Genomic DNA, 111,077 nt, shown 5'->3' with positions numbered 1-111,077 from the left:
GTCGAATTAAAAATGAGAAAACAATAATATAATATGAAATATATAACTTAGAACTTGTATACGTATATTATGTAACTTATAAAAGTGCAGAACTGTGTCCATATAAACAGCCAGTGCTGTATATGAATGTGAGTCATGGTGATGACATTGTATTGCAATGTCAGTTATTCTTTTAACAAATAGGTTGGCCCTCCTTAGCATTCTTCCTTAGCATTTACAGATACCAGACCTCTGAAATCATAGAAATATAATTTCTATGGACAATTATCTCCACAGCATTCTGTAATGTGCAGCCTGAAATCGATTCATATACCATACTCCCTAAAAGAAAGATCTGTCTACAAGTAATCATGAATCTTGTTTTGTGATGTGTAGGACAAAATGATCAAACATGTCAGTTTGTAGATCGATTTATGGCAGATGTCAATGTCATGAATGTAACCGAGGTAATAGACTAAAGAGAAAGAATCCATCTACAGTGCTGTGAAAAAGTATTTCCTGATTTCTTCTGTGTTTGTGTATCTCTCATACTAATTAGTTTTAGATCTTCAAATGAAATACAACATAAAACAAAGGCAACCGGAGTAAACACAAAACACATAAAGACAAAAACATTTTTTTATTGAAGCAAAATTAAAAAATTATCCAACACCTATCACCCATGTGAAAAACTAATTTCCCCCTTAAATTTAAAATTGGTTGTGCCACCTTTAGCAACAATAACTGCAACCAAACGCCTCCAATAACTGGAGATCAGTCCTTCATTTACTTCTAGGACTAGGATTTACTCCTATACTTTGGATCATTGTCTTGCTGCATAATCGAGTTGCACTTGAGTTTCAACTTACGGACTGAAGACCGGACATTCTCCTTTAGGATTTTCTGGTAGAGAGCAGAATTCATGTTTCCCTCAATTATTGCAAATTGTCCAGGCCCTGAAGCAGCAAAGCATCCCCACACCATCACACTTCCACCACCATGCTTGACTGTAGGTATGATGTTCTTTTTGTGGAATTCTGTGTTTGGTTTACGCCAGATGTAACAGGACCCCTGTCTTCCAAACAGTTCCACTTTCGACTAATCAGTCCACAGATCATTCTCCCAAAAGGTTTGAAGATCATCAAGGTGTGTTTTGTTAACCTTCAGATGAGCCTTAATGTTCTTCTGGGTTGGCAGTGGTTTTCACCTCACCACTCTTCCATGGATGCCATTTTGCCCAGTGTCTTTCTGATAATGGAGTCATGAACAGTGACCTTTGTTGATGCAAGAGAGGTCTGTAGGTCCTTTGATGTTGTCCTTGGGTCTTCTGTAACTTCCTGGATGAGTAGTTGCTATGCAAAGCCCCATCACACACATGTAAGGTGTGTTTGTGTGCAGAGAAGTTATGAAAATTTGACAAGATGTAAAACAAACAAACAAACAAACAAAAATGTAAGATGCTTTCATTTAATCCAAAAGTTTTCAATCATGTTTATTACAGGAATCCAGAATTTTATTTTATTTTATTTTACACTTTTAATTAAGATTTAATTTTGATCTAAAGGCATATAAATGATCTTGGAATCATTTTTATTTTACCAGGCACACATCCTTTAGAAACATTTTGCCTTCATAATGTCTGTTTCACAAAAACTTTCCGTAGCGTTTAGTTAGCAGGGAGTTTCTGCAAAATAATGTCGGGTGTGTTTTTTAAAAAAACTGGATTATACTGATAAAGCATTTCTGGAACTACGGAACAGAATGAAGTCCTGGGCAAGGCTGAATGTGGAGTTGAGTGTTTGGGGAGTAGGTACCGCAGGAAGCCAGGAGAGCCGGTCTGACCTGCACGGCCTTCATTCCAGTCTGTCAGTGAATAGGGCTTGTATGAACAGTGCCCTAATCTCTCAGTATAAAAACACTGCACTGTCACACACTTTGCTCATCGGGAGGTGAAGACACTGCGAGGAAAGTTCTCCTTTCGCGGTCAGGTTGACTCTTTTCTTTCTTTTAAACATGCTTTATGAAGTTCTCTCACCAAGGAACTGAAACGCACTGGGAAGTCGGACTCCAGCAGCCTACGGTAAGACGACTGCTCCGTGCTAAAAAAACAACAACAAAACAAAACAAAACAAAAAAAAAACCGCATACTATCTTACCTAATAGTTTGTCGAAACATAATACGCCACCTTCTGTGTCGTATATTTGACCTACTCATTAGTAGACTAGTATGCGGTTTTGGACGTAGCCCAAGCTTGAAGATGGCCACCACGCGCACCTTCACTACCCGGAAGCGATGGAGCCGATGTGGTCTGTCTGGTGCAGTGGTTCTTAACAGTTCAACAGTTCTATACAAAAATTGTGAAATGTTTAGGACCACTTGACTAGGCAGACATTTTCTTTGGTGCTGAAAGAAAAAAAGCAGGAAGAAGGAGCTCCTCCCTCTGTTTATACTTCATGAAGCTGTTGCTATAGATATGCAAGTTAATGCTGTAACCTGTGTAGTCCATAGACACCGATAGATCATTTCATTAAGCTCCCAACCGGTGATGGAGGAACATCATAAATAGTAGTTTAACAGCGTTTTAAAGTCTTTCCCCAAAATAATGGGAGTAATGAGATTTTAATGAGATATTTCAATGTGATAAATGTATTATTATTATTATTATTATTATTATTATTATTATTGCAATAAAATCTTCCATGCAGAAAACAGAATGTGCACAGTGTTCTCTCATGTTTGTTTCCCCCATCCTAACCAACTTTCTTTCTTTCTCTTTCTCGTTCTCCCCTGTGTGTTCCAGAACACAAACCTCCTTTGCAATTATGATATATAAAGGTATTTTGCTATTTAATTAATCAACGGGGACATTACATTATATTATATTATGTTATGTTATTCTATGTTATGGTATGTTATATTATAATGAAATAATAAATTCCCTTGTGTTAATGCATTTCAGAAGGGCTTTTAGGTCTCTGTCTACAGCAGTGGACTTCAATCTTGTCCTCAAAGTGTCGGTGTGTCAGCAGGTTTTCATTCCAGCTAAGCAGGAACACAACTGAGCACACTTGTTTAATCTATTGATCTCGATCTTGAAACAACTGTTAGGTGTGGCCCCTGAAATGAAAACCGTAATGAAAACCTTCAGACATACCGACACTTTGCGGGTAAGATTGAAAACCTCTGCCCTACGTGTTGATCACTGCTTCTTCTTCTTCTTCTTCTTCTTCTTCTTCTTCTTCTTCTTTTCATAAAGAATCAGAATAAAGTGGATGGACACTTTCCCGGTGAGTTTTGAGCTGAGTTGGCGCTCTCCGTGGTGCTGAAGATTGTCTCCGGGAGTCGGAACACATTTCTACTCCATTTATCCACCCTGAAGACGTCTTGCACTTTGCCCAGATGATTTAAGGGCCCAACCTTACAAGCGTCTAAGCGTGACAAATGCACAACAAGCGAGGGCAAGCGCTGAACGAAAACTCAGGCAAATCAATAAGTGCAATTATTACGTTAAATCCTTACATCAACCCTCATTAGTTCATGACAAGAAGTAAAAAAAATATATCATTACAGCAAACACAGTGAGTGAAGAAACCCATGCAAACATCACCTTATAGTGCACAAACTTCTTCATTATACAATATACAGTTTGCGAGCTATTAGGAAACAAATCCAACGGATTATCTGGTTCTTATGCACAAGAGACAGGAACAAGATGGAGAAGACTAAAGAGAGTCATGAATTGTAAATAAGGTCCGAAATTCAAATAGGCTAATATTGATTTGTGTCAACCGAAAATGAGAAAATAGCAAGTGTCGCATTACATCCGTTAATCTGGCCTCAAACCTCAGTGGAAAATATATAGCTATAGAATAATTTGCAACTCATCTGCATATGTCCACCTTTAGGAACCAGCATTCAAAAGTGGTTTTCATGGTTTCATAATACATAATCTATAATCCCATGTTAATAAACCCGCTAAGAACCCATGTTAGAGAGCGCAACTTCAGCTGCTTTCTTTTAAAAATCTGTAAATGTAAAAAACTTTAAACCACCTCCTTAACACAATCTCACTAAATGTCACAATATCACTACACTCACATTTGCTTTAAAGTGTCTTTAATAAATTATTCATAGGCCCAAGATTGCAAGTTGCTTTCTTTATCTGAGTAAGGCGCTTGATCTCAGCGGTGTGCCTATAGCACCAATATTCGCTAAATGCTGCTTGTTATGGAGCAGAGGCGAAGAGCTCTGATGATGAGTGAGGAGGAGGAGGAGGAGGAAAAGGAGGAGGACATGTCAGCAGTCTTAATGAGGAGCCCGGAGCGCTTTGCCTACACGGGCGAGGCCACCAGATGTCGGCCCGCGGTCCCTGGAGAACTCTCTGTGCGGAATTTCATCAGCGTGCTGGGGTGACCCTGCCCCATCCCGCGGCTGCGCGTGCTAAATCACCTTTACAACGGATTGCAATCATCAGGTCCTAAAACACTAACGTATGAGTGACCCCCACCACACCTTTCCAGCCCACACTGTCATCTCAAAAAGAATTGTGTGTGTGTGTGTGTGCACTGTGTTCGTGTGTGCGCATGTGTTTCCCTCTGTGTGCGTGACGTGTGTGCGTGTTTTACTTTGCTGACAAATTTACGACGTACCGACCAGAAGCTACAGAATCTCAGTGATGCGATGAAATGGTATTCACGCTCGAACTTGTCAACAATCAGCAGTGTCTCCCCTTCACGGAAACGACTCTTCAAGCCAGAAACGAGTTTATTGCAGCAATAATGGCCACCTGCTTATCTACAACGAAGTCCTCTGTGTGCACTAGATAAGAGTTTTATTAACAGGCCGGCTGTAATGTCATGCATTCAGTGTACAAACAGCGGCATATAACTGACTTAATCAGGCATAATAAGTCGCTCGATTGCAGCATAACCTGAGAGCCAAGAGCAAAGGAGAGCTTTAATGTCAGTGCGATCTAAGAAACTGACTCAGAATAATCCTTGATATTAAACCACATTAATCCACAACTGCCGCACAGTAAAGGTAGAGAAACTCATTTCAGCTTTGAGATGAATGCAATCCGTTATGCACAAGCGTCAGGCTCGAGACACAATCTGCCCAAAATTCCCTGCAGCCTTTCCAAGATGTCGATGGCATCAATAGACGTTTAAAACATTTATGCAGACTATGCATGATTACGTGGCAGCCACACATTGAAGAAAAAACAAAAAACAAAACCCTCATAGGAACTCTTTTGTTCCTCAAGATAGACACATTATACATGTATCCTTTTAGGAAACATCAGTGGTCCTTAAAGTCTGATTATCTCAGGTATATATATTAAATTTCTCTCATTATAAATACAAAAGACATAAGCTTGATGGTACCACGCCACTGACAAGCGTTTGTACCCTAAAAGGTATAGCTTATTAAGCCTGCCTTTTTTCTACAAGTGCAGGGGAGTGTAACTAATTGAAAAGGTCACTTGGCTCACTTGACTCCAGGTGCTTAAGTGGAAAGCACAATGAGTGCAAATCAGCTTTTCAATGAAAAACTGGCAAGATAATGTTCAAGATGACAAGTGGAATTGTAAAGTTCTGAATTTTGGGTTCATGCTTCAGTCAGAGGAAATCAACCTGAAAAAGCAAAGGCGGGAAAGAGACAAACGGAAAGGCAGATTGAAAGAGAGGAAAACACACACACACACACACACACACACACACAGAGAGAGAGAGAGAGAGAGAGAGAGAGAGAGAGAGAGAGAGAGAGAGAGAGAGATGCGGATATGAGGAGATACAGACAGAGCGCGCGCGAGAGAGGGACATATAGAATGGAAGGAAGGCGCAGGGGTAAAGAGAGATAGAGAGGGAGAGAAGGAAAGAGAAAGAGAGGTGGAGTTGCAGAAGGTGGTCCTCCTCATCACTGTCGCCTGAATCCACTCGCAGAGCTGCAGCGTGGACGCACAGTGGATGCATGAATGAGGAAAGTGCCTCACAAGGATGTTTGCTCATAGCGCACGGATTGCAGGAGGATTTCTTATGGGCTTGTTGCTTATTTGGACATATCTCAAAATTGGGATGATTCATATCAAACGAGAAAGATAACTGAGAAAGCCTTGAGGATAAACGCAACGCTTTGCATGAGTTGCAGATGGATGTGAGGCACAAGTCATTTCTTTCGGGATTAAAAACCCCCCACCATAATATTGGTGAAAAGTAAAATGACTCAGTGGAGCACAGAGCGTACTACATTACCACATTTGCCATAAGACTAAGGGATCCTTGTCCACTACAGGCTCGTAAGATGGATGTAAAAAAGTCTGAGGACGCGTCCGGATCAGACAAACCGAATCCGACCCTCATTGACTTGGGAACCTTTTTCATGGACTCAGATATAATATTTGGATTTACGAGTCATCTTTTGAGAAGGAAAGCCAAGGTAAGTGCATCGCAGCCACTCTACAAGTTAGTTTTAGCCTTTTCAGTGTGCACTTAAGCGGGAGTGGCCACGAGTGTCAGCACCTCTTTCTCCATCACTCACCCATCCCTTATATATATTTTTTGAATTAACTCTTGACACTTACTTCCAGTACAAACCGTTATGGGTAAAAAATTTCTTGCAGGAATGGTAAGAAAAAATATATTTTCAGGGTTTCGGGCAACAAGTTCTGCACTAGGCGCTGGTAATGATGCAGTCTGTGGGAGAGCAACCAGTAGAAGACAACACACCAGACTTTAACAAACGCTTTCATATGGTTAGAATGATCCTATGGTATACTGAGGAGGACTTAAACTATAATCTGGATGAAAGGATGCTCTAGATGTAGATCCGTCTATAGTGTAACATAGAGTACATGATATACAAAACAGTATGTAGATCTCATATCAACACAACTGTAGACATGTATTTGTATAAATGATCATTTACCTGAACCTGTATTAATGTTGCCTTAAAAGTTGCATGTGCTTAATTGTTTTTAGCAATAGATATATTTGATGTAAGGTGATGTAGGCTACATCATCAATTTGTGTGCTGGATAAAATCATCACATCTTTAAACTGGACATTTTACAAATAAAAGGATGGACATCATACCTGGTGTCCATGCTCAATAGTCATTTAGCAGTATGATAATTGTTCAAATAGTTTGAATGAAATAATGATCAGGAATATGTGTAGCATTAGTCAATTGCTATCCTGAATTTATGGATTGCACCTTTGGATTCTGTGCCTTGGCAGCCTTCTGTTCAACAGTTCATTACCACCTACTGATGGTGCCCATTCTGTGACTAATAGACAGACAAAGAAGTGGGACACTTGAGGTGGAGGGAGATGGATAACCATTTGGGCTGTGACTTCAAATCATGTGACCACGATGCTTACATCATCGACATCAAATATTTAGATATAAATAATGAAATATTTAAAATTGCCATAGTTTTTTTTTTAAATTTTTTTTTATTACACTCCTAGAGGTAAGTTGTAATCGCAAAAATGACCAGATGATGGCGCCAGAGTAATAGAGAAGGAATCGGCTGCTTACCTACGCGCCTCAGTCGGATCAGCAGCAACATGGTGACATTTACACAGCACGAACAAGATGACATCATTCTTGTAAAACATGGGTCTACTTACAACTGAATGTAGGTTAGTAATGTAAAAGGGAGGAAGACATGAATGTGGGAGGAAACTCGCGACATCCAATTAAGCTAAAAGAAACACTGGAATATGTAATTTGGGAAATCTTTATTATGGTATATTGTTTAGGTTCATTTCAGATCTTTCTGAGAAGGAGTCATCACTTCGTGACGCTGTGTCTAAACCGGATGTATCCTAGTATAGCCTATGTAAAAGTAGGGCTACTACTCCGCCTATACTAGCGCACTATTTAGCCGTTTTGGAAGTATCCGGAGCGCGCGCACGCGTGTACAGCCACGCCCCCTCAGCAGCTTACGGTGCAGCGCGAGCGCAGTGACAGCGGGCCAAACTACAGCTCCGCTCCGACATGGCACGCAAAAGCGCACAACTTTTCCATGGCGATTTAAACATGCTCCTTTCACCGTGTTTCACTTTTAAGCTGCCGCGTTTCTAACCAGCGCGTATAAAGTGGAATTACTTTGAAAAGCAAAACAGCTTGCTGAACTTTTTTGCTAAGTTTTTGATCAAGATGACTCAAGCTGAGAACAGTGCTGAGGGACAGACCAACAAGCGCGCCGCAGTAAGTTACAACATGAGTAGTGTTGAGTTATGAGTGAGAGTTGTACTTGTTTGTGTGGGTAGACCTGTAATAATTTACCTACTGAAGTCACACCGCACTACAAAGTTTTGCCGAACAGAGACAAGCACAGCTGTCCTTTTTTTTTCTTGGATAATAAAGGTGCTCTCAAAAGCGCAACGTGCTCTTATCATATCTTTTTTTCTCTGATGTTTTCTTTCCAAGGTTGATGGCGGTTCCAGTGCAGAGACTTCTTCCTGCTCTTCCTCAGAGCCCAGTCCGCGACAGAGGCGGTGCGGGAGCAGACCCCAGCCCGAGGGCGCGCGCTCAGTCAGCATCATCGAGACGGACCGGGACGACGTCACTAAAGCGACAGACTTGTGCAAACAATGTCAGGTGACTGTGGCGGAGCTCAAGAGGCAAGCGCTTGCCCTGACCGAGCCAACATCACTGCAGGTCAGTGCTAGAGACGTTGTGAGAGATGCTTTTGCTTCTGAACAAACCGTTAACACCTGTAACATACACCCTGTTTTTATGGCCTGGAGAACTTGTGCAGTAGCCCGTCAACACCCTTTATATCCGCACCATGATGAATCTCTTTTAATGTCATTCATTCAGTAAACGCTTCATCCTGCTCAGGGTCCCAGTGGATCCAATGCCTGACTTGGAAACTGGGTGTGAGACAGGAATACACCCTTAATGGGATGCCAGTCCATCAAAGGGCACCATGTGCACACGCCTACACACACACACACACACACACACACACACACACACACACACCTAGGGGCAATTTTGAGTAGCTGATCTACCTACTGACATGTTTTTTTGTGGGGTGAGAGGAAACCAGACACTAACCCAGGGTCAGGATCGTACTTTTTATTCCTGACCTTTCTACTCACAAAATCCAAAAAAGTTGTGTTAATAAGTTGATGTAAAACCTTGTATGTGATATTAGCAATTATTTTTCCAGTTCTGTTTCAATTAAGCGGCACAGTGGTTTAGTGGTTAGCACGTTTGCTTCACACCTCCAGGGTTGGGGGTTCGACTCCTGCCCTTTCCCCGTGTGTGTGACATTTGCATGTTCTCCCTATGCTTTATGGGTTTCCTCCAGGTACTCCGGTTTCCTTCCCTGGTCCAAAGACATGCGCTGTAGGCTGACTGGCATCTCTAAATTGTCCACAGTGTGTGTGAATGGGTATGTGATTTCCCCTGCAATGGGTTGGCACCTCATCCAGGTTGTCCCCTGCCTTGTGCCCCAAGTCCCCTGGGATATGCTCCAGCCTCCCTGCAAAACTGTGTAGGATAAGCAGTAGAGAAAATGGATGGATGTTTCAATTATACTCAAGTAGACATTATTTATGTTTTTAAGTAACTGAGCTTTTGATTAAACACTTTTAGCTCAAGTTACCAGTCAGTTAGGATTGTAACTAGCCTAATAAGGTAATACTAGCTTAACTGTAACAACTCTGATAGTAGTTGTCCATGATCTCTACCACTACAGAACCATCAGAAATTCTTTAAGGACCCCATTTTGAGAGACATGCCATTGCTTTTTAATGGTCTGTTATCTGTTTCAAACAGCACAGGTAATTTTCCTATTAACTGTTCTGCATTAATCAGATGTTGTTATGTGACAGTAGATACTGTACATTGCTTGCTGAGTATGGAAAGGGTTCAAATTTATTACACAACTGTTTAGAGCATATTCATATATTTTGTGTTACAACATGAGGGTACTTTCTTGTTTAGAGTTTTAAAATATATCTAAACTTAAAAACAGTGTGACCTTAATATGCTCCAGACTCACTATGTCATTCTGTCTACATCTAAAACAGACTTAATTCCCTTATCCTATGGATTTCCACATGCTTTTTGGATCTAGGTATGACTACTGAGCATCAGGCTGCAGTGGGAGGACTTGAATTATACGAGACTCAATTAGTGGTGATGATTGAAATCCTTCATCGCTTGCCAAGGCCAAATGTGAATTCCCCCTCATGGTCATAATTAGTAGCAGTCTGTATAAACAGGAAAAAACTGACTTGTGAACACAGTATGCTAGTGTACCTAAATCATTTAACCTGAAGTATGTGATACCTAGTAAACCTAAGTCTCTATATTTTTACTCTATTATATTTAATCACTGTCACAGCAACATTATCCTTAACAGTATAATCCATTATTAAAATAAGCTGCACAAATATTTCAAAACACCAATTAAATACTTAATACTAGGCAAATGTGACATTTGCTGATTTGCTGGATTTTCTACTGTCTTATTCATGCAAGACTTTTCTCTCCCACATTCACACACTTAAGCTGAGAGTAGCAATGGTTAGGGGTCTTTGCTTTAGAGCACGGTTTGGAAGTGGCCCATTGTTTTGGGAAAACAATGCTTATCTCACTCCTTGTCCATAGACCTCAGGATTGGGGGGTAGTGAGGGAATAGTTGAGTGTATTTACTGTGGAGTCTGTGGAGGAAACAGACACCCATTTGACCTTCACCATGCATTCAAAGTGTTCCTGTATATCCCACACCAAATTCCCACCACTGTTAAATATAGGCTTGCAACTCTTTATTGTTGTCTGACTTTCTGCTGAGGCCAGCCTCAGGTTCCCCCCTCCATCTCTATTTAGTGGTGGTGGTTTCAAAGGAAGATCTCACGCTTAGGTAGGATTTCACTCCCTCCAGCTTTATTTGAATCCCCCCCCACCTCCCACCCCACCCTTCGCTTTATCCAGGTTAACAGATAGGACAGAGGAGGCTTTGTATGTGTATGTGTGTTTGTGCATGTGTGGTATTACCATCCAATACTCAGTCCTTTTACTTGGATAAACAGGATTCAGGGCTTAGTTATATCTACACCCAAACCCTCCCCTCCTTTTCTCCTTATCTTGTGCTTTACTGGGCTCCTGGAACTCGTTAAGCATGGGAACTTAAAGCGTTCTGGACTGTCTGGCCATGCAGATCATTGCTCCTGTGTGGTCTGCACCAGGTTTGGACATGGAAGGAGGTTACAGCAGAGGATTATTACTTTATCAGACTCTGTGCTGATGGCTTAATGAGGCCGTGGGCGCAACTGCCATGGGAGGCTGCTTTTTAGGGAGGGGGGGATCAGTTTCCTCAGCTGAAGAGCAGAAAGGATACATTGTCCAAACGGGATGCAGTATGCTTACCTGACCTGAACTCCGACACATGGCTGATATGAGTTGCTAAGGATTATTTTACTGTTCATTAGGTAACAAGAAATTGCTGATGAACTTTCATTCAGCATTGTTTTTATGTCTGATTGCATATGAGACCTTATGTGGAGTTTTTAATATCAAGTACTGGCATTCATATGTTGTTATTTTTAGTTTCAGTTCACATAATATTAGCAACCTAGTATCAGACCTGAAATCTGTTGCAAATATTACCCAAGTGTGTATGGTGAGGCTTAGTTTGCTTTAATAATCTGGCATGACTGCAGTGGAGTGCATTTGACCTCAATGGCACAGTGCCTAAAATTTACATTAAACGTTGATTACATATTTAATTAGCCATACACATGCAGAGTGGACAGTGGATTCTCTAAAACCATTTGAGGGACCTTTCTTCCTTTTCTTTTTAAACTAGCAGCATCAGTCGTGTGAGCAGTTTCAGATTAGCAACACAGAAAACAGCACATACTGCTGACATACCAATCCGATAGAAGACAGTCTTTGAAATTGTGCTGTATTTGACGTTTAAAAGACAAACCCAGTGTTGCATGTACAGCACTGGTTCATGAGCTGATCCCAAGGCTGATTTTCAGAGATGTTCTGTACAGACAGTTGATAGTCACGCTCAGTCCAAGAAACGCTTGGTCAGCACTGATGCTCTGGTGACAAGCCGCTTCTTTATAGTCTTCTGCAGTATTCGTGTTAGCAGGTGGCAATTAGTCTTTCTTCACGCCCCACAGCTTTTCATGGGCCTGCATTTTTCCACAGGGCTTGCCCAGGGTTTTTCACATCCTTTGCTTTATTATTTATTGTCAATGATTCCTTTGCCAAACGAACGGGTACTTCTTCTCACACAGTGCTGCAGCTTGCAGCACAGTAGTTCATTTGCTTCAATGTTAGGACACTTGATGATGTGCAGTGGCCTAAGACTCGATGAAATGTCTGGATGCTTAACACAGCACAATGAGCAAATAATTGATTCATTGACAAAAAATGACTTGGTACTTAACTTGTCACAAAATCTTGAACACATAACTCTTAACTGTTTTAGCAAAGTTGATATGACATCTAAAGGGGTGACACAAATGGTTGAAGTTATGCTGAAATTACAGTGTTGTAAATACGGATTAAGTAATAAGACAGAATCTGAGACCTCTACAAATTCAGTCTTGGATTCCAGTTGCATTGTGCACTACAATTATGAGATCTTTCAACAAGACTGAGGAGCCTGAACACCTGGGTTAGATCAACACTACTAAATGGGATAGAATCTTTACCCCCTTCCATTGTGGTTGGACCCCTGGTATCAAATTTAATAAGATGAATTGTTGCTTGGAGGTGGATAATTTTTCATCTATATTGTCTGCTTAGTGGGACTCAAGTGGCTGTCAGCTATTACAATTGGTCACTAGATCTCCAAGGGTCTACAAGCCCTCTGTTGTGATCTGTACGACATTTTAAATTCTTTTAGGTCAAAAGCATCTGTAGCCCTTGGTCATTTTCTGGATGAACGTGTCACCTGATACAGTTGATGACATGAACCTACTTGCCTTACCTTGGCCATAACTGGTGCCTCTGAACCTTGTTGCGTGGATGGATTGGGAAAGCGAATCTTTCATTATGAAAGGCTGATTCTTGTAGAAGCATGATTATGTGGGTCAGAGAAAGAGAAAGCAAATGAAAAATAAAGGGAAAGAGAACAAGAGACTAAAGCTAAGATTTTCTGTATGAAAGTTCTCGTGGCTTGGTTGGTGTGGGATTGAATATCAAGAAAAGATTATCAGAACTGTTATGGATTATTCAGCCTGTAGGTAAAAAAACAGATCGGAATAAATGCACAGTCATTATATCCCCCACCCTCGTCCATCAAAACACTAATTTGTATTTGAGCAATATGATAAAGTTCCTCATGTGAACTTGTATTAGTCTTGTTGTGAATACATGCTGGAGGGAAGTAGCTAAATTGCCACTTTGATGAGTCTGACAATTCTTTCTTCATAGCCTGAGCTTTTCTCATGGGAAGGCAGGCCAGTTTAAGGGAAAGGTAAGCGCTTACTGGAAGTCCTGGTTCGGCAGGCTTGGCCCATCCTTCACCCTGATCCCTGCAGGCAAGGGTTGCCCTACACATGCCTGAGCACCTGCTATAAATCAATCACTTTACCCTAATGGTTTCACATTTAGTTCTTTCCTCTCTTTCACGCTGTTTGGCACTTGGCACTAACAAGGCTTGCAAAGCAGCTTTTGAGTATCTGTGTTGTTTGCTGAGGAGAATTTTCATTTATGATTTATGGGATTATTTTTGTCGGCTCTCTTTTGATTGTTAAGGCAGTTCCATTTCTGCAGTGCTCGGGAATCGCTTCTTTGAAAAAGCATGTGACATGCGTACACATTTTACAAGAGTACCTTCGGAAATATCCCTTAAGTTCACAGCAATAGTCTCAGTTCCTTGTAGCATTAATCAAGTTGCTAACATTCATTCCATAGTGACAGAGAATTTGACATGTGCTCTTCCGGTTATTTGGTGTGAAATGTACCTCCTGGGTGAAACAGTGAATGGACATGCTGAAATCCAGCTGAACTCGAAAGGTGGAAGTGCGGAACAGGAGAGATTGAATGCCTGGTGGGATTGGACACACATGTGAATGCCTGTCAGGGTGGAATAAATGAGAGCACATTAAGAGCACCACTCTGGAGATGAAGCTTTTTGCATGCAGCTCTCACCTTTGGTGTAACTGTTTATAACTATTTAAATCCTTTGCACTGGAGACCACAGGTTAAAGACCACCGTTTTTAACCACATGAAACAATAGAGGATTGATGAAACTCCAATGCAGGTGTTAGATTTGCTTGCGTAGGCCGTAGTAACGGATGCATATTAAGCACGTTTGAATTGGGAGCTGTTCAAAGCTGTATATTTAGCTGATAAGCTAAATTGTAAATTGTTTTATGTTCTCTTCTTTTTAAAATACCATTTACTACATTGTCTACGTTGTTATAGTTCAGTATATGTATATATATATATATATATATATATATATATATATATATATATATATATATATATTAAATCATAGGGATTTTGATATCTTTCTTAAGGTGGTAAGATGAGCATGAACTGATTGACACAGAGATGTCTTGGACAGAATAGTGAAACACTTGCAGTGACTAATGCAGTGACTGATGTGTGATTTTCCTATTTGATTGTTGATTGACAGGCTCTGTGATTCTCCTTGTGTCTCCTCTCTAAATGTGGAAGATGGGTTCAGATATACTGTATGTATGCCAGGTGAAGTTACACGTATTGGCCACTAGAGGCTTGTGAATTATTCTTTCAGACATTTATTTCCTGTGCATGACGATAGTTCCAGTTGTGAGGAGAAGTTGGGCAATGTAATTAGAAAATGTTTAATATTTATCTGTGTGTTAATACTGAGTGCTGTTTGCGTATATTACAGTGAAGGAAAGAAATATCTTATTCAGAGTGTTAATATCAATTATACAGTATATGTATATATGCAGTGCTCTCCACTAATATTGGCACCCTTGGTAAATATGAGCACAGAAGGCTGTGAAAATTTGTCTTTATTGTTTAACCCTTTGATCTTTTGTTTAAAAAAAGTCACAAAAATACTCTGCTCTTATGGATATCAAACAATTGCAAACAAAACACAGGTTTATAAAAAAAATTATGTTAAATACAGGTGTGCAACAATTATTGGCACTCCAATGAATTCATATGAGAAAAATATATTTGAAGTATATATACACATAAATCAGAAATGAGCTTATACTTTCAGTGAGAGGAAACAAGTCTTTCTTACAAATTCCTGTTCTGTGCTCTGAAAAAAAGGGTTTTCTGCTGCTTATAGTGTCTGCAACAGAGTGAGACAGTCTGAGAGAGGAAGAAAGAGAGAGACTCGTTGCCTTGAGGTTACTTATCTAACTATTTGTTGATTGGCCTTTGACCCTCCTGTCAGTTTGTGCACTCTTTAATGTGATCTAGGGTTTCAGTGGACTAACCCACAGAAGAACAGGCATCAGGTGATCCCCACATGTACAAAGGTGTGCACACACAATGCATAGTTACGACTGCAGGTTTTCACTAATATGGTTTAGAAAGGATTTAATCTGGAAATTTTATTCTCAAAAAGTAGTAGACTGCTCTTGATGATAATTAATGTAAATATAGGATTATGTACTAAAAGTTCCTACAGATATTTTATAAAATGCCTGTACTGTACACACAAAATAGGTTTCCAAGTCCTGTATAATTTCAGACTGTTCCTTCCTTTATTCATTCATGCATGCATACATTTATTAATACACTTTAACTCTTCTGCCCTTTATTCATCTTTGCTCATCTTAAAATTAGGAATATGTAGACGAGCACTATGAACAAATATCCTTACACTGCACACAGGCAATATCACTATCAATAGTAATATTTTTGGTTCCTACTCTTAACTGAGTTTCTGCATTGCATTGCCTCTGGCATGTGAATTGTAGAGCTGCAACAACTAATCGATAAAATCAATAATAATCGATTATGAAAATAGTTGTCAACAAATCTCATTATTAATTAGTTGGTCTGCACACAGCGTGTTTACTCACTACGTTACTTCTGTTTCGAAAACACGCATCAGAGAGTAAATACTAAAGTTGTGTCCCAAATGATGTACTATAAACTTACACTATGTACTGTGTACTCTACCGTCTAGTGTGTGAATTTTAGAAAGGTAATATCGTCTCAAAAGGAACACTAGTGTTTTTTTTACTACCAGGAGATATAAGCCGCTTCCTAGTCGACAGTGCATGATGTCATACACCTGTAATGTCATGCCGCTAGCTTTAGCAGATACCCAGAGTCACCGACGATGACTTTCTTCAGTTTACTGTTTATATACTTAGTTTATTTTATATATAAATATTTATGCATTATTTTTATGGATGCACAAAAAGCACTGAATTAAACTACAGTCCTAAATTAATAATATATATTCTGGTGTGTGTTTGTGTGTATTGGGTTCTTTTCAGTATTATATAATTGGACGAACAGTTGTGTAAAGTTTTAGTCTGAAGTTTATATTTGTAACACTCAGTTTGTGAATTAATTGATCAATCTGGAAAAAAATTATCGGCCAACTAATCGATTACGAAAATAATTGTTAGTTGCATCCCTAGTGAATTGTAATGATTGTTATGTAATCTTTAGATTTCCTAACAATTTCATAACTGATGTTATATTTCTTCATCCGTTTACGCACATTTCAGGTTTCATGAAGACATATACATCACTTCTTGAGTTCAGGCTTCACAGATGGGCTATACATGCTGTATAAGCCAGATAGCCTTGAAGTGGATGTGCACTATGATTATATATTATACATATATGATTATATAAGCAGTATATCAGACAGCAGAGTTGAGCAGCAGGCATCAGTCACAACTCAGAGGGAGCGCGGAGGAGATGACAAGCCGTAGAGAGGAAGGGAAGACAGAAAAAGAAAGCACAGGAGGAAAAGCTAGACTGAAAAAGATGAGATGAAAGGATGGGTCAGATGAAAAGTAGAGTTTGAGAAACAGAGAGATGACAGTAAGAAAAGACAAGGACAAGGAAAAAAGAGAAATTACAAGAGAGGCTTTGGATTTGTACATGTGTATGTATGCTTGAGTATATGTTTTATATTCATGGAAGTAGCTGGTATGCGGCACATGATTCATTTCATAATCAGAATGAAAAAATTCATATTGAAATGCTTTAACCAGTATAAATATCATTCCTTTCTCCATGCCTAGTCCTGTCTGTTATCAGAGCAGCCCGATTGCAAACTAGATAAAAGAAAAGAGCAGGACAGTGTGGGTCGTCTCCCACTGGCTCCAAAAAGCTTAGATTCTCAGACATCTGGCAGTCTGCTTGTCGTTTTTTTATTTTATTTTAAATGCTCACAGACTTACAGACGTTTTAAATGGGCAGGCAGAGTATACTACATGCACAGTTCTGAAAGTTAATGAGTATTTGTGGAAACATAAGTTGAATATACCTTTGCTAATCATCATCAGCATAGCTTCAGTTGAGCTCTGCTTTACTACTCTAATCTAGTCTTTTGGCACTTTTCCACCGCACTGTACGGCTCAACTCGCCTGGACTCTGCTCGCTTTTTGGGTAGTTTCCACTGTGGATAGTACCTGGTACCTGGTACTTTTTTTAGTCTCGGTCGAGCCGAGCTGATACTAAATGTGAGCCAGGCACTGAGGGAGTAGGGAATTCTCCTTAACGAGTGGTTCTGTATTTTGCCTGAATAAATGTGTCATTTAATACATACTTTGCGTATGGTAATATTCTATTAATCGAAAATTATGTATCATTTATCTCATTACAGATAAAATTACAACAGAGGTTTCTGTGTTAGATTTTCACATCTCGCTTGTTACCGATTTCCAAACAGACATTTATAGAAGTCACTCCTCTCACAGCTGAATCTAACTTGGTCATATCGAGCACTACATAGGGTCTAGAACGCCGTTATTTTGTATACTTAATAGGGTCCGTGTTCAGTGAACAGGAAAGGCTTTTGGAATAGGGCCTGACCGTGTATCTGTACAGGCCTCGATATTACAACATTATTCCTGTGTGAAGGTGAGTGGAAGATGGCACACATGTAGAGGCAGCACTAAACTGCAGTGGAAAAGCAAGCAAAGTAAAGTGAGCTGAGTCGAGTCAAGTTGAGCCGAGCCGTACCGTGCAGTGGAAAAGTGGCTTTGGAGCTAGTTTCTGCAGGAAGGTGGCTCTTCATGAGTGGGTTTTGGTAAAATGTCATTTAGGCCTAATTGTTAGGTATATAATGAAAAACAGATTTTCATACTTAAGGAATTAATATCAGACATGTTTCTTATTATAATGTTTCAACTGCAGTTGAAGAAATGGATCACACAAAAATACAAGAAAGTCTTATTTTAACAGTCCATACAGGATGTTGCAGAATTTTTTTTGTGCTTGACTTGAATTGGCTACACTGCATGAAATTGTTTTGTTTTTGCACAGTTTTTCGTAGTGATGTTTGTTGGTAAATGAGACCCTTTAGCTGTACTTATGTTCAACGCACGTGAATCAGAGGGGGCTTTGACTGAGTGCCCGTTATGATGATGTCACATGGCAGGTTGTGATGACGTCACATGACACGTCTTGGTCCAAATCTGCAGAAAATCTGCTGCAATTTTGAAAAATTTCAAGCTCCTTTGAATAGTGCCCTTCCGAGTTTCCTTGATTTTGCATTAATTTCTATGATTGTAAAATTGCAAAATTCTGGAGGGACTGTATTAATGTGCTGTAGTTTCTACATAGTAGAAAATCTTTCTATTAAAGCTGTGTTCAATATTTTACCTAGCAAATGAATGAAATAAGTCAAAGTCAAATGAAAATAATCATATGCAAAAATTCTAATGATGTAAACCTATCTTATGAAAGTTGTGAATACACCCTGCTTCAGTATAACAAATAAAGTTTGATCAGTGAGAATGTAGAGAGAGATGATGGGCCAGTTAAAAATAAATCATAAAAAAAAAAAAAACTAAAGCCAAACCAAAGCTGATGTCTTTTGGCTGTTTTACATTAGAACTCTAAAACCCTTCCATTAATACACTGGCTCCCTCTTTGTGTGCGATTGGCATGAACCAGGCACTGGGTTGCCAAAGCAAACCCATTTTGAAAGCTGGAACAGACCATCCTAAAGCAGTATGACCAGCTGTAGCAGCATGATGCACTGGGTGTTTTTTCCTGCCTGTTACACATCGATCAAGTTTATTTGAGCCAGACGATCACCAAATCTCTCAGCCACCCTTATGAATATGAGCAAAATGACATACAGCCACATGTTCTAAAGCTGCCAAGATAGAATTGAATTCAACAAACTAAAACCGCTCAAGTTTCAGTTAGCAAAGAAAGAGCTGCCCGTGTTTCTGTCTGTGGATCTCATTTATACCCAGTCAGCCAAAATATTCATTTGTCTTGCTAAACCAGGGCTTCTCAACTCCAGTGCTCTGTATAGTTTGAAGCTTATTCTTCCTCCAACATACTTCATACAAGTAATAGTTATGAATACCTGATCACCAGGACTGGAATTCAGAACATTGCCTGGATTTATAGGAAATGCAGTGATGTTAGCCTAGTGAGTGTAAATACACTGTGTTTGTGTGTGCGTGTGTGTGTGTGCGTGCCTTGCATGATGCATCCTTGGTATGCCCTTATTTATCCCCGCACTCCTATGTGGGTTCCATAAATCTGAGCATGAAAATTCTAGTTGAAGTTCATGCCCAGGCTCATTTCACGCTTCAGTGTCTCCCTTCATGTGTGTGGCATGTGCGTGTGTGTGTGGTACGTGTATGTGTGTGTGTGTGTGTGTATGCATGCAAATGTGTGAATCTCTCTGTCTAGTGTGTGGCAAATGGGTGACTGAGTAATTCTGCATTTTATATATAACTGTTTTCCATTTTCATGTTATGTGTTCTTTCTGACAGAGAGATGATTTGTCTTGTTTCTTTTGGAAAACTACTTTGTTTCACTCCATTCGTGCATTCATTCAGCAAATTAACCCTACATGTGTTTTATTGGCAGACTTTAGACAATAATTTTGTACCCCTATCAGTTCAAAATATCTCCTATTTTCACATTTCTCCATTATCATGAGAAGAGACAGCTTTCAGATGTAGCCATATGGGAACGGTATAAAAGACGAGACACGCTTTGTAAGATCTGTAGTGCTCCTGTGAAATAAATTATTTTGTTTCCTCATTCTGATTTTGCTTTTACAATGAATGCAAAAGTGTCTGGTTTAAAAAAAATTTTTTTGTATGAATTTGAAGTGACTTCTCTGATCTTTTATCCCATGACATCTTCATCTGTACTCTGTGCTGCTTGCCTGGAATTCAGATAAGATAAAGCAGGGCGCAAAAGCTATGGAGCATCACACTGCACTATAGGCTATAGCTTTCTGTTTGCTGATAGGATGAGCCTTGAACTTTGGTTAAAAAAGATGACATGGGATACATCATCATAGTGATTGAGGATGGTGTACTCAGTGAAACAGAAACTTTTGTCTGCTTACTGGTTACAGGTTAGTGCTGAGCTGTTTACCAGTCTAAATGAGAAAGTGCTGGGTTTTTTTCTTATTCTACCTCCTGAGTGAACGTTTCTCAGTTTTGCACACACGTGGGCATGTTGTTCTGACAGCTTTATATTCAGCCACCACACAGTAAAATAGGGTAGATGAAGGAATAAGACCTCCAGGCTTGGTTCAATTCCTGCCTCCACTCTATATGCGCGGAGTTTGCATGTTGTCCCCATGCTTCGGGGGTTTCCTCTGAGTACTCCGGTTTCCTCCCCCAGATCAAAGACATGTGTTTGGCATGTGGCATTTCCAAATTGTCCGTAGTGTCTATTTAGGTGTGCGATTGTGCCCTGCAATGGGTTGGCACCATGTCCATGGTGTCCCCCGCGTTGTGCCCAGAGTTCCCTGGGATAAGCTCCAAGCTCCCCGTGACCCTGTGTAGGATAAGCAGTGCAGAATATCAATCTATGGATTGTTCACTATGGAATGATTTAACCGTAATTTGTTCTCTGATGAAATTTTTTGGTTTTTACATGTCATCTTTTTTTTAGATTGCATTAACAAATGTGTGTACTGTGATACCCAGTACATACAGCAAATAATACAGTGCATTTTTTAAATATATATATATATATATATATATATATATATATATATATATATATATATATACACATACATACATACTTACATACATATATATATATATATATACATATATATATATATATATATATATATATATATATATATATATATATATATATATAAAATACTTGGTGAATATTTGAAGCCAGAGTAAGTTTCATTCCACCTTGATGTATGCCTTTCTTGTGTTTTGAGGGATTTTGATTAAAATCGAGTCAAGTGGTACCAAGCAGGCTTTGATGAATGACTGCAGGTAGGTGTGTGCTGGTCTGTTTTTGGCAAGGATTAGTGTTTTAAACCTGATGAAGGCAGCTACAGGGAACTAGTGGAGGGAAAGCAGCAACAGAGTGATGTGGGAGAACTTGTAAAGGTTGGATATACATGTCTTGCTGCATTCTGTATCAGGTACAGGGGTGTACTGGTATTCAGGGTTTGTACTGGTGTACCAGTCAGGAGTGAGCTGCAGTAGTTCAACCTCAAGATGACAAGGACCAAGTGGCCTCTGGTGCTTGTGCCATAATACGCCATTACTGTCCAAAATGTAAAACAGTACCATGATATAAACCTTCATTTCCTAGTCACAAGCTAAAGATTTTGCTGTGTTTGCCAAACACAGGTCATTGCCTTGTTTGCCTCAGGTTTACAGTGTTAATGAACATGCTATGTCTTATTTAGACATACAATATACATATTTTAGTGTTGTTCCTTTAGCTTCCATGACATCAAAGTTGAAATACAAGGCATGGTTTAGTAAGTAAGGAATAAAACATGATAGGACGTGCTGTTATAGGAAAACATTCTAAGGCGGGGTACTGTGATGCTGTTACCACTCCAAGTTGATCATCACAGCATGTCCTCTTACACCATGTCATCCTTGTCACTTACTGTAAAAAAAAATTTACTGTCAATGTCATAGCAGTACTTTGTTGAACCACAATATCCTGCCTGTTACAATGAGAATGTTTATGATGTCGCTTTAAAAGTTCTCATCTGTTACTATGTGATGTCAGAGAGAGTGATCTGTATTACCCCTTCTGTTACCCTGCCTTTATTTATGATGTCACTGCGGACATGTCCGTCTCACAGGCTGTAGTTACTTTAGTGAGGTTTTATGATGTCAGAATGGCAGTGTCCTCCTGGAGAGCTTGTGTTTTATCTCTGCAGTATGTCAGCTCCTTTAACTCACACCTCACTTTACGAGCCCCTGCGCTGTCTTTCCCACGGAACTTACACTCTGGTAGCACTCACCCCATTAAAAAGCACCAGTAGGACTTTGACAAAAGACCGTGAACTTGCAGGACGGCTTTTATGCTGTACATTTTAGTTTTTTGTTCACACCTTTGCATGCTATGCTTGAAGTTTTATGGTCAGAATGTAATTGTCACTCACTGTGTAGCTTTGTTTTTTTTTGTTTTTGTTTTTTACATTGCTGTGGAGCACCCATAATAACGATAGGAGCGGTAGATGTGAAAGTGTCTCGTCAAAGTTTCACATAGTGTCTGAACAAACTATCAGTGACAGCGATAAGCCCTTTTCTATCTTATTTATTCCTGTATGCATGCTTGCTGCCTGATGGGGCTTCCCCAGAATGTGTTTTTGTCTGGATGAAATAGTTTGTTGATGGCAGTTGAGAACAGTAAATACAAATTTTGCTCTTATTAATGGAAACACGCTTCTAAAGTAGCCATTACCCATAATGCTAAACCATTCTTATTTTAAATCGCTCTCTCTTACGGTGGCTGAGATCAATAAAGCCTCCAACATGTTGACATGAAGAATTATCGAATGCTACTGATGCTCCCATTTATGGCTTTTTTGTTTCTAGTGATCATACACACTTCGGGACCATTAAGCTTCTTAGAATTATTTAACCCTCAACAGCCTGGAGTTTTTTTTAAATGCTGTTTCCATACTGTCTTGCATGCAGGTTGAATTCATTTGAATTCAAATTAAGGTACATAATATGAATGTAGCCAAATACAAATATATTATTCGGATTGAACAGATAATATGTCCTAAACGGATACAAAGAAAGAGACGAATAGGAGGTGCATTACTTGTTTTTTTGGGTTTTTGTTCATATGACATATGGATGAGACTAGAGGTGTGCATCAAGACATCATGTGAATAAGAAGTTTTTATTTTCATGCAGACAGGCGGTTAGGTATGAATCTCACAGGAAAATAGAAAGACCACATTTATTAATGTGAACGTGAGCAATGCATTTACAACGATGCATTTGCAATGTTCATTTATTCATCCTTAGTAACTGCCTGGTCAGGGTTGTGGTGGTTTAAATTAGGCTGCTAATTTGTTTAGGCCTACATTTTGGGAAATACGTGCAACTCATTTACAGATACAAATTTTTGGAGTAAAAAACAGATATAGACAGTGGCATTGTATTACACCCCTAGTACATACCGTGGGCGGCTGTGGTAGAGCGGGTGGTAGAGCGGATTGTCCACTAATCGTTGGGTTGGCGGTTCGATTCCCGGCCCACATGCCAAAGTGTCCTTGGACAAGACGCTGAAACCCAAGTTGCTCCAGATGGGAAGCTAGCGCCTTGCATGGCAGCTCTGCTACCATTGGTGTGTGAGTGTGTGTGTAAATGGGTGAATGAGAACCAGTGTAAAGCGCTTTGAAACCGCTAAGTTTAAAAAAGCGCTATATAAGTGCAGACCATTTTCCAGACCATTTAAAGGTTTTGTGCAACACAGACATCCTTACTCATCTTAAAGAAGTTGTCATCCTGTCCCTGTGGCCTTGGATACCTGTAGAGTTTTATTAGTCTGTCCACAGAAAGGTTGGATTTTCTGAGATATCTGTCCAGCCAAGGTGTCCAAACATGATCTGACTACTTCTAGCTCTGGCCTGGAGGTCGTCAGTGTGGTGGAAACTCAGCCAGAAAAGGAGGTGTAATCAGGAGGTGCCTCTCTGTTGTCCAGTGCATGTCCAGGCAGCCAGTGCACCACATAACAAGTCTCTGTACATCTGTTCACAGATTTAGTGGGTATGCAAGCATGCAGGTATGCAGATGGTTCGTGTCTTCACACTTTGGAATGCTGTGATTAGCAGGACAGCAAAGGTGCTGGCTAAATAGCTTGTTCATGAGTTATCTTTCTCTTGCCCCTTAGCCTTTGTCAGGTACTATTCCTGTTGTCTTGTACTCTGAACATCTCGTGCATTCTGTTTTTTTACTCTTTCTCACTGAACTGTAGTGCAATTTGTTCAAAACCATGTAAGGTCTGCAGAATAAATGCATTCCTTTTTAGATCAGCTTTACTCTCATTGTGCTTTACTGAGTGTGCATGTTTTCGACTGAATATGTTTGAGAGAGTGTGGGAGAGGGGGCTTGTATGCGCGTGCTAGACAATGCTTAATTGACTCTCAAACAATGGCCCAAGGAAGATCAGAGAGAGCTGTGAGGGGTTTGTTATGTCTCCCAGTGAGGGGCTTCCTGAACACATAAAAGAACGCACAACGCCCAAAAATATGAGTGCAGAGAGACGTGGAAGCCCTGTCAGCACCTTCCTATGGCCTTCAAAGAGATCATTCTACCCTCCCAATACTAATACATAAATCCAATTCTACACACACAAAGACAGGTCCACAGCCTTAATATATTTGCTTGTATTTCCTAATTTGTAAGTTGCTTTGGATAAAAGCGTCTGCTAAATAAATAAATGTAAATCTAATGTAATATATTTACCCACGCTTTCAGAACATACAGACTTATTTCTTGTTTCTGTCTTTTCCATAGCTCTCAATTTATCTGAGACACAATGAGGGCTTACGTGTTGATTGAATTTGTAATGATTTATATAATAATGCTTAAGGCTGCTACACGAGCTTATCCAATCTCAGTAGCAGAAACTAACTGAAGTATCAACAGCTGTGAAAAGGATCAGTCTGCTCTTTGTTAAAGTGTTAAAAATAACACCACTACAGGTCACACCCTACATAGCCCTGTTTTCAGGACTGTAGAGACAGGCCTGTGGCCAAAGCACATGCATATAGCGCTTTCCTATTCTGTCATTTCCTGTTTTCACAGGAAGTAAGGGGAGATAGCTTAGGCACACAAACACTGAGAGAGATACAGTGGAGGGCGGTTCTGGAAGCTGTCTCTCAGGTAAAACACACACACACACACACACACACACACACACACAGGCGGTTACTTAAATCCCACTAATGAGCCTGGCCTGCTGCATGTGTTTAGGAAAGGAAACTTTTGTGGGAATGCAGTTAATCATTTCTGTAATGTTGACCTCCTTCCCAGGACGCTCTCTATGACCTGTGCACAATGCGTACTTCCGAAAATGCCGACTCGCTTTTGTTTTTCTGTCTCGTTCCATCCATCACACTCATATGAGTCGCTGTGCGAGGGGAAGTCAACACCTCTCTTCATATGTAAGTTCCTCTAGTGGATTCATTACATGGAGCATTTTCCCCCCCATTGAATTTCTCAATGTACACCTGCAAGAATGTCTGATTATTGCAGGTGGAGACTGAAATAATCACCAAGACTGATACACTTGTCTATCTGCTATAAGAAATCTGTTCAAGAATTTAATTTGATCCATATCTTCAATGGGTAATTTCTATTAATATATAAGAAAATATAGAAAATTTATAAATAAATTATAAATAATAATTCATGAACAAAAAATATAGATTTACATAATTTTTTATTAAAATCACAGGTCAATTTAGCTACATAAAATATCTAGAACTATGAAACAACTACAATGCAGAAATATTTTTTTGTTATTGTATACTATATATTACATATCTTGTATAATTTTTGGTGATGTTGATGATCTGAAAAATTGTCAGTTAAGTAGAGGTCGGAACATAAACACCCTTGAATTCATACCGCAGTTGTTAAATTCATAGATCTCAGTGAAGAACATGTAATATTAACAATACACTGTGTGATATTAAACAAACTTGATCACATGACTAACCTTTGTTGACCGTCACTGTATACAGAGAATCATTAGACAAACTGAGATAATTATGTGATGTTTGTTTTTCAGATTTTTTAAATGTGTAAATTTGCTTGGAAGATACATAAATAAATGAACATATTAAAAATATAATGTTGACAGATTAATGATTACTGATGAGTCCGTTTTTTCAGTGTATATGATCACTTCTTAAGGACTCCTGACATATCTCAATAGCTTCCATCTCCTTTAAGGCTTTCTTTTAGATTCCCAGCCAAAGATGCAGACAGAGCCGTCTCTCTTCATAAAACCATTACATATAATCTGGAATTTCCTAGACAGCTAATTAGAAAGGGGAGTAATTATTAACCTTGGCAAAAGACAACAATCTCTATCTGTTTAGCCTGGAGCCACTTTTAACCAAATTGCCAGTTTAATGTTGAAGGAGACCTGTATGTACTGTAGAAAGCCAAGTGTCATGGATGCTTTTTTACTTTCATTACAGAGCTACCACTGGACTCACGCTCACAGAAGTGTATGGTTGGTTTGTGTTTTCTAAACATTTAGATGACCACAGAAACTCTTCAGCAACTTACTATATTACGCTCAGTGTTTCTTTCCTGCACCGTTGCTTTTGTCAGAGACAACATGTGAATACTTAAACAGCAGAACCAAGAGTGGATCGTGTTTAATGTCTGAGGCCAGAGCCGTCTGTTTCCTGTAGTGCATGAGAAAAAGCGCTTAGAGAGGAAGTCTTCCTGTTCCTGTGCTGTGTTTGGGTGGAGAGGGATTGTTTGAGGTTTTGAAGTACCAAAGCATGTGCAAATACTTTAGTCCTGATGTTCAACATAAATAAATGCAATAAAGATTGATTGTGCTTTTAAAAAGCAACTTCAGCGAATTTTGTGAAAAATGTAGCAAACTGCCTGGATGAAATACATGTGTATATTTGTGACTTGGGCTGATTTAATGGTTGTTTCAAAGGATGGGTTTAGTCTCTCAGAGATGTTAATCAGTGTGTGTGTCTGTGTATATCTCCATGTGTATTGGTGTCTTGTAAATCACCTCTTAAATAAGCGGTAAGGCTGCTGTAGACATAGTGTGTGTATGCTGGTGCACAGTGGGCAGAGAGGAAAGAGAATGAAATAAAATGTCAGAGGTCATTGCACTTGAAGGCCTGTCTCTGTTGGGGGAGCACTGCTGTGCAGACCTCCACAAGCTGCCCTATTAGCCGACCTTTAACCTTTGACCCCTGAGCCTGCAAATAAGCCCTCAGGCACAGACTGTGAACATGCTTACGCATCCCTAATCCCACATTTATGTGCTGTGTGTATTTGTAATGCTTGGGTAAACCTTACGTATATGTCAACCAAGCCTGGCCAGTGCATTAGATTAGGCATCCATTGTGCCATTTAAAACAGTGATGTAATGTATCACAAGCTATTTTTATTTATTCCAAATTCAGATAACCAGACTGCTTTTGGAAAGGATCTGAATCCTGTTGCCTGGAGTACTGAGTGGGTGTAATGTTTGGCTCATTCACTCCCACAGTGTGCTACTGACTGGTAATGCACCTCCAGCAGTAGAAAAGTCGTTAAAGTAATGTAATGGTCACATACTGTAATGCATTCTCATGCATATGCAGATTCAGCCTGGGCCACGCTGCTCTCTTGACACTCGCTGACACCTGTGATAGGACATTCTGCAGTGCTTCCATGTTTTAACTGGTGTGGTGTATGGTGTTGTAATGCTGTTTGATGTTTATTAGTGTGTTTATTCACACAGTGGATGAAATAATTGTCTCATCCTGGTTAGCTTGATGCAACTGTGTATATTGGTAAATTTCAGATACAGACAGGGAGGCAGAGGGAGAAGTCAAGCCAAGTGGTTTTATTGTTATTCCTATATATAATGTGTATACATTGGAATGAAATGTAATGTCTTCAGGACCAGACTGAGCACAAAGTTCTTGATCGACTAAAAAAGGTGTGTTAGATTTGGGTTGGAGATGAAACCTGCAGGAAGGTACATCTCAAGGAAGTGGGTAGGTGACCACTGGTATACAGGATAACAAACACAAAATGTAAACACACAGCAATGTTGAGTGTAAGAAATACAATAAATACACAGGACAGCACGCTAACTCGACAAGGCAACAGAATGATATTGGATGGAATGCATGGTTGAAAAAGACCAGAACATAACTGTACAGTGCAAACAATTTTCTGTAGACTACACTTTCAAGCAAAAATAGGGAGCTTAGAAGCCTCTGACGCATGAACATATGTTTCCTTTTATTTTCAATATTCAGTCTACAGGACTTTTTCTTTTTTTTGCCTGGCCAGACAACAGTGCCAGTGAAATGAGAGCAATCCACAGTTGAAAAAGTACAGGCAATCATCCCCCTGTCTATGCTTTTTCTTCACAGTGAGCCTTTTTCTCGCTTCATGTAATTTTGCCATTTCAATTCAGCCCATTATAACTCAGGGCCGCCCTCACCCTTCTAACCTCACTTAGTCGAATGTGGAGTGAAGGGACTTTTTTTTGTGTGCTACAAGGCCGTTTGCAGCCTCCTCTGTTGTTCCTGTCAGACGCAGTGACTAAACGGCCATTGTCTGTATTCTTGATAAGTAAATCTCTTAACAAAAAGCGGACAGAAAAAAAGGAGGAAACCCCATTTTACTATTTGTAAGTGGATAATGTGTGTGTATGTGTGTGTGTGGGTGGGTGTGGGTGTGTGGGCGTGTGTGTGTGTGCGTCCTCACTTGTCCATGTGCCTGGTCTAGATAGAGATGGGTTATGGTGATTCTCTCCCTATCTGAGCATCTTTATTGAGTTTGTCTAGACGTCTGTATTAGCCCAAAGACAGCATTCATTCTGTTCATGCTGCAGTAGCCTCAGATATTTCTATCAGCAGCTCCATGGTCTCTAAATACCTGCCACACAAAGAAAACCGCTTAATAGATGGATAATGGGAAATTAGAATTTCATTGCCAACTGCAGGATTCACATTCTTACTTGACACACTGAATTATCGGGATTAATTGTGGTCTATTGAGTTCAGCTTATTTATTTACTGCTCAACATGCTTCATTTCCTGATTCGTCACTCAGACCCATTGTTGTGCTAGTAGGCTAAAGTGTAATGGCATAATGGCCATTGCTTTAATGTCATGAAATTAGTTTTCAAGCTGTTATTGGAGTTATTAGGGCATAGCGTAGATTGACTCAATATGTGCCAGCATACTGAGATTGTCATTTCCTTCATTTTCTTAGAAAGGTTAAAGAAGTAGTTGGTAATCTTTGTTAATTTTTTAAGTAATGTATTTGGCTGTTACATGCGGCAGTCATACAGTCCTAAAGCAACAACGCCACACTCTGAGGTTTGTCTAGTTTCAGCTGTGAATGACCAAATCTAATTTCTGAATGCTGATGTGCAGCTTTAGATTAACCTTGCTGCTATAGAGAGAGCAATCTCATCAGGACTTGTGCAGTGTGTTGTGAGTGGGGGCATCTTATGTGCTGGAGTGTTTTCCTCTTCCTGTTTGTCGTCTTTACTTAGCAATTAACTTCTTAACTTCTTTGAGTAAGACAAGTTAGGCTGATTTCAGCTTCCTTTGCCTGGTCCTTTCAGATATATTAGGAAACAGAGAGGAGGCTTAATGCACAAATGTTTCTTGGTTATCATTTAATGTCACTGCAGTGCATTTCACTGGTAAAGGTTTTGATTTATTTCTTGACAGTGTGCACCTCTATGTTTATTCTTTCTGAAACCTCCTAAGGTATAAATAACCTTATATTATTCGATGCTGTAAATCTCTGTTTATGATGTTTTAGTACATCACCATTCTTAAGATCACTTTAGTGGTGCTTTCCTGGTTCACATTTTATTGGGGACCGGCTGGTGTATCCATTTAGTTGTTAACCTGCAGTTGTCCTTTTTGGGTATAAGCTATGTACATAAGAGGGTCATGAATTGCTGTAAAAGTACAATAGCTTTTTCAGCTGCCTTTGTTTTTTTCTGAATTGAGAGCACACAGACTATAAATGCTATCTTCAAACATCTCCATGTTGTTTTATTTGGCTGAACTGGGAGCTGAGTTTGTCCCCTGTAAACATTTTCTTTACCTCAGTCCATTAAGACCACTCTTATGTCTTTGGAAGAGGTCAGAGGGGCTATGAATGAGGGAGATTAAAGTGAAGAAGAGAGGTAGTCGACGGTATAAATGAACCCACAAAGATGCATCATGGTGCTGTGGTTTCGGCATTGTACAACTCGTCATTTCATGGATGAGTTCACTCTATACCTGGCTTAGCTTATGTACTGTGTGTGAAGGGTAAATAAATTCACAGAGCCACAGCTTGTTGCTTGTCCTCAGTCCTCTCATGAATAGAGAAGAAGCGTCTACTTGCTGCAAATTATCCCCTACCATACACACCTGCACATACAAACCCACGTCTCAAGGCAATTTGTATCAATGAAAATTCAAGGATCTACTAGCTCTTTCTGTGTATTTCCATAAACATCAAATTCAGTGAAAAGAAGTATATCATCAAGGGCAATCTGAGGACTTTCATTGTCAGAATAGTTATTTTTCATCGCTTTTTTCATCAGGTAGTTTAAGTGGGCACTTGCAGAAGCAGTTGAGCTCATATATAAACACACACCAGTGTGTCCTCAGAGAGATGAAGCCTGAATGTAGCAGTTTGCTGTACTCTTAGATCAGGCATGAGATCAAATAAAGCTTTAATCGAAGAATGTTTCATTGTAGTTTCATGAACTGGAGCGACACCACAGGACCAAAGTTTAGTATCTGTCTGACATCTACATGCATGGCTTTGTGTTACGTGTGCAGAGCTGTTATTAGGCACATTTCAAAATGAACATGTTTAGGAAAAAGAGTACTTTAGGGTAAAATCTACCCTCAGTATACATTTGTGAATGATTAATTTAACAGGATGGAGTTATATATAAGTAAACTGATTGTGAACACAAGCCTGTTGATTTGTACTGCCCAATAGGGATGGGCGATATCTTATCGTTTGCGATATACCGGTAGAAATTCTCCCCTACGATAAGAATTAGCCTTGTAGTGATAATAAGGATAACAAGTATAAAGCCTAGTTGATGACGTATTTCTGTGTGCGATGGTGTGCGACCCCTTCTGAGCTCATGTGCAGAGCGAAAACAAGTATGGCGGAAGGTGGACATGAAGCTGAGGAGGAGTTTATCGCTAAACGAGGAGCTACTTCTACAATCAGGAACTGGTTTGTTACAGAAAATCAGTTTTACTTTTAGATCAATGTTTGTGTTTCTGAGGCTCTTGAGAAACGAAACGAAACTGCGTTTCTCCAAGCTCAAATGTGCAGAAAAAAAACGTGTATATATATATATATATATATATATATATATATATATATATATCACAGACTTTTTTTTCTACACATTTGAGCTTGGAGAAATGCAATTTCATTTTGTTGTGCATTCCTTGTTGTATGGTCTGAATGACAATAAAGTTCACTTTGACTTTGACTTATATCGTCACTGATATCGTTATCGCAATAAATACTAGAAAATATCGTGATCTAGATTTAAGTCCATATCGCCCATTCCTACTGCCCAAATATCTGTCAAATTATTACAGTGAAAAAAAGATGAGGCTCTTCCAAACAACTTCATAGCTGAATGAAATGGGATAATTTGAATTGTACATGAAGAATGCTGTATTCAGAGTTTTTGTTTATATTACAGCTTGAGTGGAAAGTGTAAATTATGTTTTTGTTTGAATGTAGTGTAAATCTGAGCTTCAGCTGTGCAATATTGTGAACAACTTAGTGTTCAAGCAACTTCAAGAAGAATTTGAAAAGAAAAATCAAATCAAAAACATTTAATGTCATTTATGGTTCGTAGAGCAACTCTAATAAAAGATAAACAAATGTGCCTCGTGTGTTGAAGAAAATTTAATTCAGTGGCACACAACGGGTCTAAACAGATCTCACGTCTCACATGCTGTATCATTTTTTTAAATTCTAAAACTCAAAGAAAAGATTTTTCTAGCTGTTTCATACCTAGAGGGATGGAGGAAAATGAGAAAGTGAGAAAGAGAGAAATGAGAGTAAGGTGAGAAGTAGTGAGACAAGGGGGCTGTCCAACACTCTGACAAAGAACATGTTTCTTTTGCAAGCTTGTGAGCTGAAAAAGGCAATTAAATGAGCACGTGATCATGGTCTCTATCATGGATACACAAAAACATTCCACTGTACTTGTGTGTTCTGATGGAGTTTTTATTTTATGTCTGAGTGTAACTAACTTTAGCATCTTACATACACTACAGTAGTACTGGAAACAACAGATCTTTAAAACCAAGTTTAGTCGTCTTGGATAGGAATAGGCCTTAGGCTGCAGACACATATTAGTAGACATTTATTACGATCACTATAGATGCACTGATCCCATTTTTTTGAGAGGTCTAAATATTGGCTAATACTGATCTGAAACTGACATTGTTTTTCTGTAATAAATGCAGAAATTGTATAAAAGCTGTGCTGCTATAAGGATCCCCTACTGGCCCTTATTTTGTTATAGTTCATTATGTGCTCATGATGTTAAATAATCATTCTAACCTACTTGACTCTGCGTAAAAAGAAAGAAATCATCACTCATGCATTCACAGCATTTAGAATAATACATACAGCAGATATCTGATGGAAAGTTTATCAAATACAATCTGATACCCAAGCAGCATTTAGAGCAATAACATCAGATACTGATACTCAGTATTAAATTATTGCGACACTAATTATCTTTGAAGCTGATAAGTGGTCAGTAATTAAAACTGTAATTAATTTTTGTAGGCACCTCAGTCTGAATAATTTCTTTAGGATTTACGACTTTTCCAGAGGTGAGATGCTTTCCATGGAAGCTGTAAAATTTTGGATTTGTTCCTGAATGATGATCATTTCTCCTGTAGTACATTTTATTAATTTATGTAGCTTTATATTAACCAGTAATGAATTACAGCTCTGGAATATATTCTCATTTGCAATTAAGAATTCCGATTAATTGGAACAAGTTCCTTAAAGAATAAATTGACTCTTGTACAGCCCAATTCTGCTTTTGTTTGTGTTTAATGCACTGAATGAAATTATATGTATGATACTCGGTTTTGTACATGAAGGAAGATTTATTTAGACGTACAGTTTCAGAGTTGAATATCAGTCATGATTACAGTAGTGGAAATGATGACAAAGTGTATCAGAGAAGCATACATCAAATAATGGAGAACAACTGTGCCTTGTCAAATTAGTTAGAACATATGTTTTTCTTGGGACCCTCTGTCTCCTGTGTATATATGCATGTGTCCTCTCTGTCTGGCTCGCTGCCATAAACGTGCGGGTGTTGGGTTGGCACTTATCATTCATTACACTACTTGCCCGTGTCTCTCTTTGGGCAGAAGTGAGCACTTAAAGAGGATATACCGATTTTTGTCTTTTTTAACCAACACTAAAACTGAAGCTGGTGCTATATTGTTATAGTGAACGTATAGTGTACATTCATGAATCTCAGATCAAACCCCAAACTGATGACTTGCTGAGAAGTTGTTTAGAAAGCATGATCTGGTGACAGGATTAGCTACAGACCTAAGGAGCTTCTAGCACCAAATGGTAAACGCAAGGGATGACTAATCACCAAACCACACATGCATGTTTTCCTTTGCGAGTCTGCTGCTGAGAGTGATTAAGCCCACAGGGGTCCTGCTCAGAGCCCAGCACGAGAGAAATCTCCGATCCTGAGGATTGACTCGGGCATGTGTGTGAGAAGGTCAGTAGAGATTAGGTCTGGATGTGGTCTTTAGAGCCTAGTCAGTGTAATCTGCGTTAATGGCTTGCCCTGAGAAAGCCCTGCTCTCCTCCTGTGTCACTGTGGGCATTGTAGCAGCAGCTGCTCTTGTCAGCCCCACACCCCTTTTCTGCTCATGCTGAAAACCCTTATTTCACCTACCTGTGAAAAGTGGCCTGACATCCTGCTGGCCCCAGCTGTTCTCTGTAAAGCCGAAAACAATATGTCAATTTGTATTTACAGTGTATTAAGTTGCTTTTAAGCCTCAGTGTAGAGATTCTAAATCCTCACTGGGCACAGTGTGTGCCTCTTCCATTAGTGGCTAGTTTGTTATGCATCTGTCCAAGCTATGATGTCAGATGGAGCAAAACCAGACACAAAAAGCATTACTTTTGTGTCCGAGTTCAGGAGCCAACACACATATATAGACAAATGGAAGTAAATGGAAACATCTTCAATGTCTCTTTTATAAATATAAACTCTATTTATAGAGATGGGTGTTTCCTTTGCTGAATTTGATGAATGTTTTGTCACCTGTTTGCACACGGTGTTACTTTGTTAGACAAGTGTAAAGAGAGCAATGTACTGTGTGTATGCAAATCACATATTTGCACAATTTAAAATGTCCATTTGTAGATGATGCTTATGGAAGGATTATGTGAAGAGGACACAGCGTTAATTAAACTTCTTCTGCTTCTTCACACAGAGAATTAAAGTGCAGAGACATGATGAGGCATCATAGATCGAGGGTTCTTCTGTTCTGAACAACCCTTTACAGCTGATCTAATACGATACGCTGTGGAATATTTGGCTGGATGACATCTGGCTTCATCCATCAGTTGTTACTAGGGTTGCAATAAAAATGTTTTTGTAATTACATAAACTGTCGACTACTTTTTGATAAACAAATGTAATGATTATTTGAGTGTCTTGTAGTTATGATTTTTTCCTCTCTATGAGCATTTTTATTTTAGATTTGCAAATTTAATCTGTGCAAAATCTGAACAGCTGTACAAAATCAGTAGACCATAACTCATCTGAAAACCAAATAAAAAAAATTATCTGATAAATTACTATGACAGTATTTCAGATATTTTGCTTATTAACATAAATGATCAAACTTTTCCATAAAACATAACACAATACAAGGGTAATAAATTTTTTCTTGTTGTAAAATGAGGAATCAACAATAAAAACCCATTTTTAAATGTTTTTATTATCAGAATAATTGGTTTTGTTGACCAGTGGGGGAATAAAAGGCCAATAGGCAGTCAAAATTTTGGCCACACTAGAATAAATATAGTTTACTGTTCAAAAGACATTAATGATATGGTTTTGTTTCTAAGACAAATGTAAATAGTGACATTCATGCTCATGTCTAAATGTATTTCTTAATCACAATGTGTGTATATACATTATATATATATATATATATATATATATATATATATATATATATATATATAATAAGTATTGTTTACTTCATTCAGTTATTTCCACAAACAAGTAGTTTCCATTTAAGACTTTTGGTATTTTAAGAAAAGACTGGTGGTTGAAGCTCCTTCATCAGAAGATGTAGAGAGTGTGGAAAGCTTCAGCAGTAATACTGTTCAGAATCAAAAATATCAAATCATTTTGTTTAACACCTTTCTTGGTCATTGTATAATTCCATATTTGTTATTTGTTCCATATTTCAAAGTGTTAATGCCTTTATTATTATTCTAAAACAGCAGAAAATGGTCAAAAATGAAGAAAGCCATTATATGAGAATGTCTGTTGTTTGTGTTTCAATATCTACCAGTGTAATTGTAACTCTAACATCCAACTTGGATTGAAAAGAAAAATTCTGAGCTTGATATATTCTGTAGGGTTGACATATGGGAGAATAATGTTCATGTTATAGGTAGCTCTGGTCTCAAATGGGGATGGTAAAATTATAATTGGCAAAGGAAAAAAGCAAATGAATGAAAGAAGTCTGTATTTTTTTTCATATCCACTTTTGAGTGTTTACAGCTGAGGCCATATTTTCCAGATACACAGGGGTCAAGGTTTTAGAAGTGGCTTGATGCTACACTCCCGTCTCCTTACACTCTCCTTTGTCTGTTTCTCCACTTCATTTGTCTTTTTTCTTTCTTGTTTTTTCCATTTTCTTCTTCTCTTTCCCATAAATCACCCATGTTTCCATATCCACTGTCTTCTCAGTCCTGTTTTCTTTCATTATAGCCCTTGTCTCCCTACCCCCTCTCTGCCTATATCTCATCATCATTAGTTCAGCAGACAGACAGACCGAGAGCATGCATGCAGTCATTTATCCTACAGCTCTCTCTGCTGTTCTTTAGTGGCTCCTAATCAGGAGATAGTGTAGGCTTTCATTCATCCCCAGAGCTTCATAAAGCGACTGGCAATGAAGTAATACAAGGGCCTACAAACCCCCAGGCCAGGAGTCTAACCCTAATCATCTCTCTTTTTCTTTCATTTTATCACTCTCTTTCTCCTCCCTTTTCTGATTCACTTGCTGCATCTATAATTTGCTTCACTTTTCCATCCCTGCATCCTGAAACACAATCTAGTTCAGTCCAGCCCTATTTAACCTTCCTGCCAACTCAAGTCTTGAATCCTCACTGCTATGACCTAGCCTACAACCCTCACAATGCACCAGCAGCAGAAAGTGGTCACTACTTGAAATGTTATTGTGCTTTTTAAAATCATGCCTTAACAATGCACAAAGGGGTTAGAGCGCCGAATACGAAGGAGTGCTTATTTGCGACATGAGAAAAGTGGCCCGAGGTACTGGAGTAAGGTGAAGGAAAAAAAATGAGAGAGGACAGCTTGCATGTATGTGTGCTGTTTGTGTGTTGTGTGTGATACTGGGAACATTAAAGCTTGTGAGATGGCCTCTGGCTACCTCAAGTTATATCGCTGGCTCCGCTCCTACAGTAGCTGGTTGTTTATCTTTCAGATCCTCTTTAAAAATTCATGTGTTATTTTGAGTGGGTGATTCCATAAGGAGGCTGTTTAACAAATCCCACCATTAGCTGCCAAAGCCTTTAGATATTGCTCCCAGTAGGACTACTGGATGATCTACGACAAATACTGTCATTTAAAAAAAAAAATCCTTTGTTCCTAAATCCCAGAGCAGAGTGTTTATTGTATGATTGATTAACATAAGTGGGTAAGTTGTAGTGCGCTGATAGTAAGAGTAATATAATGTGATATTCTGATATTACTCAATATTATATTTATTATGTGTATTTATGTGTTGCTACTGTAAGCACTGTATAGAAGCTCAGAGGTGTGGAGATGTCCTGGATGACAGTTTCCATGCCCTGCTATTTTTTTACTTTGTGGAATTGTCATTCTCTGGCTACATGCATTGCATAATTGAAGGAAGGTGATCATCTCGTTAGCTCTGTGAATGTGTCAGTGCTCTCTATTATCGTGATTACCACTGTCCATGTGTGACTCTCAGAGGTCCTATAAACATTTACTCAGCCCCTGTCTCACCAGAACGCCAGAGCTTTGCTCCTTTTATACCTCTCATGAGGCCTGATGTTTGTTTTTGTTTCTCTTTATGCATCTCTATATGAGATATATACATATGTTTTAAGGCACCAATCATGCCCAAGCTTGTAACAATGTATCTTCATGTTTTGATAAATATTGCTGCATTGCAAAATATGTCTTTATTTATACTTTATAGAAGTATTTATTTGTCACATATACATTACAGCACATTTAAATTATTTTCTTCACATATCCCAGCTTGTTAGGAAGTTGGGGTCAGAGTGCAGAGTTAGGCATGATACAGCACCTCTGGAGCAGAGAGGGTTAAGGGCCTTGCTCAAGGGCCCAACAGTGGCAGTTTAGCAGTGCTGGGGCTTGAACCCCCGACCTCCTAATCAGTAACCCAGAGTCCTAACCGTCAAGTCACTACTGAAAGGATGTGTCTGAAATGGGATTTGAACCCACGCTTCCATTAAGAGACCAGAATACCCAATTGTGCGAAAGGGAGGAACACTTGAGAATTTGAATTGAATTTCATGGCTGCAACACGTCTCAAAAAAAGTTGGGACAGGGCAACAAAAGGCTGGAAATGTAAGTGTTACTAAAAAGAAACAGCTGGAGGAACATTTTGCAATTAATCAGGTTAATTGGCAACAGGTCAGTAACATGATTGGGTATAAAAAGTGTATCTTAGAGAGGCAAAGTCTCTCAGAAGTAAAGATGGGATGGAATCTGGATGGAAGCATATGTTGCTCTAAAACCTGTATATACCTTTCAGTATTGAAGGTGCCTTTCCAGATGTGCAAGCTGCCCATTCCATAGGCACTAATGCACCCCCATATCATCAGAGATGCAGACTTTTGAACTGAGCGCTGATAAAAAGCTGGATGGTCCCGCTCCTCTTTAGTCCTCTTTAGATTAGAGGACGCGGCATTCATGGTTTCCAAAAATAATTTTAAATTTCGATTCGTCTGACCACAGAACAGTTTTCCACTTCGCCTCAGTCCATTTTAAATGAGCTTTGGCCAAGAGAAGATGGTGGTGTTTCTGGATCATGTTCACATATGGCTTCTTCTTTGCATGATAGAGCTTTAACCAGCATTTCTGGATGGCACGGCAAACTGTGTTCACAGACAGTGAGTTCTGGAGGTGTTTCTGAGCCCATGCAGTGATTTCCATTACAGAATCATGCCTGTTTTTAATGCAGTGCTGCCTGAGGGCCCGAAGATCACGGGCATGCATTGTGATTTTCACCCTTGTCCAGATTCTCTGAATCTTTTGATGATATTATGTACTGTAGATGATAAGATATTCATAGTCTTCGCAATTTTACGTTGAGGAACATTAATCTGAAATTGTTCCACAGGTTGTAGACACATTTTTTCGCAGACTTGTGAACCTCTGCCCATCTTTACTTCTGAAAGACTCTACCTCTCTAAGATACTCTTTTTATACCCAATCATGTTACTGACCAGCTGGAGGCCAATTAACCTCCAGCTTGTTACTTTTCCAGCCTTTTGTTGCCCCCGTCCCAAATTTTTTAAGACGTGTTGCAGCCATCAAATTCAAAATTACCTTATTTTTTTCTTAAAATGGTACATTTACTCAGTTTAAGTATTTGATATGTTTTCCATTTTCTTTTGTTAATAACATATGGGTTTATGAGATTTGCAAATCATTGCATTCTGTTTTTATTTACATTTTACACAGCGTCCCAACTTTTTGGAATTGGGGTTATATTACTCAGGACAAATTTGAGTCTATGTGGTGTCAGTGTGTTTTCTTCTAAACCTCACATATATTAGTGTTGAAGTGTAGATCATTTTCAAACTGAATCTCTCATCATATCTTATCCTGCTCTCTTTTTATAATGAAATACTCTCTGTGATGAGCTTCTTCATATTGTTTATTTATACTTTCCTTCCCTTCCTGTACCTCAGCTGAGAAACACACATTCTTGAGGTGCAAGCGTTACAGTATGTTCTTAAACTTATTTCTGAATTGCTATTTTGTTCTTCTGTTTCCACAGGACCCTGGTTTTGCCACTTTCCTCTTTGACCAGCTACAGGTGCCAGACTGGCCAGTGCAGGTTGGGCATGAGGGGGCAAGGTGCCCGGTCTGTGCCACCCCCATGCAACAGTTAAGACAGCGGGCTTTACAGGCCCTCCAGGACCTGTGCACTGGCGTAGAATTGCCAACTGTTTCAGCTCTGCCCTCCAAAACCTTCCCTGGTCAGCCGACCAGAGTGACCACCCATGGTGTGCTCACGCTCTCCTCCAGGCCCCCTGCATCAAGGATCCCTCACCCAGCCCATAGCATGGTGCCTGTGGCAGAGCAACGGAAAGGTCTCGCCTGGGCATCCAGCACCAAGCCAAGCGTCCAGGTCACTGTGGGAGGAGGCGCTCTGAGTGGAGCGCTCAGCTCTGTCACCATCCAGGCCCAGCAGTACCTGGAGGGCATGTGGAGCATCTCACGCGTCAACAACTTCCTGCCTCAGCCAAGCCCGGTAGGTTTTTTTTGCCCACTTGGTTTTTTTTTTTTGTTTTGAATAGGAGTATTTTCACTATCGATGGCAATAATGTTATTGTAGCTTTATTGCTAATATTTAGCAATGCACACACACACACACATACATGCATACATACATATGTATATATATATATATATATATATATATATATATATATATATATATATATATATATATATATATACACACACACACACTCAGCAAAAAAATAAATGTAGGAGACTTTTAAAGATAATTTTGTAAAATCTAAATAAGCTTTACAGATCTTTATTGGAAAGGGTTTAAACAATGTTTTCATGCTTGTTCAATGAACCATAAACAACTACTGCCCATGCACCAGTGGAGCAGTCCTTAAGACACTAATAGTTTATAGGCGGTAGGCAATTAAGATCACAGTTACAATAACTTAAGACACTAAAGAGATCTTTCTACTGACTCTGAAAAACACCAGAAGAAAGATGCCATGGGTTCCTGAACATGCCATAGACCTGCTGCAGGGAGGCATGAGGCCTGAAGATGTGGCTAGTGCAATAAACTTCTGCGGAAAATTGTGTACCCCCATGTGTCCCCCAAGACATGATCAAGAACTTGCAAATGGCTTGATGGAAGAGTGGGGTTGCATCTCACAGCAAGAACTGACAAATCTGGTGCAGTCCATGAGGATGAGATGCACTGTAGTACTTAAAGCAGCTGGTGGACACACCACTTACTGACTGTTACTTTTGATATTTACCCTCCCTTTGTTCAGGGACTCATTATTCCATTTCTGTTTGACAAACGTCTGTGAAACTTGTTCAGTTTATGTCTCAGTTGTTGGATGTTTTTATGTTGATACAAATATTTGCACATATTAAGAAATTTGCTGGAAATAAAAGCAACTGAATGTGAGAGGCCTTTTTTTTTTTTGCTGAGTATATATTAGTTAGTTTTTCACCGTAGGGAAAATGGGTTTGCAGTATAATCACACACACATCAGAAATCACAATTGGCACAATCACTATATATACATCATTTAACAATTATTAAAAGAAGAATTAAAAAATGTAATTGCTTAAGGGATTTAAGATCATTTAGGCCACTTTTTCATACAATGGGGAACACAATGCCATCAGCCAGATGGCAACAATTCAAACGCAGAGGCCACAGGATGGCTCTTGTCACTCACAATATTATTTGCCTTATTTAACACTCTCTCTTTATAAATACTTTCTATACAACATAATCCCTAACAATTTACTCGCCATTGTTACCACTTTCCTTACTGATTTCTTCTGTACCTCGGTAGCATTACCATTCCACCAAATAATACAGAATGTCATAACACTTTCAATAAAAGCACCATAAAACGTCAAAAGCATTCTGTTATGGACATTAAAGGAGAGGAATTTCTTTAGGAAATGCATTCTCTGTTGTGTTTTCTTACTTATGTAATCGGTCCACATATCCCATTTAAGCTTGTGGTCAAGCATTATAGCAAGATATTTATAATTTGTTACTGATTGAATTGACTCCCCGTTAGTTAATGTAGGATGTGATATTTTCTGCTGTCTGAAATCAGTGGACATTTCCTTTGTTTTGGAGATGTTTAGAAGAAGATTTGATTTCTCACAATAGTTTAAAAAAACCTCAAGGACAAGCCCATGCTCTTCTTGCCCATCATGTAAAGGGCTCTCTAAAGCAGCAGCATCTGCATACTTAGTGATATATCAATTCGTAAAAGTACTTAAACAATAATTAGTATATAAAAAAAATATAATGTTGATAAAACACATCCCTGAGGTGATCCTATTGAAGTAATCATTTTTGTGTGTGTGTGTATTAAATATCTTTTGCCTGAGTAAACTTGAAGACAGAAATGAAAGTGATTGGTTAAGGGCAACCACCAATAAAAATAGAGAAGAGTCAGAACCTCTCCCGCAACGTCAGTTAAATACATACCATGAGTCTTGTCTAATTTAGAAATGAAGAGAGACCAGTTTGATTTACTGCTTTTTGAACTGCCTGCTGCTATTTTAATCCATCTAAATATAGATTTTTTTGTGTGTATGTGAAAACAAGCTTGGATAAGGTGGCTTAGTGGTTAGCACGTTTGCCTCACACCTACAGGGTGGGGGGTTCAATTCCCACCGTGGCCCAGTGTGTGTGGAGTTTGCATGTTCTCCCTGTGCTGCGGGGGTTTCTTCCCCAAGTCCAAAGACATGCATGGTAGGCGGATTGGTGTTTCCAAAGTGTCCGTAGTGTATGAATGGGTGTATGAATCACTGCGCCCGGGGGCCATCTTCAGTCATCTTGACTCAGTCTTGCCACTGGATCATGGTGGTCACCGGGAAGTGAGAGTATGGCTGATGCTGCCTCACTTTAATCCAATTCACGCGCAAGTCGAGTTCCAGTTTGTGTTCTCCATAATGGAGGCGGAAATGGAAACTTCGGTCTTCATCGAAATCGATGGACAAACTCCTGTGTGTGTGTATATTAAATATCTTTTGCCTGAGTAAACTTGAAGACAGAAATGAAAGTGATTGGTTAAGGGCAACCACCAATAAAAATAGAGAAGAGTCAGAACCTCTCACGCAACGTCAGTTAAATACATACCATGAGTCTTGTCTAATTTAGAAATGAAGAGAGACAAGTTTGATTTACTGCTTTTTGAACTGCCTGCTGCTATTTGAGTCCATCTAAATATAGATTTTTTTGTGTGTGTGTGAAAACAATCTTGACAAATTATTCCTAATTATTGTCGCTTAGACTCAAGATGAGGCATGTATGTTTTCAGACATTTATTCATTTTCTTTCATATAGGCTAGTTCTTGGCACTTTACACTTTACATATTTCAGTCAGTTTTACCTGTAAAACCAAGTTGGATTAATTGTAATTCATATGGCTTTATAGTTTTGGGTTAGACAGATCATTATTTGAATGTCGTGAGAAATATTTGACATTGATGAAGAGCCTCTTAGTTAATTCCACTGTTGTTTTAATGGGAATATAGCCATCAGTTTTAAAATGTTGGTAGTCATACACAATTACACGTTCAGTATGTGCAGTATTTGAACAGCATGAATTTATAAACAGCTCCACAAACTTCAAATGCTCTTATTATAGAAAGTGAGATGGAGTGTTTGAGCTTTACATGTCATTGATTTTCCTGTTGTGAAAATACAGCAATTATGCACCTGTCAACTTGAATGAGCAATGTGAAATTTTAATCACCTCCTTGTTATATGTGTGTGAATTAAGCGTTTCTAGAGTGTAAAAGGTTTTACTGGAACAGTGCAGTGTTAATCTCAAAACATATTTTTATTCAGTGTTCAGAGGTGTTTTAACGGTGTTATGGATTTCTTGTTGAATTCTTGAGTTAGAGACTGGACAGAAGTAAGGTTCCGTACACGTCAGTGGCATAATTTTACTCAAGAAATCGTACAGCCTCTATAGAAAAAAAACATCTTGTTGTGCTTTCCTGAAAATCGACTTCCTTGAGGATCAAATTCCACAAGTGTGAAATTTTACCCTTGTCCACTTATAAGCAAACAAGTCTGGAATACTGATAAGGAGTTGGCACAGATGCTCAAAGAGAGTATAACCTTAAACATAGAGAGTATAACTTTTCTGCAGGTTAAATCAACAAATTGACACATAGAGCTACAGCCTCACCTAATTCCAGCTGTAAATGCCCCTTTTTCGGAGTGTTATTAATTGCTCTGAATTCAGTTCATTTCTTTGCTTGTTTGTTTATTACATTGCTTTTAAAGCCGCTGTCTCTACACCGTCTCCCTTTGTTCCTGGATGGAGTTACATCTGCTGATGAATGCCGAGGTTAAAAGTATGACTGCGGCCTCATTTCCCTCATCGCACTAATGTCAACAAGTGCTTTCGTTTTTCCGTACGCCCACAACTGTTGAGGCTTTTAGCAGTCAGCGTGTGTGCTTCACATTCAAAAGGCATAAAAAGCTTTAAGTCGAAAAAAGCTGCGGTGATGGAATACTGTCACAGCACGAGTGGAAAAGCCAGCAATGCTGCTGGGAGTGTGAAGCTGAATGCCTAGTGGTGTTCAGCAACAAAACACACAGTCAGACATATGTATGCCTAGACACACACCAACCATGGAGAATGGTGTCCCCTCAGGGCTGAGAACGCATGCCTCTCTCCTCCATGCTGAAATGTGCCTGCTGTGATTTGGAAAACCTTCCTTTCTTTCATTACATCGACATCTCAGCAGAATGACAAAAACCACGCTGTGTGTGGGTTGGGTGTGGGAGGTTGGGGGTTGGGGGTTGGTGTGGAGTGTGCAGAGAAAGGTGTAAGAAAGGTGGTGTGATTTCTGTAAGGAAGGAGTGACATAGAAAAGCTTGGAGATGGACCAGGTCTGACAGCGAGCCTTTAGAGATGCTACTGGTGCCGCATTGCCTCCGGGGTTTGGCCTGGTCACCCTGGTAATGGGCCACCTGTAAAGGAGCTGCGTTGGGGAAAAGAGAAGAAGAAGTTAATCTCAAAGCACAAAGGCAGCAGCTAGGACAGAGACGTGTCTGAACCGAAATGTGTGTAAAAGGCAGCATGCGTTTTAATTTGGTTCTGGTGGAACCTGTTTGCATTGCTGTACGACAATTCTAAATGAATGACAAACATCCTAGTGATATTTCTGTAGTAATCATCAGCAGAGGTTTGTGGTGATGGATTTTAGAAGGGCAGGATGACATTACTAGTGACAGCCTCATAAATTAAATTGAGAGGCTATCACTCTTGACTTATAATATATACTACTGTCTAGTGAGTTTTTAGAGTAACCCTGTTTTTGAGCAATTTTAGAAGTACCTTTGTTCAACTATGTTTGAGGTAATATCATTAACCAGGGTGAGTGGTTTCAGCATAATTTCAAAAACCACACAAACACTTGAAACTAGCACAAAAGAACAGGCATTAAAAAGGGAGATTTTCTTCTTCTTTTCTCAGCCTTTGTTTAGGGAAACAAGTATTTAACATGCATTTCTGATGTACAGACATTATGCACTCCAAAATCCCCCTTTTCCTCTCCCAATCTTTGCAATACATATCTTACAATAGAAATGGTTCTCTACCTCACAGACACACTGTCTGCCTTGTCTGCCTTTTTGCGGAAATTTCTTAGATTCGATTCTGATAATTTGCTTTTAAAAAACATTTTGATGACTGTAATGTATTTTAAACCAGCCAACACTGTCATTAACAGTCTGTCTTCTGCTCCTCCCCCAAGCATGGGGAAGCATGAATCTTGTCCCAATGGACCTCTATTAGCACTTGTTACAGTTCTCATATTTGACCGCTAGGTCTAGTAATACCTTTATATGGAAGCTAAATGGGGCTGGATTATGCTACCCCCTGATTGCGCAACATGTACAAAGGCGAGCAAATCAATACAATACAAATTGTCCAATACAACATTTTTTAAATTGGTGGTCACTCAAAAGATTATATTTAAAACGTATGGAGTTGCGAATTAGGAATTTATGAAGATTAATATTTGGTGAATGTTTGATATGAATGTGGTTGTGATATTTATTAATAATTATAAGATTGTTGCCACTAAAATAGCAGAATGGTTGGTCAGAAAAGAAGGGCAATGGTTAGACCTAAAGCTGTTAAGTTTCAATCCCACAATCTGTAATCTCATGTGCACTAATCCATTGCAGTGGGAGTTACAAGGGTTCAGAGAAACCACTACGCTCTGTTTGGGTGAGGCTGTGTTGTGTTCCATAAGGTCAGCTAGGGACACTTCTGTTGTCTGGTGGTATTCACATGTAAACCTCCCTATCATCTGTTTCCTTTTGGAAGCCTAATGGCCCTTCTGGAGTCGTTCATACAGCAACTGAGAAAATGTTGTGAAAATGTTTTCAGATTTTGACCGTGTACCTGTTTTTGCACCATTCACAGTGGATTAGCTGACTTGGAAAAGAGAATTATACAGGCTTCCATTCCCACTTTGAACAGTAACCTCATTTAACCTCACTGTTTGCTCAGCATCAAAGTTAAATTATTATAGCATAGCTGCCTAGGATTTACAATGAGGATTATATATGAGCTGGAGTAACCCAATGGCTGATTGGGAGCTCAGGATCAGGATTCATTAGGGAGCATCTGCAGAGAGACATAACCCTCAAACTAGCTGACACAAGAAGAAAGAGAGAGGTTGATAGGGAGAGAAAGAAAGGGGAACCTGGACAGGGAATGTATGCATGGTTGATTTGACTCCTCAGATGAGCCTATTATTATTCGTTGTCTCTTTTAGGTCTCTGAGGTGATACGAACACCATATGCAGGCATAACCTAATGATCTGACCACGGGCTACAGCACGCCTAGCCCTCTTTCTTTGTCTGTCACTCATGAGGTTGACATAAGGGCTTAAACCCCATGCCTGTCAAACCATGGGTTTTTCTGACAGCAGTCTGACAGCGTGTGCATGTGCATATGTGCAAGCATGCACGTTTATTCTTAGCCAGGTCTGCATGGCCCCATAAAACATTCATCCTGTTGATAGGGGGCCTGGCTTTGCTCTTGCCATATCTGTGTTAAGGGCTTTACGTACTGCACAAATAGTCACACATGCACAAGTGTGAAGCTGTTTTTATTTCACAGCGCATGTGAAACTGGAATGTTGTGTACCATGATCTTCCTCCTTGTCGTGTTTGCCATGTTGCGGGTGTGTCATGGTGTTGCTTTCATTTTCCATTGACATTTGAACATGGAGACATGACCAATACTAATGTTGCAAGCTTGGGACATGACTTTTCTTCTTATACAGTTATTCTATAAGGTTTCTGGGTTTCATACACCAGCACCTAGTTTCAAGAGAAGAAAAAAATGAATCTAGTTCTGCCTTCTATTTCAAGTGCATATATATGCATATTCTGAGTGTTATCCCAGTGTTACGAGTGAGTGGAAGCTTACTGCAATACCCTCTTTCTTGTGTCTGAGCATCGCAAGTTTTCCGGGGCTCAAATGTCATTGTATCTATATAAATAGTCCCCCTGTCAGGATATGCTGGCACTCTGCGTGCACTGAAGGCCATATGCTTTATAAAAAGATCGCAAATTATGTTATTTGAGTTGCCAGACTGTTAATCCAGGGTAAACATGGAGAAAGTGACTGGAATGCACTGATAAAACACATCTTAAAATGGCAGGCCTTGTATAAGTTAAAAGATGTCAGCTGCTCAAAGTGATTAGGTCTTGGCAGAGTCTGGGAAATGGCCCAGCAGCTTACATACAAAACAAGCTTTTGGCAGTTGATATTGATCACAATCTTATTCTGCTTAGATACTAACTCAATTAGCAGACAAAGAAGCGGTCTGGCTAAATAAAGCCACTTCACAACACTGAAGTAAGTTTAGGTTTCAGCAGCAGGCTAGGCAGATTCCTGCATGATTTTTTGCTGGATTGGACCCTTTAGACATCACTAAGTATAGTATATTCTATGTATAAAGTAAGAGGAATTGTATATTTTACCTTAGGCGACGTAAACTGTTCATTATGGTTATAATATTCAGAGCATCTTTGCTTGCAATATTCAGCTCTCTGCACACTAATGTTACTGGTTGTTCAGCATGGTTACTGCTGCTAAGAAAACATTACAAATGGAATAGATCATATTGTGAATATAATACATTACAGGGCCTTAATGTGATTTCTACAATGCCACACAAACTGTGAATAGCCACTTTCGAAAACATTTCAGAATGAGCAGCAGGGGGAACAAAAACATCATATAGCTAGCCAGATTCTTCTTGTGAAATCAATTCGTCATTTTAATTCCAGAGTAAGCAGTCAGCCACTAAGAAAACCTGTATTGCTATGTAGTAATGTACAAAATATGTAAAATGCGTGACTGTGTGAGTCAAGGCAGGGCATAAGACCTTTCACACCAATGCATGATTACACCCACTGCATACTAACGATTAACTCTGGAAATTTACTATATTCACATTCAATTAAACAACTGAAGGATTCACTCCAAAGTCTGAATACCCTGAGAAGCAGAGCTCAGACTCACACTTAGAAATACTGGAGAATCTGAATTTGGAGAACAGAAACTATTATACCATCAGAGAAGGCTTTGCTGGCTCTGATGGTTTGCCAGTAAGTATTTTCAAGCCACACAAGTTGTCTCACATGTCTCCATTATATGCCTACACTGGTATCATAGACAGATCTTTGGCTGCTTGTGCTCTCCATCTTGTCTTTCTGACATTCAGCACATGCACTCAGAGCCTCTTCAGTGGTGAAGAGCAGCATCAGGGTGCCATCATTTCCTCTGGTCAGGGAGAGTGCATTTCTTGATCTCATCCTGTCTATCTCTCTCTTTTCAGCTGCTTTTGTGACCCAGTTGAGCCCCTTTCCACATGAGATATGTTTACTCTTCTTCTGTGTCTCATTATTCCTACTTTACTTGTTCGCTTGGCAATTTGATGCTTCCCTACTTGGAGTTTGTTTTCAGTTTTCCCGAGTAACGATTGTATAGATAATTTGCATCTCTAGACTAGTACTTAACATAGTAAACATAAACATTGTCTATACATGAGTGTTTTTATATGGATTACTGATATTTCGAGCAGCCATGAATCAGTTTCTGTCATGTTCCTCCCAGACACATGGTCCTGTGGCTGAGCCTGATCAGCCTGCTCCACTCTCAGACACGGCCGTCACTTCTGTCTCCATCAACCCAGCCAGGCAGAGGAGTCCAGTCCAGTTTGGCCCAGCAGTAACGCTGTCCTCTAGCCAGCCTTCCTCAGCCACCACATCCTTCTTCATCAGGTAAGAGCAGAGTAGTGCATTAACATTGAATCGGTTATTAAACAGAAAATGAATCTTTTAGTACTTTATAGTGCAATGTTGCATCAGGTCTATGTGCGAGTGTGAGGAAAAGTGTTGCTATGCTGTCCATGTATGTGTGTCCATGATGGATGGAATATATCATAAGCATTGAAAATGGATTTGTAACTCCCTACATGCCAAACTGTGATAGCACGGGCAGTGTGATTAACTGGCTTCCCCCTGGGTGGAGAGAGAGATGGTAGAGCTGCAACAATGTGCACTACCACCTGCAAAAGTACTTCCGGGTCATGCAGAAAACCGAGAGAGAAGACCTCAGAGTGGGACAGGGTTAATTTTTGCAGCCTGATCTATAGACACATCCGTGTTTTCTTTGGACATAATCTCAAACAAGCGGATAGGCAGGGAGACCTTGCTTTGTCATTAATAGAGAAGCCTGGGAGGGAAAATAAGACTTGTTTTTTCCCTTTTATTCACATGTTCAGGGGAGAAGAGAGGAGAAATTGGAAAGGATGATGGTTGCAGTCTTTCATTACATTACAGATATTAGCTTTTGCCAAGAATTTCTGGTGTTTTTCTTGGCAGTATGCTTACTTATTACCTTAAGAACCCCAAGCAGTCATCAAATTCATGTCTAGGAAACAAAGAACCACAAACACAATGTCTATGTTACCTTTAACCATAACAGCCACTTGTTTGGTACAGGATGAAGAACGGATACAGGCCTATGTTATTTTTAACATTCTGCACCCTAAGGGGTTTTTAGTTTTCCCCCCTTACATCAGACAGTTTATTGTTCATGTTTAAATTTCATGTAGAACACCTTTAGAAAGTTAGACCCATTAACCATCCAAAGAATCTTTGAGGAACCATGTTTTCTTCGTTGAAGTGCAGTTGAAATTAGGTGCTCACAGGAAGAGCTGGCTGCTAAATAAACCTGAATCACCCAGCCATTTTGTGAAATACAGTAAATACAGAAATCATGTGTTCCCCTGCTCTTTAGGAATAATTTGTGGATTTTATCCAGTAAAAAAAAAGAGAGAATGTTAGTGGAAGAGAGTGAGAAAGAATCTTCATTCTCCTAGTGTGTGCCAGCTTCATGCCCATTTGTACAACATGCAGCAGGCTTGCTGTATCAGCGGCGCTCTCTTGTAAATGAAATATTAATTAGAGTGCAATTAGAGTGCTGAGGAGGAGAGAAAGAAGTCAGCTTGTTTGCTCTCATCTTGTTTTTTTTTTTGGTACTCGGCTCTTGTCAGTTTTTCTCAGCATGAACTATTTGTCTGCCGTTCATTAGTGAGTCAGCATGCATATCTGATTTTGAATGTTTATGTTTTAGCCTTGGCTTGTTGAATTTGAAGCTTACTGGTACAGATTCTGAATTTCTTACATTGGGGACTATTAATATAGTTTTTGCTTTTTTTATTTGATTGATCCTTATATCTAGCTTCTTTAATAGGATTAAGCATTTGTGTGTGTGTGTGTGTGTGTGGTAGTGTCAGGTATTAAACAGGTTCTCAAAAGGTTATGCTATAGGCTTTAAAAAAACATTGATCATAAGAAATATCTGCAGTGGTCTCAACCCATCTGCTGTAATGATGGTTGACTTCTCAAAGTTCTTAGATTGTTGCTCACACAATGTTTGTAGTTAGACAAAAACTACTAGGAAATGTTGGTGTTAATGTTCCTACAGCTAAAGAAGGAACTTTAATAAAAAATAATTTTAAAATGTACCTGCAAACCCAGAAACCTCAACAGATATAGTTATATAGTTCCTATAACTATAGTGTTCTGCTGACTTAAAAATGGTAGTGGGAATTTGTACTTAATGGAGCATCTGTGATATATGTGTCTATATTCTTGTTCTTCATATTTCTAACATGTTCATTTAGACTTGGAGATGCTTTTGACTAATTTAATATGAATGGATTAAGAAATTAGATAAGGCAGACACTGCTGAGGTATGAGGGGATATTGAACGCCAGAGGAGAGTGATAGATGGCTTTTCAAGCTCTCAGTATTACAAAATGCTCCTGCTTGACAAAGCATATTATTAGTATATTGACATTTTCTACAGCTGCCATAATGAAAACAGACAGATGTGTAAGACATGCTCTAGATTCATACAGTGCTCAGTTACAGCGCAGCCCTCTGAGCTAGGGGTTCATAGCAGATGTGAACCAGGCTAGAATTGATTGATAGAATATAATGCCGTTCAAGATCGGCCCATGCTCCATTGGTTTTTAAATGGATGTGAAGGAGAGAGCGCTAGACTGGGAGAACAAAGGCTCTGTCAGTTTGGAAGTGGAAAGAAGAGAGCCAAAGAATTGACAGCTGGAGAAAACAGTGTTGAATAATGTTTGTTTTTTTTTTCTCCTATGAGCAGGCATACATGTGAAAGAGGTTGAAAAGAGCAGGCTATGCACTAGGTTTGAAAAGTTGTAACTTAAAACTGAAAGCATGTGTATTCTTTGAAAGAGTGTGTATCCAGTAGGGATGTAACCAAATACGAACACATTATTCAGATTGAACAGAGAGTGTGTTCTGGATACAAATACAGATACAAATAGGAGGCACACTATAAATTTGTCTTTCTTTTTTCCCAGCCAGCTTGTTCACAGGGCATATGGTTGAGACTACAGGTGTGTATTGGGACTGAAATCCCACGGACAACAAAAAAAAAGTCCAGTGAGTGGGAGGTTTTTACTTTCATGAGAGTCTGAGGCTCAAATAAAGACCACAGCAATCCTAAGTAACTGTCTTGTCGGGTCATGGTGGTTTAAATTAGGCTACTAAATTGTTTATATTTTGGAAAAATAGAACCAGTTAAATTTGTTAGAAGATATTGTGTTGGATTAAAAACAAACTGTGCACATCTCTAGTTGAGACCAGTTATGAACTGGATTGATGAGGTGAATAGGACTGAGTGAAGAGAATTCACAGACTATGCGGACAGTGCTGTTTTTCCTACCTCTGGATTTTTTCCCCAGTGTTTTCTAGTGTTCCTGTGGGCATATTGGTAGGGTTCATATTTAATTAGAATAACAACTATAACAACAACAACAACAACAAAAATCACTTCAGGTTTAGGCCATGGTCACTTCTTATATTCAAATACAGATACAAATATTTGGAGCACTAAACAGGTGCAGATAGCATTGCTTTACATACCTAGTTTCCATGCATGCCTGAATGTTAGTTTGTGAGCACATGCACATCAGCAGCTATTTGGCTGCAGAACACATGAGAAACTGATTGTCCTTTCGGCCAGCTGCTTGTCCAGGTGAGCCTATGTGGTAATGACTATGATTGGAGTAGGAATTCCACCATAATTACCCCATAACAATTCAGGCTGGTCCCAGACGCAGCTTGGCCTTTGTGCCTGACAGAATGCTTTGTGGCCTAAGCCTTAAGGAGTAACCATAGTAACAAAGTGTTTTTGGCAAGTACATACAAAGGTAAGTTGATGACGTGTTGAACGAACAAGACTGTGGTGCAGGAAAGAAACACAAGGTAGACATTTCCTCCAAAACAGCGACGCAGACTTGTTGCTTTACAAAAGTTCACCACACTTGAACCAGATTTGTGTGTTTGTTTAAAGAAATCACCTGTGTCATGCAGTCATAATCATACAGAATTTTGCCTAAATAAACATGGCCCTTTTCTACTTTTATATACACTATATCCCAATTTTAAACATGATATGTATTAGAGCGGTTAATGATAAATGGGGCTTTTATTGGTTCTTGCTTGAATTTTCCTCAGCAGATATTTAACAATTACTTAATGATTATGATCTACCATCCTAAATTAGTCTGGTTACCCATGGATAACTAGTATTGCCCATAATTTGCAAATGGGTCCCTAGGGTGGCCCATTTAAAATCAATTAGGTACAAGAATGCATCTCTTTAATCACATTGTTATGCTGATTAGCTTCCTATGGCTGCTTCAGAATGGCATAGATAGTGGCATGGATAATACTACTAGGAACTGTAAACAGTAGGATACCATCCCCTCTCACATTCATGCTGCCTGTGTTTATGCTAATGGGTGGTCGTGGCCTTCTCCTGGCCAAAACAGGGGGTGGGATTGAAAGAGAGTGATGGGGGATGGTTTTGGGGAAGTGGGGGAACAAGCAAAAGACTGGGAGAGAGAGTTCGGAGTTCACTCTCACTTAGCTCACATGCCTGCACACACTCAAACAGAAGTCGGTTAAGCTGATAATGTCGGTTCTATATGTCAGAGAAGAGGATTTCGAGAGAGAGACACACAGACAGAGTGAGTGTAAGTGATCAAGAGAGAGAGAGAAGTAATATCATTGAGAGAATGTTGGAAAGCGAAAAGGTAGAGGGAAAAGTATAGAGCACAGGTGAAGAGAGTGTAGAGAGGAAATGTTTAGGAAATGGTCCATGAGTTTGGCAGATTTATGTCATTGCACTAATTCCTATCAGGGACAAATTGGCTAAACAGATTAACGTTGAGTGGCGTCTGCCCTGGAGCAGAGCTGGAGCCTGGTGTACAGCTGCACCACGAGGAGAGAAACAGCAGTGGAGCATGGACTGACAGCAGTGCAGCATGGGTGATGTCCAGAGCTGAGGACACACACACAGACACACACACACACCCACACACACACACACACATACACACATACACACACCGGCTGGGTGCTCCTACACTGGGGAAGACACACATGCAAAAGTAACTGTTGAGGATGGTACACAAACTGGCTGAGCCATGGTAGGCAGGCTAGGACTGATGCTCCAGAATACTTCTCCCAGCTGGCGAGCAGAGAATGTAGACTACACAGGCTGGAGCACCACCATGAAACTGCAGTAAGTTATTTCACCACAGTGCAGGGATGTGCTTGTACGACTTATTTACCATTTTTCAGTTGCAAAATATATTTGGTTTAAGTTTTATTTTGTAACATGGTTGGTCTGATAAGGCATAATTCTACAAAGCAGTTGTGTTAATCAAAAACTGACATGGTCATTGCATGTCTTTGTTTCATTTCTCTCTCAAACATCTGTTCTTTATAAAACAAAGGTTTATATCGAGCTGTGATAAGGGCAACAACAGCTTGTTGTGAGTGCAGTTTTTCTGCTTTGTTGTCTTTACCTAGTGTTTACTTTGAAGCTGGAAGCCCAGCTGGTGGTCCCCAGTTGTAATCAGGCTATCATCCATATATGTGTGTGTGTGTGTGTGTGTGTGTGTGTGTGTGTGTGTGTGTGTGTGTGTCTGTAATGGCCAGGGAGTATAAGTAGGAGCAGCTGGGGCAGAGTGGTGGGGAGGGAGGGCGGGCAAGATAAGCCCAGGTGTGAAGGGCTAGCAGTGGGCTGTTTGCTGTGTAGCTTTGAGTGCTGGGGGTGGATGGTGGAGGTGTTGATGGATCTATCACTCTGAGCCCCAGGGATGTGCTCTAGCCTAGTCCATTTCCTGTCCTTGGGGATTCTGAAGGAGAGCACTGATTTGTCCACATGAATCACTAACCACAAGCTGCTCATCCACCCATATTCAATGTATCTGATTCATCAGTGACACTGGCTTGCAATTGTGTAAATTCTGTGGCTACTTGTTCTGACTCCTGGTGATGAAAAGTCATGCCGCTCAAAGTGTGGTTTCATTAGTTCTTTCCTCCCACACCTAGAAATTTTGTTAATAGCCCTGATTATTACTGAACAGTTCATACTGGGGTGATTATCACCTGCAGGGAGAACCCTGAACAATCTGAAGTGGCTGTTATGGTGACAGAAGAGTTGCTGCATGGTCATTACATGTATTTGTTTCATTTCTCTTTGGTTTAGATCAAGCCGACACTGAAGCCGAGTGCACACTCTCATATGACCTAACTTTCAGAATTGCTGACCCTTTCACATTACATGACTTTATTTGCTTACTCTTAGTTATTTGTTGTTGAATCAAGCACACAATTGCTAGCAGATGAGGAGCATTCACTATGAAATCTTTCTTTTGGAGGGATCTCAGATGAGTGTGCCTGACTCCCAAATCTAGCTTTACAAAAATAAATGGGACAAAGTGACCGGAGACCATTCATTTTCAATAAGAGCTGGAGATTTCCGGTGACATGAGCGACAGCTACCACTGGCGAGTAGGTGTGGGTGTGTCCAGCGACATGAAATTTGAGGAAAGTTTCATGCAAATTTGGAACGACTTGGTGCCGCGACTACCAATGGGAGTGAAGACAGTAGCACGCATGTGATCTGTAGCCTGCCGTTCTATTCTGCCACTAGCAGAATAATGGTCTTATGGGCTTAGTGAGTTTAAAGCAAAATAATAATAACAATAATAAAACACACTCACTTTTTGTTGAAATCGTGCAAAACCCGGTGTAGCTCCTATCTTGGGTGAAGTTTCCTGCTAGGCGCTGCTTGGTCCCAGGTGCCAAAGCAGCATCCAGGAAACATGGAGGTTGCGGAGCTGGCCGGCTCCCGGTCGCCATCGAACACATAGTGAATGACACCCTGATGGTGACGCTCACTTACAGATATAGGAGCTACACCAGGATTTTGCTCGATTGTAACAAAAAGTGAGTGGGTTAGGGTTATTATTACTATCATCATTTTGCTTTAAACAAACTAAGGCCATAAGCTAAGCTAAGCTAATTGTCACTCCCAATTTTGCCGCAATGGCATAGAGTACACACTGCTTCTCCTTCATCTCGTAGGATATGATGCATATATATACTGGTGAATTTTATATACAATCACTCTCCCTCTACAATGTGTAATTTTATTGGCAGTAAAACTGTTTTTTTGTCAAAAGTGGAATACTAGTTGCGCCACCCATGTTACTATGGCAACCAGTAGCAGGAATGCCTATTGGCGACTTCATAGTACAGCAACTGGCGACTTAGCAAGAAGTTGCTGAGAAACAAAATTAGTCACTGATTTAGAAATCGGGGCTAAAATTGAGTAGTGTGCATTCGGCTTAAGTGGTGGATCCGAATATAGCTTCATTGTTATTGTGGATGCTTGTCATTGGAAGACCCAAAGACCATCTCACATGTGTACTGTTCTGACCCTGTTCAGCTTGGCGAAATGTTATGGTTTAGTGAAGGAGGATAGACTTACAGACCTAAATGAGATGAATTGTCACAGATTCAAGAACTTTGAATTGTTTTCAGTATAAACTGTAAGAGAGATGGGGAACAACAGAGGTCTCTGACAGCCCTCAGATCTACACCACTACACAAAAGGTGCAGTGTCAGGAAGTCTAGCCATAGTCCCAAGAGGAAGAGGACCAGGCATTAGCAAGCCCTCTGGCCACTGAAAATCTGCTGAATCATGACTGCACTATTACAGCAATGCTTCAGTATTCCATGAAATGGAGAGGGGAGAAACACTGTCAAATCAATCTTTCAGGAAGTCCCCCTGTGGCCTGATGCTCGCCTCCTGCTAGGAGAGAGACAACTGTGTTTTTGCAGGTCTTCAGGTGCTGAGAAGTTGTTCTTGCAGACTGAGCACCATTTCAGTTGTATGGAAATACATTGTGTCATCTGTGTTTATCAATCAACATCTCCACATCAGATTTCTCTGGAGATCCCTGAGGCTACATTTTTGTCTACAAGAAATTGCCTTGTTTGCATTCGGCCCTGCAGCATTCACATGGCAAGATATGGTCAACTGAATCTCTTGTCTAGATTAATAGCACTAGTTCCTCAAGTTGTTCGAGCTTTAAATCTCATTCTGATATCACATTTTAATTGATACTTAATGATAGTCAGGAGAAGACTAATTAAAATGTCATTAAATTATAAGGCCTATTAATTACTCAAAAGGGTTTGTAGGACAACATTCAAGTTGAAAAAGGATATACTGTATTTGTGTTAATCCATGGACTGGAATAAGCATTAAAGGTTTTATGATCTGTTGTTTTTCCAATGACATATTATTCAAGTTGAACATCACTCTTAAGCAATGCAGTCTACGTTTCCTTTGTCATGGCCAGAACAAAGCAATGGTGGCAGCTTCATCCTCCTTCCTCCCCCCCCCCCCACTCGCTCTCTCTCTCTCTCTCTCTCTCTCTCTCTCTCTCTCTCTCTCTCTCCACTCTTGCGGTCTCTTGTCTCTAGCTGGTATGAATATTTGATAATAGCCATAGTTCTATTTACTCATGCTGTAGTTGATTTACCAAATCAGTACTGCTTGTAATACTATTACAATTCAATGTTATTTATCCCACACTTCTCATCCCCACTTAGATATTTTCCCCATTAAATGTCATATACTGGGTCATATTTTACTTGTTTAAAAGTTGACCAAAATGGCCAATTACATTTTGTTTCAATCCCATTTCTGACTTAAATATTGCAAGGTGAAAGAATCCTGAATTTAGATAGATGTGTATGTACAGGATGTCTATCTGGCTAATCAGTATAAAGCAGCCATGTGCCATTGCTAACTTAAATACATCCATTTGCAGTTTTCAGATGGAACAAGCTTTTAAAAAAAAACAAAACAAAACACTAAGAGCACAAAAGAGTTCAAAGCCTGAGAGGTCAACTCTGCTGGTTGGACTCATTCATTTTCTTTTCACCTAGTTCAGCTCTTGGAGCATTTGGACCTAGGCATGTTTTAGTGAGCGTGCAAAGTAACAGTTGATCAGTATTAGGTAACGTGGGAATGCATGAGTTAATGGTGTGCACATTGTGTTTGTTCTCTAGATTCTGTCTGTTCCACATGCAGATTGTCTGCAGCACAGTGGATTATACAGTAGGCTGTAATCAGTTCAAAAACCAGTGCACTAGAGCCTGCTAAAAATCCATTTATACAATAATCCCCAATCTCCCCGACTTTCCCTTTGTCTCTGTCTCTCTCCCCCTCTCTCATTTTCCATCTTTCTTTAAATACCCTTTCCTGAATTAAGTTCTGAGTTGTAGTTAATCTAAGATGGAGTAAATTCTTAAATCCTCAGTTTGGCAAGAAGAGCAGTGGTGATATTGATTAATAGGTGCCCCTGCCCACTACCATATTACAATGTGAGCCTTATAGTTCCTGCAACTGATTTAAAGGGTGGTTAATTATCCTCTGTGCTTTGAACCATGTCTTTGAAAAATTAACATCACCCTGTGAGGTTTGGACAACATCCATCTTACTGCCAATGACAGTGTGATTTTTGCATAATAAGTACTATTGACAGCCTCAGTGCTCTTGGGATGGTGCACTAAAAGGAAAATATGGACGATTCCTCTACTTTGAGCTTTGGTTTATTCTTTCTGTGCTATTTCTTAACTCAAATATTCATTTCTGTTTTGCTCCTCTGTTGCCTATATACCCTACTGAAGTAGCACCATAGGATAGTCTTTGACCTGTCCACTCCATGCCTGTCCTTCACCTCGAGTATGTCCTTTCTGCTCCACCCTTTCTCTCCACAGCAGTGCCATTCCAGCATTTACTTTGATTAATCACACACAAATGTTCCCAGCAGTCACTGGGGCTGAATGTTGTGATAGCCCTGAGAGTAAAAGAGTGCAAACAAATAAGCACAAGGTGTCCTCCATGGCAGACAGTGATTAATGAGGTTGAGATGAGGGTGGAAACCAGGAGTGCTTTCGTTTTCTTTCCGTTCTTCATGCACATGCCTCCTTCCATCATCATCTGATACTGTTTTTCTACATTTCCTATACATGTTGTTTAAACTTTGTTGGAAAACTGACCAGGAGGAGTGAAAGAATCTCTTCGAAGCACCACAGTTTTGATTGTGCACGTCCTGCACTGAATTGTAGGACTCTTTCGTGCCAACAGCCACACGTGTTTGTGCTGCAACCAAATTCCCCATTGTCACTAATCTGTGAGTGAAACCTGATGCTGAGGGCTCATTAGCTGCCATGCTGTTTGCAGCCGTGCACTGAAACAAGAAGGAGGAGAGATGAAAGTAGACGATAATCTATATAAACAAGGCGGCAGAAAGGGTCGACTGGAGAGTGAGCAAAGTCTTAATGATCTGTCAGATTTTCATACGTTAGCATGCTCTTTCTTCACATATGAAACCCATTATAATCTCTATGGTGCTCATGATTAACAAGATGATCACAACACACTGGTGTCTTCATTCCATGGCTTTTCTCTACTTCAGGGACTTAAGATAACGTTAACGTTGCAACTCATTAAATAACAAAAACAGGCTGTCTATGTTTTACGGCTAGTTCTCTGTCCTCCCCACTGTGTATAAACCACAAGCTGCAGAGCCAGGATTAGCTGCACATCCTGTGTGCTTGGGGATGCCATTGAGAGGGCAATTTAGGAAACTGCATACAGAAGAGAATACTCAGCCCCCCACTATTCCTACCTACTTCCTTTTTGGATGTAGACATCTACTCTTGACTTGGCCTCTGGCATTGTTGGGAGATAGGAGGCTAGACTTTGAGGTGCTTTTTGGGTGTTGGGTGAAAATGCTCTTTGAGTTTTAGTGTTTTATTACAGACATAACTAGCATAGGAAGTAGGAGGTTTAAGGTTTGGCACCTACTTGTGGGTAGTGCATGCTTTCCTAAGAACAGACCTCATTTAATGAAAAAGGTCATGTTTAGTTTTGTCAGGGAAAATAGTTTTGGCTTTGTTTAGTCTACTGTGTACTTTTTGTAATGGCAGTGTGACAGGTTGGTATACCTCATAGCTTGTTCATGAAATGGGCCTGTTGCCCTAAATGGGACTTCAAAGCAAGTCGGTCATTAGGTTTAGCTCTTTTAATCGGGGTGTTTTTTTCTGTTATTTGTAATGCATTTTAATCTTTATTCACTTAAGTATATACAGTTACTGAATACAAACATGGATAAAAGAAGGGAGTGTCCCCCCCCCCCACAAACATACATATACAGAGATTGAATACATCTAAAAGTGCATTTAAAATGCACTAAGGACTTGGGGATTTTCTCTCCCTGTTTCCTTTTAATTAGAATGTTTTCCATTTAGACTCAAATTGCTTCATTTATTTTGAGATGGCTAGGGATTCCTGGCCCAGACATGCTGGGGGAATAAAGCCTGGGCTCAGCACTACCCAAGCCATCATTTTTCACTGTTGCACTAGGTTCAGAATGATTTACCTTCACTCTGACAGCTGCTGATTGGCTCCCAGCCAAAACTCCGAGCTTAAAGAGGGATAGACTGATCACACAAATGCTCCATCAAGGCAAGGCTGAGCCAGTCGTGTTTCACTCTTCTCTCTTTCTTTCTTGTCTAATCATCCAAATTCAGCTCTTATTTTATTCCCACCTCTTAACGCTTCTAGGTGATTGTTCACATTTTTCCCCATCTTGTCCTTATCTTGGTTAACGTAGATTACAAGTTCCCAACCCTGGTCCTGGAATAACCCCCTGTCATGTTTTGTCTGCTCCCAACACACCTTATTCAACTAATCAGCTATTTAATGGGGTTCTCCAGGATCAGGGTTGGAAACCTGTCATATAGAGGTTATCAAACCACTTCTAGATAGTTCACATTTTGTTTTGTGTTCCAGTTCCTAACATAACTGAAAGAGGAAGTCAGTATTATACTTTGTACGGCACAAGTAATAGAAGAAGTATTTGCCTGGAGTTTCCCCATGCCAAATTTGAGAACCTTTCTCTCCAGTTTCCATTGTCCTTTTACTTTCTCACCTCAGCATCTATCTCCTATACACATTGCACTTTTCCTGTAAATTAGTTTGTTTTGATTTTGACTCTGAACACTCTGTTCAGGCTTCTTTGTTTCCATGAGATTCTGGACACTGAAGATTTTGGCTGAAGGTGATGTGTATTTCATTTTCATTATACAACACCTTCAAATAAATGTGCAAATATGATTGTATTATACTGAATAATTCAAATTTAGCCACAAACAACAGGGGAGATTATTTTTCTTTGTCCTAACCTGCCTTTAACCATGTCCTGTTTTCCTGGTGTATAAATGCGAGTTTGTGTGTGTGTGTGTGTGTGTGCGTGTATATATATATATATATATATATATATATATATATATATATATATATATATATATATATATATATATTAAAGTTAATAGTAAGCACAATTGGGGTTTTACAAAAGATTGTAAGATACAAAATCACAGAATCAGTGATTCGCAATGACCATATCAGTCTCCAGATAGGAGCCATACTGAAAACCTGGGGTCTGAATTGAAGATGGATTTTCACATCTTCATCTATACATCTCTACAAGAGTAGGTTTATCACCAGGCAATAGCTATGTTTCCATCCAAAGTTGCGAACTTATGCGCAAAACTGGAATATCGCATAAAACATTTGCAAATAAAGCACCGTTTCCATCCAATGAGTCGAACAAACGCATCACTTCCTGATAAACTGGCCCCAAATATCAAAAAGAAAAATGGAATTTGCTAGGAGTTTATGTTGGAAGAAAGAGACGTGACAATTGGCCTTTGTCCGAGAATCCTATACGTGTCGTCAAAGTAACGAAATGTGCTCTTGCCACCTGCTCCACTATGTCCGAGCTTTTGAGCGTTCCGTCAATGTTTTTCCATCAAGAGTGGTCATCACTTCTTTCTCATATATTAGATTTAAAAATGTCTGAAAATGGACCCATGAGCACACCCTCCACAAAATCATTTCTGCTATGTATGAGGATATTTCAGCCAAAAACCTGGTTGCCTCTGCCAGGAGGATTAGACTTGAAGCTTGTAAGAGCCAAACATGTTTCCAGATCAACACAGAAATGGTTAAGGAAACACAGAATCAGTGATTCGCAATGACCATATCAGTCTCCAGATAGGAGCCATACTGAAAACCTGGGGTCTGAATTGAAGATGGATTTTCACATCTTCATCTATACATCTCTACAAGAGTAGGTTTATCACCAGGCAATAGCTATGTTTCCATCCAAAGTTGCGAACTTATGCGCAAAACTGGAATATCGCATAAAACATTTGCAAATAAAGCACCGTTTCCATCCAATGAGTCGAACAAACGCATCACTTCCTGATAAACTGGCCCCAAATATCAAAAAGAAAAATGGAATTTGCTAGGAGTTTATGTTGGAAGAAAGAGACGTGACAATTGGCCTTTGTCCGAGAATCCTATACGTGTCGTCAAAGTAACGAAATGTGCTCTTGCCACCTGCTCCACTATGTCCGAGCTTTTGAGCGTTCCGTCAATGTTTTTCCATCAAGAGTGGTCATCACTTCTTTCTCATATATTAGATTTAAAAATGTTCGGACCTTGTCATCCACCCAAACATACCTCTTACTTTCTGCCATTTTTCTTATCACATGATCTGTTGAAGCAAAGTCACATGACTTTTTTGATATGCATCGAGAAATTTATTTGCTAAAAATGTGTTTTTTATGCACATTTTTTAAATTTATTTTGAATATTCCAAATATTTATTTAGATATTCCAAAATGCGCATAAAAATAGGTGGCTGGAAACATGGCTAATGTTAACTGTACAATGTCCCAAAATATCACTATCATACTTGTGGATGTAACTCCCAACGTTGAACTCCCATGATCCTCAGCCCACAACCATGTCACATGACATCCAGTCAAGCTCATAGTCACCTGATTACTAATTTAACTCACCTGTTTGCAATCATACCACTTCCTTTAAATAACTCAAACTAGTGTTACTTTACTAAATCTCACTCTAGCATGGTGATTGTGATGAGTTCAAGCCTGTGTGTGCAGCCTGTTTGATTGATGTTTATAGAGGGTGCCAGTAATTCTAGTGGGCATGCTATAGTGTGTCTAAATCAAGGAATCTGAGGGAATATCAGAAAGGGATTTTCTCAACAATCTGGTTCTGCAGACTTAAATATCTATGCAGTACTTTTGTAACATAACCCACCATGTGTAATCTCTAATTTGTGTTTAGGTTTTAGACCTTTTTACATTGTGTTCAAATTGTTTGAATGATTTGTGTTTAGGTTTTAGACCTTTTTACATTGTGTTCAAATTGTTTGAATGATCTAACTGAGTGCGGTGTGTTCTCTCCACAAACGGGACTGTGGGTCTCTTTTTGTGCCCATATTTCACTTGAAATGTCATCTTTCCAACCACTTTCTAAACCTCGGAAATGCTGATCATTTCCAATTTAGACAGAGGAAAGCCAGCGTGATATATGTCGCTTGTGTTATTTAGCATAGCAAAGTCAGCATCCAATATATGGTCCCAAGGATAGTTTGGAGTCCAGAGGTCAGGGTGTTGATGAAAAAGTATTCTCTCCTAATACTTTAAGCATTTTTGATCACCAGGTGTGTTATATATACACAGGGCAGTAGAATGTTCTTTATTTTGCAGTGTAATTCTGTTTTCACTTTCTAGCCGTGGTAAACATAATTGTACAGTACACTGATTATTGATCTCTCGCATATCATTGAAGATTCTACCTGTTGTAAAGATGATCAGTTAAAGGAAATGTGCTGCTACAGTATTCCAAATGATTATCATAGTACAAAAATTGTACAGATACAGAGTCCTCAGTTTTGTTGTTCTTGGCTGAAAAAGGATGTAATGGATATAGATGAGTGGATGCAGCTGAGGCAGACACTAAGCTCTGCACCTGACAGATTCCTCGAAGCTGAAGCCAAATTTCACTCAGACTGTGTGAGAGAAAGAGCTCATAATTCCATACGTGACTATTAATGCTAAAAGAGCTGAAACTGAGATGATGTTAGGAGGAGCAGTCACTGATGAATGAATTAACAAGGCAAAAAGAAGATAGAAGACAAACGTCAAAGGAGAAGAAGATATGCGTTCAAAGTGAGCAATGAGGGACAGCATAGCTGAAGTGGTTAAGCAGGAAGGTGGGGTGCCAAGAGCTATGTTGTGCAGGAGTCATGTGGAGAGTGACAGCCAAAACCATATGCAGTCTGACTGATGTCATATGTTGCTCTTGCAATTTGCCCACGCTCAGTAGGAGTACGTAACAGCAAATCCATGGCTCTTTCGCAGTCTCCATTCTCCATTACGTTACATTACATTCTCCATCACTGTCCTCCTGTTTGTCACTTTGCTTCATGGGAAAGGAATTCTGTTCCACAAACAGAATAGCCATGTGTTCTGAGGTTATATAAAGAACCTTTGTTTACTCCACTAATATCCCATGATGATATAGATACAGTTGCATGATTGAGCATGCTTTAGGATAAAACTAAACTTATTCACAGGCTTTGTGTAATGGGTTTGAGTATGCTCTGACAAATCTGAAACATGGTGGCTTGAGAGAGGGAATGCTCAAACATTTATTTCTCATAATTATTCTTTAGTTTGGAATTAATCATCGAAAGTGAAGTGAAATCCTTTTTTTGTGTGATGCATGAGTGTTGACTAGCTGCCTCTTAACCCTGTTACTAAATCTCTGTTGAAACCATATAGCTGGGCACAGCAGAACATGACATCATCCTTTAGTGCCCATTGTATGAAGTAATCCTTTTTTAAACAGCGGCTTTGTCACCATGTTACCTAAAGTGCTCGCATGGCAAGCTTACTGTAGTGAAGACAACAGAACAAAAAATTTAAACTGTTATTGCACACGTATTGCATGTCTCTCAGAATGTTGGCTCTTAAATGACTGTGTAAAATTATGTAATTGTTTGTATTGTGAGATCCTGGCCATCATGTCACTGGTACTTCTCTTAATGACATTATTTAAATGTACTCCCCATTAACTGCCACAGAACTGCCCTGTGCCACTTCCAATGGGTTATATCATCAGGCTTGCACAGACAAAAGCCAAATCTGTACAAGCCCTGGGCCATGCTCCAGTGTTCACATTATAGGGCCACAAGTCAATAGTGAGCATTAGGGGCTCAGGATAAAGTTTACTAAAAAACAACAACTGATGAAGTATATAAAGAATGTTGTAGGTTCATCATATTTTCCAGAGATTATATTTTCTTATGAGCATGTATAGCCTGTCGAATGGTGAGGAAAAAAGGAAGCTGGTTTTAGAGTGGCCAAGTGGAACAGTGTGGGTACATGTGGTTTTGTGTGGGTAGTGTGTTCTGATATCAGCCTGTGTGATCTGATTTTTGCCTGAAGGGTCAGAGCTTTGTCTAGCTGTCTAGTCAGCTAAAGGAAAAAAAAAAACCCAACAACTTCATACTAAAAAGCAAAATGTCAAGGATGGTAAATAGGGCATACACTGCAATTAGCCACAGGACCTCTTTGACCCACACATGCACACACAACCAGACACAGAGTGAGAGAGCTTCCCAAACAAGATAATGGGTCTATAGGCTAATGACTCCCTAGGCCAAATGAATTCCTCTTGCAAATTTGACAAAAGCTGAAAGCCAGAAAGTCCTCACTAGAGTAGACAGATAACCTGAGTATGACAAAGACACCGATTCACGCACCACAATACCAACACCTCTCCTCCAATCATGTCTGTCCTGTCATTAGTAAAAGCTTAAAGTACCTTTTGTATCCCTTGACAGCAACATATTGCTTTGTATTATCCAGCACTGTTTGTACATGCTGCTCACACGTGTGCTCTGAATTGCTGGTATAGCCGGAGAGAGTGATGACTTCAGCTCCCCTGTCACATTGAGCGATACACACATTAGTATTTGTAACGGTGCCAGATCGATTGTTACTAATGTTTCCCCGGCTCTGGTTTAACAGGTATGCACCATTTATCCATTCGGCTTTTGTCAATGCTGAAATGAATGGTTTCTAAGGAATCATTTTTCCTTTATTTGGTTTGAGCTTTGTTTCAGTAGTCATCGATACCACTACTGATTAGTGTTCATATTGTGTTTCAATTTTCTGCTAATTGCGGCACACACAAGCATGTTTTCATGTTGTCTTTCCTCTTTTATTTAGGTGTAGTAAAGCACATATCCCAAATGGTGCACAGATGCTGAATTTGAACACTGATAACACATACCAGCCCTAATGGCAAATATGATGCTATAATGTCAATATTGTGATACATTTAGCAAATAATTGCTTATGTTTGTCTGTACTTAGACTATACAATGCGGACCAATGGCATTGTACCTCAGGTAGCTGATTAGACGATAAAATAATTTTCTGTACAAAGCCATTTCATTTATGTAGACTTTAACCTTTAAAAGTCCTAGGACATGTTGGCAGGTTGAGACTTATTTTCACTGTAGGTGTGGAATAATTTATCATAGTTCTTGACTAATATGGTGTAACCTGGACAATAACCAGGAGAATGAAGGGTTAAATAAACACATGGTGTAATTCAAACTGTATTTTTTTTTAGTGGTTTTAAAATGTGTTGTTAGGGGGTTGTTATTTTGTTAATAAACATATATTGCATATCTATATTGCATATTTTGTGAATGTGTTCAGGTATCATGATATGAGTTTTTTGCCATATCGGCCAACGCTTACTTTCACGCATGAGATATGAAACGCTTGTTTGGCTTTTGACCATGCCTCTAGCATGACTGATCAGCATTCACACTATATGTGGTCTGACTGTGCTACCTCTGCTCTTTTCCTCCGCCAGGCAGTGAGAGTACATACTCTGGTGTGTATATGTAGGGCAGTGGGTTAGGAGAACAGTGTGTAAAGCTGTGCTTCATTGACTAAGACTCTTAATTCAGCCTGCAGAGTGGAGAAAGCATGCTTTTATACACCATGGTCTCTAAGTAAATTGACAGTCAAGGGAATATCGAGCTCTCTTGCTAAGAACATAGTGCTGTTCCGTTCATTGGCTATTCCCTGTCTTTTTCTTTCTTTTTTTTTTTTTTTTTTTTTTACCGAGGTAGGTCAAGGGCATTTTTCTTTTCTAAATCGACCTGACGATCCACCTGAATGCAATGCACTATTCAGAGGGTGCATGTGGTAATGAATAGCATTATCTCAGCTGTCACGCTGATCACATCTTTGACAAAGCACAGTCTGAGTGAAGCACACAGTTTATATTTAAATTCTTCCTTTTTCTCTCATTCTTTTGTTCTATTTTTGATCTTTACGTTCCTCCCTCTCTCACAGCCTCACAGATATATACTGTATATCCGTTTGAAGTCTGGGACAGAGTAAAAATGAATGGGCTTCTTTACACATGAAGTATTCATGCAGCATGGTGTGTGTGTGTGTGTTGAGAGTGAGTAAGGGAGAGAGGCGCACCCTCGCTCAATGTGAACTCCTTTTCTGGCTGTAGGGAATAAAAGGGGCAGGGCTGTGTAAAGAAAGAGAGGGAGGGAGCGAGCTGTGTGTGTGTGTGTGTGTGTAAGTGTGCGTGTATGTGTGCGTGCATGCGTGTGTGTGTGTGTGTGTGTGTGTGTGTGAATGAGAATGCTGCATGGCTACTAACGTTTCTCTGGCAGCACGAGCTGGAGCTTGACTGCAAGATCTCATCCTCATTTCCCTCCTAGTGCATAGCGGAGAAGAACACTTGGGGGAGGAGGGGGAGGTATGACAGAGGAAGTGTAGAATTAAATGAACTGACAGAAAAAGAGAGGAAAGAGAAGAAAGGTGCAAAAAGACATGGCATGAGTCACAGAAAAATGCAATGAATGACATGTAAGAAGAGGTAAGGAGAAGACGAGCCAAGCCTGCTGGAATGAATGGAAAGAAGAGTATTTGATTTGCAGCTGGATTCTTTGCGGAGTTGAACAGATTATGGGAAATGTACAGTGAAGAGGAACTTTGTGCCCTCGCCGCATCCCTCCTCTCCCCTCTCTGCTTTCCTCAACCCCTCCCATGCCACAGATTCTTCCTTTTGCTGGTGCTGGACTTTCTCCTCTCAAGTGCACCTTGAAAACTCATCTGGATCTTTTCAGTGATAATAAACAAATATTAGACATATAGACACAAGTATACTTTGAAAACTGCATAGCAAACTCAATGGCAAAGTGTGGATATGGACATGTAGACTGTACATTTTACTTTGGTCTTTTTTGCCTGCCTTTGGCAAAACTGGGCGCTTGCTTCATTAGATGATGGATTGGAATGAAGTGTAAGTACTTTTCCTCACTTTGTGCGCATGTATGTGTGTGTGCGTGTGTGTGTGTGTGTGAGACGTGATCCTTTTTACCCCTTCACCCCATTTCCCCTTTACTTCTCTGTCAACATAATAAATAATATTAATTTCATTCATCACATACCTACTGAACCCAGATGGGTTTTACAAGCTACTTATGTCTTCACTCATTTTTGGAATATAAATATGAATTTCCGAAGGAGAAAGTAATTTCTCAGCAACTTTGGAACTTGTTGAGGCATGATGTGATGGGTGAGGTTAAATTGTTTATTACAATTGTATGTGTTAATCTGTGTGTGTGTGTGTGTGTGTGTGTGTGTGTCTGCAACAGGGAAGTTGAACAGGTGGACAAGCAATGGAAAGTGTAGGCACTTTGGCATGTTCTTTATGGCAAGCGTCCATCTATAAGCCAAGCCAGGTTCTTCTTTGAGAGGGGGGTGAAAGAGAGAAAAGGAGAAAGAGAAATGGAGAAAAAGGAAGGAAGGAACATCGAGAAATGGAAGAAAAAGAGGAATGTAGAAGGTGGGATAGTAGAAGGGAAGTGCACATGTGATAAGCATTTTTTTTCTCTTGTTAGTGTATGAATGAACACACTAGATAAGACTTGTATGCTCCTTTCCAGAGCTTAACCCAGTAACTACTCAGAAAACAATGCAAATTGATTAAGTTCATATTAGATTATAAGAGTGTAGGTTTAGGAGGTTAAACCTGTGTGAGTGGTTTATTACCTTACAAGGTATCTTTCATTCATTCTTTTATTCATTATGTATTCAAATATAATAATAATAATAATAATAATAATAATAATAATATCAATTCTAAGCAGTTACGTTTTTAAGTTAAAATTTTGATTGGTGTTGATTCTAGTTGTGCAGAACATTTCTTATAAAATAAGGTGGGTTGGGGTTTTGAAAACATTGCATTTATCATGTATGTGGAGATGTACTGTCACTGGATCACAATCAGTGACACACTCTGCCTGTCTCGCGCCTATGAAGCTGCATCTGTCTCTCCTCTTTTCTCTTTCACAGTGGTAACACTCCTTCCCACTTATACACACACGCTCACGCACACACGGACCTCCCTTACTCTCGAGTTCCCTGAGGAGCAACTCATCCTGTATTCCTCTTGGACGCTATAATTATTTCATCAGCCAGCGGTGTGTTCCCTGATTGTGCGCTTGGGCTGTCGTTGTGGACTGGAGAGGGAGAGGAGAGAAAGGAGGAGGGAAGAGCAGAGAGGAATAAAGCGAGCATGACACTCATGGAGATATAGAGAAATAGAGCGTAGACGGGAGGGTGGACATCCAGTAGGCATGCACGCACGCACACTCGCACACACACACACACACACACACACACACACACACACACACACACACACACATAGCTGTGTTCAAAGGCATGATAGACTGGATTAATGAGCAGCCTGCTTGCTGAGGATACACACACACCACCTGCCATTCATACACTGTTCTACTGAATGACATACACACTTGTTTGCATGCCCTTTCATCACTGCCTCATTCATTCATTCATTCATTCATTCACCTTCAGTAAGCTCTTTGTTTTGTTTAAAAATGTTATTTTTAATATTTGGCTCTGCTGTCTGTAAAATCTTCTCAGAAGGGAAACTCTGGTGTCTGTGGAATCTAGTGTCTAGAAACAGGAGAAGAGAACAGCTCTTGCACATGTATTCAGGTGCAAATTGCTGTGTTGCATTTACCTCAGAAGTGGGAAGTATGAATTCTAAATTCCATTAGTTTGACCTCCAAGTGTTCAAGGTACAATTAAGGGGAAAAACTGTGAATTGTATAGCGAGTGTAATAGATTTAACAAGTGAATATTTCTGTGTTGATTGATCTAAAGCAAGTACTTGTGTATATACAGCATAAGGTAAGAAGTGCCCATTTGTTTACTCTTGATGCTGTGAGCAGCCATGTCGATTTGACGTCACTTGCTGAGCTCTGGATTGAGGAGACCATCTAGAGTAGTGGTCACCTACCATCTTCCTAGAGGTCTACCATTTTTTCGGAAGGTTTCATCTCCAAGAAAAATCAAATACACCTGTTTGATTTGATCAAGAACTTATTAAGGCAATGATTAAATGGTCAGGTGGGCACGATTATGGCTGAAGTCTTCAGGAAGGTAGATCTCCAGGAACAGGGTTCGTGACCACTGATCTAGAGAGTAACAATTTGTTCTTCTGGGTTTTTAATAGTTGGAGATTAGAAAGAGCTTTTGGGTCCACGTAAAATCGCCGACTATACCTTAAAAAAAAAAAAAAACACTTTTCTTCCTGTCACTATAGTTATACAGACTTAGTATTTTCATCAACCTTTTCTATTCATTGCACTATAGTTAAGGAATTCCTGATAGTTGCAGAATAATATGCGTTAAGATTTGTAAATGAATAATAAGCCAATTAAGGGAATAAAATAGTACAGTGAGAATTGGGACATTAAGTTTGTAGTAGTTAACTCTCATGAGTGTGCTGCTCACTCACGGTGTGTGGTACTGTGTAATTCCCCCTTCAGCACTACAGTATTCAGCATGAGACAGATGCCGCCTGTCAGCTTCTCTCCTCCACTTAGTGCATTCCACACAACACATAGTTCAATGCCCTCAAGGCTCCTACTAATTAGCATTACCTGCAGAGCCTAAGCATCTTTTGCTAGTTCTTCTATTTCCTCTTTCCTGTTTTCTTGTGGTATTTTTTTTTTCTTGAGGTTTTTTTTTTTTATTGTGTCACTTTCATTGGACACAAAACCATGTCAGCTTCAGAGCAACTGCTTTACAGTTCAAGTAAAAGTTATTAATATGTACCGCAAACACTTAACTGCCATGTCAGTGAAGTCTTTATTATATGTCTACTCTAAATGTTAAGACTGTATCTCATGTGAATGAGATTAATGTCCTTATTATGGCTGGGTTACTGTGGCGTCACAGCCAGCAAATGGTTAATGTCAAGGCTAATGGTGGAACTGACCCTATTAGCTGCAGTTTCACATTTCCTTCTGAAAAAGAGGAGGGCATTTTGGGGTGATGGGGCATAATATGGCCATTTGGTTATGTGAAGGAAAGGGAGGAGGCGACCTGCAGAGAGGGAACGAGCAAGAGAAAGCGAGTGAGGCTGTTGCGTGTTTACTTTGGCTTTGAAATGGGGCTTTTGACCTTTCACTTCTGTAAATGCCAAGCTGTACCGTTAAATCAATCAGCGAAAGAGCAGATTGATTTTTATTTCACCTTCCCAACTTGAATGAGAGGCAATATTTAAAGACTTTTTTGGAAACAACCTTCCATGTGGTGTGCAAGAACGTTTGGTTGATTGGTTGCAGTGCTTTGCAGCAATTTTCCACAAACAGCTTGAGACTTCAGAAAGAGCTTCACTTGTACTGAATTGCATGGGTTTTTTTCAGGGCTGCACAGAAGCTGAACCTTTCGTCCAAACGGAAAAAGACCCAGCCACCTATGCTGCAGCCGCCGGAGCCCTCCATTTACCCCACCAACTTCAGCAGCATCCTCCAGCTGTCCTCTCCACCCGCTCCACCATGCCTGCTCAGGGCCAGCTCAAAGGCCAAGGAGAACCCCGGCATGGGCAAGGTCAGAGAGAGAGACACACACACACACACACACACACACACACAAACAATCATTGTGCTTACAAATGCATTCTTTGACAGTGAATAAAGAGTGCTTTTGGTTTTAACCTGGCCAGAGAAATGCAAGGACATACATCTCTCTGTTCAGTGGGGAACACACATGTCGGTTGGCATGATGTACACACACACACACACACACACACACACACATTCTGGGGTATCTATACCCAGCTGCAGTTGTTTGCATCATACAGACTACTGCCCAGACAGGCTCAGGGCAGTGTAGGCTAATATAGTGGTATAAATCCCATGGAATGTCATGAATCTGCTCTCCTTGTTCTCTTTTGCTCTTTCTTGCTTTGTTCTCTATGGGAGGGGGATTTAAAGGTGTTGATTAACTCTTTTTCCGCTCATTATCCGCTTGGCTTTTTGAACATACCTTTGTCGGAAAAGATTTTGACCTAGCATTGAATTTTCCAAAAGCAAATGCCTAATGCTTGCATTGCAGCAGTATAAAGAAACTTCATAACCATGTAAGTAAGTAAGAATTCCAGATAAATATACAGTCTTTTTTGATAAAGTAGCAAAAAAGTAGTGGTCTCAGTTTTTTTTTTTAACAAAAAGGCAGTATAGTTGGATGCTCTGAATAGAAGCAAAGCCAGCAGTAGCAAGTATTCAGCATGTAACCCCTTTGTCTATTATTGTTCAGCTGCATGCTACCATATTTATAGAGATTGAGAAGATTTGTACCAGATTAGATGCCACCTGCTCTGTGAGATTATTATAACACATGTTGCCAAAAGCTCAAGCCCATTGAGATGATTGCTAACTGCCCATTATAAATGGAGTCATTGAAAGCCAGCTTCATTAACGAGTTTCCTTCCACTTCTATCGTAACTCACATCTGCTGCCGCCTGAAATGATCGACTGGGACTGAAGTTTGGGCAAGCTCAATCTTTACTGGATATCTTCACAATCACACCTTTATGCTTAAAAAATGATCAAAGTGACAAATTAGACAAATTATTACTAAATATACTTTTATTGATACACAATATCAGTATTTCAGGTATGCAAGGCTGATAACAAACTGACAGCTTAATTGTGATGCTACATTTAAAAAACTGTCACAAACTATGGTTCTGATGGCTACCATCAGACACAATGAAACAATGAAAAGGTAATATGAAATTAATTAAACAATTAGTATGAAATATTTCCACTCGTCTGCTTGTTCCTGTGAGTTACTTTTGGAAAGTGTGTTTTGATATAATTTAGACCAGTTGACCAGATAGACAAATTGAGGAAAAAAAAAGTAAAATACATACACACCACATACTGACTGTTACTTTTTATATTCACTCCCCCTTTGTTCAGGGACTCTTTATTCCATTTCTGCTCATCAAACATCTATGAAACTTGTTCAGTTTATGCCTCAGTTGTTCAATGTTTTTATGGTAATACAAATATTTATGCATATTAAGAAATTTGCTGGAAGTAAAAGCAGTTGAATATGAGAGGACGTGTGTGTGTGCGTGTGTGTGTGTGTGTGTGTGTGTGTGTGTGTGTGTGTGTGTGTGTGTATATATATATATATATATATATTATATATATGATCTGGAACTGGAAGAACAGCTCCTTTAATACAAATATCAGGAGGTGTGCAAGACCTTGTTGCCCGACCAATGTAAATATAGTGGAGGCTGTTGACTTAGTCAGACTTTTTTTGGTCAGTCATATGTGGAAACCTGTTTCCAATGTCAAGGCAGGAGTAATTTCCTTCACCATGTGCACATGTCCATCAACAGTAATCGGCCCCTGCGGAGCAGCAGGAACAAGGGGGAGCTTGGCCATGGCTGGTGCTGTGGCATAGACATTCCTCTGTCCACTGGCACGGCAGTGGAATAAAGCGAAGCTGACATTGTTCTCTTGGACCAAAGCTGGACTGAAGTTGTAAATAAACAATAACCACAGGTCCATAAGGATGTGGTTTGGCTTTGTACTGCTCAGATTGGAATGTTGTAGGAGTTCCAGGGGTAATCTGCTGTACTGTACTTGTGTTTGCTTGGCCACTGAGTGATGTCTGCTTCTCACTGATGTTTTGTGAGGATTAATTAAAGCAGTTTCGCAGCTGCTGGGTCCTTCTTGGCTCTGTCTGTTTGGGTGCGACACCATAAAATGTGTTGGAAGAGTGCTTCACGGTTCCTTACAGCTTCTATAGTTCAAAAACAAGCTTTATTTTTGTCATCAGATGATTCAGCTACTGTAGCAGCAAATCTATATATTTGATCATTCTATAGCAAACCTACAATCCTAGGAAAAACCCCCACAAAAGCCTTCAGTGGATTCAATATATTTCATTATTTTTGTCTGCAATTTTCTCATTATTTTCCTGCATGAGCATCCTTAAATAATACTTTCTTTTATCCACTTCCTCTTTTCCTGTTTCTCTGAGCAGGTGAAGGTGATGGTGCGGATCTGTCCATCTGTTGGGGTACAGGACTCTTCTGAGTCCATGTCTTTCCTGAAGGTAGACCAGCGGAAGAAGCAGTTGACTCTGTATGAGCCTTCGCTCCTGACCCAGCCCAGCTCAGGGCACCGACGTACACCACTAGCTGCCCCAAAGATGTTCGCTTTCGATGCTGTCTTCACCCAAGATGCCTCGCAGGTAAGAACTCCACTGGAATCTGTGTGCATTGCTGTTAGTTTTGTTATATTTCTGATGCTGTTGTCTAGTTTTATTGCCTTCTGGGTTGTATTCTAGTACATGTGGGCTAAGACATTTTCTCAAGGGCAGTAGGACATCTGCACAACACGTATACAAACACCCCCTCCTCCCACACACATATTCTAGACAGGGCTTGAGGCTTAATGCAAAAAATGGCATCCTTACTTCAGCATCATTCTTCACAGTATGGCCACAACAGCTGTTTCTTTTAAGTCGGGAAAATGATTTGAATTCCGGCCGCATATATCCAGCAACATTTTCGGTTCGTCACCCAGACTCCAGAGCTGGGAGGGCATCCAAATTAAGACCAGAGTGCCTTCCAAACAGCCACACAAATAACCATGAGGAGACACTTAAGAGACATGCACAGTCCTTGAGAATGATTAAGTGAGAACAATTTAGTTGACGTTTTGTGGCAACTGAGCTTGCCTTGTTAATGTCTGTGCTGAAAGAACTCAGCATTAAACCCATTTTATAGTAGCTCTTTACACAAACAATTAATTTGTTTCTTTAGTGCATGAATGATTTAAAGTGTTGTTCTGATTAAACTATTCACTGTAATGTTTAAAATAAGTAGATAAGCTTGAGCATGATGGTAAATCTACTAAATAATTGTGTTTTAGAGGCTGAAGTGGCTCATTATTCTAGTCACTGGTTTGCTAAAATGTGCTGTTTTTCATTCTATAGTTGGAAAGCCTGTTTGTCCTTGTGTGTATTTTTCCTATGTGTGAGGTATGGAAGGAGAATGCTGCAGTAGCGAACTGTCCCTGTGGACTGAGGCTAGTGGAACAGATTGTAATGACAGCACTGTAGACTGCAGCAGTGTAAACCTCCCCATGCCTGATGAATCCATGATGAGCTGATACTCGGTTGATTTGATGTTGCACTGTATTTCATTTGCTAATTATGAATTAAGTGGCTATCAGTTTGCGGCAGATATAGCTGCCTTTCAGACTGATCAAGTTCTGGTGCACAGTTCATGGCGTTCTGTGATGAAATCTGCAGCACTGCATTGTCAAGAACAGTGGCTGAGTGTTCATATCCTTGTCTTTTCTGGATGTCTGCAGGCTGAAGTGTGCTCAGGGACCGTGGCTGAAATTATTCAGTCAGTGGTGAATGGAGCAGATGGATGTATCTTCAGCTTTGGCCATGTTAAACTTGGTAAGCTTTCCTTGTCCAATATTCTGCATTACTATTACATGTAATTACATCGCATTACATTTTACTAATGACTTATAGGTGGGATAGCAGCCATGTGTCTTACAGTCCAGGCCTTTTGGTTAATAGTGTGGAAGCAACTTGGCCACTAAATAAATATGGTTTGTCCTTCTCATTTCTTTAAGAGCCTGTAGTGATACACTCAGGTTGATTGAGTGTGAGTGAGTGTGTGTGTGTGTGTGTGTGTGTGTGAGATTATTATGAGCAGAAAGGCCATAGGTAAGAGAGTATAATTGAAAGCTTAATAATTTACGCTCACAGTACGTTGCATTTGAGTGTCTTAAGCCTATGACTAGATCAACATGTTTGAGAAGAAGTTATCTGAAACACAATGGTAGGCAGTAGTGTTACAAGTAACAAGTAGTGAGGTTTTTAGTTTGGGAAAGTAGTGAAGTGGTTGCATCATATAAATCAAGTAGCTTACAAGGGTTAAGTGCAAATGTTCTAACACCACGGTTTCTAAAACAACGACTAATTCAGATTCACAATCCACCAATAAAATCCAGGGAATTAAAAGAAGAAGAAAGAAGAACTAATTAACATGGACTTGTTTGAGAAATGTCCTTGATCACGTAATGTGACTTAACCACAAACAGAGTAACAACGACAAAACAGTTTAACAGTGAAAAAAAGTATCATTGTTGACAGGTTGGTATGGTCAGAGTTTTTTTAAGAACATATATTTGACAGTAATGAAAGGTGACTGGATAAGGAGATAAAAATTATGATATGGTGTTCTTTAACAGTGTGAAATCATTGTCAAGTTGGTGGTATAAATGGTATTACAGTAAACATTCCCATCTCTCCACCCTGTTGATCATTTTCTCATAACTGCACATCTTCGAGTGGTTTATTCCTTATTTCAATTGTCTAGTGTATATAAACACTACATACCACACACAGTCTATATTTTAATCCATTAAGTTATGTATTTCTTGTTGTATTTCTTCTTATGTATTTCTTAAGTGTCATTTGGTTGGATGCACGTTTTCCTTCAAGTTAAGGAATTTTGGATGGAAATATTTTCTTCTAGGTTGAAGCAGACCTCCAAAAACTTGTTGTTTACTATCCCACCCTTTTGTTTGATTGACAGCCAGCAAATATCTTAAACCGTAACAGAATTCTTAGAGAAATTGTGATGAATCACAACCTAGGGTTTCTTAATGTTAACATTTTTTTGCTTATAGTATGTGAGCTCAGCATACATTTGTACTGTTGTGTTATGAAGAAAAGACCCCTACAGCATGACATCTTAACTATAACTCGCGCATTCCCTCTCTCTTTCTCTCATATTTCTCACATATAACACTGCTAAATTAATTTTGGGTAGACGTGTAATAACTGATATCATCAGTAGAAAAGGCTCTTTTGAAATTCCAGAGCTCTGCACACACCAGTATGCGGAGCGGTTCTCAATACGCTGCCAGAATTAACAGCTTGCTCTCTCCCCCTCACCAGGGAAGACGTACACCATGATTGGCAAAGACAGCTCTTCGCAGAGCCTTGGCATTGCGCCCTGTGCCATCTCCTGGCTCTTCAAGCTCATCAGCGAGCGCAGGGAGAAAACTGGCACACGCTTTTCTGTACGTGTCTCAGCTGTGGAGATCTACGGCAAAGACGAAGGTCTGCAGGATCTGCTCTCGGATGTCTCAACAGGCAGTCTGCAGGATGGCGAGTCGCCAGGGGTCTACCTGCGCGAGGACCCCATCTGTGGCACACAGGTTAGTGAGAGCTCACGGCTAGGGCTTTATTGTTATTTTTGTCTTGTTCCCTTTTAAATATGAACCTTTAAGTCTTATATAGGTCTTCTCTGAACATGTTTGGTTTACTGTCTGTGCATTAATAAAATAATGGGTTGTTTGGCAGCATTTTTTTATAGTGTAAAGTCATGAAGCCCTGTACTGACAGGCAGCTGTTTCACCCCTCCCCATATAGAGGTGCTGCTGATGTGTATCTCTCCCTTCCCCCACCAGGTTCCTCATTGGAGGAGGGTAAATGCTAGTGGGGTATTTGACGTTTGGGGAGATGTGGTGGAGGGTAGTTGAAAGAACTGCCAGGTGTTGGCATCAGATGTTGTTTTTTGGGGTCCATATGAGGCCAACACTTCAAAGGCTGCCTATAGGCTTGTGAAGTTTAGATGGAGGGAGTGAGGCTCCATTCAGTGTTCCTCAGAGTGTTCTCCCTTCTCCTCAGTGCTAGCGCTGCTACCTGGGATAGTCACTGCTTATTTCAAGCTTGAGTTTATCCGATTGATGTAACATTCATTAATAATACTGATTCATTTCACCACTTTAGGGCAATTTCAGGGCCATGGTGGATCTGGAGCCTGTTCCAGGAGCACAGTGCACAAAGCAAGAATGAATAATGATACAATACAGATCAATGTTGCTACTTATTTTCAATGGAGATGTCACAGTTATAGGGTTCGTCTCATTTGAGCAGTTTTTAGCTATTTTATTAATCAACCTCTTTTCTTTGAATTGCTCCTAACAGGTTCTTAGCCTACTGCTTCATCTCCCCTCTGGTACAGGCCTTTAAGGATCTTGACCTTTTAGCCTTTTTACCAATCGAGTTATGTTGAGATTGTTCCCACTGCACTCTTGATCTCTTGATCACTCTGTCAGTAATCCTTCTCCAACTCTAATGGGCTACCTGTGTGTAGAGCAGCTAAAATAGCTTTCTCTATTTCGCCTTCATTACCAGTCTCTCTTTCGGTCTCTTTCAAACCATTAGAAAGAAGTGAAAATTTTGCCGTGACAACCCCTGCCCCCTTTCAGAGTTACATCAGAGACATCAGAATCAGTATATAAAAGAGATTTAAGATGTGTATTAGGGAAATGGAAAGAGAAATGCAAACTTTTGATATAATGTTTTTTTTTACTGTTAATAACTGTTAATAACACACACACTTGTTGATCATTTTTGTTTACTGTGATGAAGCATGAACATCTGTTATATTAATTATCCTTCATATTGTCTTGATGGTATGCAACAGTATCAGTGTTTTTTTTTTGCAATTGGTTCCAGCTCCAGAATCACAGTGAGTTGCGGGCCCCCACCGCAGAAAAGGCTGCTTTCTTTCTGGACGCAGCCCTTGCAGCACGCAGTACCAGCTATCCTGACGCAGACGAGGAGGACCGGCGCAACTCGCATATGCTCTTCACGCTTCACATTTATCAGTATCGGATGGAGAAGAGTGGCAAGGGTGGAAGTGAGTATCTGCATGGATATGTGTGTGTGTGTGTGTGTGTGTGTGTGTGTGTGTGTGTGTGTGTACTTGGTTAATTGACATTCCAGCTCTGATGATCTCCCTCTGTGCAGTTAATTGATAGGCTGCACTTCCATTTCCTTTTCTTTCTCACTTTTCATACTTGCAGAGGTGGAGAGCTGCATCTCAAACTCATTAATCTAATAGCTGAGATATTACAGACTAAATCAGAGTTACCGTCCCATCACCCATTCATTTTTTCTCTCAATCCATCATGTGGAAGGTAAATCACTCGGGCCTGTTTTGACCACTTCATTAAACTTTAATGGGAATTTTAACAGACAGTAATAATTCATGAGCAGCTAATGACCACAATAATAATGTGGAAGTACCTGTCACACTGCAGTGCTGCAGTTCTCATTAGCATAGGTAAATGCTGAATATTTGACAACAGAGGAAACACTCTGCACAGTAGTGTTAATGGAAATGGAAGCTGAGAATCTTTCAGAAAGAACAGAGCACAAAACAACACTGGAACAGTAAGGAGAATATAGCCTGCTCTGAAACTCGGTCGTTTTTCTCTGCAGTTATGTGAAATAATGTACATGTAGCAGGGGTAATGTGAGGCAGCTTCTGCATGAACTTATTGTGCCCCTCAGAGCAACTTTATGTGACATGCAGAATGACAGTTATAATGCCATGACAAAAGGTAATGATAGTTTTTCAAGAGCTTTTGTGCATTAAGCTGTAGTGCACTAAAAATGTCCTCATAAAATGATGTCATTTGTGACACAGACAATTTTATCTGACATTTCTTTTATGTTATTACATTCACAGCACACAGCAGTATGAGTTAAATATCTGTAGCAATGGTCCATGATGACTTGTGTGAGAAGACAAGGAGTTATTAATAGCACGACTTACTGTATACAGTATGTCTGGGCATTTTATGTATAGTTGTTTGTTTGGGCAGTTTGGCCCAGATTTGTATCAAATCAGACTGCAGATTACTCAGGAATAAATCACTGCCAGTCATGCTAGTCGCTGACCTACTCAAAGGGTGTGTAAGCGTCTGCTTCTCTGTACACTTCCCGACATTACTGCAGAGTAGGTGTGTCAGTGGTATGTTCTAACCTCTCTACCACTGTCTCAAACTCCCTGGTGAACTAGTTCCAAAAGATCATAAATCTACTGAAGCCACACTTTTACAGTTATAGGCCTGATTGGCTACTGGTTCTGTGAACTTTAAACATGCATGCAACATTTTGGCTTGAATTTGCAGAAGAGCAGCAACAGCAGACAATAGCATTAGCAACAAGCTAGCCAGCTTACATTAGTGATAACTCTAACATGATTACCGTCTCAAAACACTGATTAGTATGGTCAATGGTATAGATTTAACCAACTACTGTGTCTGTATATTAACTGATCTGAAGTTAATACTGGGGGGGCATTTTATGAGGTGTTTACTGGCTGTAGGTGGGAGATTGCATAAGTCTCCTTATACACTCTGAATATCACTGTTTTGCCTAATATCCCCCAAGAACTTTAACATATTTCTTTGTCCTTTGTTTTCTCTCTGTATTTTGCCCTCTCTCCTATTTCCTCTCCTCCCTCCAGTGTCTGGTGGTAGAAGTAGACTGCACCTCATAGACCTGGGCAGCTGTGAGAAGGTGCTTAGTAAGAGCAGGGATGGAGGAGGCGGTCTGTGTCTGTCCCTCACTGCCTTAGGCAACGTCATCCTGGCTTTGACAAATGGAGCCAAACATGTACCATACAGGTAGGAGAACGCAGACTGGGACATTTATTTTTTTTAAACAATATTAGTGATGTCAAAAAAATTATTTCTCTTTAGACATACATTTTTCTCTTATATACATATTTTTATTCATAGCTTTTCATGTGAACTTACAAAAGACAGATGAGATTTGTTGTTATTCATTTTTCCAAAGACGTAACAGAGAAAGAGTGAACATGTAATCAAATCTGGCAGAAACAAGATTACACATGCTGAGTGGTGTTGACAGGTTTACTATCAGCTTTGTATGCTGCTGATGTCATTCATAGTGCTCCGCAACATACTGTATAAAGATAAATTGGCACCTCTTTTGAGCTATCTGATCATTTCAGATAATGTCTAAAATATAGAATTTGTCAAAACAAGAAAAACCATGGTTTAAAATCTTTTAGAAAAAAAATTCCTTTCTGATATTATTTTGTATTATTTAGGGATAGTAAGCTTACAATGCTGCTTCGTGATTCACTTGGGAACATCAACTGCAGGACAACAATGATAGCGCATGTCTCAGACTCAGCTGGTGATTATGTTGATTCACTCACCACTATCCAGCTCGCCTCCCGAATTCACCGCATGAGGAAGAAAAAGTCCAAGGTCAGTAAAACCTTATTGGATGAAACCATTTGTAAAATTGTAAATAAAAACTGCTGTAATTTGCATTCAAGTTTGTCTTTGCACATACACTTTTGAAGTGTTTATAAAAATGCTAATGCTAAACATTTTTATAGTGGTAAATAAAACCTTAATTGTGGAAATTTGAAGAACAATAATATAAAGAACTATATTACTAACAATTAACTAACAGTACCTGTTATCAGATTGTAGATATTTACTTACTGGCAAATCCAGCATAGATACAGGTACAGATAAAGTTAACTTTACACTATTTCCTTTGACAGATGATCATACAATAAGTAATTCAGTATGACATATTTAAAAAAATATTATTATTAACATTCATATTTAGGTATAATAACTATATCTTATAGGCACCCTAGTCCATATTATTAATGCTAATCTGTGCTTTATTGCTTGCACAGTATGCATCCAGTTCCTCTGGAGGTGAAAGCTCCTGTGATGAAGGACGGATTCGCCGACCCCCACATTTAAGACCCTTCCATCCACGGACCGTGGCCCTGGACCCAGATCTCCCCTCACTACTGAGTGATCCAGATTACTCCTCAAGCAGTGAGCAGTCGTGTGATACTGTTATTTATGTTGGCCCTGGTGGGGCTACAATTTCGGATCGAGAACTCAGTGACAATGAGGGTCCACCAGCCTTTGTTCCTATTATCCCATCTCTTAACAGAAAGCAGCGTTGTAAGGAAGGACCAACTGACCGAGACTATTTCAAGTGCAACACCTTTGCTGAGCTTCAAGAGCGACTAGAATGTATAGATGGTAGTGAGGAACCAAGTGCTTTTGTTGGTGAAGCTAGAGGAAGCCAAGTAAGCCCTAAGACAGACATTATCTCAATAAAGCCCAAGCAGGACAATATATTATCCAAACAGCCAGTTTCTGCTCACAGTAAACAGCCCAGCAGCCCCAAACACAAGTCCAAAAATGAACATTCCAAATGGCAAAATGCTTCAATGTCAGATGAAGATATGCCTGTGACTGCCTGTTGTTCAAGGGCAGATAGTGAAAAGGTGCTGGTAACAGACAGCTTAGCTCCATGTTCCCCAGGGAAACAAGATAAGTCAGTAGCATTTCAAAGCTCAGAGCCAGTGGTGAGAGAAAAGGTTTTCTACAACAAGAAACAACTACCCAAGCCTGCTCCTTCACCCCCACAACAAAGAAACAGTGCAAAGGCTAATAGTGAATCAAAAGAAAAGTCTGCCATTAGGATACCACCCATTGGAATGAGCCATCAAGTACAGAAGCAGTGTGGTTCAGGTGGCAACTCCCCTCTTTTGAGCAGGGTTCATCATCTAAACCCCAAGACCCCACTAGAGGTGTGCCAGCTAAAGTCCACACTTAGGGAGCGGGATATTTTAAGGACTACTGTAACTCTGCAGCAGCCAGTTGAGCTGAATGGAGAGGATGAGTTAGTGTTCACCCTTGTAGAAGAACTATCAATTGGAAGTATTATGGACAACGGAAGACCCTCCAGTATCATAAGCTTCAATAGTGATTGCTCTGTACAGGCCCTTGCTTCAGGATCGAGACCAGTAAGCATAATTAGCAGCATCAATGATGAGTTTGATGCATATACATCCAGTGTGGGTGCCTCTCAAGTAAATATTGAGACGGTAGCACCATTTTCAGAGGAAACATTTGTCTCTTTAGACAGTCGTGGTTCTTCAATCAGTTCTTGGCTTAGTGAAGTAAGTGTCTGCACCATAGAGAGTGAAGGAGCACAGTCTGCAGATGTCTTCCTTCCTGACGGTACACAAATTAAGCCAGGAAGTGCTTTCTACCTTGATTCTCTTGGCATGTTTCAAACCAGTCCCCAGAAGGAACCCAATAACTCATTGAATGATAGTGGATTTGGTTTCTCAGAACTGGATAGTGACAGTGCAACTTCAAGTAAACTGTCACTTAGTAAATGCTCATCCTCTCCAGAGTCCATAAAAGCTTCTGTCAAAAATCCTTTAAAAATGGCAAAACCAAATAACATTAATTCATCTCCAACCCAGACCCTGCAAGACCCTTACAGTGTCCACTGCAGTCTTCCCAGGAAAATAAAACCTACCTCATCCACAGTCCAGACCAGTAGCATCAGTGAGAGCAGTAATGGTAGCAGTTGGAGACGTGAACCACTGAGGCTAGAGGGCAAGTCAGATGACCCATGGCATCGAAAAGAGAATGTGTCAGATTTGCCTGTGGCCTCAAATTCAAGTCTTTCTTCCAAACAGTTTAAAAATGGAATGAGTGGCATACCCACTAGAAAAGCAGGCACAGACTTTAACAGTATTTCACGAATACCCACAACACAGGGGTCTACTTCATCTCAAAGGGTGGTAGATGGATGTGAAAAATCCAGCAGCATTAAATGTCACAGCAAAATGCCACAGCTCAGAAGAGGTGCCACCACACTTGGGACTGTTCCAGTCATTCATACATCTGTTGATGTCAAGGTTGGCCTTGACATTGGTTCGTCAGGTAGCTGGATGTTTTCATCTTTGGAAAAAACTGGGAAAGCAAATAAGCAGGACATTAGTATGCTGCCCAGTGGTGTATCACCTCCTCCACCGCCGGTGCGTAAGTCCAGTCTGGATCAGAAGAATCGAATATTGCTACCGTCAAGTGCCTTAAAGTCTGTGTGTGAGACAGGAAAGTCACTGGTATTCAGGCCTGCAAAGTCAGAGGATGAATATGATCTGCGGTACAGAGGAGACTCCCACAGTTTAAAAACATCCAATTTGAGGTTAGATCATAGTTTACTAAAAGCAACATCAAGTCTCAAAGCCAGAGGAGCAAGAGGGGAAGCTGGACAAATGTATGGAAGCCAGGTATCCCTAGAAAGGTCTGACAGTTTGACATCTTTAGGATCTAAACCTGTACTCAGTCGAGAGAACAGTGGAGCCAGTCTTGGTGGAAAGTCAAGCAAATCTGTTACTAAGTTTGGATCACCTGTTGCCACCTCTTCCCCAATCACTACCTCGCCAAATCCCTGTGTTAATCAAGTCACCACGGGAAAAAATGGGCCGATCAAAAACAGCCTTAATGCAAGACCAGTGCCTGTAAATGGAAACAAAGCTCGCACATTATCTGCAAGCAATTCCAAAGCCCTAAGTTCCTCAACTAAGTCTCTGACAACATCTGCAACAAGGAATGCTAGCCTCCCACCTTCAGGAAAGAGTGCATTACCTCGTGCAGGAGCAGGATGTAATGGTAAATCTACAAGGGGAACTATTATGGGTACTAAGCAAGCCATGCGAGCAACTAACAACCGAGTAGGTGAGCTGGCATCAGGTAGTCCTTCTGGAAAACAACCAAGGGGATCTGGTGATTCTGACAGTGGGAACGACAGTGGTGTGAACCTTAATGAAGACAAGCCTACACCTATCCCCATCCTGCCTTCTCCTTATAGCAAGATCACTGCTCCGAGACGGCCACAGAGGTACAGCAGTGGGCATGGAAGTGACAACAGCAGTGTCCTTAGTGGAGAGCTGCCCCCTGCCATGGGGCGAACTGCACTGTTCTACCACAGTGGAGGAAGTAGTGGGTATGAGAGCATGATCAGAGACAGTGAGGCCACTGGAAGTGCATCTTCAGCCCATGACTCTATGAGTGAAAGTGGGATCTCTTCCAATATGCGGCTCAGGAGCTCAAAACCACCCAAAAAGAGATCAAATGGTGAGTAGTATGGTTAAAAGTTACCCAGTTTTACAGGGATTTGTTTTTTCTCATAGTTTCTTAGGTCCTGTTCTTACTCATTATCAGTCTGTGTAACATTGATACGATTTCATACATACTTGCAGGTAGATAAAGCTCTCCTCTGTGATATGTCTTTATTTTACATTACTTCATTTGATATGTTTGCCACTCTGACCATCAATATATCCATGTATTGTGCTGTTTCATGTGTGCACATTTCTCTTTCGACTCAATTATTATTATTATTATTATTTCAATGTTTGTTGTTGTTTGTACTGTAACTCTCACTCGCAACATCATCTGAACATTCTAGGCATTCAGAGGCGGCGTCTTATCCCTGCTCCTTTACCAGACACTTCCTCTCTGGGAATGAAGGCTGGAGCCACAGGCCAGTGGGTGGACCTGCCTCCTATATCTGGCCCATTGAAAGAGCCCTTCGAAATCAAGGTGTATGAGATCGATGATGTAGAGAGGTTGCAGAGGCGGAGACAAGAACAACCAACAGAGGTGAGTAAATGAGGATCCAAATTAATATGCTCAGGTTCTGGCTCAGTGTTTTTTCTGTTATGATGCAAGGTTTTCATTATGACTACTAGCTATAAATTTTAGTGTTGATTCAAATGTTGATTTTTCTATGTAAAACAGTTGAACTATCCCAGATATTATTTTTATTTCATGTGTTTCTGGTCATTCTATCATTTTCAAGTCCCCAGTCACTATTTTGAAGTTGATCATACGAGCAATAGCTGAAGTATATGTCAGCTCCTTACATCTTATTAAAAGATAGTGCTAATTTGTGGCTCAGACTCTTGACCTTCCGATGACGGTGTCTGAATATGTTACCACATAGCTTCATGTGTATGAAGGATTTGTGTGACTTTGGCGGTAGGACTCGTCGTTCAGGGGACCAGAACATAAAACTCTCTCCCAGCAGTGCATAAGTCTCTCAAGTATTTATTTTTAACTATTGATATTCCGAAGTAAAATATAGTGAAGGGAATATGACACCAGTGCTGTTTCCATTCTGTAGGTGAAACATTTTATTTATTGGGTGATATTGAGAAAGATATAATATTCTTCTGCCAATCATACAGTATCTTTCAGCATACCAATATGATACTATACAAATTGTCTGCTTTCTCCGATTGGTGTGTCTTAAGCAGTACTGTAACAAATATTTTATATAATTTATACACTATATGGCGAAACATATGTGTACACCTGACCATTATACCCATATGTGCTTATTGAACATCCCATGGGGATTTGCCCATTCAGCCACAAAAGCATTAGTGAGGTCAGACACTGATGTTGGATGAGAAGGCCTAGTGAACAGTCAGCATTCTAACTCATCCAGGTTTTCCGTTGGATTGAAGTCAGGTCTCTGTGCAGGCTACTTGAGTTCTTCCACACCAACCTTGGCAAACCATGTCTTTATGGCGCTTGCTTTGTGCACCCTGGCACTGTCATTCTGGAACAGGTTTGGGCCTCTTGATTTCCGTGAAGGAAAATCACAAAGCTACAGCATACAAAGACATTCTAGCAATTGTGTGCTTTCAGCTTTGTGGCAACAGTTTGGGAAAGACCTACTATGGGTGTGATGGTCAGGTGTCCACATACATTTGACCATATAGTGTATACTCTAGATTTGTTTTCACTATAACATAGTACATCTAAAACTTGATTTGTTCAGAAACCAGCAAAACCCCAAATCAGGCAAGAATAGTTTTTGACCTAAATCTTGTTTCTGTAAAAATGCGCAATTATAGCTTCCAACTCAGAATACTGGATACATGTTGAACTATACATGTTTATATTTTGTTATAGACCTAACTTTTACACCCCGCTTCTGTTTTTCTGCAGCAGTCAATTCAGGATGTCGATAAGGTACGTTGATCAAGCTGGATGGATATAACATAATGAATACAGAATGAATAAGTGAATAAAAAGGAGTGAATAAAAAGTTGGAGGTTCCATTAACAATTCATGTTATTTGAGGAAGCATGTATTCCTATATTACAATACCAGGAAAATGGTTTTGATCCTTATAAATATCACTGCTGTATCCTGTGATTCATTTGTAGAGGGAATACTTCACTCTGTTGCAAGTATACAACACAAATCACTAATGTTGGTTTTTGCCTAACTCTCCAATCACCTCTCTCTGTAGGATCTGCTGTATTTTAACACAAAGCTGAAGGATGTTGAGCGGCGGCAGCAACAGATCAGAGATCTCAGAATTAAACATGGCACTCTAAAGGAAGAACTGGAGGACACCAAAGCCAGACTGATGATGGACCCCAGAAAGTGGATTGGAGAGTGTGAGTTTTAGAATTAGCATTTAAGTATTTCACTTGAGTCAAGTCATTTTAAATATTCTCCATTAAGTAATGATTGATTGCGCCCCATACAGTTGAGGTGGACCAGGACTTGGACCCGGAGTCACAGGAGTACTTGGAGGCACTAGAGCAAGTCACGAGTGAACTGGAGTACTGCGTCAACCTATGCAAGTCACGTGTTATGATGGTGACCTGCTTTGACATCAGAGTAGCATCGGAGATTCAAGAAGGACCGCGAGAAGTGGAGGTATGAAAATAGGATGGGATAGAAGTAGAGATAAATGAGGAGGTGAAGAAGTGAGAAAGAATCTTGGAAGTCTGAATGGAAGGAAAATGAAATGTAGCAGCCTATTCACTGATACGAAGAACAAAAAAAAGACAAGGAATAAACTTAAAAGACTGGTGCACTGAAGACTACATAGAGGAGGATTGTGTTATCTTTGAGAAATGACTGGTACTGGTAATATATAGTGCCTCGCTCTGTGTAATGAATTTGAATGGAAAAAAAGCAACAACCTGATATTTTTGGATCATCTAATACATTGAAACAAGACAGACTGTCATCATTCAGCCAAGAGTTTTTCTTGCTATACCATAAAGTGCCTTTGTGATATAATTTCAATCATTATTTTTTGTATTGGTGCTAGTTCTCTAACCAGCATACCTAAGCCAACCCTTAACATATTACTTTTAAGAAGAAAATGATTTTATATTGCATTGTATAGTGTATTTATATGATTAAACAGTCTGTAAAATACAGTTTTTTTGTGGGAAGATTAAAGGCAAGAGGAAAGAGAAGCAATAAGCTAATGTTATTGCATTTTCCTAGACTTTGCCTTTCTCCTGTAATATCACCTTTCAGCATTTTGTCATCTAACCTCTGGAGCCTTATGTTCTCTTTCTAGTGACGGTGTGTGACTTTCTAACTTGCATATCAAGCAAATCTGTGATGTCTTTTAAAGAGCTATGTTTGTAACACTGTTATAAGTCAACCACTGCCAACCTTGGTTGAACCCATGCTTAACATATATCCCTTCAACTTGGACTCAGTGGCCTTGAGTAATTTAAGGTGAATAGAACATGACATGATAATACCTGTATAAGAACACCTTCTAATATGATTGATGTCTTGCTTTTTTTTTTTTTTTTTACATTTTGATATTCTCTTTGTATCTCTTTCTTCTCTCAAATTGAACGTGACTTATCTAGCTTTTTATCTAATTTACAGTTAAATCTATTCATTTTGTATGACCATTCAGTGCGATCCGATTTAAAAAAAAATTATGTTAGCTCTGGTCCTTGTTTACATTTACTGAGACTGCAGCAGTGTGAATTCATCATTGGTCCCTGTAGACTAGCTGTTGTTTGCATAAAGCTGTTCATGATTCATGCAGTCTGACAGGTTTTGTAGAATTCAGCAAAGACTGAGATGTCTCTCAACCAGAAGATAAAAGTGCAACAGCTAAAAACCTGAACCATAAATAGTTCAAAATAGATAATAAATTTGCTTTTCAGAAGCTGAGGGAGAGGTGATCATGAACAAGGAACTGAAATAGTCAGGATTTTTTAAATTACAAACCATGCACTGATGAAATTGACTATAAAACTCCTACAGACGTTTTAACATTGTTTTAACGATCCACTGTGGATAAGATACACTGGAGTACTAGTGCCAGGCATTGGTTTTATGCATTCTTGCAGTCTGTTCATGTAGAACCTCAAAATGCTTTTGCCTTTAGCACAAATGCACTGGCCTTATTTGGAGTTTCAGAGCATTTCTTTCTGCCTTTTTTTTTAATGCTCTTTACAGATTAACTTGCCTAAACTCTCACAAATACCTCTGTATTCCTGATGTCATGGAGGCAACTGTACAGGTGTAGATTGTCCACAATGGCTGTTTGTTAACTGTCTTTCAAAATACATTTGTGAGTGACTTTTGCATACCAGCATAATTACGAAGGTGGTTATTTCTACTGTTCATTAGATATTTGAAAACCTTTTCCTTGTTAACCTTTACAAGTATACACACTCAGGCCCTTTCTTACAATGCTGCATGAGATTTTTTTTTCTATTATTATTTCTTAGATATGTTCTTGTTCATTTTTACATGTATTTTTTAATGATGATGCTGGAGTTCACTGTCATGGGCAGTTATAAACATGAATTAACCAACTAACACCAAACAAAACTTTTTTTATTCTAAATGTATGTTATGTCATATTTCATATCAGATCATATTTTCTAATGTTTTTTTGGTTTTGTAAAAGATTTTCAAACTGTGTAAAAATGTATGATATGGCAACTTGGTATGACTTTTTTTCTGTTGTGAATAAAACGTTCCTTCTTATTGTTTTGTTCACCTCTGTTTTCAATACCATTAAGCAATACTTCAATGTGCTATGTACATTGATGGCCTTAAAAATACTTTAAAAGAAATGTAATGAAATACCATCCATCCATACCGCTTATCCTACACAGGGCCATGGGGAGCCTGGAGCCTATCCCAGGGGACTTGAGGAATGTGGCGGGAGACACTCTGGACAGGGTGCCCACCCATCAAAGGGCACAAACACATACACATTCATACACTACGGACAATTTTAGAGATGCTAATCTGTCTACAATGTATGTCTTTGGACTTGGAAAGGAAACCAGAACATGCAAACTCGGCCCACACATGACGGTGGTGGGAATCAAATCCCCAACCCTGGAGGTTTGAGGCAAACATGCTAACCACTAAGCCACCATGCCCCATAATAAAATACCATAAAACCAAAAAAATGCAGGTTTCATTTAATGGTATTTTGTAATTTGGATGAAATATCAATTAAATAATACAAAGCTTAAAAGTTTCAAATATGTGACAAAAATCTGTGTACAAAATGTAATAACAGTCAGTTTTGTAATCTCTCTAATGATTGGCTACAGTGCAATGGCACATTGCAAAGCAGCATGAGTGTTACTCACACTGTAGGAGAAACTGTGGAACTGCTATAGCTCAATATAGCTGGATTAGAGGTGTGACATCAAACTGTTAGTATAGTTATACATATATATTAAAATACAGTGGCTTATCTCATAGGACTAACTTTGATATAGAACTGTAGTGTAAGTGTCGCAAGAAGACTAAGACATAAGAATAAGATCTAGACAACAATAGTTAATTCGCTATGTGATGATTATACATGTAATGTTTATTCTATTTATCACATGCACATATTTTAAGACATACAACACCACAAAAGCTCAATAAAGAAATGGATAATGGTAGGTAATCCACAGGTGTTGAATTATGAGAAGTAATGAGTGCTGTGGTCATTAACTATGCCAGCAAAACATGCATGCATGCACACACACCACAAGCTACCCTGTCACCCCATAATCCTGTTGTGCTGCCACCTGTTCTGAAGTTTACACACCAATGGGCTATTTGATCAAGGACCCACTCTTGTATGCACACACACCCACACACCTACACCCACCCACAATCCCCCTATCCCCCCACCCCACCGTTTAAGACCAGCATAAGGCCAGGTTACAGAATCCCAGCTGAAAGATACAGTCCATATTCAGTCCAGCGCAGAACACAATGTGTTCTTGGCAGCAAACGTAAACTGCACAGTCTAATTACTATATAATATGGTCTTCCCCATTTATCCGATTATGATTATGGCACTTGCCAGAGTTTTAGAGGATATCCTCGCAATGTGTTCTTCTAATACATTTCAGCAGAGCTGCTTAAATTTAGATTTTGACTGCATATTGCTAGGTAATCCCCTACTTACAGAGCAAATACAATAACCTCAGCCTGTTCCCATCTTTCCTCCCCACTGTTGATTTAATTTGATTGAAACCAGAGCATACAGTAGTAATGATTTGGCTGCTCTGTTGGAGCATCTGGCTCCTATATTGCTAATCAGATCTGTGGCCTTTAGTCTTGCTGGCTGTGAGTGCTTTTTGACAGAAGGCAAGAGGATTGTATCCTTCAAATGACAGTGATTAAACTGTACATATTATAATTTAGGAAATTATCTAATCTCAGACATGGTTTCATTTTGCCTTTGTCTGTCCTTGTTATTGTCATGATAGCTCACTTCTATATGGCACAAGCACACAAAACATTTGACATGACACTTTTTTACTATTTTGATCTCTTTAGCCTAGTACACATTTTCGAGCAACAATCTTTGAGCAGATTTGCCTGGCACCAGCACATACAAATGATACACATATTTGTGGCTTTGGCAAAATCCACTGGGAATCATGGAACGTGTGCTCTTGTAGTTCCCATGATGTGTGTTCTAGTGCATGATGAGGGTTTCTGCACTTGGTAAGGAAGTTAGGCTATAAAGGAAAGGTAATAAGTGTCATGGTTTGACAACACCATGGAGACCGTCCATACTGGCTGTGAGAGTTGTGATGGGTTATGCTGGTCGATCAAGTCTTTTTAAAGGCTACTTTGACCTTGAGAGCCTCTGGCCTCTCCTGTGGTGAGGAACACGAGAGCAGTGCAATGAGGGAGAGTTAAGGGAAAAGTCAAGATGATTCAGTACAGATTTAGTCAAGCTGAAACTGTTCATAATCAATCAAAATACAGATTTGGAGTTGTAATTTTACTAGAGCCTTGTACACTGATAACTGCTGCTTATTGCTTATATGACTTAATGTACAAATGTTCCGTAGAAACAGAATAGGAAAAAAAAAAACAGCTAGCAGGACATATGAAGAGATATATGAAACACGGAATATATATCTAGCCCCATAAACCAAATTATCATCAATTGATAGTTGGCTAATACCATCCCATGCTCTCAACCTTGAAAATGAGATGCTCTCTATGCCTTTTTTAACCCAGTGCAGCGAGTGCATGGCCTATAAAGAGGAAGTGATCTTTAGATTTACTTCCTCCAGTCATTTCTAATGAGCAGAGCTACCCACACCTTAACGATGCAGGGTCTCTCATTTGGTCACTGCCATAAAAATGCATCTTTGATTTGTAGGGGAACCTAAGCCAATTGCTATATTGCTTAGGGAGATCAAGGAGAACATTATCACCCCCTGTGTAATTTATTTTGGTTTGGCCCGGACATGAAATATTCATGTTTTAATTTAGCTAGGTCCTTATTTACTCTACATGCTCAAAGGTTCTTTTTGACATCTTTGTTTTCTTCCACTGCATGGTTTGAATAATTATTTGCTTTAATGGCTTCTCTGATAGCTACCCAAGAGTTCACAAAATTAATTTAACATTGCATTTAACCATTGGTGGACAATAGACCTTGATGAAATAATTTACTCTTATATTATATATCTTATGAACAAACATAATTCCTTTTCATTTTATGAGACATGTGCTTTTCTGGTGTTGTGGGGTTGTTTGTGCCACCCACTGTCTTAGAGAGTTAGAAGATTAAAAGAGAATTTATGAGTGCCCTCTATTTAAGGGGTTGTGCGGTTGGCCCAGGCATTGTTAGCAGGCCTGCAAGACTAGCGATTTACAACTCTGCAATCAGACCGAGTTCACCTTCGATACCAGGGCCCGGCTCTTTTAAGGGGAGCTATAAACCTAACCAAATGCTGCCACTTACTCTAAGTAATTAAAACAAGCTGGTTCGGAAAGAGACCTTAAATTACCTGAGTATGTGGGTGAAATTTAACACATTGCTTCTCATTGCCTTCAGGGGTGCTGTAACTATTGACAAACCTTAACAAACACACATCATTATCCAGCAGTTCCCAACCAGTCCTTCCCACTGCTTAAGGCATGGCTGTCTCATGGGACTTGGGGTCATGGAACGGGCTTTCAGTTTTGGGAGATGGTGCTGCTCCAGGGATTGAAGCAGACGCTTTGAAAACCACTGTAGAAATTAACAGCCTAAAGAGGATGCCTGACCAGGCTGCCTATGCATGGACCCTGTGGATAAAGAATATGTCTGATTCCAAAAAATCAGTTAAGCCAAACAGCAATAATAAGGATCTGTATTATTTACAGCTGGATCTCATTTGTGTAAATTCACTTCATGAGTGAAACAAAGTGATGGTCCAAAACCCCAGATGGCAAAATTGCTGTGGCCCAGATCTGGCCCACACACGATACTTTCACCCGGCCCACATACCACATGGAATGATGGCACTTAGGTGGTCCGCTCCTGTTTGCCAGGTTTGGGCCACAGGCAAGCCATAGCAATGCCACATGTGCCACATTTTTGCCAAAGGTTATGTTATTTGGGCCATATTCACTATTTACCACACGGGCCACTTTAGGGTCACATCCAGATTACACATGCCATGAGAATCTCATCTTTGCCTAAAAAAGGCCAACTTGTGATTTGGGATATTTGCTATTTTAAATGTGTGCCACTTCAGGCTCCATTTGGCCCGGACCAAAAGAAGGCCAGCAGTGCCGCATCACTGCCTGAAGTGGCCCTCATCGGCTGCTATCTGGGAAGCATCAATGAAAATTCTAAAACAGACAGTAAAATATCAGAAGAACATTCACAAGCCAGTGCCAGACACCTTCATGTTTTAAACAGTTCCTCTACATATTTAAGGAATTTCACTTGCAAATTGCTCTACACACAATGGCCTTGTTTGTGTATCAGTCTGACAGGTCTGGTGTGTGTAAGTCTGGTGTTTGCCTAGTCACCACCCAGGAGTCTGGAGTAATGGAGACACACAGCAACCACAGAACTGATCAGAGCTGACAGCAACCTGGCAGCAGTCACACAGACTGGGGCATCCTCATCATTATCCCCTCTCCCACACCCCAATGGGCTTCATTGTAAAGCAGGAGAGGAGCATGCTGGGTGGCCAGAAACAAGTGACCCTAGCAAAATTAGACCTAAATGGTCTGGCAAAATTATGTTTAAGACTGTGAATGCAACAGTGAACAAACGAAGTCTGAAGTGGAGCCGGGTGGTGTAGTGACGTCCGAGGCAGAGCAGCGAGATGGAGTGACGCCCATGGCAAGGCCATGAGCCGTAATGGCACCCTGATGGGAAATGTAGTTCAGTGTATCTTTGGCTCTACCATGTCAACTACTTTACTATTTAGTCCTTTAGAAGCAGTGCACACTGCTATATGATTATTATATATTCCATGTATGATGCATTTATAGTTTATGCTAGTCCCACAGTCATATCTGGACCGTTGTATCAGTGATATCAGACTGTATCAGTCACTGTCATTCAGTTACTACTTAGATCCAGGCTGCCAAATTCATTTTTTGCCTCTGGCTACACTGAAGGGACATAAACTAACATTATTCTGTTTTGCAGCACATTATAAGTGCATCTATTCTATAAACTGATTACGCTCAAGAATTTTAACATATTTATTTTTGTTTCATAATGATATAAATTGTATTAATTCATTCCAGAGCTTCTTAACTGTAGCAGCAAAGAAGAAATTATATAGGATAAAATTTTTTGCAGTTTGCTTCACTATGAATGCTTTTCAGCATTTTGGGGTCGAAGTGTTTGTTGGAGGGTTTGTACTGAATAAACACAAATACATAATTCATTGATTGCCCCACTGTATCAAGTTTTTAAGTGAACTGTGTTGTAAATACAGCTGGTCAAATCTAAGCTGTCCTTTTCTCTCATGCCTTACTGATACTGTTGTACATATAAATGTTATTTTAGTTATAAATTGAATCATGCTTTTAGATGGAACACATGAAATCGCCATGCAATGCTCACTCAATGTAGATGTGATTTTTTTTATTTCAGGGCAGCAAGTAGCATTTGGCCTTCAGGCCTTGAGTTTGACAGCTGTGTCCTAGCACATTGTATAATGTCAGCCTGAGCAGGCAGTCTAATAGTGATACTTTATGAATTGTTGACACTGGGAAAAGGCAGGACAACAATCTTCCTGAAGACGCCTTTGTTGTGTATTTTCTCCATGACTGTGTCCTTCAGAAATCATTCCAAATTTACATACAAATTTAAATAACTAGTGCTACCTATTGATTCTACTGACACTAAGAACATGTTGTACATAGCAAGAGCATCAGGCAATCAACGTTTCCAAAGACATTCCAATTACCTAAGCCAAGTTGCTGACTTCTGCATATAAAATAATGCATAATGCTGATTTTTGCATAGATTCCACCAATCACAACGCACTCTCTCAAATCCCATAATGAGACCCCAAATCACATGACAAGCCCAAATATGTGATTTCATGCCAGAACTTGCTTCTACTCTTATACTGACTCTTACTCCATCAGGTCCAATGCTCCTAACAGATGGGCTCCTCTAATGAAAAAGAGCCCTTTTAATTAGCCTGTCCGAGGACATTCACTTACCTTGCACAGCCTTCTTTCCAATAAAGTTTCATTGACTGAGCCCTATCCTGAGCTCCCAGCAACTGCCATCTGTTGGAGAGGGACTCCAGGATGGCAGGGTGGCCACTTGTGTTCCTTTCTACCCCATTGAGCCAGAAAAGGGGCCAAAGGATTCAGGCAGGAGCCTGGCTTTGAGAGGACCTACCCTAGCCACCTTGCCCCATCTCAGCTGTAGACTTAGCAGTGATTTTTTGGCAAGGTTATGGGGACATTCATCATGTATGTTACAACCCCTTAGGATAACAGTAAAAACTGAAATTAAGTGGAATTTACAGAGGTAGAAATGGAGGTTAGGTGTGCCATAGGCATGAATAGCTGCTTTAGATGGTGTGGGACAATTATACTGCATCCTAACTGTCAGACTGCTTGTGTTCCATCTACAGGATGTACATGTCATACCCTTAAAAAGACTGGATTTGTATACAAAGGACAGGCTTAAATACATATATATATCAATGAATCATGCGGAAATAGTTTGATATAATCCGTTAAGAAAAACACGTTTGTTTTTAATAGCTCTTTGTATATTGCATGTTTCAATATTGTCCATGTTTTAACTTGCATATTGTTCCTTTCTATCTGTCTTATGACATTAACGCCAAACATCAGTAATTACCATTATATAAGTCATGTGACATTAGGTCTGATTTGGGGAAGGTTAGTGATTATTGTGCTGAATGTATTCTGTCCATCAGGGTGCTGTATAAGATTGAAGATGGTGACAATTCCAAGGGCCAAGAGTAGACAGGAGGCCAAGGAGACTATCTAAGGGCCAGAACCTTAGACAGTCTGCTTGACCTCCTATCTACTCTGGGCCCTTGGAATTGTCACCATCTTCAATCCGATTTGGGGGATTAACCTGTCAGGGGGAACAAAATTCCAAATGGTGCCCTTGTGCTCCATAACAGGTGAGTTTATTCTGTGCATTCTGCCCTGCAACAAGCTAAACTTGTCAATCCAGTTAAGTCTTTTTGGTGCCCCATTTTCTCCAAGACATTTGATTTTTTTTCTTTGCTTTGATGGTTTTCCACACCAGACAACACAGAGAAGGTTGTTTTGTAACTCTCTTGTCAGGATAAATTGCTTGTCTACACTGAAAAATAGTCAAATAAAAAAAAATGTGAAGGAAAGAACAAGAAAGTACAAGTTTTTACCTCGTAACAGGTTTTCACCACAGATTCACTGTGTGAATTTCAGCTGATCAGTAGCTTCAATCACAGCCCAAAGCTATAGACTTGTTCGCAGGTGCCTCACTTAATGGGACTCCTTTCAGCACAGCAAATGAGAAATATGTCCTTCAAAAGCACACCTACAGACGTATTCATGAAATAAACATCAGGAACTGTTGTCAGGTTTTACAGAACCGAGAAGAATTTCTCTGTTTGCATTTAGAAGCCATAGTTCTCGTTCACAAGTATAGAAAAATGTTTTCATTTCAGCCATCAGACAGACAAGGTGGTTTACAATAATGCATACACCTGCAGTGATACATCCGCACAAGACTGCAAAAGAAATGACTCATTTAACTAGTCCTGTTTGGCAATTTCAGCAGATAAGGTGTGTGCATGTAAATGCATGTCTGTGTGTATGGCTACAATTATAGGCCATAGTTCAGTGATGTTTCCGTGGCCTGTACTTTGTGATATAGTGTTCGAATCAGCGATGCACATTTATATATAGTAAGATTCTGTGGGCTCAAATTCAGTTTGCTTTTATATTCTCTACATTTGCATTTCAGTAGTAGAGATGTTTTTCTTGCTGACTTAGATCTAGTTCACATCAGAGCAGGCGTGCTGTCTGTCAGGCTCTCGAATCTGTCTGCTGTGACACTGCTGTCTTAGTGACAGGATAAACACCGTCTGTTTCTCTCTCTCTCTCTCTCTCTCTCTCTCTCACTTTCTTTCTCTCTCTCAGTAATAAATATATAAATGTGTCTCTTTCTTTGTGTGACACACAAACAACACACAATCACACAATATGCTCCTGTAAAAGAAGCTTCCATTTAAAATACAGTGCTGTGAAAAAGTATTTACCCCATACTGATTTCTTCTGTTTTTGTGTATATCTCATACTAAATAGTTTTAGATCTTGTAGAATAATTATATACGTAAGTTTGAATCCTCCTGTCTTTTCCTCTCATCAATTATACCACCTCTATTATCCTATCTCTATAGTCACTGAAACACAGGCGTTGCATGCTGAGAAGTGGTAGCCTGACTCATGCTGTGGCAACAGTTCCTGTGATGGAAGCAGGTCTGGCAGGATTCATGATATCCTGCTATTATTTTATATGAGTTAGCTGGCAGGTAGGAGATCTCCTCTGTCTCATTTTTATTCATGGCTGGTCAAGAAGAAAACAGGAGAAAAAAATCTGGGGTTTGATGGAAACAGAAATGGCTGTGTGTTCAGTATGCCCAGCTTAGACTGGAGTCAGGGTTCACCTGAATCATTTTGATAATGCTTTTGGCTTAAGTGGTTAAAATGATCAGAAGCAGTGGAACAATCACAAGCATTTTCTTTTTATATTACTGCGTGAGTGACATTTAAGGTACGTGTCTATTTATGAATTGATTCATGAAGTAGCTTTTGCCTTGTGATGAGTACAGTAACATTTACAGCGAATAAGAAATTTGTTTAAAAAAAAAAACAGTGCCAGTTTATTCATTGGCTATTGGCCATGGGAAGTTTTCTGTCATTCCTGAAAACAGGCAGGAATATTGAAAGATATGGTGGGCAGCTTTGATAGCATATGCGAGAGCTAATTATTATGCTTTACAGCACAAGTTCATGGACAAGAAATCCCTCAAGACACTAAAATCACAAAGATAAATTTAATGGATGCTCTTTTATGTATCTGCCATATTTCTACTGTAGGCCTAAGTGTAATTTTGCCTGATCCTTACCTCAGACATTCATTAAATACTGCTGAAGCAGAATGCTTGAACATTTTACTTAGCATCCAGGGATTTTTATTTAAAGCATGTCCTCAACTTTCGATGACAGGTATGTCATCAATCTGTGAATGCCAACAATTACAAGTATTTACATTTAGCAGTATACATTTCAAGACAAAAATATAATTTTGTATTTATTTTTTTTAAATACCTTTAAGCAATATTGTGTTGTAAATTGGCTCATATATATTTAGTGAAATGTGGGTAATGACCGAAAGAAAAAAGTGGTGAGTATAGTGGGTGGAAATGAGGTTCCTCTGCAAGACTGCTGGGCTTAGTTCTGTGGTAGGGTGAGGGTAGCTTTGACAATCCAGGACAGTGTCACAGTAAAGCCTCTGCTTCTCCGATTCGAGAGGAGCCAGGCGAGGTTGTTTGGGCACCTTAAAACAATGCCCCCTGGTTGGTCCCCAGTAGAGCTGTATCAGTAACATCCCATGGGACCTGCTGGAGAGATATCTTACAGTTGGCTTAGGAATGTCTGTGGATACCCCCGGAGGTACCAGAATCTGAATAAAAGAAGGAAATAACTTTATTTGCCACAATTTTGCCAAAACATTCAGATTGAAAAAAGTAATAATTCCAGGTTGTACAAAATGCTGCATGTTTTCTGTGCACTGATGATAAGCCATCATGCAAGAGAGTCAGGAAAATCCAAAGTCAAGAAAGCTTTCATATTTGGGGTTACTGCAAATAATTTTCCGAAGATGTTAATGTGACCTCCTCTCAAAGGATATATTTATTGTGTTTTAATGTTTGTTGTTCCGTTTTAGTGCCTGAGATGAAATAGTTGTATTGATTTGTTTGAAAGAGCAAATTAGGCCCTTGCTCTGAAGATGCCAAAACAATTCATTTTGTACTGTGTAGCTTGTCTCCAAGCTTGCAGTGCTCTCAGCAGATATTTCTTTCCAGGTTTAATTACCACTGGTTACCTGGCTGGTGGGACAGCAGAAAACATGCCGTGCCCCTTTAATTAGCTGTCAGCTGGTGTAGGGCTACAGCTCATTGATTAGGGCATGATGGCTAATAAGACTTGAGGTCCCAAAGCTTCCTTTATTGAAATGGATGAGATAGAGCTGTTAGGGGTGCTAACATCACAAAGCTAACAAAGCGACCGTATAAATGTGTTTTCACTCAGCCTATGATGGAACTGAATGATATTAATTTTCTGCCCCAAATGCTCTAGTCTTATATTTTTACACAATCAGTTGCAGGCTGTTGAACTTTTGCCTTGGGCAGAATTGCTATTCAAGCTTGTGCTTGTAAGAGTTTTGGCAGGATCGATATTCCCTCACCTCCATCCCAATCCCCCTTCTGCCCCTCCTCTTCCTCCCCTCACAGTTGTTCATGAATATGGATGGCAAGCAAGTCTTACTAGAATCATTAATGTGCCACAATCCACATAAATCACATCAATGTAAAAAGTTCAAATGATTTACCAGTAAAGGTGGGAAATCATGAGAGGGCTTGATAGGTATGTTATTTGGGTGAAGTTCATACATATCACAATAAAACAAAATTAATGATTTGTAATTATTCTAAACCCATTGTGTTACAAAAATCACCAGAATTAACCCACCAACAGTTTGTATCTTGTCCCTATGGTAATCACAGCACATGGTAAAAATTGGACCATAGAAATTGTCATAGTGCCAAACAGTGGAAAAATACAATCAGCCTGGCTTTAGCGTCTCTATTTCTGAAAAAAGTGAACTACAAGGGGAGGTACCTCCATCACTCACTCATTTCCACCTTCTATTTCCTCCTCTCCTCCCTCTACAGAATTCATCTCACTGGATGTGATCACAGATTGATGAAGCATGCTGAAGGCCACTTTCTGGCTCTTCTCTATTTTCAGAGCATGCATTTCCCTGCCGCAATTGGAGCAATAGTGACTGACACATGAAATAAAGTTGCTTTCAGGATGCTCTCAGAGTGCTCCAGGTTATTTACATCATGCACATTTTGCACACATGGCCTGGCAGAGCTCCGCATCAGAGACTGTTGGTGTCATTTAAAGAGAATATTTTATTCTCAGTGGCCACTACTTTCCCAACACCTCTCTAAACCCCTGCCAGGGAAATAGACATAAATATTTGTACACTGTAGAATGAGCTCAGGACTACTGTAATATCTCAGACACTGGTTCAAGTTCAGAAAAGCTACAGCCTGGGGGTGGGGGGAAGGAGGGTCGGTCTGGAACAGGCTTTTACAAGCTCCACAGTGCTGGCACAGGAGAGGTTCTATTGTCAGAGATGGGATACCATGAAAAATTCATAACACATGCATGCCACACTCATAGATGTCTGGAAGCAGTAAACAACATGGAAAGAGAGAGCAATTGCTAGAAATGAACATGCTGCCTCACTTTACTTATGGTACCACCCATAGCTCTCTTTCTGCCTCTGTTGAGAATTCAGTTTGCAATGATTTTCTCATCGGATGGATGGTCTGTCCTCACCCCCTAATCTGTCCACATTCCAATCAATCATTTCTGCTCTGAATCTAATTCAATACTGATGAATATGTCTGTGCATGATAAATATCTATAGACAGTATCCATGCAAAATGGATGGACATTCATCTCCTTCAGATACTATGGAATTTGAAATAAAGTCTTTGATGAAGGACTTTTGATGAATTATTGTTCAGTATTGTATCATAATTTACAGTGTTACTGATCAATTTCAGTGAAAGCATTATGGTGTAATGTTTAATCCATTTGAGAAATATGGTTACTTGCTGAATTTACATGGCTACATATTAACAGAAATGTCTTCATGTACAAGGCTGGGCTATAATGAAATATAATTGACATATTGTTGACACAGTGATACTGGCCTCTATTTGATTCCTCCAAAATCACCCCTGACAAAAACAGGAAGGAATAGTGTGACTTAGGGGTTTTATATCTGCCTTTTCAAAATGTATTCTGAAAATGGATATTTTTATTAAATGATTTTGAACATAAATATGTCACTAAACACATTTAGGACAGTGTTCAATATTCAGCCATTGATACTCCTTCAAAGTATCTTTCACAACCCTGATCACCCATCCATCCATCCATTTTCTGTACCGCTTATCCTACACAGGGTCGCGGGGAGCCTGGAGCCTATCCCAGGGGCAGGTGATACCCTGGACAGGGTGCCAACCTATCTCAGGGCACAATCACAGATACACTCACACACTACAGACAATTTAGAGATGCCAATCAGCCTAAAACACATGTCTTTAGACTGGGGGAGGAAACCCTCGAAACATGGGGAAAACATGTAAACTCTGCTCACACAGGGCGGAGCCGGGAATTGAACCCCAATCTTGGAGATGCAAGGCAAACATGCTAACCACTAAGCCACTGTGCCCCCAACCTTGGGGAATTATTCATATGACTTTTTGTGTTATACAAAAATAAACTGTGCTCAGTTTCTAATTGAGAATATTCAGTGGTTTATATTAGTGGTAAATGAAGTCATATGATGAATTAACATGAATAACATGATAATTCAATATCAATAATATTTATGTCAGTTGTATTTATTTACATTTTACCAATGTAATAATATATGCATTTTACAAACGTAATAATTAATATAATTCATTTATTATGAACCTTTATTCAAACCACTTCAAATCCCTTGAGAGTCAGATCTCCTAGTTGCATAAATCTGAGCAAAAGGATCAGGAAGGAGAATGCTTTTGAATCATTATATACATTGGATGTGTATACGAGGTCTGACACGAGTGGACTCTTTAACAGCTAAAATGTGAATATCATTATTCTTTTGATGAATGCTTTATTTTGATGTCTTTTGGGTTCTTTTATTTCTCTCGTCATGTTTGATTTGTTTTTAATTTCCTCAGGGATGTGATGGGTGTGTGAATCACTCGCTTAACTCCACTGAAATATTGCTGAATTGCTGAAAGTGATAGCAGCTAACCCAATCAAATAGCTTTAACAGCCACGCTCTCCTGCTCAGTGCTGAATTAAATTAGGAGAGAGTGAATGCTGATATTAACCTAGTGATGTAATTACCACTGCAGGTTGAGTGCTAATGCAGTTTTTAGGCAAGCTGAATATTCCCCAATCTGATTAGTTGTTTACTCCTCCCTCTAGACCGGGACGTGTGCGATATAAAATGGAGGCAAGGCCAGTGCTATGTGTCTTTGAATTTGAGGCTACTTTGTGGGGGGATAAGATCTCTACCTGACCCTTACCTCTTGAGTCAGGTTTAGTTATGGTCAACCTCAACTTTAATGTCTTCTGTCAGCTCTGGGCAGCTTGACCTGTATTGATTGCGGCTTTGAATAAGAAACACTTTTCCTTGTTTGGTATTTTTCCATTTGAGAATCATGGAGGGATTATTAAAATCCTTAGCATCCAATGCCTGTATTTTGTATTTACTGTATCCTACATTTCCCCACACAAAAAGTCCTCATGCTGAAAATTCTTGGATTTCTTCAGCCTATCCAGATTTACATTTTATTTTCTGCATATCTGACCTCAAGCGGAAAATAGCTGGTGCCTCATCATGAGAAAATGAAATCCATGAGAGAATATTTTCATAAATAACATTATAATTAAATATCCAATAACTCTTCACCAAGAGCAGCCAAGAGCAGTAGTTTTGGTAAGAAAGGCTCAGTCTTGGTTGCAGGGCAAAAGAGGTTCTGATTATCCATTATGTGTGTGCGTGTTTGTGTGCGTGTGTGTGTGTGTGTGTGTTTGAGTGAGTGAGTGAGAGTGTGTAGAGGTGGGGGGTGTGAATATGTGAATATTTCATTATTTGCAAGGTCCTGGACTATGATTGTGGCTCAAGGTCATGAATAGAGAAACAGGGTCATAACAATAGGCAACTGTGTCCACGCCAGCCAAGGTTGGCTCCAATGAAATTACACACCACAGGGAATTATGAGTATGACACTGCCGATAATCACAGAATGGCTTCACTGCAAACTATGGAGGAAGCGACGTCACTTCCTATGGCTGAAGGTGAGCTACAAATAAGTCAGAAAACCAGTAAGTCAGATGACCACAATTCAAGGAAAAATTAAATTAAAACAATTTGATGAATAATTAAAAATTGTTTTTTTTAAAGCGATGATGGTATTCAGTCCCCGCCTCCATCGTGTATATTTGAAGCATATCAAATAAATGATGCATTATTCAGTGATACTCAGTGACTATACCCCAGCACTCTTTGTTCTAATTTAAACCAGCCTCAGCCATGTTTTTTTTGTCATCCAAGCTGGTTTAGTTTACGGTGGCTGTTTATATCTCCTTCTCTGTAACATGAAATGACATCTTGAGCATGATTTTGTGTCTGCCTCTAGTTTTTTTTTGTGGCATTCCTTCTTTGCTTGGTTTACACTAAAACTGTGTACTGTTCGGCGCTACACTGTCATTTACTGTGCCTATTGTCCTGTTTTAGTAGTATTGTACTGTCCTGTGTTTTTAGCACATGTCTGCATGTGCACTTTATGTAGAATGTTTGTAGATCTTATTTAGTTCTGTGTCTCATGTGGTTAGTGTGTTGTTTTATGTAGCAGCATGGTCCTAGATTAATGTTGTTTCAGTTCACTGTGTACTGTACCAGCTGTATATGGTTGAAATGACAATAAAACCACTTGAACTTGTACTTAACCCACTTTTATGATCACCACTGTAAAGTCATGTCAATACTGAAAAGCATACATGGTATAAGTACTAGTACTACAATGTACTAATAAATAGAAAAGCCATGTTGACCTACAAACCTACAATTTCCTACAACCTTGGGTGACACTATTGTGTTGTCATTTTGCCCAATGCTGAGTGGCTAGTTTTAGTGAACATGTTCAGAGTGGCAAATGTGTTCAATAAGCTTTTAAGATCTGCATAGCAATTTGAGTCCTGCATTGCTTTGTAGCTCATCAATACAGCCCACACTGACCTGAGCAAATCCATGAAATCAAAGCTCATCCCAGTCAGGCATTAATTATCTTATAAATTGCATCGGATGCCTTCCTAAATACAGGATATGACAATCAGTTTAAGTGGCAGTGTGCCCTCTAGAGTCTAGACTGTCATGTTAATCACAAGTTTGCTTGCATATTGCATAGTTCCAGCAACACTACTAAATGAGGCTGCTGCCATAGAGATATTTTCCATGTTGTTGTTGTTGATTTATGAAATACATTGTTTTAATGGTTCATATTATTGATGATTTCTACATTTTAAAAACATAACAAATACAACAGGTAACAGAAGTACATGTGATGACCTATAATGAACTCAAAGGAGACATAGCCAGGGAAGAAATGAGGCAACACAATGACATGAATTTGATCAGATTATTGACGTGATGGACAAGTTGATTCTCAGGACTGGAGGGGAGTGCCAAACCTGCCAAATGCTCTTTTATACACCGACATGTCAGCACTTTGTTCGAACTGATCCAATACAGGCCTGCTGACTTAATTACACACAGTGGCAGTCAATAGTCTCTGCATAACAGACAAGATGTCCAAGTGTCAGAGATTAAATTACTGCACATTTCCTGTGTAGCTTGTTGTAGGCTGCTTGTTTTAATCGTGTATGTTTTCATGTTGCAGCATAATGACTTGGAAAATGGCAATTTGATGATGCAGTGCTTTGTTAAAGACTGTATAAAGTTCCTCAAACATCTAATCTATATCCTTGAAGTACTTACTGTATACAAAAAATATCAGTGGCTACTGATGTTGATGAGGGAAATTATTTCTGTGCAGAAATTATATAGATTACCTAGATTAAATCAAAATACAAAAGTGTCAAACAAATGTTTGGATGTGTTTCTGCCGGCTGTGTGGTTTACCATGTCTCTCTGTTGGCTGTCCACAAAACACACAACAGCACAATATGAAGAATGGGGACCTGAGAATTAAGAACTATTTAGGTACGCACACATGCACACACTTATTCACACATGGGCTTTCCTCCTGGAAGAAACCAGAGGACCTGGGGAACATCCATGCTCCACAGACACAGAGAGAAAACTTCACAAAGACTGCAACTCAGGACTGAACCCTGGCGCCTGAGCTGAGAGGCATAAACACTGCTTGCTGTACCACTGTGCTCTGTCTAAAATTAGGATATCTTAGTAGTTTGATCTTGAGATCCCTAGTTCTGCTTCAAAGGACAAGAATCATGTGCAAATTTACAAAAGGGCAAATGATAAAATTGTTAAGTAATAGGTGGCTAAAAACAACCACAGAAACTGAAAACACTTGTGTTAGATCTACTAAGATGTTTTTGCATCACAGAAAAAGATATTTTTGAACTTTTATATTTAGTAATAAGTGTACCTAGTCCAACCTGCAATGCCAGGCACATTATGATAGACCTTTTTTTTTTTTTTTTTTTTTTTTTGGTAGTGGAAACCTGGATGTAAATGAAAACCTAGGGTGGGGCCCTCTTCATAAATGAACCGTCTGGCCAGACCTGTGCAGATGTCTCACCTATAGGTGGATCTCAGATGTGAGATGGAGAACCAGAAGGTAAATTTAGTAATTTAATAAGAACTGATGCAATGAATAATTCAGTGTTTGTCAGGGGAAACAACAACAGCTACCACTAGAACCTTTATCTCAAACAACTGAACAAACGCACTCAGTAAACTGTCTCTGAAAAAAAAACCTTCTGTTTTGAGAGGTACTTACACTTTGCTTAATTTAAAGTACATGACATGATATATGTGTGTGCAGAAATCCCATCTGGCATTGCTGTATGTTGCAGCAGTATGTATTGCAGCATCTACAGTATATTCCATATTTTTCCTGCTGCATTTTAGAGCTGCATGCATATTTAAGTTAGATTTTTACACACCCCTATGCTCTAGCTGCATGTAGTTTAGGAATTAATTGCAGAATGTACTAATTACAAAGGAGAGGCTGGAGATGCATGTGCTGCATTATAATTAGTCTTAGTAAATAAAAAAAAGTAGTCCTCTGGGATCTTACTTGGCAAAAACACATTCCTGTGGCATGTACAGAATTCTCTTTTGTTTAACAGTTACATGGTCCATTAATCAACATGATGGCATAATCGACAAGAAGAGCACAACAAACAAAACTTGCCCTGAACTCTCTGGGAGGCAGGACAGGCTGATTCATGGGCCCAGTGCTGCCAATCTGTAACATTCTTCACCTGGCTCTTCACACTCAAACCTGATCTGGCTGACACATATTTAACCTGAAGATGGATGGGGCATTGGCCTGTGCCCATGTGTCACTACGTGGCTTGTAGCTGGGTGAAATAAATAATGTGTGCTGCAGACGTAGCTCTAGACAGTGGATGAGAGCAGAACTAAAACCCAGGGCAGCGCTGTAAGGTCTTAAATCACCAGAGAAATATGAGCTCAAGGTTATTGAGCACTGGGTGAGCGATAGAGACTTCCATTGGGATTCTCCACAAATGAAATTTTACTTTACACTGTGTCATCCAGTGTCCCGCAGCTGGGTCTGGTGAAGAACAAACCCCAGATTTATATCCTGGCATTCAGAAGTTATAGTTTTTCAATACTTATTCATTAGTGACACTTTTGTCTAAGGATTAGACATAAGAGCTATGACGGCTTGTAAGAATGACCAAACAGTTTCAAAGGCTTGGAATCAACATAATACATTTTACATCACACTTTAATTCAATAAATTATGCTTCAGCTAAGAGAAAGCCATAACTGCATTTGCTGTGGACCTCTGAGGGGAAATGAGAGGAAAATAGAGAGGAAAGGGTGATCTCAGAATTTAGGAGGGACAGCTGCCATCCCCTCAAGCGGGTGCTTTACCCAAACAGTCCTAGTAAAAAGCCCATCTGTTGGAGGAAGGTCCATGAGTGTGTCACTGCATTTGGCCAAAGGCACTTCATTCTGAAGGTGTAGGTGGAGTATATATTGAGTGAATGTCTGTGTATATGTCTGGCTGTTGTTGGGTATGCCTTCCAGGACTTCCTGGAAGTCATGCAGTGATACTGTGACTCTCAAACCCAGACTACATAACACAACCTGTTATTATTACACTCATCCTACCATCCTACAAGTCGGCATTGGGAGCGGTCCAAATTTACACTTAATACTCTCTCTCTCTCTCTCTCTCTCTCTCTCTCTCTCTCTCTCTCTCTCTCACACACACACACACACAAACTCCCTCACTTACTCAATCTTTCTCTTCTTCCTCTTTCCCACTTTCGACATTTTTGTGCCATATATCTCAGAGGACTAACCTCCAACCTCCACCATACAGCACATCACTATCACACAGATCTTTTTGGTTGTTGTTTTTTTTTTGCCAGACATCAATTCCACATTAAACCTCAGTACAGTATACAGGATCAGTAGAACTTGTCAAAGCTATGTCATACCTTTTAGCTATGACAAGTCTTACTGATCCTGTATTCTGTATTGTGGTTTCGTTTATCTCCTCCTCAAGTAAAATGCTAAAGCCTGTGATATTGCTGAGAGCAAGCTGAAGGATTTAGAACTATTTAGGTACACCATACTAGCTCCTGGGGTTTTTCTTTTATTTCTGCTATTTTCTTTCATTTTTCTGTCTGCTTATGTAGCTACTAGACATTCTATATTTGTGGGCCAACTACACAGAGGTGCAGAATTGGTCTAAACCTTGGCCAATATGTTCATCCAGATTTAAAATAACAGGAGGATTAGTATGCATTATTAAGATAAGCTTTCAAAAGATGTACCTAATTCTTCAAAAGGACGTATTTCTGTTTGAAATCCAGGTGAAGGAGGGATATAAATGAGTACATTAGTCATAAGCAGAGAACAGAAAACACTTTGAGAGCACACTCCCACTGTTCTGAAAGAGAGCTGACACATTACTCCATTTTCACCCTATCCACCTTCATTTAGCCCACCAATTTCAGCCTGTCTGTCTCCATAAAAAGGTCTGCTGGTGCCTAAGGACAAGGCTATCTCTGTCTCACACTCTCTGTCTCACTCACACTCTATCCCCAAAAACCTGAGGATCAAATATAACTCTGCTTGCCTCATTTAAGTTGGAAAATAGGATGGCTTCCCATCAGCTTCAGTCATGTCAGGAGGCATCACAGGTGGAGCGTGTGTGTGTGCGGGTGCACATATAAGTAAGTGAGCTTGTGTGTGTGTGCGCGCGCTTCCTACAGAGAAATTCTAGGACATAGATGACACTGTGTCCAATTGGGAGCTACAAACCATCATCGTCCCTGTTCTTTCAGGATGTCCTCTGTGCTTCAAGGACATTTACTAACTCTAACATGACTGCAGTGTGGCAGATGGTGGAAGAGAGAAATAGAATTGTATCATCTTAAAAGAGCCAATCTAGAGCTACACTTCCGATCTTGAGTCCCTTCTTCAGTAATCATCTCATAAAACCGAATCCTACATTCAACGCACAACTCAAAATAATTAGCCCATGGTTTAGTCTAAATCACTATACTGGATTAAAACTCATTCTCAATGACTTTAGATTCTGCTTCTCAACCATCACAGCTCCACATGACCATGTAGTAATGCTGAGACTCAGGGACCATTACATTACCTTTTGCTCAGCATAGGTGTCTCATTAGGGGTGTTCTGCTCACCTGGAGATGTGTCGTGCTCTGCCTCTTCTGTCCGCCACTGCTGAAATAATCAATCCCCTAAGCCATGATCAATGGGCAGAAAGTGTGCATGCATTTAGTTAATTAAAAGCTTGAGGGAACCAGGCCTGCACGACTTCACATCCCACATTTTGGACCCCTTTGCAATTAATGACAGTGCAGGGTGGAATGGCTTCTAGCTACTGGGCACGTCCTGCCAATGCACTGGAATATTTATCATGCATTGTTAACAGCAGAGTTAGGCGCTGTTGTTTGTGGATGTGTGTTGTCAGCCCTTAGGTGGTCTCATCCTTTGCTACTGGCTCCTACTGGGGATGAAGTGGAAATGAGGAAGCCTTATAAGAGATAATAACATGAATGTAATATAGATCCTGTTAAGGTGTGGTCTGAGTGCATAGGCATATGTGTAATATATGAATAACCAAAGGAAGCCTACGTAAAACAATCACATATCCTCTTAAATGTCCTTTTTTCTTTATAGATCATGGTAGATTGAGTGGGTCTCTCATGGTCTGTGGTTTTTGCATGGTTTTGGCAGGATGGAAGAGTATTCCAATCAAACATGGGAAATTATCCATTGCCAGACAGATTGCTGTGCACTGGCATAGAGAAATGAGAGAAATGAGAGAGAGAGAGACAGAGAGAGAGAGAGAGAGAGAGAGAGAGACTGAATTACAGACAAAAGTGATCACACTTGGGAGCAGTAAAGAAAGAGAGAGAAAAATAGAGAGTAATAGATTAGACAGAGGAAAGGGAAAATGACAGTTGTGGTTAGCACATTGTTTTCTAGGATTCTCACACCACAGACTGTATATTAAATTTACTGCCATGGTTCCAGCCATGCACCACAAAATCATGATTTAGAGTTGATAGAGAGAATTAACAAATCCAGATGGTGCATTATCTTATGGGACAGAAAAACTGTTTATTTAAAGGGAAAGGCATTCATTTTTGTAAACTATGTGTAGCAGGCAGGGGTGTGGTGTAATATGGAAAAAGGGGTGGAAGCAGTCAGAGGAAGTGGTAGGGTAATTGGTTGATCCTGCACACCTGTTCATTGTTTCCTAATTGCCTGTTTATTCAGCCCTTTCCCACAGTTGGTTGTGATTCTAAAGAACAAGTCACTAAGGGTGCTTAAATCATTAAGGGTGCTGTTGCTGGTTGAATCAATGCCTGCATCTGAATATCCCTACTACCCTACTATACAGTAGGTGAAATGCAGTACTCCAAAGGAGTAGTGTTGTCAGAATTCTCAGTATTCATAGAACAGTTACTGAAGCCAGCACTGAATCGAATGCAGTAGATACTGTCACAGTACTCGATTTCGAACGCAGCAAGTTTACATGCATATGAAATTCCATTTAAGGTCTATATTCAGGTTGCAGCCATATTCTGAATATGAAGTTTATATGCATACAGGCACCAGAATATTCCTGTATACATGGTTGTTGTAAGTATGTCATTCCTAAATACCTAGCCTACAGCTAAGCATCTGTTAGCACCCACAATTCCTTGCAGACTGAGCATGCGCATATACCTCCTTTCAGTGAATTTTTCTGAATAAGGTGTTTACATGCAACAAATTTCAGATTAAAACAGGCATATTACTGGGGTGGGAATCAGAATATGGTATTAATTTGAATTGGGTAATTAGATTGCAGCGTTTATATGACTCAATACTAATTAGAATACTGACAAATTCCGATTAATATCAGAATATTGATGTGCATGTAAACGTAATCATTGTGGCTACCACCAATCTTGGCAGGTTAATGATCATTACTACTACTGTTCATTTATCTTGTAAACAAGGTTTATATGGGCTACAGCACCATCTGTGTTGAACTATGATTATTGTTTAGTTTTAATCTTTTTTTTTTCAGTTGTTTATCTGATTGTCTCTTTGGTCTCCAGAGTAACAGAAAAATATTTTCACCTCCATGTTCTCATTGGCTGTGTTGTCACATATAAGAAACTTCTAAGTAATACAAAATAACCACAGTAACTTACTTCTCATTTTGAGAGTATTTCAGTACTCTTTTTAACGTGTCCTCATTGCCCCCCCCAACATGGAAGTGAGTAACATCTATGTCACACAAGTGACCACTTAGCAACAAGATTATAAAATAGGAACATACTCGGCCTTGGTAGAAGCACGAATATACATGAAGCTATTTCCTTGTAGATTTGCACAAAACACTTACCTGGAACAGTGAAAGGAACTGTACAAAATGTTTGTG

General features: G+C 39.7%; 1 protein-coding gene across 2 annotated transcripts; it reads left to right on the top strand.

Moving 5' to 3' along the window:
* The first annotated feature begins 7,805 nt into the window (after positions 1 to 7,805).
* Positions 7,806 to 90,825, top strand: kif26ab (kinesin family member 26Ab). Of its 2 annotated transcripts, none has more exons than XM_053632524.1 (16): positions 7,806 to 8,194; positions 8,417 to 8,647; positions 39,469 to 39,945; positions 48,585 to 48,751; positions 71,128 to 71,311; positions 73,769 to 73,978; positions 75,106 to 75,199; positions 76,715 to 76,977; positions 78,284 to 78,467; positions 80,085 to 80,244; positions 80,694 to 80,856; positions 81,303 to 84,564; positions 84,899 to 85,092; positions 86,452 to 86,472; positions 86,756 to 86,906; positions 86,999 to 90,825. In XM_053632524.1, exons 1-16 carry the CDS (start codon positions 8,144 to 8,146, stop codon positions 87,175 to 87,177), a joined length of 5,991 nt encoding a protein of 1,996 aa, XP_053488499.1. In that variant the 5' UTR covers positions 7,806 to 8,143; the 3' UTR covers positions 87,178 to 90,825. The 2 variants fall into 2 exon arrangements, with proteins under 2 accessions (XP_053488499.1, XP_053488498.1); XM_053632523.1 differs by having other exon boundaries at positions 86,449 to 86,472.
* Positions 90,826 to 111,077: the final 20,252 nt, after the last annotated feature.

This window comes from Ictalurus furcatus, chromosome 9 (genome assembly GCF_023375685.1).
Source record: "Ictalurus furcatus strain D&B chromosome 9, Billie_1.0, whole genome shotgun sequence".
NCBI classification, from domain to species: Eukaryota; Metazoa; Chordata; class Actinopteri; order Siluriformes; family Ictaluridae; genus Ictalurus; species Ictalurus furcatus.
Note: the sequence above shows the minus strand (reverse complement) of the source record. Positions and strands in the feature narration are given on the sequence as shown.

Bases quoted from the DNA above. Each gene is read 5' to 3' on its own strand.
- kif26ab (XM_053632523.1), top strand. From the start codon at position 8,144: ATGACTCAAGCTGAGAACAGTGCTGAGGGACAGACCAACAAGCGCGCC. The intron at 39,946-48,584 runs GTAGGTTTTTTT...TGTTCCTCCCAG, and splicing joins TCCTGCCTCAGCCAAGCCCG to ACACATGGTCCTGTGGCTGA. The intron at 86,473-86,755 runs GTACGTTGATCA...CTCTCTCTGTAG, and splicing joins CAATTCAGGATGTCGATAAG to GATCTGCTGTATTTTAACAC.